At 44.3% G+C, this 144,179-nt stretch overlaps 8 protein-coding genes, 1 long non-coding RNA gene and 3 pseudogenes across 9 annotated transcripts; 8 read left to right on the plus strand and 4 right to left on the minus strand.

The window, feature by feature from the left end:
* The first annotated feature begins 22,732 nt into the window (after positions 1-22,732).
* Positions 22,733-39,453, plus strand: LOC136477837 (replication protein A 32 kDa subunit B-like). The gene is made up of 11 exons (XM_066476098.1): positions 22,733-23,025; positions 23,129-23,239; positions 23,640-23,737; positions 23,815-23,856; positions 23,946-24,023; positions 24,521-24,599; positions 24,712-24,777; positions 24,851-24,936; positions 38,612-38,680; positions 39,034-39,153; positions 39,285-39,453. Exons 1-10 carry the CDS (start codon positions 22,918-22,920, stop codon positions 39,116-39,118), a joined length of 822 nt encoding a protein of 273 aa, XP_066332195.1. The 5' UTR covers positions 22,733-22,917; the 3' UTR covers positions 39,119-39,153; positions 39,285-39,453.
* A 175-nt stretch (positions 39,454-39,628) lies between these two features.
* Positions 39,629-44,424, minus strand: LOC136477836 (probable metal-nicotianamine transporter YSL14; annotated as a pseudogene).
* Positions 44,425-46,452: 2,028 nt separating this feature from the next.
* On the plus strand, positions 46,453-50,100 carry LOC136474449 (uncharacterized). The gene is made up of 5 exons (XM_066472022.1): positions 46,453-46,792; positions 48,654-48,766; positions 48,855-48,935; positions 49,230-49,289; positions 49,463-50,100. Exons 1-5 carry the CDS (start codon positions 46,783-46,785, stop codon positions 50,048-50,050), a joined length of 852 nt encoding a protein of 283 aa, XP_066328119.1. The 5' UTR covers positions 46,453-46,782; the 3' UTR covers positions 50,051-50,100.
* Positions 50,101-51,382: 1,282 nt separating this feature from the next.
* Positions 51,383-52,700, plus strand: LOC136470450 (uncharacterized). Its single transcript, XM_066468295.1, has 4 exons — positions 51,383-51,968; positions 52,053-52,189; positions 52,268-52,384; positions 52,569-52,700. Exons 1-4 carry the CDS (start codon positions 51,383-51,385, stop codon positions 52,698-52,700), a joined length of 972 nt encoding a protein of 323 aa, XP_066324392.1.
* LOC136470451 (uncharacterized) lies at positions 52,693-53,872 on the plus strand. The gene is made up of 5 exons (XM_066468296.1): positions 52,693-52,908; positions 53,063-53,244; positions 53,336-53,404; positions 53,492-53,650; positions 53,741-53,872. The coding sequence occupies exons 1-5, from the start codon at positions 52,746-52,748 to the stop codon at positions 53,870-53,872; spliced, it is 705 nt and encodes a 234-aa protein (XP_066324393.1). The 5' UTR covers positions 52,693-52,745.
* A 1,376-nt stretch (positions 53,873-55,248) lies between these two features.
* On the plus strand, positions 55,249-56,080 carry LOC136474450 (uncharacterized). Its single transcript, XR_010762928.1, has 2 exons — positions 55,249-55,791; positions 55,877-56,080. It is a non-coding gene; the product is annotated as an uncharacterized lncRNA (long non-coding RNA).
* A 2,465-nt stretch (positions 56,081-58,545) lies between these two features.
* Positions 58,546-59,631, minus strand: LOC136470453 (protein FAR1-RELATED SEQUENCE 5-like). The gene has a single exon (XM_066468297.1). It carries the CDS (start codon positions 59,629-59,631, stop codon positions 58,546-58,548), a length of 1,086 nt encoding a protein of 361 aa, XP_066324394.1.
* Positions 59,632-69,687: 10,056 nt separating this feature from the next.
* On the plus strand, positions 69,688-71,141 carry LOC136477839 (ribosomal RNA-processing protein 14-C-like). Its single transcript, XM_066476100.1, has one exon. The coding sequence runs from the start codon at positions 69,827-69,829 to the stop codon at positions 70,970-70,972; it is 1,146 nt and encodes a 381-aa protein (XP_066332197.1). The 5' UTR covers positions 69,688-69,826; the 3' UTR covers positions 70,973-71,141.
* Positions 71,142-72,755: 1,614 nt separating this feature from the next.
* LOC136477838 (pentatricopeptide repeat-containing protein At2g18520, mitochondrial-like) lies at positions 72,756-75,818 on the minus strand. Its single transcript, XM_066476099.1, has 2 exons — positions 74,195-75,818; positions 72,756-73,237 (listed from the first exon to the last, which is right to left on the minus strand). The coding sequence occupies exon 1, from the start codon at positions 75,778-75,780 to the stop codon at positions 74,362-74,364; it is 1,419 nt and encodes a 472-aa protein (XP_066332196.1). The 5' UTR covers positions 75,781-75,818; the 3' UTR covers positions 72,756-73,237; positions 74,195-74,361.
* A 3,143-nt stretch (positions 75,819-78,961) lies between these two features.
* Positions 78,962-80,654, minus strand: LOC136474451 (pentatricopeptide repeat-containing protein At2g18520, mitochondrial-like; annotated as a pseudogene).
* A 341-nt stretch (positions 80,655-80,995) lies between these two features.
* Positions 80,996-98,440, plus strand: LOC136477840 (uncharacterized; annotated as a pseudogene).
* A 24,790-nt stretch (positions 98,441-123,230) lies between these two features.
* On the plus strand, positions 123,231-126,768 carry LOC136474452 (wall-associated receptor kinase-like 6). The gene is made up of 4 exons (XM_066472024.1): positions 123,231-124,193; positions 124,282-124,797; positions 125,029-125,130; positions 125,214-126,768. The coding sequence occupies exons 1-4, from the start codon at positions 123,275-123,277 to the stop codon at positions 126,449-126,451; spliced, it is 2,775 nt and encodes a 924-aa protein (XP_066328121.1). The 5' UTR covers positions 123,231-123,274; the 3' UTR covers positions 126,452-126,768.
* Positions 126,769-144,179: the final 17,411 nt, after the last annotated feature.

The raw sequence follows: 144,179 nt of genomic DNA on the forward strand, positions 1-144,179 counted from the left end.
AAGCGCTCCGCTCTAGCTCAAGGGCCGCCAAGGCCTCCTGAAGCGCCGCCTTGGTGTTCGCCAGGGATGCCCGCAATCCTGCCTCAGTCTCCATCTGGCAGGCCTTCGCCTCCTCGAGCCCTTGCTCGGCGGCAGTCGCCCCCTCCGCTGCATGCTGCCCCTCTGCCCGTGCCATGGCCGCCTCGACCGCCCGGTCCTAGGACTCACGATAGGTGGACTCTACCTGACGCTCGAGCTCGACCATCCAGGAGTGTTCCATCCAGAGGAAGCGAGACTTGTGAGACGACATCTCCTTTAGACTCTACAAAAAATAGGCGCGCTAAGGCAACCAACAAAAGGTTCAAAGGTTAAGGACAAAGTACGAAAAACTCACCATCGCGGCAAGCTGCAGGTCGACCACCACCAACTGCTGAGCAAACCTAACCAGCCTCTAGGCATTTCCAAGCTTCTTGGACAGATTGGTGAGCTCGAACACTGCGGCATGCCCATGCTCCCCAAGGATCTCCTAGAGCTAGCGCTCCTGGGAATCCCAAAGGACAAACCGCACCTCTGTTTGGTCCTCAGGGCAGGCCCACTCTAGGTCACCCTCCGGTAGCCCGCTGGAGGGCCCAGCCTCTGATTGGACCACCGCCAGCTCCCACGGCGACATCGGTGGCCCTGCTACGATATCATCCTCATCATCAAATAGAATGGCCACCACTTCATTCGTGTAGACCGCCACCAGGCGTCCCGACTCCGTCCCGACCGCACTTTCCTCCGACGCCTTTGGCCCCGGCGGCAAGGATGAGCTGGGTAGAGGCCGGGAGCTCGGTCTCCCTCTCCTCTTCCACCGCGACTAGTCGAGGAGGGGCCACGAGGGTTACTTCCGACACAGCCCCTGCTGTCGGCACTAGAATCGCCGCCAAAGTCGACGTCGTCGCCGTCACTATGGCAACAACTGCCCTCAAAAGGGAAGGGCTCACCACCAACATCCTGCTCCCCTCATCGCTCACCACAGCACGCTGCAGGGGGGCCTCCAGGTCTCCTACATGGGAGTCGAGGCAATGCTCAGCCCCGTCATCCCTCGGCCGCTGACAGAAGTTGCAGGTAAGTCACACTCCAAAAAGACACAACCAGCAAAAGATCGAAGAGCAACAAAGGGAAACACACTGAGAGGCGAGTGGCATGACTCTAAAGGCAGGCCCTAATGATGACGGACCTACAAGATGAGGACCACTCCTAGGCTACGACCCATGCCCCCTCGCTTTTGACAAGGGCGGAGTCATCCCAACCGGCTCCTACCCGGCCTCTGGGTCACTGTGACCTCCGGCTCGGGACTCCCCGACCAGAGCAATGGGCGGAGCGTCCGCCGGCTACAAGTCACGCGACGTATGGGCACTAGTCTGCTCCTCAGACCGCCTGGCTTCCTCAACCATGTCTGCCACATGCGATGATGGGACCGGTGCCGTCACCAACGGGCGCGGTGACCGTGTCTGTTTCGCCGCCCATCCGCCAACGGTGTCCGCGCTCGCCGCATGATTCCTCGATGAGGGAACCACCGCACGTCGCGTGGCCTCATGCTCCTCACCAGCAGACGTCGCCGCAGGGTTGCGATGCTCTGCCGAGGTCACAACGACCTCCTAACTCTCCTCCTCATCAAAGAAAACCATGTTGTCCACATCCGTAGGATCATCTGACGCAAGTTCTGACTCGACGTCGCTCCTAGGTTCCCCAGCCTTCACGCGTCGGGTGACCTCCCGCTCCTTCTCCTACTTCTGCCAAACCTCCTTGGTTCTCTTCTTCTTCCTAGCATCTGTCGCCTCCTTCTAGGCGGCCCACCAGACCACGCCCTCTGGTCCCATAGGAAGGTGTGGCCGGGACTTGTACTTTTCAAGCCCCTATGAAACGGATGACCCGAAATCAGGAAATAGGAAAAGCAGAGGAAGAGACACGAATGAAAAACAAGGGATCGTACCAGTCTGGATATGACCGAGGCATTGAACGGTATGGGTTTCCCCACGACCGTCTCCTTCGGCCTTAGCTGCAGCACCCAGCCTAGGCGACTCCAGACCTTGTCTACTGGTAGGTCCTCCAGCGACGCATGATTCGGGTCTGACTGACCACTATACCTCCACATCGGCCGTGTCCTCTCCACCAACAGCGCAACCCGACGGCGGTAGAGGGTGTGGAACACCCACACCCCATCAAGGCCCCGCTTTACGAGCCCTCAAAGCTCCTCCTTGATGACTCCCACCTTGTGCTTCTCCGTGTGGGTGCAACCCCATGACCAGCTATCCCGCTTCTCCAGCCTCCCACCGGTGAATGCTGGGAATGGCGCTGCCGCCTGATTCCTGATGTAAAACCACTCCCCGTGCCACCCCTAGTTGGAGTCATAGGAGGTGTATGTGGGGTATGAACCTCCCACGCTCGGCTTCCTCTACAAGGCGAAACCTCCCACCGGTGTGGTTTTGGCCAAATTCCCCAGTGTCAGGGTCCTCCCGGAGAACAACCACCGAAAGAAATCCGCGTGTGGCTCCATCCCGAGGAAAGCCTCGTAGACAGTGATGAAGTCGATGATATGTAGCACCCCCATCGAATTAAGGTGCTACAGTTCTAGACCCCACTCATTAAGGAGTCTGTGCAAAAACCAGTGCGTGGGGTATCCCAACCCGTGCTCATGGAAGGTGAGGAAGGACACCTCCTTGTTGGGCCGAGGCTGTAGAAACTCCTCCCCCCAGGAACCCTCCAGTGCGCCACCTCCTACGGCGGTAGAAACCCCTTCTTGACGATGGCCTCCAGCACCGACTTCCTCATGGTGGACGACCTCTAGTCCGACATTTCGCTCCGGGGTCGCAAGAGGATTGGTGAGTTCTTCTCTTCCCCCTCACTCTCTCCCCTCTCTTTCCTAGAAACCTCCATGACTCTCAGGAATGCTCACGGCAACAAGAAAGAGGGAAGGCAGCGGTAGACGAGGAATAGGCAAAAGAACAGGGCAAAAAACCCTCTCCCTTCTCCTACTTAAGGAAAAGGAAACAACAGTCAGGGAAGGGCACGCTGATCGGGGAAGATGGAACAGCGGAGCGAGGAATTCTCTCTCTTTGCCATTTAATGCAGATAAGACATGCCCTAACCGATGAGACGTGCCCTGCACGACGGAACAGCTCCTGATCAGAAGGGATGTGGCCTGGCCATGGCCCACCACTACCGCACGACCAACCTCTACCGCATGATGGGCACAGGAACCAAAGCGCCACCACACGTGGGCGGCTCCCCGCTTCCCCAGGCCAGGCCTCGAGAAACCCAAACTAGATCTCCGCCTGGGGAGATCATCGAGCCCCATGAGTCGATCGAATCACTTAGGATAAACACCAAGAGACAGGTAAGAAAGCGAAGGGGCGCCCCATGTAGGCCATGCCGACTCCATCACGAACGATGAGCACGGGTCCCGGTCGGACATTTCTGACTGAAGCTCTCCAAACCCCATCACTCAGGTCATCAAGGTGAGCACATGTTCATTAATACAAAAACTGTTCACACAAGGACTCACCCACAATTGACGAGCCCAGGTCCCAATCAGACATTTCCGACTGAAGCTCTCTGAACCCTGTCACTCAAGCCATCAAGGTGAGCACTACCAACCCCCTCTATTTCCTTACAATCATTTCATACATCCATACGAGCATTCATTCCATACACCCGAACCTCTCGGATGATTCAAGCCCTAAACCGCCCGGGGGCTCGGGAACTAAGCATCGCACGTGCAATGAAATACATCACAACGTTCCGTGTTGCGTCACAAAGCGGCGGTTGCCTCATTCGACATGAGCAACCAACAGAGCCAGGGGAGAAAAAATTAGATGAGCCCTGTGCGGCCCTCGTCCGGTCAGGCAGACTAGGTCATCTCAACCTTCTCGTTCGATCCTAAACCTCTCGCTAAGCCCGCTGAATCTCCATCGAGAGGAGGCCATTAGGCCACCCGGGTCGGTCTCCGGAACAACCCAGGCATCTGCCGGGTTGTAGGTAAAGGAGTAGTGGAATGTCACAAGAGGGCTATCTCGACCCTGTCATGAATGATGGACTTGGATTCCACTTGATCATACCCATTAGCAAACTCATCGAGCGGCGTCGTTCAAGCCTGAGTGATCGGGACAGGCGATAAGACTTAGCCCATCCGGTTGTGAGGAACCGAGGATGGGGTAACACACACAACTCACATCGACCCCCTATGAAGGCCCAGCAGGGCTCGAGGGCTCAAGACAAATGCCAGGGACTGTGACCCCAAACTTGCCAGGATCCACGAGCACCGCCTCATCCGATCCGTAAACTAACCAACTAACTACGCTTCCGACTGCGCTCCAAAAAACAAGGGACTGCAACTCCGAACTCACATCGACTCTGAACTCACGTCATCTAGCTATGCTTCTGACTACGCTCCAAACATCCGGGTCTGCGACCCCGATGTCGCCCCATGACTCCAACTCACTCGATCCCACGGCGCGCATCGATGCCAGGATCAGTGAGCTCTGTCTCGTCCAAAACATGACTCCGACTCACTCGATCCCATGGTGCGCATCGACGCCAGCATCAGTGAGCTCTGACTCATCCAAGACTGACTCCCTCACTCGATCCCACGGTGTGCATCGATGCTAGGATCAGTGAGCTCAGTCTTGTCCAAAACATGACTCTGACTCACTCGATCCCACGGCGCACATCGACGCCAGCATTAGTGAGCTTTGTCTCGTCCAAAACATGACTTTGACTCGCACGATCCCACGGCGCGCATCGACGCCAGCATCAGTGAGCTCTGTCTCGTGTCAAAGACTGACTCCCTCGCTCGATCCCACAGCGCGCATCGACACCAGGATTAGTGAGCTCTATCTCATCCAAAACACGACTCCGACTCGCTCGATCCCATGGCATGCATCGATGCCAGCATCAGTGAGCTCTGTCTCGTCCAAGACTGACTCCCTCGCTCGATCCCATAGAGCGCATCGATGCCAGGACTAGTGAGCTCTATCTCATCTAAAACATGACTCCGACTCGCTCGATCCCACAGCGCATCAACGCCAGCATCAATGAGCTCTGTCTTGTCCAAGACTGACTCCCTCGCTTGATCCCACGGAGCACATCAATGCCAGGATCAGTGAGCTCTGTCTCATCTAAAACACGACTCCGACTCGCTCGATCCCACAGCGCGCATTGACACCAGCATCAGTGAGCTCTGTCTCGTCCAAGACTGACTCCCTCGCTCGATCCCATGGCACGCATCGACGCCAGGATCAGTGAGCTCTATCTCATCCAAAACATGACTCTAACTCGTTCGATCCCACGGCGTGCATCTACGCCAGCATCAGTGAGCTTTGTCTCATCCAAGACTACTCCCTCACTCAATCCCATGGCATACATCGACACCAGGATCAGTGAGCTCTATCTCGTCCAAAACTAACTACCTCACCTGATCCCACGGCACGCATCGACACTAGGATCAGTGAAGCTCTGTCTCATCCAAAACTAACTGCCTCACCCGATCCCATGGCACGCATCAATGCCAGGATCAGTGAGCCATGTCTCGTCCAAAAAACCCTTGACTGACTCCCTCGCTCGATCCCACGGTGTGCACCGACGCCAGGATCCACAAGCTCCCTCTCACCCAATCTCTCAAAACAAACTAAAAAACCGCCTCGGCTGTACAACGACGCCTTGGGCAACAAAACTCCGTCTCAAAATAAACCCCCCACTGATAACACAGGAAACCCCCTAGACAGATGTGCCCGAACCGCTCGGGGGCTCAAAGGCTACACCCATGGGTGCACTCGCGTGCACCCATCAGCAAGACAAAAATCCCGTAGACGATTCTACCCAAATCACTTAAGGGCTTGGGGGCCCCTGTCAGGTTCATAAACCTAGGGTCCCTCGGGGACCGGCTTCTATGCCAAGGCTCGGCCCAAGCCGACAGCACATAACTCATGGGCCGGCCCAAGAGTCTAAAACAATAGGCCTAAAGGGCGGCCATATCACTGACCAGAAGATCTGGCTGAAGAGGAACATCACCCGCCCATTGGCTGCTTTGGTCTACCTCTCAGACCAGAGCGTTCGCTTCGACTCCAGTCGCCACCGGATGGCCTCGCCAATCGGAAGGCCTGGCCTAAAACACTACTTCTGACTCTGACCCTACGTCTCCGACCGGGGATCGCAGGAACCCTGCTCACCGCTCTTCTCCGACCGGCGCACTCAGAGCCGACTGGAGCCATCTGACCGGGGATGCCCGCTCGGTAGGAAACAAAAGACGTGCAGAGAAAGGTAAGGCAAGGCTCACAAGTCAAAACCACTATACTAGGGACCATACCCTGCGTGGAACAGTACTCTACAGCCACCCTGACACAAATAGTATTGTAGGCGCTGACATCTCCCTCTATAGTATTGTAGGGGCCGCTAAAACTCCCACATGGTAAGGCCCCCCACATGCCTCTAGGTATCGATAGCGATATGGGCGCCAGGATTTACCGTACTAGGTGAACATAGCGAGACTCCTCACATGCCTCTAGGCATCAAACAGTATTTGTAGGTACCGATGTCCATCATCCCTAAAAAGGCAGCATGACCACCGACGTCCACCATCCCTAAAAAGGTAGCACGACCTCTCTGACATTCTATAGTGACATCAATAGTGTTGTAGCCGCCTACCATTATCTTGTACCCGCCGGTGTGGGCAACAAGGCTCGGTAGGCATGGGCAACAAGGCTCCGTAGCATACGTACCCTCACCCTCTCACTTGTAAAGCCATCCCCTTTATCTATAAAAGGGGACGCGCCCCCTCCAACAAGGGGAGAGCCCTTCTTGAAGATAAAACGCACCGAGCAAGTTCACTAGCTCACAACCACAGAACCACCAGGTTCATACCCCAAGCACACGCTTGAACACTTAGCTCATAGCGTAGCTCATGTCGCTCTTGGCCCTTCCGACCGAAGCCGATCAGACCTCTTGTACACCCCTTCTTCTTCCTTCCCGTTTGTAACCCCACTACAAACTTCGAGCACCTAGGCTCAGGAATAAAGTCACTGACCGACCCAAACTGGATGTAGGGCATGTTGCCTGAACTAGTATAAATCCTGTGTCATTGAGTACTAGGCCACCTTCGATCACAACATATGGCAAAACTACAAATATTCACTAGTTGGTCACTTTCTACACCGATAAAAGCATTTGGCGAGAGTTATAAATAACAACTACGATCACAGCGTAAAGGAATCCTCGCTAAGCCCACCAGGAGGGATCCACACACAAGAGTCAGCTTTAGCATCCACCTGTCACCTACAATAGGAGGAATAAAACCCTGAGTACTCAATTGTACTATGCAAGACTTATCCGATAGGAGGAAAGAAAAGACTCCAAGGATATGCAAGGCTATCTGGCTTTTGGGTTCATTGCATTTGTAGGAAGCATTACTAAACGTGCGCCCTTATATTTGATTTTTACTAATATCCACATTGGTTCATTAACTACCCATTCTATGTAAGCACATGTGCTACTTTCAAGCAGGTGGTAAGCAATCGGAGTTCCTTTTTCCATTCCATCTTTCATCTTTTAGTTCTTACTATGATGCTAGGCCACAGACAAGCTGTATGGATCTCCCGGCGATTCATGAATCAATGCCCCTAGCTGGGTACCCCAAAAACACATGCCCCGCTTGTACCCCAGGCACAAGTAGGACCAACCCATCACTCTCCTGTCCTGGGTGTCTGGGTCCCCATCCAAACTAGGACTCTAAGCCCCCGCCTCTGAGTCTCAGACTCAGTGCGGTGTAAGGACCTCCTCCACCAAAATAAAACTATGACAGTCGGTCCGGAAAGAGCCAGATTCGCGACAAGAGAGCAACAAGTCTTCCAAGCGCCCATACCCAAGTATGTGCTCAGAATAATAAGTCTGTGACTTGCCTAGAGCCTCATGCAACGACCGGTCCTTAACCGACACAGGCAGGGAAAAAGTGTAACCAAGTCATGCCCTGTTGGCCGCAGGACACAACCCCTTACACCCACTAGTACCCAAACCATACCCCTGCCCAGTCACCATTTTCCTTTCCATCATTTTTATATTTTTCCAAGTGACGATAATCCAATAATATATCTCCTATATCTCGCGAGTGACAGACAATCACTCGACTTCTTCTGGAGTCATGTAGCATAGCATTCTACATGATCCTGTCATACTAGTAAGACTCATAGGATAGAGATATATATGCAAGTGGGTTTCATTCAACTCCTTAAAACTTAATGCACAAATATAATTTAAACTGCAGAAAAGTAGGGATTATGCACCAGGGCTTGCCTAGGTAAGATATATATTAAAAAGTTAGTATCTGCATCTTCAGATCATCCACATCATCTGAATAGAAAGCCCATTGCATCATTTCCTGGAGAGAATACCATTACACCATCTTTGGATTCCCAATCATCCTCTGATCGATCCGTTGATCCATCATCGTGCCTATATGATATGCATTGATGCAAATGCAAAGACATAATTAATCGACTGCAATCGTGACTCGTAAAGTATCATTTATGCCTCTCAAGTCAACGGCTAGTTCTAACGATGACCGTACTAGGCTACATATACACGTTGTCAGATAAGACGTTATTTCCCAACAATTATTTTAGTTATATAAACCAAGGTTGTTTCTTTCTTTCATTCTATCGATTTAATCATTATTTGAAATAGAGCATCATTATCTATCTAGCAAACTAATTATCCTAGAGCTACAATAATTACAATGAGTACCTAATATTGCTAGGAGCCTACTGTACAAATTTTTGATTCAACAATATTACCAATTTATCATGAAAATTCCTATAAGTTTATATTTTTCAATATTAAGTATATTAAATTAATTATATATCTCCTAAGAATATTATACAACCATGTGAATAAAATATACTAACAGGTAGATCATGATTTTAGGAGACTAATAAAACTGGTTTCACAATTTTTGGACAGCTACATAAATTTATATTGATTTTACAGATTTATTCCCGAACTAATTTAGCTAATGGTTTGAGAAATTAAAGGCCAGTGGCCAACAAACCGGCCCAGTGGCCAGCTCAGCCAGGTCCAGCACAAAGGCGACCTAGGTGGGCATGCTAGTGGCCCACTGAAAGCTCTAGTTTGGTTTTGGTGAATTGATGAAACCCTAAGTGCTAACCTAGTTTATCAAGTGATCATGAGATAGGTAGCACACACCAAGTTGCGAAGCAAACAAAGATCATAGCATGATGAAGATGATGTCATGGTGATAATCAAGTGCTTGAATTTGGAAAGAAGAAAGAGAAAAACAAAAAGCTTAAGGCAAAGGTATAAACCATAGGAGCTATTTTGTTTTGGTGATCAAGACACTTAGAGAGTGTGATCATATTTAGGTTTGATAGCCGTACTATTAAGAGGGGTGAAACTCGTATCAGAATACGGTTATCAAAGTGCCACTAGATGCTCTAACTCATTGCATATGCATTTAGGATCTAGTGGAATGCTAACACCCTTGAAAATGTTTGTGAAAATATGCTAACACATGTGCACAAGGTGATACACTTGGTGGTTGGCACATTTAAGCAAGGGTGAAGAAGTTAGAGGTGAAATGAAGTTGGTCGCAAAGATGCTGGCGTCGATCAACTGACCGGACACTGGGTCGCTCAGCGACCGGACACTGAAGGGTTGCGTCTGGTCGTGTTGTCGGTCAGCATAGTAAGAAGTCACAGTGTGACCGGACGCTTGTAGGGTCCGGTCGAGCATGACCGGACACGTCCGGTCAGCAAAAATTGGTTTTGGAACCTTACCGTAAACGACCGGACGCTGGGTGTTCAGCGTCTGGTCAACTTAGGCGCAGTGTTTGGTCAAGACTGATGACCATTGAAGTTAGGACACGTGGCTGGCTACGAGTGACCAGATGCTAGGGGCTCAGCGTTCGGTCAACTGACTGGAGCATCCGGTCAGCCTGCGTTATGCCCAGTGAAGGGGTATAATGGCTCTATTTCGTGGGGGCTTCTATTTAAGCCCCATGGCCGGCTGTAGCTCACAACTTTGGCCATTTTCATTAACATAGCAACCTTGTGAGCTTAGCCAAAGCCCTCCCACTCATCTCTATCATAGATTCATCATCTTTGTGAGATTGGAAGTGAATCCAAGTGCATTGCTTGAGTGATTGCATCTAGAGGCACTTGGTGTTCGTGTTTCACTGCGGATTTTGCCTGTTACTCTTGGTGATTGCCGCCACCTAGACGGCTTGGAGCAGCAAGGATCGTCGAGCGGAGAGTGGTGATTATCTCTAGCTCTGATCGTGGTGATTGTGAGGGGTTCTTGATCTTTCCCCGATGGAGAGCCAAAAGGTACTCTAGTGGATTGCTCGTGGCTTGTGTGATCCTTATCTTGTGTTGATTGTGCGGCACCCTATTGAGGGCTTGGCGTGTGAAGACAATTAGCGCGTGAATCTCCAAGTGAGTGAATCTCCACAACGAGGACTAGCTTACCGACAAGCAAGTGAACCTCGGTAAAAATCATTGTGTTCATCATTGATTCTGAGGTGATTTATCTTTATTGTTACTCATCCTTGTGATTGATTGGTTCTTTCATCTATGCAGCGGTATAACCTTCTTGATCACTCTATTTACTTTACCGCAAACTAGTTGACAAGCTCTTTAGTGTAGCTAGTCTTGAAAGCTTGCTTGCTTGGTTGGTGTGGCTCTTTAGTTAGCCTTTGAGAGCACACTAACATAGGGTAGTGTCATAGCTCTTGTGTGAACCGACACTATCCAAACTAGAATTGTGGTAGGTCGCTTGCATTTTAAGTAGGCTAGCGCAACACTTGCTTCGCCTCATAATTGTCTAACTATTTTGTTAAGTGTTGTTGTAGAAATTTTATTAGGCTATTCACCCCCCTCTAGCCATTAGGACCTTTCAAGTGGTATCAGAGCCGAGGTCACCGTGATTTGAGGCTTAACAACCTTCGGTGTAAAAATGACTCAAATCAACAACACCAAGAAGCCACCCTAATTTGATGGCATAAATTATCCTTATTGGAAGTCAAAAATGACCACACACATCAAGTCAATCAATAGAAAGGTGTGGAAGGTGGTAGAAACCAAAATTGAGATTGAAGATCCGGAGAATCTCACCGTGGCCGAAGAAGTGCTTCTCCAAAACAATGATATTGCTCTAAGTGCCATTCATGATGCAATTGATGAAAAAAACATTTGAGCAAATCAAGAATATTGAGATAGCACATGAAGCTTGGAAGAAGTTGAAAGAATCATTTGAAAGCACTCAAGCCGTAAAGGGTGCTAAGGCATACATCCTCAAAGAGAAGTTTGCAAGCTTCAAAATGAAGGAGGATAAGAGTGTGCCAGAGATGTTCCATAGGCTTCAAGTGCTTGTCAATGATCTCAAAGCACTTGGAGAAGAAGTGAAGGACAAGGACTTCTCCCATAAGTTCTTGAGGTGCTTACCTTCAAGATTTGGCATATTGATTACCATTCTAGTAAGAAGCGGGTTGGACACCATGACAGCAAATCAAGTATTAGGAGATATAATGACCGATGATACTTATAGAGATGATGATGAGAAGGAAGAAAAGAAGGAGAAGAAAGATGACAAGAAGGATGACAAGAAGAAGAGCATGGCATTCAAAGCCATATCATCAAAGGGCAAAGCTAAGCAAGAGACATCAAGTGAAGAAGATGAATCTTGGGATGATGATGATGATGAGAAGATGGCTCTCTTTGTTAAGAGATTTGGTAAGTTCATGGTGAAGAAGGGCTACCGTGCTAGAAGAAAGAAGTCTTCATCTAAGAACAAAGAAGAGTCAAGAAGGTGCTTCAAGTGTGGAAGCAAAGATCATCTTGTTGCTCAGTGTCCATACAATAGCGACAATGATGATGACAACAAGAAGAACAAGAAGAAGGACAAGAAGGAAAAGAAAGAGAAGAAGGACAAGATGACATTCAAGAAGAAGAAGGGTGGTTCATATGTAGTCACTTGGGATAGTGATGCTTCCTCAAGTGATGATGATGATGATGATAGTGATGATAACAAGACCACCAAGAAGAAGGTTCTTATAAGCATTGCTATCAATGAGAAGCTTTCTCTCTTCGAATCTTCATCATGCTTTATGGCTAAGGCCACTAAGGTACAATCTTGTGATGATGAAAGTGATGAAGAACATGTTGATGATAATGAACATGAAAATGAAAAATGATAGTGATAGTGATGATGATGAACCTACTAAGGATGAATTAATTGACATGCTAGAAGATGCTACAGAACACTTTGACATCAAGAGAAGGGAACGCAAAAGCTTGTGTAAGGAACTAATAGCCCTTAAGCAATCCTTTAATGAGCTCAATGCATCTCATGAGAGGCTAGAGGAAGCCAATGAGAATCTTGGAAAAGCTCACAAAAAGCTTGAAAAGGCTCATTCATCTTTGCTTGATGAGCAAAATAAAAAGAAGCATGTTGAAACTTGCAATATAGGTTTAACTTATGATATAATTGATGAATCACTATCTATGCCTATCATTGTTGCTCCTACTAACCCTTCTTGTAGTACTTTCACTTCCTGCTCATCTAGTAGTGATAGTCTCACTTGTGACACCTTACTAGTGGTTGAGAATGAGAACCTCAAGAAGAAGGTCAATAAGCTCCCTCACACCTTAGCTAAAGCTTATGGTGGTGAGGACCGCTTGCTTATGTGCTTGGGTAGCCAAAGAGCTTTTCTCTACAAAGAGGAATTGGGCTATACCTCCAAGAAAGACAAGGCGGCCTTTGCTCCTCACAAGACTAGTTTTGTGAAGAACAATGGTCGGTTTTGCACTAGTTGCAAGCAAATTGGTCATAAAGAGCATGAATGCAAAAACAAGAGCAAAAATGCTAATGTATCCTCCATTAAGCTTGATTCATGCTATATGCTTACTAAGGGCACAAATGGTGTGGAGGCTAAGTTCATTGGTAAACCATGGATGGGCTCAAAGAAGAAAGCCATTTGGGTACCAAAGAGCTTAGTGACTAACCTTTAAGGACCCAAGCAAGTTTGGGTACCTAAGAAAAATTAATCTTCTTTTATAGGTTAATTACAAAGCCGGAGAAAGGCATTGGGTTCTTGATAGTGGGTGCACTCAACACAAGACCGGTGATGCAAGAATGTTCAATTCAATCAACACCAATGGCAATGATGGTTATGATAGTATCACATTTGGTGATAATGGTAAAGGCAAGGTCAAAGGGCTTGGTAAGATTGCAATATTCAATAACATGAGCATATCCAATGTGTTGCTAGTAGAGAGTTTGAACTTCAATTTACTATCCGTGGCTCAATTATGTGATCTTGGATTCAAATGCATATTTGGGGTAGATGATGTAGAGATCATAAGTGTAGATGGCTCTAACTTGATCTTCAAAGGCTTTAGATATGAGAATCTATACTTGGTTGATTTCAATGCTAGTGAAACTAAATTATCTACATGCTTGTTCACTAAGTCTAGCATGGGTTGGTTATGGCATAGAAGGCTTGGTCATGTTGGAATAAAACAATTGAATAGATTGTTTAAGCATGACTTAGAGGCTTGAAAGATGTTGTGTTTGAAAAGGATAAGCTTTGTAGCTCTTATTAAGCCGGCAAATAAGTTAGAAACACCCATCCTAAGAAAAGCATGATGAGCACTAGCAAAGCATTTGAGTTATTGCACATGGATTTATTTAGGCCAACATAATACACTAGTATCAGTGGAAACAAATATGGCTTTGTAGTAGTGGATGACTACACAAGATACACATGGGTATTCTTTCTAGTGGACAAAAGTGATGTATTTGTAACATTCAAATCATTTGTCAAAGGCATTCACAATGAGTTTGAAACAACCATCAAGAGAGTTAGAAGTGACAATGGTAGTTAGTTTAAGAACACTAGAATTGATGAGTTGTGTGATGAATTTGGAATTAGACATCAATTCTCGGCCAAGTACACACCTCAATCAAATGGCCTTATTGAGAGAAAGAATAGAACACTCATGATATGATAAGGTCTATGCTTAGTGAGTACAATGTGAGTCAATCTTTTTGGGCCGAAGCTATCAACACGACTTGCTATTGTAGCAACCGCCTCTATTGTCACCCATTGAAAGAGAAGACACCATATGAGCTCTTGAATGGTAGAAAGCCAAACATTGGATATTTTTGGGTCTTTGGTTGCAAATGCTATATCTTGAAGAAAGGCACTAGATTGGGCAAGTTTAACAAGAAATGTGATGAATGATTCCTACTTGGTTATTCCACTACAAGCAAAGCTTATAGAGTTTGGAATTTGGATAGTGGTACTCTTGAGGAAGTTCATGATATTGAATTTGATGAAACCAAGGGTTCACAAGTAGAGAATGAGAACTTGGAAGATGTTAGAGGCATTCAACTTTCAAATGCCATGAAGAACATGGATATTGGTAAATTAAGGCCTTGGCAAATGAATGATGATGAAGATGATCAAGTGCAAGTGCTCTCTAACTCAAATGTGCAAGATGATATAAATCAAGTTAGTGCAAGTGGCTCTCATGACAATGAACAAGATCAAGTGGCTAGTACATCATCTCAACCCAATAATCAAGCAAGTGCAAGCAATCACATTCCAATACTTCAACCTACCAATGTCGCAAGGGATCATCCTTTGGACACTATCATTGGTGATATTTCTAGAGGTGTACAAACAAGATCAAGATTGGCATCATTTTGTGAACACTTCTCATTTGTGTCATCGATTGAACCAAAGAAGATAGATGAAGCATTGAAGGATATTGATTGGGTCAATGCTATGCATGAAGAGTTGAATAATTTCACAAGAAATCAAGTATGGGAATTGGTAGAAAGACCAAAGGGACACAATGTGATTAGAACCAAATGGGTTTTTAGAAACAAGCAAGATCAAGATGGGATAGTAGTAAGGAACAAAGCAAGATTGGTAGCACAAGGCTATACACAAGTTGAAGGTCTTGACTTTGGAGAAACATATGCCCCGGTTGCTAGATTAGAAGCAATTAGAATCTTGCTAGCCTATGCTTGTGCCCATGACATAAAGCTCTATCAAATGGATATTAAGAGTGCATTCCTCAATGGCTACATTAATGAAGAAGTATATGTTGAGCAACCTCCCAGTTTTGAAGATGATAAGAAGCCCAACCATGTGTACAAGTTGAAGAAGGCATTATATGGCTTGAAGCAAGCACCTAGAGCATGGTATGAGAGATTGAGGGACTTTCTACTCTCTAAAGGGTTCACAATGGGCAAGGTTGACACCACTCTTTTCATCAAGAAGATTGGAAAAGATCTATTTATTTTGCAAATCTATGTTGATGATATCATATTTGGATCAACCAATCAAGACTTTTGTGATGAGTTTGGAAAGATGATGGCTAAAGAGTTTGAGATGTCCATGAATGGAGAGTTGAGTTTCTTCCTTGACCTTCAAATCAAGCAATTGAAAAATGGTACATTTGTAAGTCAAGGCAAGTACATCAAGGATATGATCAAGAAGTTTGGCATAATTGATAGCTAAGTTATTAGCACACCAATGGGAACCAATGACAACTTGGATAGTGATGCAAGTGGAAACATGGTGGATCAAAAGTTGTATCGGTCTATGATTGGAAGCCTACTCTATGTGACCGCATCAAGGCCGGATGTCATGTTTAGTGTATGCATGTGTGCAAGATTTCAAGCCTCACCAAGAGAAAGTTATTTGAAGGCTACAAAAAGAATTTTGAGGTACTTGAAGCATACACCAAATGTTGGTTTGTGTTATCCCAAAGGAGCAAAGTTTGAGCTACTTGGCTACTCCGACTCGGATTATGTGGGATGCAAGGTTGAAAGGAAGAGCACCTCGGGCACATGTCAATTATTAGGAAGATCACTTGTTTCATGGTCATCAAAGAAGAAAAATAGTATTGCATTATCAACCGCCGAAGCCGAATACATATCTGCCGGTAGTTGTTGTGCACAAGTACTTTGGATGAAGGCCACTTTGAGTGACTTTGGAATCAAGTTCAAGAAAGTGCCATTGCTATGTGACAATGAGAGTGCAATCAAGTTGACCAACAATCCGGTTTAACATGCAAGAACAAAGTACATTGATGTCCGCCACCATTTCATAAGAGATCACCAACAAAAAGGGGACATTTGCATTGAGAGTGTAGGCACCGAAGATCAACTTGCCGATATATTCACTAAGCTATTGGATGAAAAAAGGTTTTGCAAGCTAAGGAATGAGTTGAACATATTGGATTTCTCAAATATGTGTTGATGCACCCCCCCCCACTTATATGACAGGCCTCTCCTTCGAGCAATTCAAGGTAAAAGTTGATTGGCATGACATACATCCTTGCTAAGGACATGTTTAGTGCATCTAGTCACATTTTCAATTTTATTAGAACCTTTCAAGTGGTTCAATTTTATTAGGCTCATTCATGAAAATCAAATGAATTTGATGTTCATATGGTATCACTATTGCTTCTATGCTTGACTTGATTTAGTGATGGCATATGACATGTTTATGGGCTTGTGAACCTAGTGTTTAATCTAGAAAATGAGCTCTAAGTGTTTAACTCAATATGGTACAAGATAACCCTTATCTAGAGGTGTGAAGAAGCTTGTCCTTGGATCAAACCGAGTTAAATATCTTTGGCATATATTCTAGTTTGAACCAAATTTGGAACTTTGATCCTCATCCCATTGATTGACATTGATAATCTCGACCCTACAAGTAATACTATCTATCTTTTGAACCTTTGTGGTCATTGATGACAAAGGGGGAGAGAAACAAAGATATAGTGAAAAAGGAGGAGAAATATCATAAAGGGAGAGAAACATAAAGATATACTTGATATATGACATAGGGGGAGAGAAGTGAAAAAGGAAAGGGATCAATTACAAATTTTGAACACACAAGTAGGGGGAGCAAGCTCATGAACTTGGATGATGCATTTGGATGTGCATTTCATATGTTTGCTTGCATAGCACAAGTATTAAATTTAAACATCCTTGCTTGTGTGATGTATGCTAGTTGTAAGTTTGAATGATAATATGAAAAACTAGCATGAATAGATTATCTAGTGATTTCATTCTCTAGTATTATCAAGTGGTATATTTTCAAAATGATATCAAGCAAATAATGGTGCTAAGGAGGGTATAATGGTGCACTCCGATTGATATCACTCTTCAAAGGTCCATCTTTTATACCTTAGCATCATTCGGTAGACATTGACTCCTATATTTCCTATCTAATCATATGTGCAAGCTATAATCCAAACTCTTAGCACATATGTAGGGAGAGCAATTGCTACCATATGGAGTTCATGAAACTTGTCCATATCCTTTTACACATGGTAAATATGCTTGGACAAGCAACATAGATTCAATTAAATTTTAATTCATATCTTTGTATAAGGGTTGTCATCAATTACCAAAAAGGGGGAGATTGAAAGCTCTAGTTTGGTTTTGGTGAATTGATGAAACCCTAAGTGCTAACCTAGTTTATCAAGTGATCATGAGATAGGTAGCACACTCCAAGTTGCGAAGCAAACAAAGATCATAGCATGATGAAGATGATGTTATGGTGATAATCAAGTGCTTGAACTTGGAAAGAAGAAAGAGAAAAACAAAAAGCTCAAGACAAAGGTATAAACCATAGGAACTATTTTGTTTTGGTGATCAAGACACTTAGAGAGTGTGATCACATTTAGGTTTGATAGCCGTACTATTAAGAGGGGTGAAACTCGTATCGGAATACGGTTATCAAAGTGCCACTAGATGCTCTAACTCATTGCATATGTATTTAGGATCTAGTGGAATGCTAACACCCTTGAAAATGTCTGTGAAAATATGATTACACATGTGCACAAGGTGATACACTTGGTGGTTGGCACATTTAAGCAAGGGTGAAAAAGTTAGAGGTGAAATGGAGTTGGTCGCAAAGATGCTGGCGTCGGTCAACTGACCGGACGCTGGGTCGCTCAGCGACCGGACGCTGAAGGGCTGTGTTCGGTCGTGTTGTCGGTCAACATAGTAAGAAGTCACAGTGTGATCGGACGCTTGCAGGGTCCGGGCGAGCATGACCGGACGCGTCCGGTCGGCAAAAATTGGTTTTGGAACCTTACCGTAAACAACCGGACGCTGGATGTTCAGCGTCCGGTCAACTCAGGCGCAGTGTCCGGTCAAGACTGATGACCGTTGAAGTCAGGACACGTGGCTGACTGCGAGCGACCGGACGCTAGGGGCTCAGTGTCCGGTCAACTGACCGGAGTGTCCGGTCAGCCCGCGTTATGCCTAGTGAAGGGGTATAACGGCTCTATTTCGTGGGGGCTTCTATTTAAGCCCCATGGCCGGCTGTAGCTCACAACTTTGGCCATTTTCATTAACATAGCAACCTTATGAGCTTAGCCAAAGCCCTCCTACTTATCTCCATCATAGATTCATCATCTTTGTGAGATTGGGAGTGAATCCAAATGTATTGCTTGAGTGATTGCATCTAGAGGCACTTGGTGTTCGTGTTTCGCTGCTGATTTTGCTTGTTACTCTTGGTGGTTGCCGCCACCTAGACGGCTTGTAACAGCAAGGATCGTCGAGCGGAGAGTGGTGATTGTCTCCAGCTCCGATCATGGTGATTGTGAGGGGTTCTTAATCTTTTCCCAGCGGAGAGCCAAAAGGTACTCTAGTGGATTGCTCGTGGCTTGTGTGATCCTCATCTTGTGTTGGTTGTGCGGCACCCTATTGAGGGTTTGGCGTGTGAAGCCAATTAGCGCATGAACCTCAAAGTGAGTGAATCCCCACAATGAGGACTAGCTTGCCGGCAAGCAAGTGAACCTTGGTAAAAATTATTGTGTTCATCATTGATTCCGAGGTGATTTGTCTTCATTGTTACTCATCCTTGTGATTGATTAGTTGTTTCATCTATGCAGCGGTATAACCTTCTTGATCACTCTCTTTACTTTACCGCAAACTAGTTGACAAGCTCTTTAGTGTAGCTAGTTATGAGAGCTTGCTTGCTTGGTTGGTGTGGCTCTTTAGTTAGCCATTGAGAGCACACTAACATAGGGTAGTGTCATAGCTCTTGTGTGAACCGACACTATCTAAACTAGAATTGTGGTAGGTGGTTTGCATTTTGAGTAGGCTAGCGCAACACTTGCTTCGCCTCATAATTGTCTAATTATTTTGTTAAGTGTTGTTGTAGAAATTTTATTAGGCTATTCACCCCCTCTAGCCATTAGGACCATTCACCCACCAGCCGGCCCACACGACCAAGGCAGCCCAGGCGGGCGACCGCAGGCCGGCCCAGCGCTGGCAGGTGCACAGCCATTTGTGAAATAGCCCTCGTACTTTCTCGAACTAAAGTGCAGTCCAGCAGGTACTATTCATTCGAGTCACGTATTCGCAGTAAGAACCCTGTATAAATTTTCGGCTTGGATTCATACCCTCCTTCGTCCTCCAAAGCAGAGCATCGGCGTGGAGGAACCGAGCGGTGGCGCTGCTGCAGTTGAGAGGCACGGAGGAGCAGCAAGAGCGTCGGCACGCGGGCACGGGAGGGCACATGGACACGACCGTGCACGGCCTGACCACAGTGCGAACCATGGCGAAACACGACATGGTGGCCTGGCAGGCAGAGCTACGCCAGGCAAGCAAAGGATGGTGGCGCCATGGGCTTCAGCGGGCGGGCCTGACGCGCTCGGTAGTGGCGGAGTCATGCGGTTGCGACTGGCGAGGTGGCTCGGGCGTGCGGGCATGGAGGAGCCACGGGGAACCGCCACCGGCAGTGGAGGTGGAGCGGAGCTGCACGCGGACAATCAGTGAGATGGCCCGGCGCGGATGGACCGACAAGGCGCTAGCGTGCGGAACTGGGACGGCGGGCACAGCCATGGCACTGCAGCGCGGGAGCGAAAGCGGCAGGGACGCCGGCGCGCGGGCACGAAAGGAGCCACGACGGAGAAATAGCCGGTTCGGCGCGACCGTGGGGACACAGCGTGGGACAGCGCGAGAGGGGTAGCGGTCTAGAGCTGGACCGAGGACACGCGAGCGCGGTGGTCGAGCGATGAGAGTGAGGCCACGGAGACTCGGCGAGGAGGAAAAGCGGTGCTGCGGCACGGCACGGCACGACGGCGCCGGTGAGAAGCAAGCAAAGGAAATGGGGCACGCGAGGGGCACAACGACGGCGGCCAAGGCCACTGCGTGGAGCGTGCGCGGACGCCGAGGGACAGAGCATAGTCAAGCCGACTGGTGAGGCGTGGCTCCTCGACGATGCGAACTTGGCCGACGGTGGCACGAAGGCGAGGCGTGCAGAGCTCGGCGCGAGGCGAGCGCAAGCCTGGGGCGCACGATGTAGCCGGGGCGCGACGTGCGCCCACGAGGAAGGCAGGGCGACGATGGCAGAGCATCAGCACAAAAAGAAAGCAGAGAGAGGAAGACGAGCGAGATGGCAAGCTGGGCTGCGGTCCAGCACGGCCATGACCGGGCACAAGCGTGCGACGCAGAGAGGAAAAAGGAGAGGCGTGGGAAGTAGACCAAGGCGACATGGTGCTGTCACGATGGTACATGGTTTGGCAGAGGTAGGCAAGGAAAAGACCATGGCGGCAGAGACAAACACGGCAGGCAAGGCAAGCAAAGGCGAACAAAGGACTTGATGGTGCCGCAGAGTGAAGCGATGGAACCGGCAGTCGAACGGTGACGTTTAGCGGGGCGTGGACATGACAGGGCCAGGCAAACGGACACTCCGTGGTGCAGGGACGTGACGGTAATAAATGTCAAACAACGAGTACGCTGTACTGTCAGAAAAAAATAAACGAAGCTGCTGCACTCTCTCTTATCCGTCCATGCTTATCAAAATAAACCCGTGAGTAAATATACATATCATTCTATTCATTAATGGATTTTATTTTTATTTGTAAAAAGTTGATTTGCATGTTTAATCAATTAACAAGCCGTTCGCTATTTATTTGCTAGAATCGTTATCGGACACTCTAAATATTTCTACGCACTACGTAATTTAACTTGAGCGTTGATTTGAGTCCACGAAACTAAGTCGCACATAATTCGTTTATCGCCTCAAGTACGTTTTAAATAAAAAATCCGAGAACTCGCTTTGGAAATTTTACTTAGGCCTAAATCGTGTTGCTAAACGAGCTCGTAACACCAGGGGTGTTACAACTATCTAAATATGCAACTATGATTTTACTAATGTGTTGCTATCTCTACCGCAAAAGAAGTAATACAATCAATGTAAATGCGAAAGCTAAAGAGCAAGGTAGAAATATACAAACTCCCATCGACGACTCTGATATTTTTACTGAGGTATCGAGAAGCACGCAAGCTTTTCCCTAGTCCTCGTTGAAGTCCATCGCAAGAAATCCCTCGCAAGAGCCAAGCTCCCGATCGGGTAACTACATGGATAGTCTCGGACCTTCCCCACGCGCAAGTGGGTCTCCAACATGCCTTCCGGCAAGCATCTCCCGGATGCTCCCCACCGTCTTCACTATTAAGCTTCCGGCCGAAACGCCGCGGGCCTTGTTTCCTCCGGTACACGGTGGCGGCCACACCACAACCACGGTTGGTGTGATCTCGCAAGACTACAAAGCCCCTCCGATGTACAACAATGGTGCGCGTAAGCACCGAGTGGTAAGAGGTATGCAAACCTCACTAAACACTAGGACTAAACCTAGAGCAAGCGCATAAGCGGTGGTCTAATCAACCTAAGCACCTCGCAAAGCACCTACGCTAATCACCTAATAAAACACTAAGCACTATGCAAGTGGAGATCACTAAAATGGTGCATCAACATCCTTGATATGTTTTCTTAGCTCCACCATCATCAAATGGCCGGTTGGGGGTGTATTTATAAGCCCCACTGAGAAAGTAGCCGTTGGGGACGAAATCCCGATTTTCTACTTCTGATCGGCCGCTGATCACGTCCTGACCGAACGTGTCCGGTCGTCCCGACCGTTAGAGCCGCGATCAACTGATCGGACGCTGCCAGCGCCCGTTCACATGCCACCGGACGCGTCCGGTCGCAATTTCGCCGCTCTGGAACCTTTTTGTACTTGATCGGACGATGTAGTTCTGCGTCCGGTCGATTTGCCGCCAGCGTCCGGTCGTTGCTGCTGACGCCTGTTTGCCGAGCCTCTTTATCGGGGCGTCCGGTCGTTTTCTGCCAGCGTCTGGTCCGGCGTCCGGTCACCTCTGTGAGCTTGCTTCTTCGCGATCTTTAGTTCGGCTTGGTTCCTATCTTCGTGCTTGGAATTTGCTTGACATCTTGTGTCTTCTCTTGTGTTTTTGGGGTCTTGCTTATAGTGTTGATCATCGGATCATCACGTCGCCTTCGTCCAAGTCACGTCTTGCATTCTATTAAACTACAAAACAATCACTTGCAAATTCATTAGTTCAATTTAGTTATGTTGATTATCAAATACCAAAATTCAAAGTAAATAAACCAATGATCCATTTTCCTTATAAGGGCTTTGGCTCTTACCTCACTTGGCGCGCATTGCCCTCTCCTCTCCTCTTCCTTCCATTTCCTCCGTCTCGCCTTGGCGTTGGCGTTAGAGTAGGAGTCGTCGAGGGTGTTACGTTCGGACATAGACGCTAGTGTGGGATGAGATATGGAGCGCAGAAAGTGTGGGATGTGATATGGGCGTAGGTGTAGGAGCAGCGTCCAGTCGAGTCGTGCGGCAGGACGTCTGAGCGCTGGCCTGGAAAAAAAAGTGAAAAGGCCAAAGTAAATGGGCGCGGTGGAACGGACGCCTGGCCGCCTCCCAGCATTTCCGCTCAAAATAGGACGAGGAGGCAAAAGGCTCCCCCAACCCAACCGAGCCTTCGTTCCTTTGCTCCTCCCTCCCTCCCTCTGGAAGCCTAGGGTTTAGGGCTTTAACCGCCGCGATGTACGGTGGCGGCGGTGGCGCCGGGAACGCCAGCTCGCTCTTCGGCGGCGGGGGCTTCATGCCCTCACAGTCCACGGTGGTCCCGGAGAGCAGCGGCTTCTCCAAGGTCCTTCTTAATCCCCCCTTTGTTTTGTTCCCTTTCGTCCATTTGTTCTCCATCCCCTGCTGACCCGTCATGGGCGCTCCCGATCGACCGGTGTGGTGGGCAGGGTCGGAGCGCGCAGACGCTGCTCCCGCTCACCGTGAAACAGATCATGGACGCGGCGCAAGCCAGCGATGACAAGTCTAATTTCGCCATCGACGGCGTTGAGGTGTCCACGGTACGGATTTTGCCTTTTTTCCCGGCGGTGCTTAGGCTTGTAAGATTCGTTCATCGACCAGATATTGGAGTATAAATCAGCATTTTTTGCGGTTGGGTTTGGATGGTCACAGTGCTTCGATGGAAGATTTGTTCATTAGTAGATCCATTATCCATTAAGAAACAAAAATGACCTCTTTTGTCTGATGTTGTTCTATTGAAAATTAGCCTCTGGGACATAGGTATGGTGGGTTTCAATGAAATGCTTCCCTTTTATGCGATTTTTCCAATACTTGCTATAGTGTCTATTATTTGTTTTTTCTTTGTGAAATCTAGTTTATCTGGTTTCAGACGGTTTTGCATTGAGCATTTAGTTGGCATATCGAAGTCATTTAAAATGTTGTATTTACTCTGGATTGCAGGTTAGGCTTGTTGGACGCATGTTGAATAAGGTTGAGCGCGTCACAGATGTTCAATTCACTCTTGATGATGGTACTGGCAAGATAGATGTGAATCGATGGTAGGATGCTTCAGATTGTATTTGATGTTGAGCACTTTTGGATTGTTCCATTAATTTAATGCCATTCTTTTTTCAAGGGAAAATGAGTCTTCCGACGCCAAGGAAATGGCTGATGTCAAGTAAGAATTACAGATTAACTGTCGCATGTCAATGATTCAGTTTGTATTGCGTCAAAATTGATAGTGTTGCTTTGTCTTGGTTTTACAAGTAACGGGAACTATGTCATAGTCAATGGCGGTTTGAAAGGTTTTCAAGGAAAGCGCAATGTAGTTGCCTACTCTGTGCGGTGAGCTCTATATACTAGTCTTTCTACTCTTGCATGGTGATTTGTGATGCTTACTTCCAATGTCCGCTTCCTGTGGATTACTGGTGTGTTGTTTGATCTCTTCCATGGAATTGCACCACCGTACTAACATTTCATTTTTCCTGTGCTAAAGTAGAAGACTAAATAAAAGGCTTATGCTGTCTCAAATTCAAATAATAACTTAGTGGTTGCTAGGTTTGCGTCCACCTGTCTAGGTTATTTATACTCCAGTATGTCGATGTTAATGAAATATGCAATGTTTCATTGTTGCTTATCCAACATTATATCATATTGAAAGCTGTTTGTCATCTGATGCCTCAAATTGGTAGCACGATCTTCTTGGGATGATTCAATGCCACTTATGAACTAGTATTGAGGAGAAAGTCTCACCTTGCTTGGACAAATATATTGTGAATTTGATACAGCTATTTCAGACATACATTTTTCTTGAAATCTTACTGTTTATGATTTCTTGTCAGGTGTGTGACAAACTTCAATGAAATACCCCATCACTTTCTGCACTGTATTCAGGTGCATCTGGATCACACCAGGCCAAAGGTACTAAGATCCCACATATTTAATTCCGGGAGTTGAGTGACTTACTAAATTTTTTGCGGGTGATTTTATGTTTTCCGGTGATCAATTTTTTTTATGGTGACATTGGTTGTAGGCCCAAATAAATGCTAGTATGGCAACCCCTGGTCATACTAACCAAGTTTGGCTCTCTAATAATCAGGTAGTTTCTCTAACTGTATAATATTACAAATATCTACCAGTCTCTTTCTAATGTTTCATATTTATTTCCTCAGGCTGCAATGTTTTCTGCATCAGGAAATGCTGCTGGAAACGATGTATCCAAATTGGTCATGAGTGTTTTTCATGACCCAGCAGCCATGTAAGTTAATTATAGCTGATTCTACTATCAAATGTTATTGCTGTGTTTTTCATGACCCAGTAAAAGAAAACTAATCTTACACGCATGATTCATGTTCATGAATAGCATAGTCCAAAGAACCCAAGCCCCATAGTGTTTTAAAGCTAGTACAGATACCAAACTGTCGGGGACCAATACTAGGGTACCCGAAGAGGAGCTAATGACCATCAACATTGATTCATCCGAGCAGTCAAGAGCGCGACTACAGCTCCAACCGACCCCCAGGCGCGCAAGCTCCGCCTCGACTGACCTCTGGGGGCGGGCTCCGCCTCGCCGACCCCGAGGCTGTGGGCTTTGCCTCGCCCGACCCTTGGGCCCGTGCTCCGCCTCGCCCGACCCCGAGGCCGCGGGTTCCGCCTCGCCCGACCCTTGGGTTTGTGCTCCGCCTCGCTCGACCCCGAGGTTGCGGGCTCTATCTCGACCGACGAAGACCCATACCGCCGCCAACCACTCCAGGTCTAGGCGTATGGGCCTGGGTCAAAACTCTGACACCAAGAGGCCGTCACACCCCGATGTAACCCGTGGCCGTGATGGGCCATACCTGAGTGTTCACATCAAGAACAGCGTCGGGCGTGCCGGTTCTCTTCTGTCTAACCATTGTACGAACACTGACAGGCGCGTCAGTTCGTCACGACGTCCACCGGAACGGAATGGAACGCCATGATCGGTAGACGACGCCTGCGCGTGGCGCCAGTGACGGACAGGGCCACGACGTGGAGCTGCCCCTCTTGACATCTACAGGGTTGGCGGGACCCGCATGAAGGAGAAGGACCCGACGATCCTGAAGGACTTCTTATCCCTCATTCTTCTCTTTTCCTCCGCTGTAACCCGTGCTTTCTCTTAGCCTATAAAAGGGAAAGCAGGGCCTCCCATGGAGGGGATCGACCCATCGAGGACCGATCGAATCATCCTGAACCAATCAGAACATAATAACACGACACGAACACACGGCTGAGCAGCGATCGAGCTCTCAGCACCTGTTCACTCTTTCCACCAGAGACTTGGGATCCTTCCGCTCAAAAACGCGCGTATGTGCCCTGGACATCCTTAAAGAGATCTTCGTGGGAAACTTCCAGGGCACATACGCGCGTTCTGGGAGCCTATGGGATCTCAAAAACTGTCGACAGAAGGCCGGGGAAACCCTTCGTGGGTACATCCGGCGCTTTTCCCGACAGTGCAACGAGCTGCCCAACGTCGTCGACTCCGATGTCATAGGAGCCTTCCTGTCTGGGACCACCTGCGAGTCCCTGATCCACAAGCTGGGACGTAATGGTCCGCGAACCACCAAGGAGCTCCTCGACATTGTCACCAGCCACGACTCGGGCGAGGAGGCGGTCGGGGCAATTTTTGACCGTCTCAAGGGCAAGACGAAGCGGGACGAGGACACCGGCGAAGGCGCCTCCAACCGTCCCAGCAAGAAGAAGAACAAGCAGCGGCGTGAGGGCTTGCTCGTGGCCGTCGCATACCGCAAGGGGGGTCGGAAGCCTGCCGAGGGTACCCCGAACCACTTTGAGAAGCTGCTCGAAGGGCTATGCCCGAACTATGCCTTCACCTTCAAGCATCTATACAAGGACCGCGGCCTCATGAAGCGGTTCTTGTCCGAAGGCTCCAACAAGGGGGAGCATGGGGGGACCCTAAGCCGGCTGCAGACGACGCCAAGGGGAAGGACAGCGGCTTTTCGACACTGGATGGCTGCATTATGATCTTTGGAGGGTCGGGGGCCTACGACTCCAAGCGCCGCTAGAAGCTTGCGCGCCGCGAGGTCTATACGATCGAGCTAGCCGCGCTTTCCTTCCTCCGATGGTCGGAGTCCGCCATAACCTTTGATCGGACCGACCACCCGGAAAGCGTTCCGCATCCGGGACGATATCCGCTCGTGATCGACCTGATCATCGGCACGAAGCGGCTCACCAATGTACTGATGGATGGAGGCAGCAGCCTCAACATTATGTACGCTGAAACGCTCGACTCCATGGGCATCGACCGAGCGCGCGTCCGGCCGACCGGGGCGCCTTTCTACGGCATCGTGCCTGGAACGCAGGCCGTGCCACTCGGGCAGATCGATCTGCCCGTCATCTTCGGGGGTCCGTCCAATTATAGGACGGAGACCCTCACCTTCGAGGTGGTCGGGTTCCATGGAACCTACCACGTCATCCTGGGACGTCCATGCTACGCGAAGTTCATGGCCGATGCCGGGTCCACGTGGGGTCATCACCATTGGCACCTCCTTCCAGCGCGCCTACGAGTGCGAGGTCGAGTGCTGCGAGCACGCCACGGCAATTGTCGCCTTCAAAGAGCTCGCGGTCATTAGGAAGGAGGTCGCCGAAGAAGCACCCGACCCAAGCGGTCGACCGGGTCTTTTGAACCTGTAGAGGGCGCCAAGGAGGTCCTCGTAGACCCCAGTGGCTCCAAGGGCAAAGTGGTGCGCATTGGCATCACGCTTTCCTCCGAATAGAAAAACACGCTTGTCTTCCTCTGCGCCCCCAGAGACATCTTTGTGTGGAAACCCTCGGACATGCTAGGCATTCCGAGAGAAGTCGCCGAGCACGCCTTGAAGATCAGTCCAGGCTCCAAAGCTGGTGAAGCAGCGCCTGCATCGTTTCGATGAGGAGAAACGCAGGGCAATCCGCGAGGAGATTGCGAAGCTTTTGGTGGTCGGGTTCAAGGAAGTATACCACCCCGAGTGGTTAGCCAATCCTGTTATTGTACGAAAAAAGAGTGGAAAATGGAGAATGTGTGTTGAGTACACGGGTCTCAACAAAGCGTGTCCAAAGGATCTGTTTCCTTTGCCACGCATAGACCAAGTAGTCGACTCAACCTTAGGGTGCGAAACCCTTTGCTTCCTTGATGCGTACTCTGGGTACCATCAAATCGCGATGAAAGAGTCCGACTAGCTCGCGACATCTTTCATCACCCCATTTGGATAGTTCTGCTACGTCACAATGTCGTTCGGGCTATGTTCCAGCGTTGCATGCTCAAGTGTTTCAGGGACCTCATCGGGCGAACCGTTGAGGCCTACGTGGATAACATTGTGGTCAAACCCAAACGGGCTGACCAGGTCATAGCCGACCTAGAATAGACCTTCGCGAAACTCCGAGCAAACGGCATTAAGCTCAACCCCGAGAAGTGCGTTTTTGGGGTCCCAAGAGGTATACTGCTGGGTTTTATCGTCTCCAAGCGTGGCATCGAAGCCAACCCGAAGATCTCGGCCATCACGAGGATGGGCCTGATTTAGAACATAAAGGGAGTACAACGAGTTGCAGGGTGCCTCGCCGCGCTCAGCCGCTTTATCTCGCGCCTTGGTGAACGAGGTCTCCCCCTCTATCGGCTCCTGAAGAAGGTTGACTGTTTCGAATGGACGCCCGAGGCCCAGGAGGCACTTGACACGGTCAAGCAACATTTGACGAAGGCCCCGATCCTAGTCCCCCTGATCAATGGGGAATCGCTTCTGTGCTACATCGCGGCCACCACGCAAGTGGTCAGCGCCGCCCTGGTGGTAGAACGAGAAGAGGGACACGTCCTCAAAGTGCAGCGTCCCGTATACTACATTAGCGAGGTCTTGTCCGATTCCAAGACCCGCTACCCCCAAATCCAAAAGCTCCTGTACACCGTCCTTATCGCCAAAAGACAGTTGCGTCACTACTTCAAGTCGCATCCAGTGACGGTCGTGACATCCTTCCCTCTCGGCGAGGTCGTCCAAAACAGGGATGCCACGGGAAGAATCGCCAAGTGGGTACTCGAGCTGATGGGTCAAGGCATTTCATATGCCCCCTGGACGTTGCCCTCCTCCGCTTGGCCAGATACCAGCAAGCGTTACGCCGATACCATAGCCGTCGAGTGCGGGGTCGGGCCTTCAACGTCGGGAACCTGGTGCTCCGCCTCGTCTAGAGCAACAAGAACAGCCACAAGCTCTCTCCACCGTGGGAGGGACCATACGTCATCGCGGAGGTGCTCTGACCAGGCACCTACAAGCTCAAGACCATCGACGACGAAGTCTTCGTCAATGCCTGAAACATCGAGCAACTACGTCGCTTTTACCCTTAATATATGCACACTTTCTCTTATCAGTTTTGCTATCGACTCCCTAATCTTTAGTGACACCCGACCCCAGCAACGACAAGGGGTCGGGCCTCACCCGGGGGCTAATAAGAGCATATCTATCCGGTAGACATTCTCTATGTCCGACCATTTCTCACATTGAGACCTGGAAACAAGGGTTACGGAAACGAACGTTGAGTAAAGCCGGTCGGACTGTAAGAAACCTACGCCGCAGCGGCTACGACATTTTTGCTCACCAGCGTGATCAGAGTTTTTTCCGCACCCCCAAACTTTTTAGCCTTAACTATGGAAAGAGTCGGTACGCGTCTAAGAGTACATTCACCTAGCAAACATTCTCTGTGCCCGACCATCTCTCACGTTGAGACCTAGAAGCTAGGGTTGCGAAAACGAACGCTGAGTAAAACTGGTCGGACTGCAAGAAACCTACAACCCAGCGGCTACTGCGTTTTTGCTCACCAGCGTGATCAGTTTGTTCACCCACACCCTAGGCTTTACGGCCTCAACGACGGAAAGGGTCGGAACGAACCAACCTTTTTATACAAAAAAAGGGAGAAGGGCTAAAAAGTTGTTTGGCCATAACAAAATTTAAGAGCTTGTCCATTTATTACAAGTTCGCCGCCTGGTTTATCTGTCTAACTAATTTTTTGGGCGGGATGATCTCATCCTCTATCTCCGCAGGTAAGTCCTGTGCCAGCGGGTCACACAAGTCGATCGGATGGCTTGGCCGCTGCCGAAAGATATGTAAGGAGTAGTAGGATGCGCCATGTGGGTTATGTCGACTCCGTCACGAACGAAGGACCCGGATTTCACTCGAACATGTCCGGTAAGAGCTCTCCGAACCCGTCACTCGAGTCATCAAGGTAAGTCTTGTGCCAGCAGGTCACCAAAGTCGATCGGACGGCTCGGGCCGCTACCGAGAGATGGGTCATCTCTAAGTGACACCCGACTCTAGCAACGGCAATGGGTCGGGCCTCACTCGGGGGCTGGCAAGAGTGTCTATTCGGTAAACATTCTCTATGCCGGACCTCTTTCTCACGTTAAAACCTAAAGGCAAAGTGTGCGGAAACAAACACTGAGTAAAACTGGTCGGACCGCAAGAAACCTATGCTCCAGCGTCTACGACGTTTTTGCTCACCAGCGTGAACAGAGTTTTTGTTCTTGCACTCCGAGCTTTTGCCTCCGCCTTCCCAGGAAGGGTTTGGAGGGGCCCACCGGTGGAATCTCCATCGAGGAGAGCCCAACACATCGCCTAAGTCGATCGGACGGCTCGAGCCGCTACCGAGAGACGGGTCATCTCCAAGTGACACTTGACCCTAGCAATGGCAAGGGGTCGGGCCTCACTCGGGAGCTGGCAAGAGTGTCTATTCGGTAGACATTCTCTATGTCCGACCCCTTTTCTAATGCTAAAACCTAAAGGCAAGATGTGCCGAAACAAATACTGAGTAAAACTGGTCGGACCACAAGAAACCTACGCCCCAGCGGCTACGACGTTTTTGCTCACCAGCGTGATTAGAGTTTTTGTCCCCGTACCCCGAGCTTTAGCCTCTGCCTTCCCAGGAAGGGTTTGGAGGGGCCCACCGACGGAATCTCCATCGAAGAGAGACCAGCAGGTCGCCTAAATCGATCGGACGGCTCGGGCCGCTACCGAGAGACGGGTCATCTCTAAGTGACACCTGACCCTAGCAACGACAAGAAGTCGGGCCTCACTCGGGGGCTGGCAAGAGTGTCTATTCGGTAGACATTCTGTATGCCCGATCCCATTCTCACGCGAAAACCTAAAGGCAAGGTGTGCGGAAACAAACACTGAGTAAAACTGGTCGGACTGCAAGAAACCTACGCCCCAGCGGCTACGGCGTTTTTGCTCACCAGTTTAATCAGAGTTTTTGTCCCCGCAACCCCGGCTTTAGCCTCCGCCATCCCAGGAAAGGTTTGTAGAGGCCCACCTGCGGAATCTCCATCGAGAAGGGGTCAGTGGGTCGCCCAAGTCGATCGGACGGCTCAGGTCGCTGCCGAGAGACGGGTAGGGAGCAGCAGGATGCCCCATGCGGGTTATGTCGACTCCGTCACGAACGATGGAGACCCGGATTTTACACGAACATATCCGGTAAGAGCTTCCTGAACCCGTCACTCGAGCCATCGAGGTAACTTACCAACCCCCACTTTACTTCTCCAGTGCATGAGCATTCATTCATCCATTCTCATGCATGCATTCATATATTCATCTCATACATCCAAGCATCGTATATGCAATTATTGTGTCAACGCTTCGCGTCGCGTCACGAAGCGGTAGTCGTCTCATTCGATATGAGCGGCGACCGACCGAGGTTCGAAGGCCGGCCCGCGAACGGCTCGAGGCCGCCTCGCGTCAAACAGAGCCAGGGGAGAAAACGCAGATGAGCCCCAACGGCCTTTGCCCGACCCGCTCAGAGGCGGACAGGGTCATCTCGACCTTCTCGTTCAATCGTAACCTCGAGCCATGCCCACAGAATCTCAATCGAGGGGAGGCCAACGAGCCACCTGAGTCTGTCTCCGGAACGACTCAGGTATCTGCCGGGAGACGGGTTAAGGAGCAGTGGAATGCCACATGAGGGCTATGCCGACCCTGTCACGAACGACGGACCTGGATTCCACTCGGACATACCCGTTAGCGAGCTCGCCGAGCGTGACAATCGAGCCATCGAGGCAAGTGTCGTTAGCTCAGCCCCTCCGGTTGCGGAAACCGTTGACGAGGTGACGCATAAAACTCGGCCGACCCCTACCGAGCCCATCGGGGCTCGGGGGCTCGAGCCGCCCGACCCCAACTCGGGAATCCAACCGACCGAGGTTCGAAGGCCGGCCCGTGAAGGGCTCGAGGCCGCCTCGCGTCAGAGCCAGGGAAGAAAACGCAGATGAGCCCTAGCGGCCTTTGCTCGACCCGCTCAGAAGCGGACAGGGTCATCTCGACCTTCTCGTTCGATCCTAACCTCGAGCCATGCCCACAGAATCTCCATCAAGGGGAGGCTAACGGGCCACCTGAGTCGGTCTCCGGAACGACTCGGACATCTGCCGGGAGGTGGGTTAAGGAGCAGTGGAACGCCACATGAGGGCTATGCCTACCCCGTCACGAACGCTCACCGAGCGCGTTACTCGAGCCATCGAGGCAAGTGACGTTAGCTCAACCCCTTAGGTTACGAAAATCGCGGACGGGGTGACGATCACAAAGATGAGCCGACCCTCGACCGGACCCTCGCTACGTGCGGGGACTCGAGGAAAATTAGACTCGCAAGGAGACCGAATGCGCGGTCGCAGAACGATGGCTCAGATCCTAGGGAGGGGGTACGTGCGAAAACTAAGAATAACGTTTCTAAAACAAGAGATGCTCTCTCCTACTATTTTCGCTATCCTCTTCTCGATCTTTAGTGACACCCGACCCCAGCAACGGCAAGGGGTCGGGCCTCACTCGGGGGCTGATAAGGGTATATATACCCTTTCTAAAACAATCGTCGTGCCCGACCCTGTCCTCACATTAAAAAACCTAGGGGCAAGGTTTGCGAAAACTAACGACTGAGTAAGGCTGGTCGGACTGCAAGAAACCCACGCCCTAGCGGCTACGACACTCTTGTTTACCAGCGTGATCACAATTTCCCGTCTGCACTTAACAAACGGAAAGGTCGTAACGCATTAACCCCTTTTCACACATAAAAAGAGAGAACAAACTTGTTCAACCGAAATAAAAGAACAGACTTGTTCGAACAAAACACAAAGGTCGGAACTTGTCCGATTATTACAAAAATGATCGTCCAACCTATTTAACTGACTAGACCATCCGGGGGAGAACCATGCCTTCTATCCTGTTCGCCACGTCCTGCGAAAGGGGAGCCACCGCCGTTTCTATCTCCTCCAGCTCGTGGACTTCATAACCGGGCGCGTAGCCGTGGCTCATCGCCTCCAGATCGATGTTGTCCCCATAATGAGAACGAGCAATCGCGAAAGACTGGTTGACCCCGGCGCGGAGGGCATTCCTCTCGAGCTGGCGCACCCGAGCCGTGATCTTGACGGCACGAGCCGCGAGCGAGCTGGTCCCCTCCGACCGCACCACCTCAAGGTCGTCGCAGACCACTCTGAGGGCGGCGCTCAGGATACCGAGCTCGTCACTCTCCGTCTGAACACCTCGGTGAAATCCATGGCCATACCGGCAGAAACGCTCTCGGCCTCCAGCTTCTGGGTCGTCGCGCTTTCCGCGCTCCTCGCGAGCCGCGCCACGTTCTGAGCGGAGCCTCTCCGCGGTTTGGATCAATTCATCCCGCTCCTTGCGTAGCCGAGCGACCGCCGCGGCATCCAGGCTCGCCCTCTTCTCCAGGGCCGCGAGCTTCTCATGGCCCCCAGCTTCAGATCCCTTTCCTTCTCAACTTTGCCCAGAAGGTCAAAGGATCCGCTCGCGGGTCTCGGCGTCCTTCTGGAGCAACTCATCCCGCTCCTTCCTAACCCTGGCGGCTTCTTCGTCATCCTTCCGTGACCTCGCCGACATGGCCTCGAACGCCTTCTCGGCCTCGTCAGCATCCCGACGGGCCTCGGCAACCCGTGACTGAAGATTGGCCGCCTCCTTGGCGAGCGGAGTCAGCTCGGCCACCCTCTGCTGGGCGGCAACATGCTGAGCTATCACCTCCCCGCGTAGCCGCGCCTCCTCGACGAGGCGGTCCTAGGTTTCCTTCTGTTGACGAAGGAATCGAGATTTCCCCCAGCTACGAGCTATAAGGGACTGCAGAAAGATGATGGTCAGGATACAAAAAGTATATAAAGAAAGATAAGCGCAAGAAGCAGGACCAAACAATACACGGCCGGAAGGAACAACAACGTCGCGCAATACGCCCGTAGCATGGTTTAGGGCTTCGAGCACGGACGCGATCTTTACGTCGAGGCTCTCCGGCTCCATGCTCTCTACGTCGGCGTCGAGGGTGAAAAGCGTCGATGCCGGATCCTGCGGATCCGCCCACTGGAGCAGGGGTCGCCCCACGCGGGCGAGCCGCTGCCCACCGACGTCAGGGCTAGGGACGACTTCCCGCCGACTCCAAGCGTTGCCGACCCCTCTCGCCGTGAGGTCCCCGTCGGGATGCCCCCTCCGGCGACGGAAGGGGTTAGCGGCGCGGACGCCAACCTCTTTCCCACCACCACGACTCCTGGGGACCCCTCGGTCGTGTCCCCCTCCGTCCGACCGGCGCCAGACGCCTTCGCTTGGGCCGCCGATGGCACGGGTCGGCGCCACGAGCGCGGTCGGCAGCTCCGTCCGCCCCACCGTCAGTAGCGGTATCGTAGCCATCACCAGCTGCTCCGCAACCTCTAAGGGCGCCCCCTGAGTGCCTGCGTCCGCCCATCTCGCTGAGGGCACGGGCGCCACCGTGGGCGGCGTCCGACTGGCCGACGATGCAGTCACACTGGCGCAACTCCCACCCGAAACGTGCGTGACACCAGCCGACGGCTGCCGCCTCGATTGGAGGGCAATGCTCTTCTTTGGTGCCAGCGCCAAAGGATTTTGCTGGCTGCCGACGCTGCAAGGGACGAAAAACATAAGTCACGATGAAATTCGACTAAAATAGAAAAAAACAGAGGAACTGATAACTCACTTCAGCGCCGTCGGGCGGCAGATGCGTTTGGGGGCGAACCCTCGACCCTCGCTCTGCCTCGTCGAGACGAGGTCGTTTCGAGCCCGCCCCGTGCTCCTGGGCAGAGGGGCTCGCTCCCCTTGGCTCTTGAAGCGCGATGGCGGAGCCGCCCACCTCTATTGGCTCCTGGGGCAGGCCGACGGTACGCCCCACCTTCGCCGGTTCCTGGGGGCGCCGACGGTACGACCCGTCTCTGTCGGCTCCCCAGACGTTCCCTCCCCTCCATGGAACGAAAAGGGTCTCGAATTCCTGCAAGGACGAACCGACGCCTGTCAGCGTATTCTCGTTCTCGAAGTTGTCCCACTCGATATCGTCAGCTACCGTCTCTTCCCCCTCCATGCAAGGACGAATCCCTTGGTAGCGGTGCCGGGTGGTCCGTGAGGACGAGATCCCTCGGCTGGTCCCGCCCCTCTCAAAGTTAGTATCACGGGGTCGGGAAATCAATTGAAGAGAAGTCAAGAGAAAGAGAAACTTATAAAGACGATGTAGCCTGGCTCCGACCGCATCGGAGGATGCCCCGTTACCGAGTAGACGAAGTCAAGGGCGGCACCCGCGTCGTCCCGCATTGGCTCCATCGCCTCCTTGATGCGTTGCGCGATCTCGGAGTTGGGGAGCGTTCCCTCGGGCGCCATCGCGTATAGCGGGAGTGCGCGCGTCATCAACGACGTCACCATTCTTGCGTGGTAAGCCCCGATGACGCCCAACCCTTTCAGGCCGTTCTCCTTCAGGATGTGGATGGCGGCGATGTGGTCTCGGATCTTCTTCTTGTCCTTCTCCGGGACGCCCCACTTCCTCCACTGCTACGGGGCCTCTTCGATCAGGCGCCCGGTGAACTCCGGCAGAAGGGCGGCGGCGTCATTCTTGAGGTAGAACCACTGCGAGTGCCACCCCTTGTTGGACGTCGAGAACCGCATGGACGTGTACTCGTTGACCCGATTGTTCCGAAGTTGGATGCCGGCGCACCCCATCGGCATGTGCAGCTCCTGCCTGCCGCTTTTCTCCCTCTTCTTCTGGAGATTGACGGCGAAGAAATGCCTCCACAAGTCGAAGTGGGGGCTGATCCCCAGGAATCCCTCGCAAAGCGCGACGAATGCCGCCATGTGCTGGATCCCGTTGGGATTGTGATGCAGCTCAATCTTGTAGTAGTGCAGCAGCCCCCGAAGGAATTTGTGGGCGGGGGTCGCAAGCCCACGCTCGTGGAAGTGGGCGAACGACACCACGTAGCCGTCGGGCGGTGACGGCAAATCCCCGTCGCCGGGCAGCAACCACCCTCGGCCGAGGTGCGTGCGCGGAGAAGACCGCGATGGACGAGGCCCTCCATGCGCTGGAAGGTGATGTCGGAACGACACCACGGATCCATTGGAGGTGGGGGCGGATGGATGCGGGCTCAACGGCGGCGGAGATGCAGAGGCAGGAAACCTAAACGATGGTGGCGGCGGCGTGGCTGCGGAGGCAAGGATGCAACGTATGGAACCCGGAGGGCTAACCCTTTGGTTTTATAGGGGCGACGGGTGCAAGGAAACCAACCGCCCGCCTAGATCTCCGCGCCTACCATGACCTGTCACCACATCTCGTCGCGGGACATGCGCACGCAACCTATGGTCGTCCCCTCGAAAAACTCGCCGGACGTTTCGCCTCCCCGAACGGGCCATGACCCGTCACAGGTAAGAGGGATACGGAGCTAAAAACACTCCTACGGTTCGTCTAGGCCCAGGAGTTCGAAGGTTGGCCCACCGATGGGTTCGACAACCGATCCGGGCGCCTTTAGAGTGAGGGGTGGAAAGGGATAGGCCCGCTAGCCGCCAGCATCCTGGCCCACGTTCGAGTCTTGGCTGGATACGATTCATGGTTTTTCCTCGAAGAAAGGCAGAGAGCCCTCGGGACCGGTCCAACGGACCCGAGAACTATATGGATTGACCGCTGAGAATCTGGAATCGGTCACCAGCTGATCCAAGCCGGATCCCCGCGAGCGGGATGTCGGGGCCCTAGTCGGACCAGCCTGTTAACAGCTCACCGAGCACCATGGTTCGTCCATAGAGGAAAATCATGGCACGGCTCAGTCCCTCTGTTTTTATCAGAAAAAACGCTTGAGGGAAGACGATCATAAAGACGAGTCAACCCTCTACCGGACCCCTGCTACGGGCGAGGGTTCGAGGAAAGTTGGACTCGCACGGAGACCGAACACACGGTCGCAGAACGACAGACCCCCGAAGGGGTCGAAATCAGGAAAAGACATTTTCCGACCCACCAAATCTCGCGGCTATACCCCCGAGGAGTCCGATCACGACGAAAGGGAATCACCGTCCCTAGGTCATGTCGTGGGCGACAAAAGAAGGCCAAGGCCCTCAGAGTCCTTTCGTTCGGAAAAGCCTCCGAAGGAGTATTTTACCCCTCCGCAGGCTCGGCGGCTACTGTCGGGGACCAATACTAGAGTACCCGAAGAGGAGCTAATGACCATCAACATTGATTCATTCGAACAGTCAAGAGCGCGAGTACAGCTTGAACCGACCCCTAGGCACGCAAGCTCCGCCTCGCCCGACGTTTGGGTTCGTGCTCCGCCTCGCCCGACCTCTGGGGGCAGGCTCCGCCTCGCCCGATCCTGAGGTCACAGGCTCTGTCTCACCCGACGGAGACCCATACCGTCGCCAACCACTCCAGGTCCAGGCGTGTGAGCCTGGGTCAAAACTCTGACGCCAAGGAAGAGACCGACACGCCCCGATGTAACCCGTGGCTGTGACGGGCCATACCTGAGGGTTTATATCAAGAACAGCGTCGGGCGTGCCGGTGCTGTTCTACCTAACCATCGGACGAACGCTGACAGGCGCGTCAGTTTATGATAACGTCTGCCGGGACGGAATGGAACGCCATGACCGGCAGACGACGCATGCACGTAGCGCCAGTGACGGACAGGGCCACGACGCGGAGATACCCCTGTTGACATCTACAGGGTTGGTGGGACCCGCATGAAGGAGGACCCGGTGATCCCGAAGTACTTCTCCCTCTCATTCTTTTCTTTTTCTCCGCTGTAACCCGTGCTTTCCCTTGGCTTATGAAAGGGAAAGCAGGGCGTCCCATGGAGGGGATCGACCCATCGAGGATCGATCGAATCACCCGAACCAATCACAACACAAGAACACGACACGAACACACAGTTGAGCAGCGATCGAGCTCTCAGCACCTGTTCACTCTTTCCACCAGAGACTTAGGATCCTTTTCCTCTCTCGCCCGTTTGTACTCTCTACTACAAACTTGCAGTGCTAGTAACACGAGCAGCAGCAACAAACTGGACGTAGGGACTTTGTGTCCAAATCAGTATAAACCTCGTGTCCTCTGAACACACCATCCGAGCCAAACGCGCAATATTAGAAATATACTCGTCGGTGGTAACTCGAAACACCGACACAAACCTACGGAGCTTTAAAAGCTCCATGGTAAAGAATGGCCATACTTAGTAATGGTTTGACCTAGAAACACTAGGGCACTAGGCTAGCTCAGGGTTATGAACCTAGAAATAATGGAAGAACTGTAAAAAAGGGCAGACCCAGTGCCAGAGGCTCCCACATGAGTGGGGTCTGGGGAAGGGAAAAACCGAGGCAAACCTTTCCCCCGTAAAATCTACGGAGAGGCTGCTTTGAACCCGCGATCTGGTGACTCAGTGAGACAGCTCTCACCACCGCAAATAATGGAAGAACTGTAAGGAGAACAAATTTAGTAAAGTTTATTCTCCTTTTGGTGAACGCTGAATTGGATGAACACCATCTTAGGCTAATTTTGTATTCCATAGATTCAAGGGTCTTGTATAAACCTCATTTTGTAGTAGGTTTGTTTCTTCTACCTTGTTAGTATTCTAGTGCCAATTTTAAAAGCAAATTTATTACTGTATTACAAATGTGAGGAGCATATCTTGTTGAGAAATAGACTGATGACTGCAACTGCAGAGACCGGGAGCATGGACTGCACATCAAAGATGTCGCAGCTTGTGTTAAACTACCAGAAGATGCAGTCAGGTATTTTCTGCCTTCTCCCTCCCTCTAAAATACACAGTATTCAACTTGCTATCTTCTTTCTTAAATGAACAAAACCAGACTGGCAGCTTGCTTTCCTGCATATTGTTTCTTCAAGTTCTTAGTTATTAGTACTCTGCTCAGTAGCTTTTCTTTTCCTGATTACAGCCTCCCAATCCCAGGGACTTATCTTTTTTCTTGGTATATAAACAGAAACTGATATGATACAGACAAATATTTCCATTAAATTGTTTGACCCCTTTTATCGAAATGAGTCTTATTCTTTATCATGAACTACAATTCTGAATCTTGTCTTTATTCTTTATCACAAACTACGCCACTTGTTACTTTCACAGGGCGGTCATCCAAGAGCATATTGACCAGGGCAACATTTACAACACGATTGATGACAACCATTTCAAGTCTGCCCTGAATGGATGATCATGTCGCAAGTCCAGCCTTCAGGCTCTGTGTAGGTATGGAGCCGTTTCAAGCAAGAAATGTAAACCCTCTGCAGGATCGTCTCTATCTTGCATATAGTCATCAGGGTGTCAACAGCTTAACTTCTAGGTTTAGGTGTGTATCTAAGTACTGCTCTCTTATGCAGTTATATGCAACGGACATATGATGTGAGTGGACTAGGTCTACCTGCAGGACATCAGTTGTGTTTGCTACTCAAGTAACGTATAAGTAACACCGTGTGTAGGATGGATCTAGCAAAATAAGTTAGGAATGGATTCTTCCATTATATTCCATCTCTAGTATCCTTCCAAACTTCCCTGGTGCTAGTATATTCCATCTCTAGTATCCTTCCAAACTTCCCTGGTGCTAGATCTGCCTTGTATCATTTTTCCAGCCCATGGAGTATCAAAGTTTCACCTATCCATTCGTACAAATTCGAACGTTTCACATTCCAAAAGGCCTATAACCGTGAAATACGCTAGTCATGAATTGAACCAAACAAGGCAGAGGGATATTGAGTAAAGGTTTTCCTCTTGACACAGACTACACGGACAAAGCTTTGATCACTCCACAGCAAAACCTCTTCTCTTCTACAAATCAGTAGCCTGGGGATTATATTTTACACCAATAATTACAGGATGACGGCGTGCCTACTTATCATTCTATGTAAAATCATGACAACCCGAGGAAGCTGTCGACCTTGGCATTGGTCGATCTGGACAAAAACTTCATGCAAATGGGAGGCTGCACCTTGGCGAGGGCCAGAATGGACTGCGGCAGGGTCCAGATGCCATCTCCACAGATCAGCCCTGACGCGACGGCAGGTCCGAATGCGTCCGCTTTCGCCCTGTTCAGCTGCTCCCACACGAAGAGGATCACGCAGCCCAGAAACATGTCGATGGCGAAGTAGGATCCGATGTAGAACGGGATCGCCATCGCCATTGGCAGCGGGATGAACCTCGACACCCTGTGCGGGGTCAGGTCCCTCACAAGGTTGATGATGATCGCTGCCGCAAAGAAAATGTAGCAGAGGGTGAGGCAGTTTTTCGGGAGCGAGTGGAAGCCATCCACGCCGAGGATGGCCATGTTGCGGTACACGATGGCATAGGGCGCCGGGTACTCTGCCACTCTCGCCAATGTCATCGAACGCCTTGTAGAAGAGCCAGAAGACGCAAGGCCCGATGACACACCCCATACCGGTGCCGATCACCTGGCTGATGAACATAGACCTCGGTGACGCCAGCGTCAGGTACCCAGTCTTGAAGTCTTGCATCAGGTCTGAGGCTGTCGACACTATGCTCATCATGACACCACACGCAGCGAGCCCAACGAGCACGCCACCTTGTGAGAGCCCGGCCCATGCACCGAACACGAAGATGGCGAGCTTGCCGTAGGTGGAGGCGAGAGACCAATCAGTGAGGCCACTTCCATAAGCGTTGCAGAAGGCCAGGACAGGTGCCATGACATAGGCAACCAAAATGTAGTACCACTTGAGCTGCGGGAAGATCTGAGGAAGGGTGCCGATAGATATTGCGGCAACTGCAACATAGCCCCCGTATGCAACTGACTTGGGAATTTGATCTTTCAGAAAAATCTCAGTGCGACGTTCATCATCAAAGGATAGAGCTTCAGTACTGGACATGGAACTGCCATTGTTCGAAACAGGAAGCATGCTTTTTGAATTTTGCTGCATCATTGCTATGAAGCCCGCAATTGTGCGGATCAGCACCTTAATGAAGTTGTATAAACCATCCCCAAGGATCAAAGCGATGGAAATGAAAACCTGCAATTGCAAGGAACTAGCAGTTGAATTCTTCGTCACAAAACTAATGTTCTCATGCGATGAAGCTGAATGGTATAGCTTTGGGAAAAGAGAACAGAACAGCCATAAGTAGGATCGATGTTTACCCTGTAAGCCTGCAGCCCATGTAGACTTGAGTCTTCGAGGTCAGCCGGGTACCAACTCCCCTTCTTCTTGGCAATGAGAGGCCACATTACACCCCATGAGAGGATACCTCCCAGCAGAACAGACACATTAACGATGTATGGGCAGATCATGCCAACTCCAACGTATGTAGGAGAGAAGTCAAAGAAGAATCTGAAAGACGATAAGCCAAGTTTAGCATCAGAGACCAATACCTCTGAATTAGCGCCTAGCCAATTGGAAATACTAAGCAAAACTTCAGATGCTTGGCATAAATAACTGCTGTTTTACTTGTGCAGCATAACAAGAGATGGCACAGATGAATTTGCAAGCTCTCATTGTTTTACCAGATGGAAGACGTATAAACTATTCCAGATATTGGACATTATACTCAGCAGGTGTCATATCTAGGATAGTGTCACAGTTCTGACCTATTGTTATAAGCTTCAAGGCCCAACGTTGGGAAATTTTTGAATCCACACTCATCCCCTGCAGTGTAGAACCACTGAAAAAAGCCCCAGAAAAAGCTAAACACGAAGTACTTGCCCAACGTCTTTACTTGCTTCCTGAAATATATCATTATCATTGTAAGCGGAGTTGCACAACATGGACCAGGTGGTGAAAATAATGGATATAGTTTTCACAAGGTCAAAGTAGCCAAAAGCAGAACTGTATGGACATACTTTGCAAGCTTGGCTCCCTCAGGTGTGTGAAACCCGTTGATGAGATATGCAGTGGCTGTGCCACTTGGATAGGTCAGCTTGTAGTCAACAATCATAATCTGAAACAAAATTAAGCTGATAAGAACAAGTTTGCTTCCATACAGTAAATCAGTAAGAACATAATGGAGAAAAGAATTGGAGACATACCTTTCTTAGGGGCACAAGCGCAAAGAGACCAATAAAACTGACAAGGAATAGGAACCCTATCATCCATCCAAGGTGAGGATCCTTTATGTTATTAGCATCATTAGCCTCTGTTGCTTGTTTAGCTATTTTGTCACTCATTCCAAATAGATAACTGCCGAAGCCACCTGATTAATTTGAATAAAAGAGTATAAGCCACTTTGCATATTTTTTGTTGGCTTTAACGCAACATTCTTATCTGATGCAGTGACGTGAGTCACACTCTCGAACAGGAAAAACAATGATTTGATTACTTATTTGATTTGGACAGATAAGGCACCAAAACATGCTACTTGTCTCATGCCTTAAATGATCTGATCACACTATGACCACTTCAAAACACAGATAATCATTCATTTCCTGAAAGCGTTATTGCAGATTTGCAGTTCTGCAATGGAGGACATGCAAATTTAAACTTGCTGATAAGAGTAGCTTCTTAATTCCAGCTGACCAACCTATGCGTATGGGCCATTTTGTTATGCAATTTCAAATATTTCAGCCTGCAAGTCCAACACCGGTTGAGATGGTTTGGACATGTCCAACGAAGACCTTCAGAGGCACCGGTGCGTAGTGGAATCCTAAGCCATGATAGTAACGTGAAGAGAGACAGAGGAAGACCGAAGTTGACTTGGGTAGAGGTAATAAAAGGAGACTTGAAAGGATGGAATATACCCAAAGACTTAGCCTTAGATAGGAGTGCTTGGAAAACAGCTATTCACGTGCCTGAACCTTGATTGCTTCTGCTAGGTTTCAACTCTAGTCTATCCCAACTTGTTTGGGACTTAAAGACTTTGTTGTAGTTGTTGCTGCTGCAAGTCCAGTGGTTGCGCATGATAGATTGGGCATCAACGCACTAAATAACATGGTTCACAAATGAGCTTGCAGATCATAAATAGTTTATTTATGTTCGACCAATGCTTCAGATGCATGTGCCATACTGCCATGTCTGCCAAAGGAAAAAAAAAGCAACGCATGTACTATGCATCTATTTTAAGGGGAGGAGTCAACCCAAGTAGGCTCATCCCGTTTCAACCTGTCCTGAGTACAAATGGCATTTCTTGCCCAAAGTTGATCACCTAATTATGAGCGCCAAATATTTGAAAAATATTTTTGTTGATTTTTTACACGTTTATTCAGCAAAGGAAGCAACCAGAAACTTTCCCCAATTTCATCCCTAGCCTTCTAGGCCTTTCATTGAAAAATAGGTGACTATCCTATGGCTATCAATCATGCACTCCCTGAGACCACATAATCACCGTTGAGTCCACACCTAACAGTGACACACTGGACAACAAGTCCGAAACGACCAAGAAGATTTCGAGTTTTATGGTCCTTCACCAATCGTTTATTGTGCCGAGAACGCTATTTTTGAGTCGCTACTGAAAGCGATCGGTTGGTGTTTTCCTTTGGGGCAAAAGAACAATCGATTACCTGACGTTTCAGGCTTACCAACTACAGCGAACGCTATGTGCCCCCCTGTGACTCTCTGTATCTGCGTCATACACTCAGACTACTCCCACACCCAAAAGCCACTATAGACAAACCAAACAAAGAGATTGATCCACTGTTCGTTCTACCAATTCGAACGGCACATCGGCGATTCATACGAAGGCGAGCAGGAAATCGACGCAACAACCGCTCCCAAAAGCACGATCGCCACAAGTTCCTCTCAACTCAAGCAGACAACGGCGGTGATAGGAAATCACGAATTAGTACACTAGTAGTGCTAGCGAAGCATACATAGTTCGGGGGGGGGGGGGGGGGGGGGGGGGGGGGGGGGGGGGGGGGGTCTGGTGGTTGGTTACCGACCGCTGAAGGCGATGCCGTAGGCGGAGACGACGCAGGTCTGGATGACGGTGTTCTCCTGCCTGGTGAAGGGCTGGCGGAGGAAGCCCATCCTCTCGACGGCGGCGGTCCACATGCGGACGAAGAAGAAGCCGAGCAGCCCCGCGGAGACGTTGAGGGAAGGGATGATCCCCGTGGTGAGGTTGAGCTTCATGACGATGACGCTGAACATGACGGCGAGCAGCGCGCTGACGACGAACGCCCGCAGCGTGAGCTGCTCCCGCCACGACGGCACCGCCTTGTCCGCGAACACCGGCTCCACGGACGCCGCCTGGCCGCCGTCGGCCCCAGCGCCGCCGCCATTGCCGCCCAGCCCCTCGCCCTCGCCCTCGCCCTCGCCCTCGCCCTCGCCCTTGCCCGCGGCGTGGCGGTGCCGCAGCGCGGGGGATGCGGCCGCCGCCTCCGACACCTCGTCCTCGCCCCCGCCGCCGCCTCCCGCTGCGGTGGTGTGCGGCGCCATTTGATTGGGCGCTCGTGCTCCGTGCTCCGTGCTCGGGTTGGTGCTTTGGTGCCCGCCTTTTGGAGTGGTGGTGGTGGGAGGGGACTGCCGGGAGAAAAAGACGAGGAAAAAAGGGTCAGGGTGATGATGCGCTGTGGCACTGGCTGCAGGAGCACTCGTGTTTGAAATTTATTGGAGCAGAGCCGCCGGCGGTGCGAGTCTGGGGTTCCTCTGCCGAGGTTAGATGGTGACCGTCCGATCCCATCGGACGGCGGCCGAACAGTCCTGTGCGGGGGCTGTGGGGAAGTATGGACGTGGTTTGACTCTGACCGTTACTTGATCAACGGATTTTCTCCCCGAGTTCTCGACCGGCTCGAATAATAAAATAGTACTAGTAGTAGTGAAGGGAACTGGGAAATGCTTAGGGTTCTCGAAGCGGACAAGCACTTCAGGCCATGGCAGCGTGTTAGCACTGGCGTTATCCCATATCAGTTTATCTCGTTTGCATTATCAGTCTACGAAATGCAAACTTTTTTTTTAACAGAAATACTATACAACACACGTGTGTTTTAACGTAAAAAAATATATGAATTTTTTCTCTCCTTTTCCGTCCGTTCTGCTAGCGCAGACACGGGCGTTGTTCGCGCAGGCCACAAGCGCGGGTCACGCCGCCCAGGATCCGCTCTGCTCGAGGCCGGACATGGTGTCAGGATTTGCCTCTCTGCTCGAGGCTGGCTGCTGCTCTGCTGCAGCTTGCTCCTGGGTAGCAGTGGAGTCTGGCCGCACGCGTCCTCCAGTAGCCTGTCCTCTTCCTCCTCTGCTGTGATTTGTCCTTCCATAGGAAAAAAAATTATTTCTCGTGATCTGTGAATCTGTGATTTTGTGATTTGTGATTGTCTGGAGATAGAAAGAGGATAGAGACTGCTGGATCTTAATTCTATGGTGAAAAAAATTTATGTGTTAAAACTACATAAAACATATAGTTGTTGGATAGACAGCCTCTTTTTTTTTAAGGAACGCCAAAGCACTTGTATGTAGTGGGAGTACTGGCCAATACAGTAATCTCTTTTCTTTTTTCTTTTTTTTGAAAAGTAAACTCTTTCCTTTTGTCCTATTTTCCTGCTGGCAATCATTGTGAGCTTGTCACTGTCGCGTCCCGTCGATACAGAAACGCACTGGTGATGGCGAAGGCATGGCACGGCAATTTCTTTTTTTTCTCCTCTCCTGACGATGATGAGATGCCGAAGCCGAACGAAACCTATCGTCTCGGAGCAATATCTTCGCATCTTTCGACGTGGATCAGCCGGGCAGCCTGTCAGGGGCATGGGGGCCCACGGGAACCTATACTACTATGGACAACACCACCGTTTTTTGGAGGCCGCACCTTGCGCAACGCATGATCGTGACCACGTTCCACCTGCGCAGTTCGGTTTTCCGTTCCTTGGCTTCTCTGCCTGGCTGCTTCTGGGAGTGGTAGGCGCAGCTTCCTGCACTTGCGAATCTCCGATACCGCGGTGTTTTCTCTCCTGCGCCTTTTTCCCAGCCGTATCTGCGTTGCCGGAATGTCTACACTCCGTGTGTACGTACAACGTGCAGGTGCGCCCCCACCCTCACCATTGGCGTGCTTTCGCCGGTGTACGTACACCGTCGGGGCCCTGGAGTGGAGCGTCCGGAACGCAGATGAGCTCTGCCGGGACGGACAGCCGTCCTATTTGGCCGGCTGAAAAAACAGGTGATGCTGATGCTAATGCTATTCATCTACTAGCATCAGTCGTTCTCCGAGGATCCTGTGTGGATTTCGCAGCAGCAGTGCGCGGTAGCTTCCAGGAGAAGAGAGAGCACATCAGGGGGATGTCCGGATCTGCTGACACGGCACGCCACGCCACGCGGGCAATCGTTCTAGCAGGAGCGGGACCCCGGTTCGTGTTGCTTTCACGCATCACGCAGTCGCACGCACGCACGCGAGCACCCGAAGGCGATCGCGCGATTACACGAGGTTTATCTCTCTCTTTCTTTTTTTAATAACCTGCTCTGGAGCGCACGGTCGGTCAGATTCAGATCGCCTGTATCAAGACGCGTTTGGAATTGCTGGGTTCAGAGCGACACACAAGTTTTTTTTTCTGAATTTTTAATATAGTACGTCACATTTCCTATTGTACAGTCGCCTGAAATCTGTCTCTGTTTCAGGCGATGCCTCCTCCGTTGGATGGAGTTTGCGATCTGTGCGCTTTGGGTACGATCTTTCTTATCGGGTCCGTGCACCGGAGGCCGCATCCGCTACTACCCAACGGACCGAGAACCCAATTCGGAGACTGTTCGTATTCCTCGATCCCCGCGCATAAAAAGGTATTGTGCTTTCTGGAGCTCGTCGCGGTGGCGATTGTTCTGCCCCTCTCCGTGGTTCTCCCCGTCGAGGCTCGTCGGCGTCCCCTCCTCGACGATTCGGAGGCTCGCTGCTCCGCCATAGCGTCGAGGCTCGTCGGCGTCTCCTCCTCGGCGATTCGGAGGCTCGCTGCTCCGCCATAGCTTGATGTCAGCAGGTACCTTCTTACGCTGCGCTCTCTTTCCCTGATTCGAGCTCTGTTTTTTTGGGTCATCTGTGTTTATGGTTCAGTAGATCTACGATTTGATTGCATCTTTGATGTATTTGTGGTTCGATTTCATGGAGGATGAGTCTGGTTGCTTTCGCCTCACCTGGACGGGCGTTGTCTCGCCGAGGATGAGTCTGCTTGTGTCGTCGCTTCAGCGGCAGCCGACGAGCGACCGGGCGGAAGCAAGGTGGGGTGGGGATGATGTCAGGCGAGGTGGATGAGGGGTGATTTGCGCTTATTTAGCCCCTTGATTTTGCGCTTGTTTGATTTTGTTGTGGGTTTTTAGAAGTCCCCCTGCTCGAGGGGTAGTAGGATAGGCGCCAGGGCAGCTGCAGCTTGCCTCCATGCTGGGTCTGGTTCGATTTGCGGCTGGGATCGAGGGGGAGCTAGGATTTGTTTGATTTTTAATTTTTTTTAGTCGCCCTGAAGGAGCCTGACAATTGTGAAGAGGCTTGCATTGCTGGTAGAAGATTGGATCCAGGTGAAGTATAGGGGATCCAGCAGATCCGGAGGAGCATTGCAATATGGTGTCGATTTGCATATGCTGGTACATGATGTGGTGTCGATTTGCTTGATTGGTAAAATCTTCTAGCGTCAGGAGGTCATAGGGTTAGAGATTGGTGGTGTTTATGTTTGTTGTGTTGGGTTGAGCGAGCTAGCTACGGCCCGTGCTGTGCGCCATGGTGTAGCAGCCTGAGTATTAGGGCGATTTGTTATTGTTCTTTGTGTGCAATGGTTTTTATGGTCAGCAATGGTGCTTGCTTTTTTTTTCTTGATATGGTTGTTCAATGGTTTATTTGATCTATAGTTGAAGAGAGGACTATACCACAACATATTGAAAAATCGAAAAGGGCTATTCTCTACCTGAATGTGCTGCTTACTGATCTATTATTGGTTTTATCCTTAACAAAATGCTCTGCAATATAGATTATCATCATATAAGTAGTAAATTGCACACTTAAATTACTGCAATTATGGTGTTTAACATGTGTAATATCCAGTCTTTTAACTGTGTGTTCCATTCTTTTTTGTTCATTTCAGATTCAGATACTAGTTCTGATTTACAGTGAGTTGTTTGATAACTTGATTAGTTTTAATTTTTTTTGTATGGTACTGAGCTTCCATCAGAGTACGGTTCTCTGTTGAATATATGCTATTGCTATTGATAATGCTATGATATGATTTCAGATTCAGATACAATGTATGCTATATATGCTATTGCTAATGCTATGATATGATTTCGATCCTCCATACATGTGCAGATGTGCTCGCTGATTCACATGATTAAATAGGACTGCCATTTAGTAGTTTTTGTTTATTTGGTTCTATCAGATACGTTAAATAGGACTGAATTGATTTGTGTTTGTGTCTGCATGAGCTCACATGCATGGTTTATTTTAGAAATTTGTTTAAGCTCCCACAACTTACTGCATGTAATTTTGATAACTGAATTATGTGTTGTACTATACTATTGTACTATCTGCATATTAATAACAAACCATGAGAGTGCTATGCATTCCGCATTTCAGGACTGAATTTCCTTTGCACAATATATGAAAATTGTATAGGGTGAGCAATACTGTCCACAAGCAGCATGTCAAGCATCTAGGTGTTCTGGTCAAAATCATGCTCCTGTTCTAGTAATTTCCTTCTTTATATAGAAATCCTTGTACTAGTAATTTTAGCTTCTTATGCACTTGACATGCTAGGCCCTGACCCCTCATCTGTAGAGAGCTTTGCTAAATTTCAATTCGATTGGTTTTTTACTGCAGCTAGCAATGAGATCATTAACCATTTTTTTGTTATGTAGCCATGGATGATGATGAGTTTCTTGCTGATGGTGAGTCTACAAATGGTGAGAGTGAGGATGATCTTCCTAACAACTCAGAAGAGGAAACCTCTGATCCTTTCAATGATGGCGAGGTACTAAGTTCATTTTGAATTTGTTTTTGTGTGTGCACTTGTGTATTATAATAATTTGATATATGATATATCTTGTTGCCTTTTTTAGGATCCAAATCCTGAAGATGATAATATTGATACTAGTGAAATGCTGAAAACTTTGAAGCATGTTCAAAAAGCCGTTTGTGGAGTATGTTGTGAAACCTTTGTCTGTTAATATCTGATATATTGTGTTGTGGTTGTTTTAGTTTTGTATTACTCCTGTAGTAGTAGTAGTTTAGGATCCATGCTAGTTTTATTGTTCCTGTATATACTGCATGATTATTATACTGTAGATGATTGAGTGATACCGGTGGCATTGGTCCTTGCCTATTTTTCTTTTCTGTTCTTGAATGCTTGATGTCATCATGCACTTTTGTTCTTGTATAGTGCTATTTGCATTTGAACTGTACCTGATATTTTTGTTTCTATTATGTATTCTCAGTTTGCTAAGTTTGTTGAGAAGAAAGGGAAAGCAAGGGGTTCAGGTGTCCAGACTAGAAAGGTAAATTCAGTAGCATTACGATTGAGTGGATGCATGATGAGCATGATATTTCAGGGAATAGGTTTTGTTCAAAAAACATAGCCAACTAATGAAGTTTTTTGCTAAATTTGTCACCATGTTTAGTGATTCTAGTATCCTAACCAGATTTTCTTTTTTGTTGCATTGTTTTACAGAGTATCAGAACAGTTAGAGGTAGAGGTAAAGGGAAATTGAGTGGCGCTGCAGGTACATCAGAGAGACCAGGAAGTAGGTTTAATAGCAAGTACTTTGGAGAAAAGATAATAGCAAAGTTGGATGAGCGCAAAAAGAAAATTATCAGGCATCATGGCTTTGGAATTTTACTGGAGTACGATGGTTGCTCAGCACCCAGAGGATTTGTGCAATGGATAGCAGATCAAGTAGATGTGAGTTGTAGTGACATAGTAGTTGGAGGGAAAGTGATTTCATTGGATCCATTGTCAGTCCATCTCTTTTTAGGGCTTCCAAATGATGGTGAAGATATTAAGGAGAATTATACTGAGTCTACGAAGAGCAATTTCCTTTCAGCAATCAAAGAGCCCTCTTTGCCCACGATCAAGACATTTGGGGACAAGTTGGTAGGAGGCACGTTATCTGATGATGACGTGCTTCGATACTTCATGGTTGTAGCCTTGTCTACATTTCTTTGTGCTAATTCTAGTACTTATCCAAGCCCGCGGTATCTAGGTTCATTGATTGATGTATCTAAGGTGAAAATGGAATTGGTCAAAGTTCATCTATGATTGGATGTTTTCTTCCATTACAAACTATAGAAAGAAGCATCGGAGTACAATTGGTGGTTGCAGATACTTTCTAGCTGTAAGTGTGCCTATATTTGTATTTTTTTTCCTTTATTCAGTTGTCCGTTTTTTGGTTATGTAGCATGTTTTAGTGATGCCTTTGAAATCATATGTAGGGTTATTATCTTGATTATATCAACTTTGGAGTACGCAATCAGCTGCCCCTAGATCTGCCAAGAATCCATTGTTGGAAGGGCTCGATGATCAAGACCTTTGCTTCATATGATCGTGTGTCTGGTGAGATTTATGGAAAGCGACCGGTGAGTAGTGAACCTAAAAATTCATATTTGTAGTTGTGATGTTGTGTATCCATGAGCTTTATTGATGTATCATGTATCCTTGCTGCATGAGTTTAGATCTTTCTGGAGTTGTATAAATATTTCTTAGTCTTAGTGCCCTAAGGCTCTTCTGATTCTTACTGTCAGCAAAATGTTGACCTTGTGCTTTCTTAGAAAAAATTCTCTTCTGATTCTGCTAACATAACTTTTCATCTATTTATTGTGGTTTTGCTTGCCCAATATACATTGGTGTTGTATTGTCTAGTATGAAAAAAATCTACCAAAAATCTTGAGTGTTGATCTTAGGTTGCTTACTTGATCAAAGGCATTTATTGCAATCACCAATAATATAAATTACAAGTTACGACCATTGCAATTTTAGTTATAAGCATGTGCAATATGCATGTTAAATCTGTGCAAGTGCCATTCTTGTATTAAGTTCATAGCTCAAGATTGTGATTTCTGTAGCGATGTTGTTGTTCTGACTGTGATTAATTTCAGAGGCTGCCTGTTTAGTTTTTAGAACCAGTGGCTATCTATTTAGTTGCAGGCAGTGTTTCATTTTGTCCTGTGCAGTATTTATTAAGTTTTAGAAGTGATTTATCTGCTGTGTGATATCTCAAAACTTTCTACATCTAATAGCCCCTAGTTCTCTATGAAGTTTGTGTGGCTGCCCATGCCTTGTTAACATTCTGTTATTGGGTTTTTGTTGACTTCTAATGCACATCTAGAGTTGTATTAGCTGTATGGGTTTTTTTGAGATCACTGGTTGAGTTGATTTTATGTAGGTGAAATCCATCGATGACACATGCTATGCTGAAGAGTATCTACCGGAAGAGGCTTGTGTTCTTTTTAGAAGAACTTTGGATAGACGTTGTGATTTCATCAGGACAAATGTATGTGTCTTTGTGCAATCCTTTGATTTGATCATTTCATTACTCTTGTATAATGAAATTTACATGATTCATATGTTACTATTAACTTGGCATTACAGGACATGGATAACATGTGCAATATTTTTGAAAACCACCATACAAGACTAGGCTTTAGGAGCCCGGGCACACTTGTTGCTAAGATGTTTATGTATATGCATAGGACTCATGTAATTAATCGTGGTGGTGATGCTTCTGATGAGGCTGAGGTTTCTGCTGCTAGAGTGCCCCCTCCAAGACATGATGATGGTGATGATGGAGTTGTTGATGGTATCCGTGCTGAATATGAAGCTCCTCTTCCTTCTCCAGCACATCATAATGGTGATGATGATGCTGTCCGTGCTAAATATGAAGCCCCACTGCCTTCTCCAAGACATTTTGTTGTGCAAGATGATGTCTTTGATGCGGGAATGGCTGGTGATACAAGTAAAACAGCTGTGAAAGAAGTGGATGGTGCTGCTACTGCTGCAAATAATACCATTATTGAAGATGTGCATCCTACAGTTGCTGCTCCTACTAAAACAAATGAAGAAGAATGCTCTGTAACTGATAAAATTGAATCTGATGGATTATACGATGGATCTGGTGGTGAGAATTGTCGTGCTTCTCAGTCAACTGAAATTATTCCTTCCAAAGACTCATCAGCTGAAGGTACATGGAATGTTGTGTAACATTTATTTCTGCATTTAGTTGATTTGTTTGTATGTGTGTTCATAATCTTATGATTATTTTCAGGTTCAGCTATAAGTAAAAGGAAGAGGAAAAGATGCGCATCACAATATTCGAGCGCCAATAGTGTAGCGTCTAGGACTCGACTCTCTCAACGTCTTGGCAAGTCCCCTCTGAGTCACATAAAAGATCATAATGCTGAGGTGAATGTTCATATTTCTCATTTTATTTGTCTTTAGTTGTTTATTTTCTAAATTATTGGGTCACTTTTGTCTTTTTAGGCAACTGTGCCGGATCAAACTGGAAATGGATGTAACAAGGATAATACTGTAGTTATTGAGGAAGACCAAGTGTTAACTACTAATGTTGCAACTAAACGTCAAAAGCTCCATCTAAAAGTGAGTTTTGCATTATTTGGTTCTTGTTTTTATATGCTTTTGTAGCTGTTCTGCTATTCCATGATCAGATAGGCATAGGTTCCAGCATATTTTTGCTGTTAGTAATATACACTACTAGGTATTAATGTAGTAAATGAAATACCCTACTGAATAGACTTGTTTCATTCTGTTCTCTATTGTTTAGAAAGGCAAAGCAACTAGTGCATATACTGCTTCCCCCTTGGTTCCTACTGTTCATGAAGGAGAGACAACTAATGCGGCCGCTGCTATGCCCTTGGTTGGTACAGTTGAGAGGGCCCCAGGTTTGTCCCACTGATGAAAAAAAATGCTTTACGAAATCTAAGATATATGAATTGGGTTCATGTTTGAGCATGGTCTCTATGTAGGACAAACAGGAGAAGCACCGAGTCTAAGGAATGCTATTGGTTCTCTGAGTGGTCTTGGTCCTTTTGGAGTGGAGAATGCTCAAGCTGGTTCTAGAGCTAACTTGGATGAAAATGCAGTTTCTGCTCAAGATCTTAATGGTTAGTCCCTATTTTTTATGTTGCATTCTCTTTATCAGTAAATTGCACCTTTGTAATTCTGCAATTGTAGTATTTGAATTGTGCAATATGACTTTTTTTATTTCATTTAAGTTTCAGCCTTCTTTATTGTCTTATATTTTTTTTGCTGGAAAAGCACCTATCAAGGAACCTTGTCTGAAGACGAAGATTCCATTCTTTCGTAGCCCTAGTGTACCTTCGTTCAGAATGTTTGAAGAACTAGATGACTTAGGAAATTATGTTGCAGATCCTAACTTGAGGCGCCCTGTTGGTACTACTTGTGATACATCTTGTCCTCTTGATAGAGCATTGTCTATGGTACATGTCCTCTTCCATCTTGTTTATTCTTCCCATGCTAAGTCATTATATATTCTGTATATGAAATTTTATTTATTCTTTGTTGCTGCAGTTGAGTAGAGTTTCTACTTCAGGTCAGAATGTTGGTGCTAATATGTCCCATGGAGGTGTCCCTGGAAATGTATGTTGTTTTGTTTCTATAGATGCCAAGTAGTTTTTGATGTACAAGGAATGTTTTCCCACCTGATTTAGTTTCATTTTTTCATAGGTTGAAACCAAAAGCAACTTGAACTTGAAATCTAGGTCTGCATCTAAAGAATGGGTTTTTGTTGATAAGCCGACGTCTCCTAGAGGTGGTAATGTGAGCAATGAGGAGACCATTGGCACTGGAAATGCTGGGACTAAGATAAATGGGAATGTTGAAAATGTAATCCTCCCTATTGCATTATATCGATTTTGTATTGTGATGTAACTTTTGATCTCTCTGGTCTTATTTCTGTATTTATTGTTGTTTTAGGACGTTATCCGTATGGAGTCTTTACCTTTAACTGAATATTCTGAGATTGAAGAAGATCCAAGTCAACCTGTTCCTCTTGCTGCAGTCAGTCCTTATGGAGATCCTATAAAAATTGTAATTAGGCGTACCTAATCTTATTATTCTAGAAAGTTTGTGGTGGGAGATAATGTGATGGTGCCTGCTTCCTTCTGCTTTATCTTTTTTGGAGACATTGTAGTAGAAGGGGAAGTAGTTAGTACAATGCTACATGGTAGCAGTTGGGGCTGCTTTCGGATCATGTAATAGCTTATATATATTTGGAGTAAATGCCCCCTTCTTTTTTCTTTGATAGTGTATCGTATTGTGTTTGTTTGATTTTTTGTGATGCATTTTTAGGATATATTGAAATTATCAGATCCTTGCTCTAACACTATCAGTTTTTCCATTTTTTCGAACAATTTTATGTGTTCGTTGTTGTATGTTTTGTAGACACCTATTCAATCATGTCTTCCATCCCATCGTGAAAAGTCTGTGGTTGGTGTGCCTTGCTTGTCTGCAAAGTCTATTGGCAGCTATGGATTTGTATTGAACTCTGAGTCGTCCAGTGAAGTTGTTTGGCAGTCTTCGAGTTCAAAGGTTGCTATTCATCGTCCTAGACGGCTTGCGAAGCCCAGCATGTACAAGATCAGCCCTTTTATCATCCCTCAATCCAAGATTAGTGTGTCCAAACTTGAATCTGATGTGTATGAAGCTGTTTTGAAGATGGGAGAAAGCAGCGAACACTTGAAGTAAGTTTGAAATTTACACAATTTTCCCATTCTTAGCCTTCTGCAGCACCGTGTGTTAATACTTGTACCAATTCACTGTGAATTGTTTTGTTTTTGTGTTTGCAGTCTAAAAGTGGTGGATTATGGGTTTGTTGTTGTCTTGTTGAGTGCACTTTCATCTTCTCTTCGGCCTGGCAGAAAGGTCAACCATTTTGTAGTGAACGCATTTTGCAAGCTGCTGTTCCTTAGAAAACACCCCAGGGATTCTAGAAAGCATTACTTCTTCTCTAAAGTTGGGGTTAGTAGTCGTTGATGTATTCTTTGTGAACTATATGTTTGCACTATATGGAAATAATATCGGTCAATTTGTTATTGTAGGATTATCTTATTGGAAATCATGGTCGTGATGATGAGAAGGAGAAGGAGCTATTTGAGACTACTGTGAGATGCTTTAAGGGTGCTCATCGTGCCAGGCCTTTAACATCCAGCGACTATGTGCGTAACATATCTTCTCTATTGTTTGAAAAAGAGTACTAGCATAAATGTTGTGTTCTAGTCCTACTATGTGATGTTACTAATAATCACAATGTTTGTTATTTTGTCAGCTCTATTTTCCAATACTCTTCCATGATCGGTGGTATGTTGTTGTACTGTATTTTAGCCTGAGATGGTGTATAATCTTGGATTCATGCACAGTGTGCTTTGGAGTAGACTCAGCTTTCCACAAAGCTGTGAAAGATGAATTTGTAAGTACCAGTTTGTATTTGTATATGCACCATTTGTCTATTTTCAGTATTGCAGTGGCAGTTTTTTCCCATTATTTTCAGTTCTACAGTAGTTTACTATATCCTTCATCGAAACAAATATTATTTTGCATGGTGTAGTCATTTTCTTTTTGCCTGATTTGTAGCTAGAAAACTTGGCCACCGTCTGGAAACAAGTTGTTAATATCGACTATGGCTTACATGCATTCCATGTCTTCTTTGGAACTGTACCCCAGCAATCTGATAAGTATGTGATTGAAATGTAGTCCTTTGATTTATATAGATCATGTGGATTTTGTTTGTGCTTATAGTCCCATTGTTTCCTATTTTTCCCTTTTTCCCTTTTTCTTTTTCTTTTTTCAGCATAATCAATGATAGTGGTGTGTATGCTATAAAGAATCTAGAGCATTTTGAAGTCCATCTGAATATGTTGGAGAAGTACACCGAAGATGATATTAGTCAACTTCGCATCAAACTTGTTAATGACATGGTTTTCAATGAATACAATAGTGCATATGATGGTACATGCAAAGTGAAGGAGGTAATATTAGTTCCAACGTCACTTTGTTTATTATAACTTCACGTTTTTTAATCTAATTGTTTGTTTCTATTTTTTTCTTTCTTAGGTCTCTGGCAATTTGAATCAGGGAGCATTATTTGAGGCTTGTCTCTAGATCTTGCGTTTAGGTCAATATAGGGTGTAGGTTCTTGCTATGAGTGCATGCCACTTTGTAAAGAAGTAGCTAGTTTGGTGAGAGCATTTGATGCTAAAATGGTTGTAAATTTTAATATACATTGAAGAGGCTAAAGTAAACAAGATGATAATATTCTGTTGGATTGCTGATGTTAACTCTTTTGTACCCATTATTCTAGTTTTATGGTTTTGTCTATAAGTGTTTTTTGTTGTGTACTACTAACCTTTTATAGGGAAGACAAGGAGAAGTTTGAGGGTTGTGCATGTTCCTCTTGTCTTCTTGTTTATACATAGTTCAATTGGGTCTTGTGTTATATTATTATGAATTTGATTTTGTTCTTACAGACCAAGATGTTGAAGTATGACTTTTGTGCATGGATACTAGAAGCACCATGAGGGTACGCGGTCAGTTAAAGTCCAACCAGCATCTTATTGAGATCCTTTGTCCTCAGTACCATGGCAACATGTGAGTTTTGCATTTTTTAAATTTAGTCTGTGTAGCACTTGCTTTTTAACTCATTGATAGTTGTTGAATTGATCATATGATGACAATATGAGTCGCCTTGTTATATGTTTCTTGTGATTTCTTTGTTATTTGTGATTGTGCTTACCCTCACCTAGTTTGTATCCTTGTCCTTCCATAGAAAGAAATTGTCCTTTGTGATTTGTGCTAACACACCTTGTCTTATGTTTGTTGTGTTTTGTGTCAGTCCACACCAAGTTTTTATCCTTGTCCTTCCATAGAAAGAAATTGTCCTTTGTGCTCTGTCCTATGTGATCTGTGTTTGTGTTAGATGAAGGTTTGTGGAGGTAGACCAAGATGTGGTGGCTGTTCCATCTTTGTTTTTGTTGAATGATTTCACAGGAGGTTCGATGGCCTCATCAACAATTGTTTTGTGTTTTTCTTGATCTAGAATGAATTCATCATTTAGTTGTCTGTCGTGTTCTGTATATTCTGTGCAACCATTTCTTGCATATTGATTATGTATTGTGATTTGACTACATTGTCTTATTTGTTGGGTTTGTCTGTACAGGAAGATGGGAAGGCCACCTAGCTCCAATTCTGCCGATATCAGGAGTGGGAGGCCACCTAAGCAAGTTAGATCAGAACATGCCATTGCTCAAGCAGAGGGTCGCCTTTCTTGATATTGCTAGGATTTGTGAACTCTTTGTGTGAGTGATTGAAATATTTATGTGTTGATAATTTTAGTTGTGAAGCGTGATGGTAATTTTCATAACAAGGATGACTCAAAAGTTGTTATTTTTTTGCAGCTTGCAACAAAAAAGAAAAATGACAATCCAATTGAAACCATGGATGAAGCATATGGCAGGTATGTATGTCTGCACCAAGTTCTCTTAGCAGTAGCAGTAGCTATAGGACACTGCATATGTAAACCAAACAACTTAAATATTCAGTTATGTAATTGCAGTTTGATGTAATATAAATTGCCAGTGTAGGGCACTGCAATTTTAGTTATGAGCACGTGCTATCCATGTTTTATCAAGTTGCTGCCCAGTAGTCTCTTCCAGTAGCCTCAGATAGATACATTTCATTGTAGGTCTAAAGATATAATAGTACTGAATTTACAATTGCTCTATTACTAATAAATTACATAAATTATTTGGCCACTGTAGTTGCAGCTATTAGCATTCCATCTCTTGTTTTTGGTTTTCTCAATTCTTGACTTTCCCCTTCTTTGCTTTGCTTGCTGCACTTGCACTGCTACTATTTATTGGTGTTGTCAACATCTCCTGCATGATAATATCAACAACATTAGATGAATATACATATGAAGAAGTGACATCTGTTGTTGTAGTGCTAACATTTACTTTTTGCCTATGTTTCTCTGTGTTACCTGATTTCCTTTTCTTTGTTTTTTTAGGCACAGGAGGAAGATGCTTTTTTTGGCATGTCTTGATGTTATGCCCTCCTTCACGACAGTGTGTACAGGTAAAGTTGCTTTTTGCTTTGCTTCTGATGTCCTCAACTATTCCTATTTGCCTGGTCACTTTCTTGGGCCTTCCTCTTTTCTGAGCATTATTAGGGTCTTGCAAAAGCATTGTATCACTTTCTTGAGCTGATTCTGTTTGAGGTAGTCTGACTGCATCATTAGCATCTTGCAAAACATTAGTACCACTTTGTTGAACAGATTGTGATTGTTGCAGTCTGACTTCATCTGCTGGTTCATTGAGTTTTCTTTGCATTCGCTCGGCTTCTTCTAGAACATAGTTGAATGTTTCCATTGTTCTTGATCCATCTGAAGCAATATTGCTCAACTTGTTTGACAATATGTTGTGCCTCAATGGCCTGCTCTTCTCAATCTCTATTTCTGGTACAGTATTCTGCCTTGTCAACTGTTTCCTCTCTTTAGCCCTCCATCTTTCAATGAAATAACTGTCATCTAGCTGAGATATATTTAGGTTTGTGAGCACCTTGATGATATGGCAGCATATTATACCATCTTTTTCAAATTTACAACACAGACATCTGTAGTTTTTCTGTGTCAAGTCTACTGTCACAATGTATCTCCTTGTTCTGAACTCAAACTGCCTATGGTACTCTGATTTTAACACTGCATAAACTTGATCTTTCTGGAGTTCTTAAGCCTCATATTTTGTTGCCAATATGAGCTCCTTTTGAAACTTGAAGAATATCTTTCTGTTGTACAGCCTTGCAGCCTGCCTTTCGAACTCATATGCCGTACTCAACCAAAGCATTGATCTGGTTTCAAAGTCCTGTTCTGCTTGATTCTTTTCTGTTGTATCTGAAATTCTTTGGAACTCATTCATAAATCTCATAATACTATACCTTGGTGTGACATCCAGTTTGAATAATGCATTTGTGCCTTCACTTCTCGCTGTAGAGTTGATGAAAGGGAAGAAATGCTTCTTGAAGTAACATGGAACAAAATTTTCCCTATTAAACCACATGTCATCAAGGTATCTGAAGCCACCGACATCATATGTTTGTGGTAACTTCTTGTACAAGTACTCAAACTCTGTTTCGGTCAATGAGTTCCTAAGAATGTCAAAGAGATCGTCATGCAGGTTCTTGTTCCTTTCCAATGAAAATATCCTGCCACCTTTCTCCTGAGCTTTCTTCACAATGTGGAAGAAGCAGTTCCGATGAATAGTGTCCGGTAGAGCGTTTCTGATAGCAGCCTTCATTGCTAGGTCCTGGTCAGTGATTATAGTTTTAGGGTGCTTTCCTCCCATACAAGTCAGCATTGTCTGAAACAACCACTCAAAAGTTTCTGTAGTTTCATCCATTATGAAAGCGCAGCCAAACAGGCAATTGTCCCCATGACCTGTAATACCAACAATTGGTGCAAACTTGAGGGAGTACTTGTTCGTGTTGTAGGTTGTATCAAAACTGATGCAATCTCCAAATTCCTCATAGTACCTTCTGCTTGTACCATTGGACCAGAAAATGTTTTTCACTTTGTTGTTTTCATCTATGGAAAACTTGTAGAAGAACATTGGGTCCTCAGCCTGTTTCTTAGAGAACCAGTCATACACTTGCTGCATGTCATTATCCGATGTTGCCTTATTTATCTTTGTCTTCTCGTTGCTGATATGTTTCTTGTTGTATGGAGTGACATCGCCTCTTATATAAGATAGGACTGCCATAATCTTCCTATCTGGTAGGTTCACTTTGTTGAATGTTGCAATAAGTTCCTTCTCCATTTCAGTCATCCTAATCTGTGAAAATAGTTTATTTTTCTGATCCTTGCTTGCAAACGCATGATTATGCTCAAGATTCAACCTGGTTATTGTCCATTCTCCATTCTATAGTGTGACAACAAGTTCAGCGGGGCACTCGGTTGGTACAAGCGTACTTGTTTTCCTTTTGTTTGGCATAGGATTAGGTGTTGGCGGTGTAGCAGAAATCTTCTTTTTATTATTTCTTGCGCTTTGGACTCCAGAAACAGAAATCTTCCTTTTGTTGTTTCTTGTGCTTCGTACTCCTGAAACATCAGTGCTATCATCCTCCTTTCTCTTACCAGACAAGTTACACTTGTATGTGACCCTTGTTACCTAGCCATAGTTGTGATCTTTCTTGTCTTGGCACTTGTATGTGTGCCATTTGACCAATGAAAACCCGACTATAAATGCGTAGTCATTGTAGAAACTGTATGCATCTTCTGTTGTTTTGAATTTCATGCCTAGCTGTGGAACATGCCTGCTAGCATGTTCGTGAGACAAACACTCAGCTGCCATAATACTTTGGCTTTCAATCTGAATTGCCCTGAGCTCTTCTTCATCTTGTTCTTCACTTGCTACTAGATGTTGTTTTGTCATGTTCCCCTCTGTATCTTGCTCCCCTTCACTGCCTTGTCCATCTTGTCTTTCCTCATGTACCATGTTTTCTTCATTTGCAAACTCTGGTACTGCTTCTGATTCTTCATTTCGCAGGCTGTCTCCATCATCTTGTGGTAGCTCATAGATTCTGTTGGTAGTGATGAACATCCGGTTCTGTTTTCATCGGTAAGGAAAAAGGTGTACTGTTAGATATTTCATCTTGTATTGTAGCAAACAAAGTAATTTAGCTATATATGTAGAGAACAAGTAAATACCTCTAGTGGAAATGGCTCATTGAGTATGTCCATGAAACTTCCTGTCATTTCAGATGACAAAAATTCTTCATAATTCTAATTTGAAGATTTAGCCTGAGCTATGACTTGGTTCATAAGGCTTGTATAGCTTGATCCGCCCTGTGATAGTACATAACTTGTTCCTCCTGGTGACATGATCTCCTGCAAATTTGGGGTTCACCATTACAATAAAATCTTAGTTCTTTTGTTAGTACCCATTTTTTTCAAAAAAATTGTGAAATGCGAGTTTTAGGAATCTCACTTCTTGTCTCTGCATTTCTTGTTCTTGTCCATAGCTGCTGTAGTTCACTGGTGGTATTGAGCTCTGCTGTTACAGCATGAGTTCAGTCAAATGCCAAGGAGATAGAGAGGAAGATAAAGTAGTGGAATAACACATTGAAGCAAGACAAAGTAAGTCAAACTTGTAGTGCCTGCTGCATTATTATTATTATATTTTTTGCACAGGGTTTGATGAACTTATATATGTCACACTGACAATATGTGTTATAAGTTGAATTCCTTTTTATCTCATTAGTATTGTTGGCATTTTCAATGTTTGTATGAAACATGTAGCTCTCAGGATTGAATTCCACTTCTCTTTCGGACACACCCCGCATATGAAGAAGACTATCCTGTCCATAACTGTTGTATTCCAGTAGTACTGATGAACTATCATGTTCATTACAAACAAACAAAAAGAAACTCAAATATCAGTAGTTGCAATTAGGAATAGTCTAAATTACAAGTTTGTAGCATTGAAAATGTAGCTTAATATGTAATAACTGCAATTTTTATTTACCTGATTAGTATAATTGGGGTTTACAATGTTTGAATCAAAATTGTAGTAACTTTGAATATTGGCTTCTAAATCTCTTGCTAAAGCACTCTGCATATATTAAGATAAACCGATTAGTGAAAGCAACACTGCCAAAGCACTCTGCATATAATAAGATAAATAAAATTTTCAAACCTGTTCACAATGTATGTTAGCTGTTATCTCTGATAATTGTGTAAGTTCCAGTCCAGTGTCATCACATCCAATACCCATTTCCCTTAGGAAGTCTTCATCTCCTATTTGATGCAGTCGTTCGTTGTGAACCTGCATAAACATGCAACAAACTGTTATTTTTAGGTGTAAGAAGATCTTTTGCAACAATTTGTGATCAAGTTGCCTCTGAGTTCTTTACAAGTTTCCCCAAAATCCCATACAAGTTACCTGTAAATCCTATACTAGTTGTCTCTGAATTCCAGTGTTTGCCTAAACGGATTAAACGGTCGTTTAAACGGTCAGTAAACGGTAAACGGTGGTAAACTGTTTTGTTTAGGGGGTAAACAGAAATTAAACGGTTGACCGTTTAAACGGTCAAAAAACGGGAAAAAACGGCCTAAATGGCTTAAACGAAACGGAGATAAACGGCATTAAACGGGCTAAACAGCTGTTTAAACGGCCGTTTAGGCGAACACGAGGTAAATCTAGTTCAGTTTTATATGGATAAATTTGTATACTTAAGTTTATTATATTTATAAATGTGTACACTTGATATGTTACATGCATAAATATCTATATTTGGTTCTTTTCACATGCATAAATATATATACATACCAAAATAATTGATTTTTACTCGGATAAATATGTATAAATGCTAGAATACTTGATTTTTTACATGCACATATATAATTATATGTATTTTTTTTAATAAAAAGTACAAAACCGTTTAGACCGTTTAACTCCGTTTAAACACCGTGTAAACAGCCTAAACGCTAAACGAAGGGCGACCGTGTAAAGATCGTTTACCGTTTAGGAAAACATTGCTGAATTCTATACAAGTTGCCCCTAAATTCTATACAAGTTGCCTAGGTTCATAACACATTGTTCTTTTAGTCATCAACCACCATGTAGGCATGGATCCCACTAGATTTGTAAAATCTAAATCGGGTTGACAAGTGTACTTTACTTTGGATAACTATAGACCTACAGCAACAGCAACAAAGAAGACAGAAGCAAGATGGTTACGGTTCAGGTGTTTCAGTGAACTGATGCAATGAGAAAAAGGAGATGAAGGCAAGAAATAGAATAATCTTGCTGGTTAGTACCTTTTTCCTAGGCAGATCATATCCTTTGCCCTTGTTCATCTTCTTGTGTTTTACCTGTGCATTTATTCTCTAATTTTCACTCCTCTCCACTGTAATTCCTCTTCTAGATCCAGATTGATCGGGGTTTTTCTTTCTTGCTGGAGGGTGTAGTGGCAGAGCTGTAATTTGTGAACTGTTCAATTGGACCGAATAGCTGTTTTGTGGGCTGAATGAGTAGTTATTTGATATAGCGGGTATCGGATCTTGCACCCGTTAAGGTTTGGCGGGCCCGGTAGCTGCTTTGGTGGTTCATTTGCGGACCCGTTTTGTTGCCTGCTACAGAGAAACAACAGAGAACAGATCTGACCCTTGGATGAAGATCCAAGGGCACTGGACGTCGCCTGAGATGGGTGATATATTTCAGGCGACTGAAATATAGCAACTCCCATAATACGTCGTACCCCTACGACTACGAACGAAGAAAGAATATCGAGGGAGAATCGCAAGTTGCTTCATAATGCCTTTCTGTTTCAACTGCACGGGAATGTGATGAGACCTTCCATGCGTCGCCTTCGCCTCGAAAGGGATCGAGGCCTTGCGGCTTGCGGTCATAGCCCACCACCGCTAGCTTCTTGTTTCGCGCAAGCGGCTAGAACGGGCTACCCGGCTAGTCGCGTCTGGGGGAGGACGACGCCCGCGCGCCGAGGGTATGGGCCTGATTGGTTGAGAGAAGTCGGCAGCCAGGTCTGCATCCGGGAGCCAGGCGCCCACGAGCCAGGTTCCTTGCATGCAGGTTCAGTTGTTCGGCTGGCGTTTTTGTTCCTCCTGGACCAGCGACAGAACTTTGATTGGTTGGCCTGCTTGCTCCTTTTCTCCTGCATGCGGCTAGAGACCGAGCCCGCGCCCGCGCCAGCCAGGCTCGGCGGAAACGGATTTTGATTTCGTTTCCGCGCAGCCAGGCCCGGCGGCGAGCGCTGCATCCGCACAGCCAGGTCCAAACGCGAATCCAGGCATCCAAACATGCAAATCCTGCATCCGGTTGGCCAGGCTGGGTTGCATCGGGGCAACCGATCACGCCCTATATGAATTCAGGTAGTGTTTAGTTTCTAAAATTTTGCAAAATTTTTTAAGATTCTTCGTCACATCGAATCTTTGGACGCATGCATGAAGCATTAAATATAAATAAAAAATAAAACTAATTACATAGTTTAGACGAATTCCACGAGACGAATCTTTTAAGCCTAATTAGACTATGATTGGACACTAATTATCAAATAACGACGAAAATGCTACAGTACTATTTCGCCAACTAAACAAGCCCTCAGTTGCGAGATTGCGCGAACAGTTCAAAAAGTTACTACTAGTATACGAAGATCATTATTCTTTTTCAGTCTGTTTTCTAGTGCGTTTAATTTTCATTTCAGGCTTTGTTTAGATACGCATGTATTTATCTTAATTCATATGTGTTATAGTAGATCGGAGTAGAATTAAATTACATTCAATTTCAATACATGTGAACTGAAGTGGATACACATGTATCTAAACAAGGCATCAATCTATTTAAGGATCCGTTTAGAGGGGTTCCGCTGTGCTCCGGCTCCGCCTGGAAATAATTTGGAAACAAAAATATCGCCGGAGCTACATCCAAGAGGCTCCTTCTGGTTTTCGCCGTATTACTGCTATAGTGACGAAGCCTGAGCCGAAAAAAGCTCCTTCACACGGGCCCTAAATTTACTTCTGCATCGGACCGTTTCTCGTAGCAGACAACAAAGTTATAAGTGATGGCAGCACTCAAAGATAGTGAAAGTGGGAGGTGAGAAGTTATGATCGTAGATCTAGTTTGATGAAAACTCCGTAACAGAAGTTCATATAGTGTAGGATTCAGATAACAACGGATAGTTGCTCTAACATGCGAGGTTATAAGTTCATAACACATCAACTTAGCAGTATTTATGGAAGTTTAAGTTCGCTACTTAGCTCTTATTATGACTCAAATATACTGTTTAATGAACAAATACCCTACCTCTGTCCTCCAGAGATGTTATTCTGGGTTTGAATTAAGTCCAACTTTCTATAAAATATTTATAGAAAATATTATTAATATTCTTAAATTCAAATAGGTATGCTAAGAAAATATATTCTATGATTAATCCAACTATACTTATCTGATTAGTAATTTTTTTATAGTTTGACGAAACTTAAAAACGTCTGGTTTCTCAAAAAGCAGAGTTAAGATTGTTTGGTATCAAAAAGACCGAATAAAACACAGATAAGTATATAGAGTAAAAACAAAACCTCAGGTAGCTTTTGGATGCGACGTGATTTAGAAAATGAAAACCAAATCAGAACCGAGGTGGACATCCCATTCCCTTTGTTTGGTATGCGGAAATAGAGAGTCCATCAACGTTCAACGGTAACATAACCACGTGCAATATGGTAATTTTGCACGTTACTTATACTATTTTACCCCTCATCCTCGGTTTAAAATTGTGAGAAAGAAGCTTTCATATCCCAAACAGTCCTCTTATGTCTTATCCCAAAGCCTAGCTACAACTACAAGAGGGAATTGTGGTCATAATAAAACTATAAACCCCCCACCCAAATCCATTCCATGTCAACGAAGGAGAGGGAAATAATAATGTTTTAACCACAGCCACAACAACCTACTTCATTCCCTATCCCATTCCCTTCTGCTATGCAAACTGGACTTATAAAACCAAATAAGAGATGGTTTTAACTCACACCTCATTTTCATACTTTCGTATCCTCCATTTCTTACAATCGAATGCTGCCTTTTAGGGGTTGTTTGGTTCGAGCTACTAAACTTTAAACTTTAGTAGCTATTAAACGGTTTAGTCACTTTTAGTAACTTCAGAGTTACTAGAGAGGACTAAAGCCTTTTTAGTCGCTTTTAGTCATAGCTTTTGGTTAAAAAGTTACTAAAATAACTAAAAGCTACTAAATGTAGTAGCTACTAGACGGACAAACATGCCCTTAGTGTCTGCTGCTCAAAAGCGTCACTAGGATCCGTCTACCACTCCCCGTGGTGAAGCCCTCGCCGGTTTTTCTGGGCACGCTCACGTCGGTCATCTCCGCCCAGTCATTTCTAACTGTGCTATGACTTATCGTTGTTACGGCTGATTTGTAGAATTAATTTATTGTGAAAGAAAAATACTGTTCTCGCCACTAAAAAGTAGCATGACTGATTTGCCTGAGAAACTCAAGCGAACACTGCCTGCATCACGATTCACGAGGCCGCCCCGCTCCCTTGTGTCCGCAGAGATTCTGCTTAGCAAACGCATCCTCAGGGTCCCTCTCTAGCTGCGTATCCCGTCTTCGCGCCGTGCCGCTCTCCCCGCCCAATCCTCGACCTCCCCATCATCGATCCGGTGGTGCTTGCCCTCCCCAATCAGGAGCTTTCCTGTCTCCCCAATGTGGAGCAGCTCCTGTTCTCATCCGCTCTACTCCGCTCCCCGCTTTACCACCCACGCAGCACGTCCTCCTTCCCTCCCAGCACACCACCAGCCCGCATCACCGATTCACCGCCGTTGTCCGAGCTGCAGGCCGACCTCGCAGTCGCAGGTAGCAGCCTCCCCGCCGACCACTCCACCAAGCACCAGCGGCGGCAACGGTGAAAGACGGGCGGCGGCGCGGGGCCCCGCGAAGCGCATCGCGCTCCACAGTCCACAGCAACCACGCCGCTTGCTACCTCAAACTCCACGACTTACACTACACAAGGTCTCGCTCCCTCTGCCCTGTGTTTGGGTTGCTTTCCTTGGCGGATTGCGTTGTTGCTTTTGATTTGACTCCGCCTCGGTGGTGGCTGTGGGGAAAAAATCCTTTTGCTTGGTGTGCCTGGCATTACGGGAGGACAGATCTTCCCTTGGCTATCAGCTTCTCTATTATAGGAGCTTGGTACAATAACTCTTAGGTAAACGAGCATTCTCCTCAGAGTAGACCAGTGCTTGATGATGCAGTCTTGATTATCTGAAAGAGGGCTGCACGAGGAACAGAGTGAACATGTGACTTCTCTGAAAGTCATCATATTAGAGTGAACATGTGTGTCAGTTTTGGTACAACGGGTCGATTTTTTTCAGCCATATACAGGTGTCCTGTTTGGTTCCGGGTTCAGGGCTCCTGCGATTTAGGGCTCGTAGATTGTGATTTCTGGTGGTCATACAACATTATGAACGGTCAATTTGGGGTGTGGATGGGTTCCATTCTTTAAGGCCAACTTACGGCATTAGGCATTTGTGTGCAGGTAGTGATACTGTTAATCTGTTATGATTCCCTTGATTTGGGCATCTGAAATTTGAAATTTAAGGGACGGCCAAATGGTGTAATTGATGATTGACTATTTGCCGCCTGTAGGCTATAGCTCAGATGTTCAGAGATTTTCTATTATTCCAATCATTTGTGTGCTGTAGCCCATCAGGAAGTGACAAACCATCATTGTTGCATGCATTTACAAATTTCAGATGGATAGATAGGTGTTAGTGTTCCTCGATGAATTGCTCTGTACCTGATAGAGCAAAGAAATTCTGTACGTGATACTAACTTTTGTGAGCCAGTGGCTCAATCAAACTATACTTTATTTTTCCTTTGACGACTTGAGTACATTTTATTACTGCTATAATTGGCATGGTGAATTTCCCTACAAACAGTTCTGATGATCTCTTCACATATGTATTTTAGAATTATGCCGTCAATCCCCAATTTCTCTGCATCCTATATGCTACTGTTGTACTGATCAATATTACTGATTTGAAGTAGCATAGTCCTTTAGTAGACTGTTGAATATACAGGCAACGTTTTCATGGCACTAAAAGAATACTACAATTCCCATTGGCATTGAAGAAATTCTCCACAAAGTTCTGATCAGAAATATATCCCATTGTCCAACTGATTCTCCACAAAGTATCTGTTCAAAAATATATCATTGTTCAATTGATGACCAAAGCATAACACTCTTCTAATAAGGTCGCAGATTGCAGGATTTTTTTTTGTTTCCTTATAATCTATCAGTCGTGTGACTTCTAATATAATATGGTCGCAGATTGCAGGCTCTGTGATTCTGGTGGATCGAAGGACTACCGCGACACTGTCACATCACCGTCAATGCCAACCTCGCCATCTATCAGTTCGTGAATTTATCCTCGCACCGTGGCCAGCCCGCCCCCCATCTATTCAACCCGTTCGCTTCAGTTTCGTGCAGACATTTGCCCGTTTCCTTGTGATCGTGTGTGATTTCTGCGTGTTGCTGTTGTGGGTAGCACAGTCAGTTTAATTTGGAGATTGATTCCTGTGTCGGTTCATAGGGGTCCAAAAAAGTTTAAGCCAACTGCAATGTTCTGCTGTATTACGTACATGCATGTGATGCATAGAAACATGGTGTTCTTTTTTTTCAGTTTCAGAGATCAATGTTGTTGGCTGAATTTTAATTTGCAAAACTGCACGGTTTTGTTCTCTCAAAGTCTAATGCTATTACAGGTGTTTGTATATATGTATTTAACTATTTATTGGGTCAAGGACATCAACCATCGGGGCAATAGGATGGATATTCCAGTTCTTTGATTATTTTAGCTTTTCAGCCAACAGCCAATTAACATGCTAAACTATGACTCTTGCTCATATTTTACCTACCAGATATACACCATACCTCAATGCAAGGTTATCCAGCTCAACTTAATAACGTTGGAATATTTTCTGGCGCTTTTTGCATGATCTTTACCCTACGGTTGATTTTTTCAATTTCGAGGTTTAACTCTTTCAGTTCATTTTGCAGCTTAGTTAGCAAGCCACCACCATTCACCTACAACGGGTGAAGATCAGCCATGCGAATATGTTAGCAACAGCAGTTGGCAAGTCATCTGTTGAGTATCTCTAGCTTTCTCTTATCGGTGTTTCTCTTTCTGGACTACTGTCGACAAATATAGACCGAGCAAATGCTGAAGATGCAATCCTTTCTCTTCCAAAGCTCCATACACATGAAAAGAAAAAAAGAAACACGGTGTAACAAAATCCAGTGGTGATGTTGAGTCTGAGGTTCATAGTGATCTCACCGCTACAAGATCTATTTATAAAAGAGGTAAAAACATATATTGGTAGCTATTTATTCTTTTTTCTGTTCAGCATAGTAAAGAAAACACAGTAGCCTGGGGGTATGTTGAACTTACATTTGCAGTTCTTTTCACATTCACAGCAGTTATTATAAATTGTTATCCAGTAGCATTTTACTTTTGATATCAGTGAATTTTACATGTATGGGTTGATTAATTTATTTTCTCAATGGTGTTGTTGTCCATGAAACAGTCAAATAACTAATTTACTCATTTGTTCCTATGCAAAAAAAATTCAAAGATGACAGCACATGCATCGAGGATATGATGAGTGAGTGTGGTGTCCATGACACTAGAGTAGATGAGAGCATGAAGCTATCCTGGCATTCTCTCCAATATTTTGTCTGATCTGTTTGGTAATGGCAGCATAAAAGTGAATCCAATTTACCCAGCAAGGTTTGTGGAATTGAATTTCATTTCCATATTCATTCATATAACCGATTTGCATGTCTGTTGTGCACTATTTTCATGATGCTCTGTTCTTTAAATAGATCCGAGAACATCTAAGATTGTTGAAACATGGAGATGCTTGCAAACTTCTTGACAATTTATTATCTGCATGGAAAAAAAGGTGTCAAGGCTCCATGTAGATGTTTGTTCTCCAGTGCTTTCTCATGGAGCATGTAATTATGTAATTTTCCCTGTTTGTTGATGTCCCCGCAGGGTTCATGTAGACTTATATAATACTGATGATTGGCCATAAAACGGATTGTTGCCAACGTCACACACAAAATATTATTTTTTAGTAATATTACAATAAAGGCTCAAATTTAAATTATCATGATATTATGTTGTTCTCGGACACGATCCTAGTAGGACCGTTGAATTCAGGTTGCAATTTTTTTTAAAAAAATAAAAGAACGCAGGTTGCAGGGATGGACTTGGGCCTTATACGGCTACGGCCTAGCCCAGGCTGAAATCACGTAGCCACAAACCAGATACTAAAGCGGCCCACAGGAGCAAGAGCATCGCGCACTCACATATTCACCGGGCCTGCAAGGCCACTTAGCCCAAGAAAACCCAAGACCTAACTACCTAAGAACACGCGCACGTCAATTCCTCCCTCTCTCGCCGAAACCCCCAACACTCGCTGCGATGGGCAGGAAACCCTCCGCCGCCGCCGCGGCGATAGACCACGAAACCCTCGCGGCCACCATGCCCGCCGACCTCCTGGCCGCCGCCGACTGCGGTGGCATCCACGGGCATGCCCTCTTCTTCGACGCCCTCGTGCAGCTCATCCCGCCGCGCTTTTATCTCCCGTCCGGCGACGAGGACCGCCCGTGGTACCAGGGCCTGTCCAAGGCCGCCAAGGCGGCCATGAAGGCCAAGTCCCGCGCCAACGTCAAGGCCGCCCGCCGCGCACGCCTCGACCCCTCCGCGCCGCCTGCCTCCACCCTCGACCTCCTCAAGAAGTCCGTCGCCGGCCAGGCAGCGGAGGAAGAGGAGGATGATCAGGAGAAGTCAGAAGAAGAGGGCGAGGAATCTGGGGACGAGGCAAGCTCCGAGGAAGACGGCGATGAAGAGGATGAGATGCCAATTGAGCCGGCAGCAGTGGTGTCTGAGGACCGTTCGGTGACCTATGAGGAGCTGCGAGAACGCCTTCAACGCCGCATTGCTGAGCTTCGAGGCAGCCGGTGCACCAGGCCTGAGTTCTTGAATAAGCCCAAGAAGGAGAAGGGGAAGAAGTCAAAGGCGAAGAATGAAAAGAAGGGGAAAGGTGAGGGCAAGAAGCGTAAGCGTGACGATGACACCGAAGATGGGGATGGCAAGGATGGGAAGAAGGTCAAGAAGGGGGCTGAGGAGAAGCCAGATATCATGTATGCGAATGTGTTTGTTGACCCAAAGGAAGCAAGGCGCAGGAAGAAGAGGAGGGTTAAGAACAAGAAGAAGGCGCTGGAGCAGGCTAAACAGTTGCAGGAGGCAAAGAAGGATCCTGAGAAGGCAAGCAAGATTGCTTGGGATACGGCCAGAAGACGTGCTGCTGGGGAGAAGGTGCATGATGACCCCAAGCTGATTAAGGAGAGCTTGAAGAAGGAGGAAAAGCGGCAGCAGAAGCATGCTGCACAGTGGAAGGAGAGGCAGAAGACTGTGGACAAGCAGAGGAAGGAGAAGCAGAAGAAAAGGACAGAGAACATCCGGGATCGGGCACACCAGAAGAAGATGCGCAAGATTGAGAAGCGCGAGAAAAAACTTATGCGCCCTGGGTTTGAGGGGCGGAAGGATGGTTATGTCAATGAGTAACATCTGTGTCCAAGATTGTCTGGGTGATGAGTTACTATATCCTCTTTCAGAGTTCCATTTGCTGATATGGTTAGTTGGTACTTGTAATAGGCTACCAGTTCATGGCTTCTAAAGTGCCTTAATTATTGAATATTTGAATGAACCAAACTTTCAATATTTAGCATTTCTACAGATGATAATTGTGTTCTGTTTTACCAACACATGCCTTGCTAGTTCTTTTTTTACATAAGATTCATGAACTGTCAATGCTGATTTGTGTTTAGGTGGATGCCTGTTTTTTTCTATTATTCTTTGTAGCATTGACATGATGGATAATAGCGTTTCTGAGATAGTGTTTGGGTATAGAGGTGTATGGTGTCTTTCATGAGTTGTCATCTTTCGGGGACCAGAGTGAATCAGAACTTCAATTGTGCATTTTGTCATCTTAATAATATGCACATACTGGAATCTGGATAGCAATGGCCCCTCTGATCTTGTAAACTTTTGTTGGATGCCTTGTGTGTCAACTAGTATGACTCAGTATATACTGATTCACTGCAGGGTGTGAACAACACTAGTGTACCTTTGTCAATTGTGTAATTTATTTGCCTGAAAATTCTATATGGTCTGTTGTGATACTCAGCTGATCTTGCAAGCTTCTGGTGCAATGAAATGTGTCCTGAAATTTTCTTTCATCTGCTTATGATCCATTGCTACTATGATGCAAACATAATGACGGTTTTACATTATACTAATGAGTTATTTGGAAGATCTGGAAGAGGATTTCACCACAACCTTATTTTTCTTTCTTTCTTTTTTTGCTGGGTAGCTGACTTTAGAATTGGTGAAATTACAATGAGATACCAGAACGAACTCAATTATGTTCTTTGTCCAACTTCTCTCAATTTTGACTATTAAATATTATGCATTGGTCAAAAAAAAAAAAAAATCATCTGAGACTCGATCTAGCTCTAGCTGGTTTTTGGATCGTCGTAATTAACAGAGTCAGGCAGTCAGCTTTTTCCTGGTAGCCCAAGGTATTACTGGTATTAGCTCATAAAGCACATGGTATTACCATATTAACATTCTAAAATATATGTTTACTTTCTGGACTCAAATCACAATAAAGGTTCACCTCTCATCATCCTAGTTTTGTTTGGTAAATCAAATGTTTTCTTCTACGATCAAGATTAACCTAATAGCTGGTCATTATGTATCGAAAAAAAACTTATGAGTTAAACAAATCAGAAAATAACTTATGCCTTAACCTTCGCGTGTGCAGGGGGTGGGTGAGTAGGCACATATTGATGCCTCATCAGATAGTGAAAATTTTGTTTTATTAATGTAATTACAGTTTCTCTGTCATCTAATTTAGTATTATGCTACTGAATCTTTTTACATTGTTCATAGAACAAGGACTGCATTTTACCATATTTTACTTTTGTGTATTATCCCGATGAGGTCATTTCGCCTTGTAGTCAATTGCTTCCACACACACACAAAAAGAAAAAAAGTTGGAAGACAAAGTACTTGGTCCTTAGTCTTTGATTGTCTTGCGTTTGGAATTGGCGGTTACATTCCTCTTGTGCATTATGACATAACTTCCAAATTGTTCTTTCAAAACAAATATTAGTCACAAGAACACGGTTGTCATTAACCACCGAACTTACTGCTTGCCTTGTCTAGGTGCTTATATGTGTCCGTGAGCCGCCACAAGCAATGGACGACGGTGCATGATATATTGATATAGCACGATGTGGATGTGCACACTATACGAGCTCAGACTAGTGGTAGAAGAACCAACACCCATGACCACGCCAAACCGGCGAGCAAAGTCAATAGCAATTAGCAAGTCAAGGAAAAGTACAGAACCACATCAATAGCCAACACGACCATAAGAAATGAGGAGCACAAGCAACATATGGGACGCCAACTGCCATGAGGACCCTAGACCACCTATCGGAACTAATGTTTTGCTCCCTTCTCACAAAGATGAAGGCCATGGGGAAATACATATACTCCTTGTTTAGCCTCCTCTAGGGCTTGGGAGCTTCGCACGATGACTGCGGCTTCAGATTCTTCCCGATCTCCCGATCTATGCTGGCATTAGCATGAGCATTTTTGTCGAGATCTGAATGCTGAAGCAGAGGTCCTCGTTCGGTCATTCAAAGTCTATACATAGTGTACAATGTTTGTTCACATTTCTTTTACCGTGCTTGAACCTAGTACATTGTTTGTGTAGATGGGCAACCGAGCAAGCGATACCTCCATGTCATTGTCGCTATCCTGTTGAAGGAAGACCAGAGTAAAGAGCAAGAGGAGGTCTCGGTCCATCAAGATGAGGTGCCGCCCAAAAGAACTATCAAGACCAACTCATGGTATGTGGCAAAATATGTAGTGACTAGTGAACCTATATGTAGGTGCAAACATACAAACTTATTAAAAAAAAATCATACTTTCGTAACTTGAAAATTTTGAAGCGATACACACTCATAGTGCATCCATATAGAAAAGTTGAGATTCTAACTCAGTCAAGAAAAAATCATGCAAAAATAACAAAATTAGAGTGCATATGCACTAACTCTTATAAATTAGTCAAAATTAAGATGGTTCGACTTAAGACAAGATCAAAATGACTTCTCTATTAGAGTGGGTGAAGTAATGTTTGCCTCAAAGGGAAACCTGACCTGTCCCTGTGGTAATGTTTGCCGATGTTATATCATGCAATCTAAGTTAAACCATGTCATACACAGAAGAAGACTATATCAGAAGTAAAATCCCGCAGAAGATGCATGCCCAAATTTCTTGGATATAACTTGAATATGAGAAAATTTTAACCACATGAGTTTGGATCTGGGGCTATGGCAGACCTAACGCAACCTACAAATCCACCCAGCAATGCAGTTTCGATATATACCAAGTGTTAAAGCAGTTTTATTTCTCACCATGAGAGCACTCAAACTGACAAATGAACTACTTTTTCTTTCTTTTGCTGCTTGATAGGAAAGCTCTGGTGCCAAATCTTATGCAATGATGCAGGTATGTCAAATCTTGTGGTCAAATGATTCAGTCATTCATAAAATCAAACTGATATTTGACTATGTCTTTAGCAGTGCAAATCAAACAGTAATACAAACAAGAGTGGTAAGAGGACTGCAAAACATAATGCATTTATCATATAAAATGATGACAAGATAAGCATCACCAAAACAATAGCCTCTTAGCATCGTACAGCAGGCATACCAGGTATGCTTTCATCCCAAGAGTTGGCCATGTTAGCAGCTCAGGAGCCTGTATTCAGAATCTAATGTTTACCACTACAGGGCAGCATTAACAATTCTTCAATGTAGAGAATGTGATCAATGCAAACATCCTAGACACATGACACTTGAAGAACATGGTAATACCGCTTAGGCACGACCTTGTGGCACTTCCTCACTAGATGATGCTTCAGGCACAGAAGCTTCATCATCACTGGATTCTTCTGATACAGCAGTTTCCTCAGCGGCAGATTCTTCCAGCTCAAGTGCCTCTACCTCTGCAGCATCAGGCCTAACCTCAGCAACAGTTTCTCCAGATGTAACTTTCGACTGAGGAGTTTCTCCACTATCCGAGTCCAATCCAAGCTCCTTCTCAACCTTCTTCCAACCAGACAGCAAATTCTCTGGGAACAACTTCTTTACCTCTGCAATAACCTCTTTGGCATCAGCCACCCTGCCTCCCTTTGCCAATCCCTCCACCAACCCTTTCATTGTCCTAAAATCTGGCACTTTGCGCCTCTTTAAGCTATCCTTGAAGATGCCCAACCCAGCATCAAAGTCTCCATGGGCACAGAGGTCTGCTAACATGTGCTTGTACGTGTAAAGATCTGCCGAGCACCCCTTCTCAGCTAGGGAGTGGTAAAGGACCTTAGCATCCTCCAATTTGCCACTCTTGCAATTGCTAGCCATGAGGTAATTGTAGGTGATGGTGTTCGGCTTCACTCCAGCCGCTTCCATCTCTGTCATCACCTCAATAACCTCTTCTGGCTTCCCATGTCCCATGTAATACAGGGCCTTCACATTATAAGTTACCACATCGGGCTCACATCCACTCTCTACCATCTCCTTCCACAAGGACTCAGCCTCATTGGTCATCTTCCTTTTATACATGGAATCGATCAACGAAGTGTAGATACTGGCGGTCGGCGAGATACCTTGCTCACGCATTAGATCCAAGACTTGCTTCGCCTTAGCATCATCCCGGGTCATGCAATAGGCCTTGACAAGGATGACATAGGATGTGGCGTCGGGGGTGATGGAGAACTCCTTGGAGAGCTCAGCGAAGAGGACAGGGACGCGGCGGTAGCGGCGGCAACGTATGAAGGTGGAGAGGAGGGCGTTGAAGGGGAGCGGGGAGATGGGTGCCGGGATGGACGGCGCAGCGGAGCGAAAGGCGTCGATGGCCTTCTCGGGGAGGTTGGCGGAGGCGTAGCAGCACAGGACGGCGGCGAGGTGGGTCTCGGTGTTGGACGCGGTGAGATGGGAGGAGAGGAGGGCCTCCGCGTCAGCGAAGCGGCGGGAGAGAGAAAGGCGGCGCGCGGCCAGGGAGAGCGCGTGCCGGGTGGAGGCAGCGGAGATGGACGCCGTGTCGATGGCGTCGAAGATGGAGACCAGGCGGTCCGGATCGCGCTCGCGGCGGAGTTGCCGCTTGGCGTCCGAGAACGGCATGGCGCCGGGATCGGTGCCGCCGGTGGTGGTCGGGGTGGTGGTGGAGAGCGCACGGGAGAGGGGGAGGACGTGGGCGTGGGTGCGTCGGCCGTGGCGGAGGAGTGCCGCGAGCGCAGCCATTTTCGTGGGCGGCGTCGAGACGAGGGGAACTCGAAGGGGGAGGGCTTTGTCAGGGTTTTCTTCGCTAGGTTTTGTGACTTGTGAGTAGCGCACTAGCGCGTGCGGAAGGGCCAGTGTTGGGCCCAATCGTATCGCGGAATGTCTAGTGTTGGGCCAAATCACACAGAAGCAAGCATCCATCTGAATGAACCAAACTTTCAATCTTTAGCAGTTCTACAGATGATTTGGAGTAGTTATGTAATTGTGTTCTGTTTTACAAACTCATGCCTTGCTAGTTCTTTTTTTTACATAAGATTCATGAATTATCAATGCTGATTTGTGCTTAGGTGGATGCCTTGTTTTTACTTTATAATTCTTTGTAGCATTGACATGATGGGTAATAGTGTTTCTGAGATAGTGTTCGGGTATAGAGGTGTATGGTGTCTTTCGGGGACCAGAGTGAATCAGAACTTCAATTGGGCATTTGTCATCTTAGTAATATGCACATGCTGGAATCTGGATAGCAATGGCCCCTCTGATCTTGTAAACTTTGTTGGATGCCTTGTTTGTCAACTAGTATGACTCAGTATACTGATTCACTGCAGTGTGAACAACACAAGTGTACCTTTGTCAATTGTGTAATTATTTGCCTGAAATTCTATATGGTCTGTTGTAATACTCAGCTGATCTTGCAAGCTTCTGGTGCAATGAAATGTGTCCTGAAATTTTCTTTCATCTGCTTATGATCCATTGCTACTATGATGCAAACATAATGACGGTTTTACATTATACTAATGAGTTATTTGGAAGATCTGGAAGAGGATTTCACCACAACCTTATTTTTCTTTCTTTCTTTTTTTGCTGGGTAGCTGACTTTAGAATTGGTGAAATTACAATGAGATACCAGAACGAACTCAATTATGTTCGTTGTCCAACTTCTCTCAATTTTGACTATTAAATATTATGCATTGGTCAAAAAAAAAAAAAAAATCATCTGAGACTTCGATCTAGCTCTAGCTGGTTTTTGGATCGTCGTAATTAACAGAGTCAGGCAGTCAGCTTTTCCTGGTAGCCCAAGGTATTACTGGTATTAGCTCATAAAGCACATGGTATTACCATATTAACATTCTAAAATATATGTTTACTTTCTGGACTCAAATCACAATAAAGGTTCACCTCTCATCATCCTAGTTTTGTTTGGTAAATCAAATGTTTTCTTCTACGATCAAGATTACCTAATAGCTGGTCATTATGTATCGAAAAAAAAACTTATGAGTTAAACAAATCAGAAAAGAACTTATGCCTTAACCTTCGCGTGTGCAGGGGGTGGGTGAGTAGGCACATATTGATGCCTCATCAGATAGTGAAAATTTTGTTTTATTAATGTAATTACAGTTTCTCTGTCATCTAATTTAGTATTATGCTACTGAATCTTTTACATTGTTCATAGAACAATGACTGCATTTTACCATATTTTACTTTTGTGTATTATCCCGATGAGGTCATTTCGCCTTGTAGTCAATTGCTTCCACACACACACAAAAAGAAAAAAAGTTGGAAGACAAAGTACTTGGTCCTTAGTCTTTGATTGTCTTGCGTTTGGAATTGGCGGTTACATTCCTCTTGTGCATTATGACATAACTTCCAAATTGTTCTTTCAAAACAAATATTAGTCACAAGAACACGGTTGTCATTAACCACCGAACTTACTGCTTCGCTTGGGGTCCTAGATGCTTATATATGTTTGTGGCCGCCACAAGCAATGGACGACGGTGCATGATATAGCACGATGAGCCCACTATCCGAGCTCTAGAGACTAGAGCGTGGATCCACAGCGGAAAGCATCCCAGACTAGTGGTAGAAGAACCAACACCCATGACCACACCACTCGGGCGAGCAAAGTCAATAGCAAGTCATTAAAGGAAAAGTACAAAAACCACAACAATAGCCAACATGACCAGAAGAGATGAAAGAGCACAGCAACATATGAGACGCCAACAGTGATGAGGACCCTAGACCACCTATCGAAACGAATGCTTTTTTTCTTCCTTCTCACAAAGATGAAGGCCACGGGGAAATACAGATACTCCCTGTCTAGCCTCCTCTAGGGTTTGGGGGCTCCGCAGGATGATTGCGGCTTCAGATTCTCCCCAATCTATGTTGGCGTTAACACGATCATTCTTAATTTCTTATCGAGATCTATGAATGCTGAAGCAGAGGTCCTCGTTCGGTCATTCAAAGTCTATACATAGTGTACAATGTTTGTTCACATTTCTTTTACCGTGCTTGAACCTAGTACATTGTTTGTGTAGATGGGCAACCGAGCAAGCGATACCTCCATGTCATTGTCGCTATCCTGTTGAAGGAAGACCAGAGTAAAGAGCAAGAGGAGGTCTCGGTCCATCAAGATGAGGTGCCGCCCAAAAGAACTATCAAGACCAACTCATGGTATGTGGCAAAATATGTAGTGACTAGTGAACCTATATGTAGGTGCAAACATACAAACTTATTAAAAAAAAATCATACTTTCGTAACTTGAAAATTTTGAAGCGATACACACTCATAGTGCATCCATATAGAAAAGTTGAGATTCTAAACTCAGTCAAGAAAAAATCATGCAAAAATAACAAAATTAGAGTGCATATGCACTAACTCTTATAAATTAGTCAAAATTAAGATGGTTCGACTTAAGACATGATCAAAATGACTTCTCTATTAGAGTGGGTGAAGTAATGTTTGCCTCATAGGGAAACCTGACCTGTCCCTGTGGTAATGTTTGCCGATGTTATATCGTGCAATCTAAGTTAAACCATGTCATACACAGAAGAAGGCTATCAGAAGTAAAATCCCACAGAAGATGCATGCCTAAATTTCTTGGATATAACTTGAATATGAGAAAATTTTAGCCGCATGAGTTTCGATCTGGGGGGCAGACCTCATGCAACCTTCATCCACCCAGCAATCCAGTTTCGATATATACCAAGTGTTAAAGCAGTTTTATTTCTCACCATGAGAGCAGACAAATGAGATTTTTTTTTTGTTTTTTAATAGGAAAGCTCTGGTGCCAAATCTTACGCAATAATGCAGGTTTGTCAAATCTTGTGGTCAAATGATTCAGCCATTCATAACATCAAACTGCTATTTGACTATGTCTTTAGCAATGCTAATCAAACAGTAATACAAACCAGAGTGGTAAGAGGACTGCAAAACACACTGCGTTTATCATATAAAATGACAAGATAAGCATCACCAAAACAATAGCCTCTTAGCATCGTACAGCAGGCATACCAGGTATGCTTTCATCCCAAGAGTTCGCTATGTTAGCAGCTCAGGAGCCTGTAATTAAAATCTAATGTTTACCACTACAGGGCAGCATTAACAGTTCTTCAATGTAGAGAATGCGATCAATGCAAACATCCTAGACACATGAAACTTGAAGAGCATGGTAATACCGCTTAGGCACGACCTTGTGGCACTTCTTCACTAGATGATGCTTCAGGCACAGAAGCTTCATCATCACTGGATTCTTCTGATACAGCACTTTCCTCAGCGGCAGATCCTTCCAGCTCAAGTGCCTCTACCTCTGCAGCACCGGGCCTAACCTCAGCAACAGTTTCTCCAGATGTAACTTTCGACTGAGGAGTTTCTCCACTATCTGAGTCCAATCCAAGCTCCTTCTCAACCTTCTTCCAACCAGACAGCAAATTCTCTGGGAAAATCTTTTTTACCTCTGCAATAACCTCTTTGGCATCAACCACCCTGCCTCCCTTTGCCAATCCCTCAACCAACCCTTTCATTGTCCTAAAATCTGGCACTTTGCGCCTCTTTAAGCTATCCTTGAAGATGCCCAATCCAGCATCAAAGTCTCCATGGGCACAGACATCTGCTAACATGTGCTTGTATGTGGAAGCATCTGCCGAGCACCCCTTCTCAGCTAGGGAGTGGTAAAGGACCTTGGCATCCTCCAATTTGCCACTCTTGAAATAGCTACACATGAGGAAGTTGTAGGTGATGGTGTTCGGCTTCACTCCAGCCGCTTCCATCTCTGTCATCACCTCCATAACCTCTTCTGGCTTCCCATGGAGGGCGTAATGAAGGCCTTCACATTATAAGTTACCACATCGGGTTCACATCCACTCTCTACCATCTCCTTCCACAAGCACTCAGCCTCATTGGTCATCTTATTCTTATACATGTTATCAATCAACGTGGTGTAGATACTGGTGGTCGGCGAGATACCTTGCTCGCGCATTAGATCCAAGGCTTGCTTCGCCTTAGCATCATCGCGGGTCATGCAGTAGGCCTTGACAAGGATGCCATATGATGTGGCATCGGGGGTGATGGAGAACTCCTTGGAGAGCTCAGCGAAGAGGACAGGGACGCGGCTGTAGCGGCGGCATCGTATGAAGGTGGAGAGGAGGGCGTTGAAGGGGAGCGGGGAGATGGGGGCCGGGAGGGACGGCGCAGCGGAGCGGAAGGCGTCGATGGCCTTCTCGGGGAGGTTGGCGGAGGCGTAGCAGCACAGGACGGCGGCGAGGTGGGCCTCGGTGTTGGAAGCGGTGAGATGGGAGGAGAGGAGGGCCTCCGCGTCGGCGAAGCGGCGGGAGCGGGAAAGGCGGCGCGCGGCGAGCGAGAGCGCGTGGCGGGTGGAGGCAGCGGAGATGGACGCCGTGTCGATGGCCTCGAGGATGGAGACCACGCGGTCCGGATCGCGCTCGCGGCGGAGTTGTCGCTTGGCGTCCGACAACGTGATAGCGCCGCCGGTGGTGGTCGGGGTGGTGGTGGAGAGCGCACGGGAGAGGCGGAGGCCGTGGGCGTGGGTGCGGCGGCCGTGACTGAGGAGTGTCGCGAGCGCAGCCATTTTCGTGGGCGGCGACGAGACGAGGGGAACTGGGGGAGGGCTTTGTCAGGGTTTTCTTCGCTAGGTTTTGTGACTAACTTGTGATAGCGCGTGCGGAATGGCCAGTGTTGAGTGTTGGGCCCAATTGAGTCAGCCGAGCCGTGTATCGCGGAATGACTGGTGTTGGGCCTTTTTTTTTTTTTTGAAAAGGGTCATTTGGCCCGGGCTTCTTTGGAGGCTATTGTACTAGCCAGCTCCCACCCTTGGGGCTTAACCGCCTTGCTCTATGAGCAGTTCCTCTGTGTTGGGCCAAATTACACAGAAGCAAGCATCCATCACTCACTCTCGACCCTCCCCTCAAAAAAAAAAAAAAAAAAAACTCACTCTCGACCCTAGCTTCGTCGTAAAAAAAAACCAACGCATCCGCCGCGGCCACCGGTGACATCGCCGGTCGCCGCGTCGCTTCCCTCCACTGGGCCACCACGCAGTACCGCGCACGCTTCGCCTCCTCGAACTCATGCTCCCCGTGGGGCTCCGTGCCTGATGCCGCCATAGCCGAAACCCTGAAGCCCTAAACCTCCCGAAACAGTCATGGATGAGCTCGTGTCGGCGGCGCTGGAGGAGGTGTGCGCGCGCCTCGCGCCGGGGATCCCCGTCGTGGACCTATGGCCGGCGCTCCGCGGCGCGCTCGATGCCACGGGCCTCCCGCTAGGTCCATCAGTCAAGCGCGCCCTGTGGGCTCGCATCCTTGCGCTCCGCGTCGTCAGCCTCGTGGAGGGGGGCGGGGACGGGGTGCCCGTCTCTGCCGGCGACCCCGCGGAGAAGGACTTCGAGGAGGCCGAGCGGCGGGGCATGCGGCTCGTGGCGAGCGCGGGGATCAGGGACAACTTCCTGGGGTTATACGAGCGCAGATTCGCGAAATCAGAGTTCAGTGCCGTCCAGAAGGCGACATTGGAATGTGTTGCGGCAAGCAGGTGCATATCGCAATGGGTTTTGAGCAAATATATGATTGCTTACGCCTTCCATTTCAAGTTCATTAATCAGTCTGGGCGTTGGGTATTTGTGACTTGCTAGGAATTGGAAGACTTTCAATATGTAAATCACTTAATTTATATATGATGTTACCTTGCAAGAGAGAATTTATGTTATGTGTACGGATTTTAAAGCCATAGAGCTGCAATTTTAAAGCCACAAGTTAGTAGTAATTATTGACATTGTCCAACAGAATGGTTATTAGCCTTTCTTGCACTTTTGTATCGTTTCCAATTTATAACCTGTTCACATAATGCGGTATGTTCATATTCAAATTCTTTATCTTGCTTTTAACTATGTTTGTGGTTTCTTACATCATCTTTTCGTTTATAGGACTTCTGGGGTAGCGCAGAGTGAACTTTGCAAAAAATTTAAAATGAAAGGAAATAATTTCTATTTTATTGCAAAGAGTCTTGAATCACAGCGGCTAATAGTTAGACAATCAACTATAATAAAGGTGAAAGACCACGGAGCTGAGAGGGAAGATGCCTCACAGAATAAACATGTTATCAATACCAATTCACTATATCTCTCCCGATATGCCAAGGACCTGAACATGACTTCACAGCAAAGAATTGAGATTACAAAGCCTGAACTACTTGGGAGCAATGAAGAGACCAATGTAGATGCTTTCCAAGAAGATGGAACTTTTGATGTTAACTCCAAGAATGATATATCTATTCATGATTATCTTCCAGCAATGAAAGCCATATGTGATAAACTTGAAGAAGCAAGCGGAAAGGTCAATTTCTCCCACATTTTTCCCCATTGAAGCTATGCTAATCTGCTTTAGATTTTTCCAGTTTGCTAATTTGCTTGATTATTTCCCCTAGGCTCTTGTTGTGTCAGATATAAAAGTCGATCTCGACTACAGGATGGCATATGGGCACAGAGCATGGAGAAACGTAAGCCTCCTTGAAATAAGCTATGGTGTGTTTGGTTTGAGGAACCAACTTTTCCTACCATTCCTCATACTGAGCAAGTAGATTAGGTTTGGATAGTTCATTCAACATTCTGCTCCTCAAACCAAACACCCCAAGTTTACACTATCTCTGTTGGTCCTTATTTTCATGGGTTGTTACTTAGATGACCTATTCCTCAGGTATTGCATAGGCTAAGAGATGCACAACTTGTTGAGACATTTGATGCCGAAGTTGATGATAAGGTGATGCTAATCTCTTGCTATTTCATATTTTCACTTGCTATTTAATGCCACTTTCTAATACTTTTTTGGGGTTCATTCTCTCAGTTCCTGACGCTTCCTGTCGGGATTAAAATGTTAGTTTAAATCTGTAATTCAAAAACTGTTAGGCTTTTAGAAGTGTAGTTTGTCATAGGATTTACAGTAATTTGAGTTACTGTTTATTAGCATGATTCCATAACCCAGTTTACATGCTACTTCAAACATGCATATGTTTTTGGACTGAAGAGGCAATGGTTTGCAATTCCATTTTTGATTAAATATGACTGAGAGTAAACATGGTGCTGGAGCTGAGACTTTGTACATTTCAACCCAAAGACATGGAATGCTTGACTATAAACCTAAATGAGAAAAAGCATCATCTCACTCATCTTGTCCACCCTTTGAGCTCCCTTCTTTGGCAACAGCAACTTTCGGAGCTGCAACAAATCAGACGCAATATAATGTACATAATCTGGCTAGGCTTACAACCACATAGATGATTCACTCTGCACTGCACCATGCCTGCTTTAATACTTTTCTGTTTCATATACATTCTTAAGCAACAAGCTATAATGTTATTCCATGTTTCAGGTTGTCCGCTGTTTGCGTCTACTGAAAAAATTTGATCCAAATGAGTTTCAGCCAAAAAGTATAGCCTCAAATTTTAAATTTGTCAAAAAAGGTCAGGCAACTGATAAAATTTTGGAACTTCCATTTGAGAACTGTATATATGATATGATCAGTGCCCAAGGGACAAAAGGTATTACACTTGTTGAGGTACTTCTCTGAACCTTAAATTCGTGCAACTTTGTGGTATTATGTGTTTTCGATGATATGCTAGACTGGTGCTTACATTATCCTATTATTGCACTGCTGTTGTGCTTCCTTTCTAGTTATGCATGTTATCGTTACCTAATTTCTTCTTCAATACTTGATTATGGTTGCCTAAAACCAGTTCGAAGATATTTGTTTGTTTGGTTGTGGACTAGTTTCAGCAATAGGTTATTTTATTTAGGGACCTGGAAACATGAATAATTTCTCATGCAAAGATACAGCAACTTCCTGGGACAGTAATAACATTGTTACTTGACTCAATAAGACAATATGCTTCCTAGTGGAAAAAAATAGATCCATGAGCAAAAGCTCCTGTCGTGAACCCCACAGTGCATTGATGATCAGTATATGGAGAAGCTTGAATACACATCATTATGTGATAGAGATTTTGTTTGCTTATGTCATCTGATGTGGGATGATAGTTTGTTTTTGTTTATCTTAAAATTAGTAACTAATGTCTAATGCAACTTCTGATTAGATTGGCAAACGTCTTGGACTCAACAATTCGAAAAAACTTCATAAACGAGTATCATCCATGCTAAAAAAATTCGACCTAACATGGGAAGCAGAAGTTCCAGACAAGACATCACAGTACCGAATTTGGACTTCAAAAAACTTCTCACTCTACAAAGCTGGTACTGCTCTGCAAACTTTTGAGGCACTATCAGAAGACTCTGATGATTGTTCGGATTTGTGGTCCCTAGTTCCATCTAAGGTTTGGATACTTTGGAATCACCTAGTTCACATGGAAAACTACTCTTGCTTGAAGAAGGGAACCATGACGAACCAGTTGGACATCATATCCAGAACAACCTTGATGCTTCTGCTGTAGTTTCTCAGTTAGTTGAAGAAGGTACAATGACCTATATTTGCATAATTTATCTCTTCATTTTGTTAAGGTTCTGTGATTAATATCTCTGGGGATTGCCATGCTGCAGTAAGAGCTCGCAGTTTCTGTACTGTCTATAAACTGTGCCATGCTTTGACTTTAAGATCACTAGTAGATCCATAGAGCTTTATGCTTTTTCGAAGCATATATCTGAATTAATACATCTATAGCTGGGCAATATAATCTGTTTCAAATCCTGCATATGCTTTTCCTCAAAGAGTCCTATTTAAATCACGAAGGGCACTCTTTGGTTGGTTTCTAGATTCACAAGTTTAGAAGTTTTTCAGCTAAGGGTGGTTATTAGTTCTAATTTTTTTCAAGTAATACCGTGCCTTGATTTTGCGGGCTACTACTTCTCTAGTTCTTGTGTATCGTTAAGTTTCTTCATATGGGATTAGTTAATCTTTTCCTTGGCAAACTAGCAAGCTATATGTTTAGGTTTCAAGCAAATTGCTACTCAACTCAGTGTAAATGATCACAGTGCTTTTCTTTAGATAAAGTTGCTTTGGGTCAGAGGAGGAGGCTGTCGGTGCCGTCCATTAACTTCTGATGATCAACGCCATAGAAGGATTCTACACATGTTAAAGGTTGCTTCCCAAGTATTTGTCAATTGAGATTCTTTGCATAGATCTATCAAATGCAGATGTGTATGTAATTTAATATTTGTGACAGTTCAATACTGGATGTCATGGCATGGAATTTACTCTATATTTGATGCAGTACCTGTTCCATATTTCATTTGCATTGTGTATGCAACCTGTCATGTGCTGGTCTTATTATCTTATTATTATCTATTGTTTTTGCTGTTACTTGTTTACTTCCAGTGTTCGTAATTTGGAATTGCAGAAACGGGTCAGTTTTTTAACCGGGTGTGTTGGCTTTAGGCCAGTATGCTTTTTAATGGGGGTGGGGGTGACCCTCTATGATTCAAGATAAGCATCCCTGGTTTTTGCATATGGCATGGTGATATGGTACCGATAGTTACTCTAGCATTTCATATTTTTCTTCCAGATAAAACTCTTTTGAATGTAGTCTACTATTTTGTATTTTTTTCCATATTAAACTATTTTGATTGTTTATATTTCTTCAAAGGGTTAGGCAGTGTATATTTGTAGTCACCATGACCTGTGAGACAAGCCTATTTATTGTGGGCTTTGATAAAATTTCACATGCATTCTTGTCCTTGTCACCCTAGGTAATAGTATCCCTGTTTTCAAATATATGTTATTCAAAATCTGTGCAGTCAAAGCCTCTGATTGTAACAAAACTAACTAAATAAACTGTATGAGTTGGTAGTTTGGAAAACTACCAGTGTATTCATTAAGTATTTTTTAGCAATATAACAGTTTTTACAATTCTACTTTCATTTTCATATATAATAATTTTCAAAGTGGCATATTGTAGACCACCTGATATATTTTTGAATGGAGCGAGTGATAGTTACTACTTAGATAATTCTTTTTTAATCCTAGTCAGAGTTAGTAACAGCAACTTTCAGCTTCCAACATTTTCCTTTTTGTGTGTGTTCATGTTCATGCTAGTCCTTTGGGTGCCTTTAGCATGTCTAGTTGTATTTGATCATTCTGTTTGCCTTTTCTCTTTTGGGCCCTTGCAGAAGAAGAAATTTGTACTGAAGGTGGAGTTACATAAATGGTTAGAACGTCTTGAAAAGAAGGACGGAAAAATAATGGATAGGAAGACATTGACTCGCACGTTGAATAAGCTTCAGCAAGAGGGAAGCTGTAAATGTATCAAAGTCAGTGTTCCCTTGGTCACAAACTATACTCGCAGTCGTCTCATTGATGTAATACTGCATTCTTCTGTTGGAGACTTGTCACCAGAACTTGTGGATCAATTTAGGATCAGACAAAGGAACTTTGACACTCAATCTCGCGCAGGTGCAGCAGCTAAAGTGAAGCAAAATCAACATATGACTGCCATACCTGGTCTGAGGATTTCACGCAGAGTTAAAGTTTACAAACCATTACTATTAGAAGCTATGTATGCAAATGGATTCATAGGTGCAAAGATGATTCGAGCAAAGTTATTGCATAAATTTCTGTGGGCTTATGTCAATTCTTTGCCAAATTGGTGCAATGCGTTTGGTTGCGCCAAAGAAGGGCATTATGATAAGAGCCTTAATCAATCATGCCTGTTATTTTCTATGGAAGAAGCTATGAAAGAAATGCCCCTTGAACTCTTTCTACAAGTTGTTGGGTCAGCAAAGAAGATTGATAACATGATAACTTGTTGTAGGCTTGGAAAAACACTTTCAGAAATACCTACCAAGGAATACAATCAGCTCATGGATACTCATGCCTATGGTCGACTCTCACGTTTAGTAAATATTTTGGACAAGCTCAAGGTAATGTACTTGATATTCTTTTCTAATATTTGTAGTTAACCTTGTGAGAACCTACAACTTGGATTCTTCCTACCCAAGTACCTTTGGCCATTGAAGAATGAGTCGAGCAGTCGTCCGCATAGCCTACCCTGGGATTGAGCTTATGAGTAAGGAAGAGACGGTGTGCTCCTAAAAACTATTACTGAACACTAATCTTAAAGGCTATTTAGTAATTGCTAATTTGCTACACTTGGTACATATGTTCGATACTTGCTACATTGTTCAATAATCAATACTTAATCGCATAGGTGACTATTGTTGCAACAAACTGATCACTTTAGCTATGTTTCACAGCTGGTTCAGTTTGCAAAAGAATTCTTAGAAGATGCTGGTGTACCGTCAAATGCCATGTCTACACATTCGATGGAGCTCAGGCCTTACATCGAAGAACCTATACCTAAAATTCTTCCATCTTCCCAACTGAACAATCATCGGAAAATTCGGCATGATTTTGTACTTTCAAAGCACGAGTTTGTTGATTCATATTGGGAAACACTAGAGTGCTGTTATTTAACAGCTGGCTTGGCTGACCCGTTGAGTGCCTTCCCTGGCAGCTCTGTCCCTGAGGTTTGTCACATCTGCTGTACATCATTGACGCATAGGACTATCACCTACCACCCTCCCTCCATGTTGAATAAATGTACTTAGCGCCTTTTTGTTTTCCCCCCAACTTACATAAGCTAGCTTCTGGGTCATTGGCAGTACGGTAAGAAACACCACCCTAGATGCCGAAATAAGTTTCCCACGTTTGTGTTTACCATGCTGCCCTTGGGCCATAAGCTATCTTATATAAGTCCGGATGGAAACAAACTAGACTCTTAGAATTTGAATTGTCAAATTCCTCAACTTTGAATGCTAATATAGCCGTGATAACTATTTATATTGACAACTATGAAAAATAGTGACTTGGATTTGACATGAGAATGTTTCATAATATACATATTTTATTCGTTTAACTTGCATATCATTATAAACCACTTGATGGAAAAAATACTTATTGGAGATTCTTATCCAAAACATTATATTCGCGAACCTGGAAGTAACCTTTGTACTTGTCATTTTTATTTAATCCCTTTATGTACTAAAGAAAAAATATATTTATATATTTCTATGGTGTTATCAAAATTTGACTCCCTATTGTTGTCTGGACAAATTGCATAGTGTTGTTTGTTTCCACTTAAAATATGCTTCACTAATCATTATCTTCATATTTCTGCACTTGATATTAATTCTTCTTTTCCTCCTATTGTTTTAACTGAGCTGTGCATGTTTGTTGTGGGGTTGGATAGGTGTGTTTTATGGGATAACATAGCCTCATTTCCCTGGAGATGTGATGGAGAACTAAGTAAAAATGGCACCAAGAAGGATGCATAGAGAAGTGATATCAAATTAATTTCTTAATTGTTTTATATGTGGGCCCCTATCGCTCCTTATATATAGAGATGGATGGCTGCAACGAATAAATCTTAAGTTCTTAACCATTAAAGCAACTCTTATCTCAAGAAATCAATCCTATGTTACTGAACTTGACTTAGGCGAATAACAAGCATCCTAATCTGACCTAGCTTACTCAGCTCGGGCCACGCTGCCCCGCCTGTGGAGCCCAGCATAAGTGTGGTCTTACATAATGTTGCGTTTAAATGGGTGACTCTGGCCTGTATCTTTGGTAGTTCACAGCCTCCCGCTTCTGCCAGCTGGGTTTGATTTCAGTACCACATGCCTGCTTCTGCAGTTGCTTTAATTGATAGTTATTTTTGATGAGCAACTGCTGCAGTGCTGTTTTTTTTCTTGAAAACGCAGGAGAGCTGTGTATCATTATATTAAGAAAGGAAAAAAAAAGGATAAGAACCCTTAGGAAAGTCACATACCCACACCACTCAGATTACAAAGAAAAATGCGCACGCGCCCTTTTACAAAAGAAAAAAAATCAACCACGACCTAAACTTAACTCTCTCTTGGGACAAGGGCAAGGATGTAATTTGTGCCTTGCGCCCCAGCCAACCCCCAATAGTGCAGCTCCTCGCTAGCTGCTGCAGTGCTGTTGCCAGAAGTCTCACTACTGTTAGAGCTATTTGAGTCACTAATGGTGTGTTTGGTTTGAGGAATGGAGTGATCCATCATCTTCTCACTCACTTTGCTGTTTGGTTTGTGGGATGGATGGGTTGATCCATCACCAGCTCATCCCCCAGAAGCCAATAATTAGTATAAGCATGAGGAATGGAGCCATCCAAGTCTGATTCCACCAAAATCATCGGATGAACTCATAATGCACTACCTCATCTAGAATAGGGTGGTTCCTCAAACCAAGGTTCCAAAAGACGCTAGGCGCTAGGCAGACGCTAGGCTACTTCCTAGCGCCTGGATGGATTAAACGTAGATTAAACGTGATTAAGCGTTTGTGCTTTTTTTATTTGTTTTATTTTGTTTTGGCAACACATATGACTCAGATTAGATTCCCAACTTCGATCTCAAAAGACATTGTAACACATTCAGGCAATTCTGATTCCAATTCTTGCAAAATTTTAAAGAAGTGTGAAGGGACTTGTAACTTTGATCCCCACACGTCATGTTTCCCTTTTCCCTGGCTCTTCCACATGCTTTTTTGCTGCCCGCCAGCCCGTGCGGTCACAGATAGCCCACCAAGCCAGCCATGCCATCCCTTTTTTCGCGTTTCTGCACTACTTAAGCACTGCCTCATGCCTACATGCACCACCTAGACATGTCCAGAGTTTTATTGGACGCCCAGGCACTAAACAAGACGCTAGGGGTCTGTTTCAGGTTTGATCGAGAGTAAACGTAAGTTTAATTATGTTTTTTAGAAACATGCCTCAAACCAAACAACCCGTAATTTCCTGAATCTTAATAATTGTATCTTCTCTATTTCTTGTTTGTACCTTTTGACTTATATTGGCAGATCTGCAGCTGCAAGCACTTTATTGTTTGTTACTTGTCAGAATCATTACACTATCTATTACTGAAGCCTTAAAACTCTTGCAGAGACCAGAATAAACTTCCTTTTTCTAAAAAAATTACTGAAGCCTTGTTACTTGTCAGAGTTTTTGCACTATTACTTAAGCCCATTATACCCACTGGAAACTGTATTAGCTGGAAGTGGCTATCTGTCTAGCTCTCTTAGATCAGAGCTTTTATTTACATTGTTTTGGATACTATATGACATTCTGTCCCATATAGGTTTCGCATCCGCGTTCATGGAGTACACTTAGAGTCATGACTACTGAGCAACGACTGGAATTGCAACAGCGTATTATGAGTGTCAGTGAGAAGGGGAAAATTCCTTTTAAAGACTGTGTTAGAATAGCAAGAGAATTGAATCTCTCTGTAGAGCAGGTATGTGTTTAGATTTTCCTCTGTTATCATTTATTGATCTGAAGTACTATATTTATTTGATCTCATTTTGCATTTCTGTATTTCTTTAGCTTGTATTTTTAACTCTATGCTACCACAGGTTCAGGGTTTGAACATAAGTAGCATGCAGTGCATTGTTTTAACATGCAAAATGGTTCATTTGTCACCATCTTGGAGTGCTTGTGTTTAAGCATGTGAGGCATAATGTGCTACTTTGCATTATTGGCTTGATTGTGTCATTATCCTGTGATCCCCCCTTCTAGATGCTTCCCTACTCTCTGTCATGGGGTTGTGATGGATAAGGGATCACCTTATCTGACATATTTACACAACACATGCTGCAAAAGTATGGTATATTTAGCGAAACAGTTCTTGCTACACCCTACAGCGTAGGGGTAGATGGGGCAAATAAGGAATATAAGGGCAAGGGGATACATGGTGAATCCTCTGGTTTAGCCTGATTGAGTGAACAATATGCAACATGAATGATATGTGCTTGGTTTAGTTAGTGGATAAAAACTCTGTGCTACAGATAATAGAAATGTAGAATAGATACCTGGGAAGAACAAATAAATAAAGGTAATTGCAATATCGATTTGAATATAACATCACTGGCACAATTGGGACACAAGTACAAAAATATCCCGTAACAATGTGCTAGCTGCTTCAAACTTGTTACCCTGCTGGCAAAGCTACCTTGCATAGCACTCACTCTGTCTCAGGCACCAGAGTTAGGTCCAGTGGCGCACATTGCGAGACAGGATATTTTTCACTATGTTTTTTGTTTCATTTATTTATCTTTTCCTACTGATTGGCATTTTTAATTGTCTATTCTGTATACAGTTCTTCCTTAGTGTACTGATCAGCAGGATTGGTTTCTTATATAGGTACTTCGCCTTTCATATGAAAGGCAATCTCGGCTCCGTGAACAGCCCAGCGTTACTGCTAAACAAAAGCAGCAAAGGGTTAGTTCTGGATTGACTCCTGAGAGAAGAAAGAGACGTGCCGATGGGACCAGCCTGAAGCTTCTTAAACGTAAAGTACAAGCAAGTGGATCTGCTGAACAAATATTGGGGCAACCTACTCTTGATGAAGAAGTACCAGAGACAATGTCTTCATCATCCATTGACCATGCAAACAAAAGTGATCAGCCCGTGTCAAGAACTGACAGCACTTCCACATATCAGGCAGATGAAGATAAAGAAACCAGTCCAATGATCAGTCGGTATGCTATCTTAAGAAAGAGCTGCATGAGAAGTAAAAGATTCTTTTGGACATATGAATCTGATAGGTATTATTATTTTTGTCTGTCCATGCTTGGTCTGAAAATTGATTTCTAAACCTCAATACTTTAGTTGAAGGTTATACATGATGGTCCTGACCATTTTATTATTATTTACAGAAAACTGCTCATGATATACATTAGAGTGCGTGTAATACTTGGGGCAAGATGTTATCGTGTAGCTTGGAGCTCTCTCTCTGATCTTCCAGCTCCACCAGATACATGTCGCAGAAGGATGGCAGTACTATTGAAAACAAACGAAAAGATAAGAGGAGCTGTCATGTGTATATGTAACCTTCTTAGGGAAACGGTATGCTAGATATCTTGAAAAGGAAAGGAGATTGAAAAGGAGAAGATTGCTTCCCCAGATTTCAGAAAGTAGTCATGAAAACAGTTTGGATTCAGATTGTGAGCAATTCAATTGGGATGACTTTGAAGTTCCGGAGATAAAGAGTGTACTTAATGAAGTCCTTGAATTAATTCAAACAGAAAAAGTAGATCAGACCAAGAGAATTGGGCCTGTGAATCAAAAGAATATTAATAATGATAATGATGTCACAAAGGACACAATATATTCACAGGAACTGCCGGTAAGTAATTTCTACATTTAACATAAATTATACACTCTAAATTTGGAGATATACACATGGGAGTAACTACACCCTAGCAGTAGGAAATATTTTCCATATATGTATATATTTGTAAATAATTTTTTTTCCATTTTAGAATAATCAGGCTATACGAGGTGAAACCAAAATGAGTTCAGTTTCAGAAAGCGGATTCTGCGATCCTGAAAAATCATGCAGGACATTCAAATGCAGAAAGTGAAAACATGGATGTCTGCTGCAAACCTCAAGAAAAGATCATTAAGGATCACAGAAATAGGATTATTGAAAGAGGTATATGGAAATCATTGGCTGTTGCAAATGCAGTGGAGCTTCTGAAGTTGATTTTCCTCAGCAAATCATTAGGATCAAATGTACAAGCTTCACTTGCGGCAACACTGCAGCTTTATTCAGAGAGCGAGATTTTTACTGCTGTTTCCTTTCTTAAAGAAAGAAGATTCTTGGTTAGTATTTCTGAACTTATGTGCCCAACTTAGGTATTTTTATTAGCATTGGGGGCATGTTTGGTGTATGACCCGGGTGAGCCTTACCAAATTTTGGCTCTTCCAAACCCCGTGTGATGCCAAGATGTTGGCAAATTCTAGATTTTGGTTTGTAGCCATACCAACTTGTTGGCAATCACAAACTGGTAGAGAGAGCCATGTCGAAGTTTGTCAAAAACTGTGAATATAACATGGATCCACAAGCTTATCTATTTTTTCCCTGGCAAAATATAGCAAAATGGGGTCTTGTCATCTAAATAATTGTTACAATATGATGCAAACACATTGCAAGTCCTTTACGCCCTTCATAAATTAGCTTCAAGTGTAGTTAGTGTTATCCTAAACGCTAAACAGGTAAAGAGTCGGTCACCCTTTGTTGGATTGGTGCTGCCAAATTTTGAGTATTGGATTGCTGCTGCCAAATTTTCCTTGGTGACGCCTAGACTTTGGTGCCAATCCAAAGTTCCAAACAGCAGGCAATATTTGTTGCTAATACCAAACTGTAGTAGTTTTTTTTTGTTGGCTGTGAACCAGACATCCAATAGTTTATGCAGCACAACAAATAGATGGATATGTGCTATACTATGATTTTTGTTAGTCAAAGTTAAGCTCAATAGGCATTCTTCGTTTCTTATCTTGCAGTGAGCTGTGGTTTAAATTATATTTTCTTAGTGCTCACAACAATTATATTATGTTGTGACTAGAGTTCGAACAAGTGATGGAGACACGGATGACTTCCCGATTAGGATAGGACTACATCAAGGGTCAGCTTTGAGCCCTTATTTGTTTGCCTTAGTAATGGATGAGGTCACAAGGGACATACAAGGGGACATCCCTTGGTGTATGCTTTTCGCGGACGATGTAGTGCTAGTTGATGAAAGCCGAACATGAGTGAATCAGAAACTGGAGTTATGGCGGGAGACTTTGGAGTTCCAAATGTTTTAGACTCAGTAGAACTAAAACTGAGTATATGAGATGTGACTTCGGCACTACTATTCGGGAGGAGGAAGATATTAGTTTGGAAGGTCAAGTAGTGCCTAGGAAGGATACCTTTCGATATTTAGGATCAATGCTACAGAGAGACGGGGATATTGATGAAGATGTTAGCCATAGAATCAAAGCAGGGTGGATGAAGTGGCGGCAAGCATCTGGTGTCCTATGTGACAAAAGGGTACCACATAAGCTAAAAGGCAAGTTTTATAGGACGGACGATTAGACCTGCTATGTTGTATGGTGCAGAATGTTGGCCTACGAAAAGACGACATGTTTAACAGATAAGTGTCGCGGAAATGCGTATGTTGCGTTGGATTTGCGGTCATACAAGAAGGGATCGAGTTCGGAACGATGATATACGTGATAGATTAGGGGTAGCACCAATTGAAGAGAAGCTTGTCCAACACCGGTTGAGATGGTTTGGACATGTCCAACGGAGACCTCCAGAGGCACCGGTGCGTAGTGGAATCCTAGGTCAGGATAGTAACGTGAAGAGAGGCAGAGGAAGACCGAAGTTGACTTGGGTAGAGGCAATAAAAGAAGACTTGAAAGGATGGAATATACCCAAAGACTTAGCCTTAGATAGGAGTGCTTGGAAGACAGCTATTCACGTGCCTGAACCTTGATTGCTTCTGCTGGGTTTCAACTCTAGCCTACCCCAACTTGTTTGGGACTTAAAGGCTTTGTTGTTGTTGTTGTTGTTGTTGTTCTTAGTGCTCACACTTGCATACCAACATGCACTTATGCTCTTGTTGTAGTTTCATATGACTTCCCTTCTGGTATAAGCAAGCAGTTGATATGCTTTGAAATAATGTTGTAAGAATTTCTTAGTTTGTTCTCAAAGGATCATTTTTTTCTTTCCAATTTACTTTCGATCACAAGTATAAGTCCATGTTGGTTTGCCCTAATTCAAACTTTTCTAACTTAGACCATTGGTATCCAGAACTTTATATAAATTGATAGCACTGTTACGAATAAGCGAGACTGAATTGGATAATTGTATTGCGGCCAATGGCGACTATATGTCGAGTACATGAGAGGCACAAGAGGGAAACCTAGACTAGGAGATTAAACTAATACCTTTGACTATAATACCTTAACAAGCATAACATTGGCATTACTAAATTCATAATGAAAACTACTTATATGACGTGTAACTCTTTTCATATGAGATAATATTGTTTTATAGATATTGCTGGTCAGTCAGAAAGTTTGACTTAGGCCAAACCTAGTTGTATATATTTGTGATCTGAGGAAGCAGCACCCATGATATTTGAAATAATGTTATGAAGGATAGTGGAACAATTAACTCTGTAACTAGTCAAACAATTGATTTTTTTTTACTTATGTGTGACTTGCGACTTAAAAGGCCCTGTTATTCATCATCCGTCATTCATGTTTCTTCCCCATTTTGTAGGTTACTGGGAGTGGTGGGAAGCCGTACACCCTTTCTTCACAATTCTTAACCAATGCTTGTTGTTCACCTTTTCCATTTGGTTCAGGAAAAAAGGCTTCTGCATTTTCTAATTGGCTTATAGCTCAGCAAAAGAATACTACAGACAGTGGAGTTTATTTGTATCCAGACATACAATGTGGAGAACTTGTTCATCTATTCTCTCTGGTTTTGTCAGGAAACCTTCTCATTTCACCTTTCTTGCCTAGTGAAGGAGTTGGTGAGGCTGATGAGCCTAACAGCTCTGGTCCTTTGGTCGTAGATACTAGTGGTTTAGGTAACAACAGTCAGAAGCGCAAGGCTGATACGGTGAAACTGAAAAGTGGCAAGGCTAAGAAACAGAAGCCTTTGCCAAAGATAGAAAGTGACTTTTGCTACCGCCGGGAGAAAGGATTCCCTGCTATCCAAATAGGTCTAAATCTTCATAGAATTCAAACAAGCAATTTCTCGCAGGAGTTACATGGTAAAGAATCCTCTATTTTTACTTCAAGCTGGGCAATGAGCAGAAAGAATGTTGATTTGCATGCAGAAAGACATATCATGCCATCGTTTTCAAATTGCTTAAGTTCATATAGGCATTTGTTGTCTGAATCTCAGTTGGAGAACTCTTATAGTGGATGGCCTTGGGATGCTATGAAAAATTTTGCAGAAGAGTTACATTCAGTATTTGAGCACCAAAGTGAATTGTTCACATTGTCTCCTGAACTGTTCAGGAATGCATTTTGTATTATTCATCAAGCTGGTGGGCAAGGAGTTACTTTGAGAGAACTGTCGCAGGCACTGCATCCATTAGGTACTTAATATGCTAATGGCCAATGTTTTCCATAGTTTTTTTTACTTAATAACAGCCATTGTTACAGTTTTTTGTTCTTAAAAAACTGTGCAGCCATGCAGTTGGTCTTAATAATTGTTGACACTCTCAAGAGATTTCAGCTGGCTGTTAAGGTAATTCTGTAACATGCAGAGTATACAAGTACTGTAGGTGTGGGTTAAATGCTACTGTTGTTTCTTTCTTGTCGAATTTTTCTTAGGTTTGCTTGCCCTTCTCCATTAGCTAATGGGTGGGATTCATTCAATTGCTTCATAGGTCAATGCATATGATGGTGTTGAGATTGTGGACTCGTTACATTCGGCAAAGTATCATATAACTACACTAGCAGAATGTGATAATTGCTGCTGTACAGATCCTCCAACTTCTCAAGTTGTTGATAATGAAAACACAAGAAATCTACTGAAAGAGAAGCATACCAGGCCTATTAATTTTGCTGGTCCTATAAAAATGCTTGGTGATGGGCACACAGTGACAGTAATTAATGTTCAAAGCAAGTTGAGCTCACCTCATATTTACAGCAAAGATCCTGGGGATGAGGAAAGGTTATCTACTCCAGGAGAGAACAATAAGGAGAGTAGTTGCTATCATAATTGTGAAAGGCATTGTTATCAGCCTATATTACCATGGATAAATGGCGATGGTAGCACTAATAGCACTCTCTATGAAGGTTTAAGTCGCCGAGTTATTGGTTATGTCATGCACTATCCTGGACTAATGGAGGTGTGTTTGCTTTATTTGTGCCTGCTCTTTCTAAATAGGAAACTAATATTTTGCTTGTTCGTTGAATGCAATACCACAATAACTTCTCTATTTCATTTTACGGCATCACCGCACTATCCTTTACTTAGGAAAAATAAATTCATTTTTGAGAAAGAATTCAGGTATGTAGGGTCTAGCAAAGACAGCAGGAAAGTTTCATACAATTCTATGAGTATATATGAATTGTTCACATCTGATTGCATTCCTCAAATTCAGTTGTTAGAAATTTAGGATCTCAAAATCAAGTTTCTGACATGTTACTACCTCATTTTGGATTATTCAAAATTTACTTTTGTGATGTTAGAATGTCCGGAATACTGAAAAATCACTTTAGTTATGACAATCTGATTGGAGTACATTACTCATATATAGTCATATTTCAGAAACCAGTTAAAAAAGAACTAATATACTAGGCCAGAGATGGGGTACCCATGCATAGTTAGTCGGAGCCCTACCTTTTTCTAGTATAGTACTTGTTATTTGGTACTTGTTGGTTTGCAAATGCTACTAATCTTTTACCACTATTTGTTCAGAATACTTGGCACTTGGCAGCACACATGCCTCCACCCTTTTACTTTGCCCATGGCTAGTTATTTAGTTCAGTTTGCTTATCTACAAACACAAATATCCCCTTACTTAGAGAAAAGGTGATGTTTTGGACATGGACATGGTTTAAAAACATCACAACTTTGACGATTGATTTCTGTTGAAAACTTAATGTATACATACGACCAACTAAAATTATGATAATAATAGTGTATTTTCAGTTTGAATATACATGCTGTCTTCATATGACATCTTAATACATATGAAGATGTCACAAGTTAAACTTGAATCACTTTTGCGATGGGAGTGTTAAATAGAAGACAAGAATTAGTTGTGAAGAGCATTTTTGGCTGCACTGGATAAAAATAATGGTTGCCTAGGTAACGTATTTCTCAAAGTTGACAAATATCTGTGAATGGAGATTGTAGACATATTAGCTATACATGCTCATACATGTATGCTTCATATTTTAGTTTTTTTTATATGTTGACTCGAGTATACAAACATATTTGCTGTTCGATGTTTTTGAGATTATTTAGCTCGTCCTGGAAATGTTGTCTCCAATGCTATTAAAAATTCTAGTGATACATGTAAATGTGTACTATGGCTCATTTACCTTGATCAGGCTATCCTTTCTGTGTTGCGACTAGAAAATGGCTCATTCTCAGATATTAAGTTACTGTTCCATTAGTTAACTTTTATTCTAAACAAAAAGAAACCATTGTTCTAATCGCATGCTATACTCTTATTGTGTTGTAGGAAGATGTTATCCGTCGGATGGATGTATTGAATCCTCAGGTATCTGGCCCATTTTCTGTTTCGATCCTCAGGTTACTGTTCAATTAGTGACGCATTATCTTTTGACAGACTTGCAGGACCCTGCTAGAAAAGCTAACGCTCGATGGGAACCTTCATGTTCGGGTGTTTGAAGAACCTGTGCCAATGGCTCCGACCATACTGCAGGGTCTGTTCAAGCAACACTCTAGTAAAGAACCATCAAAATGTGTAAAGCGCTACTTCGCAAACCCAATGAGCACATTACAACTGTAACTGTAAGAATATTTTAACTTTGTTCTAGATCCAGAGTCGTGAGTGCATCATGATTTGGAATGTTTAAATGTTACCCTCCCCGGAAGTGCTAAGGGCCTTGCAGAACTGAACCATCATGGCTTGTCCGTTTTCCAGCCGTGCTTGGTCTAAGACACTCAGTCCCAGGCGCCGTTGTTCTGGGTTCTGCCGCGTTGGTTCATGCATGAAAGTTATAGCTTTACCAGAGGTAGCATCCGCAGGCGTTTACCCAAAAGAGAGGATGGTGAAAGCATCTAGTCTAGACCCCTAATTCTGTTTTAATGATTAATGATGACACAATTATTATGATTAATGTGTGTGTTGTAGGGGCATTACTTAGTGAGGTCATAGCGATGATTGATTGATAGACAACTATGATTTTCATGCCCCTATTGATGGATTTTATGTCGGTTACAAAGGACGGAGTGACAAGGCGAAAGACAGGACTGTTAGTTCTAAGTATCGATTGACACTTGAGTCTAATGGGTGGATGTGGTGCATACTTGTCTAAGTCTAGCGCTAAGTAGCTCAGATGGTGCCCTAAGATCAATTGGAACTTAATCCATTTTTTAAAGGTGTTTGAATAGATGAAACTGAAGGTATTTTAGGGTCATTGGATTTCTCCAGTGCTAACCCGTGAGGAGCTTAGGCCATGTGTTGGAACTGTAGCCATTTTTAAAGGTGTTTGAATAGATGAAAATGGAGGTATACGGTCATTGGATTTCTCCAGTGCTAACCCATGAGGAACTTAGGCCATGTGTTAATGGCTTGGCTAGTTACTGTGCTCTGAACCATATACTCCCGTGGTCATTGGCGAAGTGCCACTGTAGCTTAGGCCCCATGTACACAGGCTAGGTACACAGTGGGCTCCTAGACCAACTGTGGTGCCACGGAGAAGCACCGGAGAATATACACTGGAACAATAACTAGCCGTTGCAGTATCATCAAGAAACATGCTACAACAAGGGACGCCATAACTTGAACCAAGATTGTGTTTGGTTGAGCATATAAAAAGTGCTTCTGCTCTGAAAAAGCAGAAAGCCAACCAAATGGGTAAAATCTAAAGCTGTTTTTTTTTCATAAGCTACTTTTATGTAGTATAATTTTCAAAGCACCTTGGACCCTACTTTTGACTTCCTACTTTTTAAAATCGGTAATGCTGTGGGTAATACGTCCGGATGCCCACATTGGTTGGCCTCGCTCGCTCGAATGGCCCAACACTATCAATCGTATGGTCGCTCGCATTGCCAAAAAAAAAAAAAAATATTCGCTCACTTTCCTCTCGAATTGTCGCCGTGACCGCACTCATTCTCGACTCGCCGCCGCGCCTGCACTCTGTCTTGCTGCTGCCGCCTTTCCCCGCCGCTCGCTCCCTCCCACGACGCGCGTGCCCACCCGCAGCGCTTGGCTCCCTATTCCCGGGTCGTGCTCCATCCTGCGCTGCGCCACGCCACGCGCCTCATCTTCTCCCCCACCCACCCACCCACCCACACTACCACGTCCGTCCCTCCACCCCGTCGTAGCTCGGCTGGCTGGCTCCGATGGGGTACGTGATGTCGGCAGTGGAGAGGGTGCTAGAGCAGCCCACGACGTCAACCATCGAGGGTGGCCTGGGAGACGGCGCTCCTCGCAAGCCCCTTTGGGTGGCGGCTCTCCTCGGCCCCCTGCTCGGTTAGGCCTCGCTATTGCCACTCCAGCGCCTCCGCCAGGGTGGCCCCCATCCACTCCCTGTCCTCCTCGCCGATCTATCGCAGTTCACCACCAGGTAGTAGGTCGTGGCCACGCGACGAACGCTGTGTTTCAAGTGTTTCAGACGTTTCAGACCTTTTTTGTTTCAAGTGTTTTATCTGGATGTTTCAAAAAGTAGATCTCAAATGTTGCATATGTTGCAATGACAAAATACGCATGTTGCAAGGCTATGTTTCAAGTGTTCCAGGTGTTTTCAGACGTATGTTGCAAATGTTTTATTTGGATGGTTTAAAGGTAAATCTTGATGTTGCACATGTTGCAATGGCTATACACGCATGTGTTCAAGCACATGTTTTAAGTGTTTCATTGTTTCAGACATATGTTACAAATGTTTCATCTGGATGTTGCAAAAGTAGATCTAGTGTTGCACATGTTGCTATGGCTATATATGCATGTTTCAAGTGTTTTATATGTTTTAGCGTATGTTGCAAGTGTTTCATTTGGATGCTTCAAAAGTAGATCTTGGGAGATCACGTGTTGCAATGGCGGCGGTGGCTGACGGACAGCGGCTAGCCGTAGCTGCCTACTGCTGCTAGTGCGCCGCCGTGGGTCACCGCGTCGCCTGCTTGTGCTGTTGCGTGCATGTGGGCATGGGAAACGAAGCGGGTTCGGAGTGGTCCCGCGTGCGTGGGCAGGGGCGAGCGAGTTGCGTGCGTTGGGCCTAGGCGCGGGAGTTCCATATGGATAGACGTGGCCTCTGGAGCGGGATTGGTGTGGGGCGAGGGATCTACGTGTGTGCGCGGAAGCACCGTCCGGCGCTCGTACCCCGGATCGGATGTCCGGACGCTAGCAAGTCCCTTTTAAAATAGATGAAAATAGAGAGTTGCTTCCCAACTGTTTCAAGGGAGATAGAGAGGAGGACATGTTTTATACTTATTTCAACCAAACATACAACTTTTCCACAACAAGTAGCTCACAATAACTTTTATAAGCTCATAACAGTTTTTCCACAGCTCACAGCTAAAGTTAAGACCCTAAGCCTTCAACTATATGCATTGAACCGTCGATCGGGATGACAATTAAACTTGAACTTCTAATAATTATGTTTCGTAATATTCAAGCCTGTGTATATGAGTAATGGACGATGGATTAGAAACAATTATAGCTTGATGAACCAAACTTTTTGGTTTCAATCCGATGGTTAATAAACATGTGACCTATTTAATTTATGGGTGAACATTTATCAACAGTTAAATAGATGGCCCCAATTATTCCCTTCAGTCAAGCATGCGTGACGACTTTTGCATCCGTGAATACATGGTGATAAAGTCGTGAGAAGTCTCCATGGATTACGCCGTGGTGAAATTTCTTTTTCTAGTTCTCGGCGTGAAAGCACCCTTATAAACATCTTTTGGCGTATGCAATTACTAGAGTGTGGAAGTTTTGCACCAGTTAAAAATGCTGACGGCTTAGCATATAGTAGATTCATAACCAAGGAACTGATGTGTCCCCAGATTTTCAAGTTGGCCGCTGTCATTCATTGATCAACGCCTAGCAACTAGAAGCATCTATTGTGCAGTGGACAGTGGTAGAGTGTGTGAGAACACAACTGTCTATCAAGACTAAAGTTTACTTAGAGGCAATTGTTTTCAACAGATAGAATCTGTAGGCGTGTGATCAACGGCTCAAAGTGTTACCGTGGAAATCAACCTCCGGCGACTCGCGAGTCATTTTGGGCCCCAACGATGATGGGACGAGTGCCCCAGGAATTCCTAACTCCACACAATGCTGATGTACTCCCTTTTGACATGCTGGCCAGACCACCGAGAAGCAATTGTTGCTAGAGGCTAGCTAAGGGATAGCTTTTCTATGAAGTGTGTCCACAATGCGTTGAAGCCGCGCTGCCTCTCTTAGTTTCCACCGTCCCAAAACACTGGATCCAGACACCATCCACATAAACACAAGATCCGGAGCTGGAAGAGATCACGCCAACACAACAAAGATGTCCTCCCCTGGGATGCTAGTAGTTACCACTTGTGTTGCGCTCATGCTCTTGGCTGCTGTGCCGGGAGTGCAGACCGTAAGCCATGGTGTTTCCGGGGGGATCACCACTGTCCCTACTTCTGCCTCCCTGGCTTACTGTCCCTCCCACTGCGGGGATGTCAAAATCTCTTACCCCTTTGGGATAGGGCCAGGCTGCTTCCGGCAAGGCTTCGAGCTCCCCTGCGACCAGACCACCACTCCTCATTCTCCCACACTCTTCATGGGAAACAGAAGGATTCAAGTCACTTACATAGATGTTCTTCACAACAGAGCTTCTGCATCGGCTATCGGCTTCAATGTCACCATGAGCACAGGTATGGGCATGGACGGCAGCATGTCCTGGGAAGTGGGAAGCCCCTATTAAGGTGTAACTATCGATGGTGCCGATGGCAACGGCCTGTACGTTGTTGGCTGCGGTGTTGAGCTCTACTTGTTCGATCCTAATATGGTTGACGTCATCGGTTCTTGCATGAGTATTTGTGTAGATGACACTAAGACCATGGAGAAGGCAACTTTGGACGGCTACTGTGATGATGGGATTGGCTGCTGCTACATCGGATTGGAATCGGACCTGCCAGCCTTTGGGTTCAGAGTTGGCCGACATGATGGCAAGATAGCACTGTCAGGTAAATGTCAAGGTATTCGTATCAAGTGCTTATCATTTTAACACGAGCGATCTTTACTCGGGTTGGGTTGGGTCGGTGCAAGCAATCTCTACCATCACGGACCAGCCAACCTGTGAAAGTGCGCTGATGCACACTGAGAGTTATGCTTGCAATCCTGAAAGCAACTGCACAAATCTACCATCTGGAAATGGATACTCCTGCTCGTGTCCCTTGTACGGGCGAGAAGCCACCAGTCCCTACATTCTGGATGGATGTACCACTCAAGGTCTGTATTCACTAATTTCAGATTTTCAGATAATTTTTTATTTTCTAAAATAACGATATTTTGTTCCATGGTTACATTAGCAAAACTGCAGTAAGCAGCCACAATTCTATTTATGTCCTTAAATAAGGAAATGTTATCCATGGTACACTAAGGGCCGATTTGGCAGGATTACGATTTCTCCCAAAATTGCTTCTGCTATGGCTCCTTGAGAGAAGTAGCTTCTCTAGTGGAGCTAAAGTTCTTTTAGAAAACATTTGGCCAAACACCTTCTTCTTTATTCTCCGGAATAATGAATGGAAAGTGTATATGTCCATAGTGTCTTGCTATCTTGAACCATGTGCATGTGGAAGTGTTAGCACAAAATGTGTTATGAGAATAACGACGAATGTTTTAACAAAAAAAAAAAAAATTACGGCTTACTCCATATCCGGCTTGTTCGGCTTCTTTTTTTAGCCGGAACAGTGTTTTTCTCTCGCAACATTTCAGCCAGAACAGTTTTTTTCAACCAATTTCAGCCAAGATTCAGCAAGCCGAATGGGGCCATGTTGATCTTGTTTTATTGCATTTATTGCAAATACATCATGATCAAAACGGGAACACATTGTAGAAGGAAATTCTTTCAAAATTTCAAAACCTTTGGTATTCACTCACGATCAGACTCCTCCAACCAACCATGGCTTTCCACGTGCCCAGGAAAAGGAACGGATCTGCAGAAGCCACAGTTCCAATTTCCATCTCTCTCAGCCTAGTTCATTTTCTGGACCGGCTCCAGCCTGGTTCCTTTCTCTGGGTGTTTGGTATGGCTCTAGCAGGGAGCCGAAGGAGAAGCTTTATCTCGAGCCATACCAAACAAGCACTAAAATTCTATCATTAAATTTTTGCATCATTTCTCCTATCGCCTTACAAACCAGAGGCACAAATGGTGTAAGCATCTAGAGGATGGTGCAAACATTTGGGGACCGTCATAGATGCTAAATGTTAAACTGGTCGGTCACCCTCTGTTTAGCATTTTGATATTTGGCACTATCCGCATAAAAAATTACAGATATGATAGTTTCATACTAACCTTTTTTTTCAAGTGCAATTTGAGTCATACACAAAGTTGCACAAGACATAGACAACAAAAAATAGTCATACACATACACAGTCACATATGTTAGAAGTGAATGTAAATGAAACAAGATTTGCAAGAACTGTTACTTTCATTGATCTCTGAAATATATTTATACAAGTGAATGGGTGTCACGAAGGGTTTCGTAACATGACTGTTCCCAAAAGACATGCCATTTGGGACTAAAACTAACTATCTAATCCTATCCACTAATCCTGTGCTTGATGGATGAGATCACTCGTGAAGAGACGCCTGTTCGTTTGTAGACGCCTGTTTGCGTATAGGTGTCGTTTCACAATACTCCCCCTTGATCGAATCTTCCTTGAGATCAATGCAGTTGTAAGCTGAAATTCCTCGAAAAACCTTATGGGAAAATCTGAGGAATATATGGATATGCCATAAAACTCCTTTAAACCTTATTGGAAAATAAGGAGAAAATAGCATATTTATTTGTGCGGTTTAAATAAACCACTATGTCATTGGTATCCCATTAAAAACCCTAGTGGGAAAAAATATTGGAGATACAACATAAAGATAACTCCTCCAAAAACCTTTCAGGAAAATATGAGGAGCAATATAAAGTGATATGCCGCTAAAACTTCTGTAAAAACCCAGTGGGAAAATTAGGAGAAAAAGTGACGACATATTATTGGTATTGCATCTTGGATAACTCACATGAAAAATCTTTTCATGGAAAAATCATGGATGAGTTGTGAGGGCAATATGTGTCTTTGATATTTCCCACAAAAACCCCGATGGGGAAAATAGAAAATATGACACATGCTTATGTTAATATTATCTCATTAAAAACTTTAACAGGAAACCTTGTGAGTAAAACTTGTGAAAGAAAATAGTATAATATGATACTGGTACAGGTTAGCATCTAGGAGATGTCTCTCCCTGATTCTTGTAAATTTTGAAGTCATTGCATACCAATCTCATGTACAAATTTTTGAAACATAGAAATTGATAAGGACTTAGTATATAGGTCAGCGAGATTATCACATGACTTAGATTTGCAAGATGTTTATTTCTCTGTTTTCTTGTAATTCATGGGGATAAAATACCTTAGGGGTAATGTGCTTAGTGACATTACTCCTTATGTAACCTGTTTGTATCTATGTAACGTAAGCGGAAATGATCTTCATAGATAATTGTAGGTGATTCAAACAAACCAATACCACATGACTCTTGTATGTGGTTAATCATTCTGCGAAGTCATACACATTCATGTGATGCCTCATATAAAGCAATAATTTTAGAATAATTAATAGAGGTCGCCATCAAAATCTGTTTAGAAGACTTCATGAAATAGCTATAACTCCATGTAAGAATACAAATCATGTTTGAGATTCGTAATTATGGGGACTAGATAAGTAACCAGCATCCGTGTATCCAATTATATTGGGATCATGATTTCTCTTAAAGAATAAACCAAGATCCTTTATGCCACTAAGATATATGAGGATATGCTTCGCTCCCGTCTAATGACGGTGAGTTGGTTTGCACTATGTCTAACTAGTATGTTCACTGCAAATGCGATATCAGGCCTGGTGCAATTTGTAAGATACATAAGTGCTCCAAATGACACTAAGATATGGAACCTCGGTCCCAATATCTTTTCTTCAATATCCCGTGGTCTAAATGGAGCTTTCTCTATTTCTAAAAAACGAACAACCATCGGGGTTTGTTATGATATGATTTGTCCATATTGAATTTCTCCAATATTTTCTGGACATAGGCTGATTGATGCACTAAAATTCCTGAAGGACGGTGCTCAAGCTGTAAGCCTAGGCAATATTGGTCTTACCCAAATCCCCCATCTCGAATCCACATTATAGAAATTGTATCTCAAATGATTGCATAATTATTTCTGTATCATGATGATATCAAAATAATCAATATACGCAATCATGCTTAATTATACACAATGTATGTTGTGATTTGTATTTGGATTCAGAATGTGAAGTCCATTGGGACTTATATGTCCAAATCTATCAAATTCATTTGATCTGCCAATTATTGAATTTGAAAAACTTCATTTTCACACATACCATGGGGTATGCTATGCTAGGTCTCTGCGTAAAACCATATGCTATAAGCTCTCATTGTTCACCACCTTGCTTCTGAAAAGAGACCGTGGGAGAAGACATTATTGTGGTAATACTTCTCATCATTGAACAAGAGCACTTCTCCTTAATTGCCACCTTTATTTTGACCAAATTTGAGTATGAAGACGCTCTGCGTAGGACTTTTGGTCTGGATCAGTAAGGTGAAAAAGCAATCTTTGAGGAGTATATATCACGACAATTTGTATTCCTTAAATGATTGATTCATTGCTTGGAATCAATATAGCATGTGAAAATGTTAACCCTTTTGGACTTTGTCATTTCCCATATGGAGTCAGGGTGTTCCGATGTCCTAGGATCAGAATTTGGGTGCACCGTTGATCCGATTGGATTTTGATCTAGGTTTTGGATGCTCATCCATTTGGGTGTCTACCAACTTGAGGTTGGCTTGGATCTACTGATTTGGAGGATCATGTCCTTGGTATCCTCGGACGCTTACTTGGAGCATTATCCTTAGGAGCGGCCATACTTCTTCTCCTCTTCTTTGAAAGTGGGAGTTGAATGGTTTTAATTGGTACCTCTATTCTTTCGGGCGCATTATAAGTAGGATAAGAGGATTTTGTGACACCCTTATTATCAATAAATATTTCTAGCAGATTCTTTGCAATATGATGCAAATATAAGATATTCTAAATAATTAGGTTTAGAATCTTTGGTACGTGGATGTGAGGATTGCTCTTTTAATTCCTAGCATTCTTAATGTGGTATAAATCTCCCCCTAATGCCTTGAATTATCCTCAAATGTGATCAACATACAGGCAATTTATAAATCCCATGCAGAGTTACCTCTTGGGATCCCTAATGCCCATTGGTATGTTGGGGTGGTGATATGGGTATGTGAAAACATACTCGATGCGCAGATGGAAAATGTATGGGTGCGGCCAAAGTTTCACGTACATACTGCAACGGAGGGAGTTGTATAAGTTCAGCTTGATGAATTTGAATTAATGCTGCGGTGTGTAAGGCCGTATGAAAATAACTTAGTGCTGGTAAATTACAATTCCATTTTAATATGTCATGCAATTTGATTATCAATAAGAGACTCAATCAAACTATTATTGGTATGGTCATAAGGTACTTGATATATAGTACCCAAAAACCAAACAGTTCCATATAAAATGGATTTGATTCCGTGTCCAGAATAATTTGCTCTAAATTGAAGATTTCGAGCAATGAGTTTGGTATAATGATGGTTCTCATGACTAAGAGACACACCTGGGACTATATTATGGATGCATAAATGTGCATTACATAGTATCTTTATGGTCCATAAAATGATAAATAGAGTCACATGTATGTTCTTGAATTTCTTCAAGAAATTTAGTGGCTCATATTGATGCTATGACCAATAGATTTGACAATAATTCTCACGTTATCTCTATAGTTAACCAAGGCAAATGTGCCAAGTCTTGTTGACATCAAGAGAGAGAATTATTTTATACGCAACATTGGATACATATTATGTATGTGTAGTCAAATCCAATTGAGGAAGTTTTATTTAAGTATTGCCATATCAGCTGTTAAGAGAAAATACTTCTCTTAGTTGTCATCTTGGGGTTTCCATATGAAAACCACATTGACGAATATCTCTATAATTTTAATTGGGTACATTATGAAATCAGAATACAAGAATGGATTCATGATTATTATTTGAGTACCAATAGGAAGTATGATAGTAGGACAACCAAAGCCCACTATCATGACATCGCATCAAGCGATTAACAAAATATTTTCTTGTCTCTATGTAAGAGATTAGGAATATTTTACTTCCCTATGTATAGAGTTTGTGGTGCAACTATCCACTAGAAAAAATTCCTCTATGCATTTGGATTGACTCCCGTATAAGTCTATATATAGCATGAAGAATATAATGACATTCTTTGCAGATATATAGATTACATACAAGTTAATTAATGGAATATCAAATGTGATGGCATATTATTGTGATATTCAATTGAAACCGATGACAACATTTTATATTACAACACTAAAATGGGACGCAGATACTTGGTGTCTTTGTAAATGGGAGACAAATTTTGGTCTCCAAAATGGATCACGCGAAGTAAATCCGATGATCATGTTCTTCACGCTCATAAGACCCACTTATTAATTAAGTGTTTGGTTGCTACTTAGTTTCTTCATGAAACTTGTTGTGAACAACCGGTGGTGTTAGGTTGAAGATTGAAGCGTGCTTCATATCTTGTTGGTGAGCCGGATATTTATGTCTAATGGATTTCTAATACCGATAAACTAAATATCTCGAGGCATGCCATTTTCAAGTTGTGTGGTTGTAACATCCATAATTAGAACAAAATATTGTTGTCATATTTGGGAAACACCTTGACCCAAAGAAATGCACAGGGCTGCTTGTTGTTGCGTTAATTCTTACCTTACAAAGGTCGTGTTAATAATACTAGTGCAGGGCACGCGCCATCGCGCGCATATGTAGTTATATAGTGAAATTTTGAAACATGGAGAAGACGGGTGACTAATAAGGTACATAGACATATATGTAGGATATATATATATATATATATATAGCATATATATATATATATATATATATATATATATATATATATATATATATATATATATATATATATATATATATATATATATATAGCGATGATGCATGGAGATATATTACATGTTTTGCGATGTATGGAGATCTACTACATATGCTAATAGTCTTTACAAAGATCAGGTTTCTTGTTTGGTGGTAGTTTGAAACCCTCTGGAGGTCTATAGGACCGGCTTAGTAAGGAAACGATGAGGATCTTCGAGCTGGGAAACTGGTTCCTCCGCACATCGCAAAATGTTGAGCCACACCTGCCATCGATCGGCGTCGTCTTCTGTAACAAGCAACATATTGAATTAGCCGGTGATAGAAGCCAAACAATGAGACTGGATGTGTTCTTGTAATAACATAAAGGAAGATAGCATCGTAAACATTATGAACAGAGATGGTTGGACCACATGGCAAGGAGGTGGGAGCATAAGGGATATGTGTATTTGTTGGACATAAAAATCAGCTCAGATACGATTAGGCCGTGGAATCATAACAATGAAGAACATTCAGGTGTCGACATAAGTAAAATTGGCAAAACACTTATTGAATTGGGAGATGGGAGTATGAATATAGTAGTCCTCTGGAAGCTACAACATAGTTCATTTTCATCAGGGGTGATATGGAGATACAAAAATAGAACAACTTTTACAGAAGTCTGTAAATAATCACATCCAAATTTTATGGAAGCACCAAAATAGAACACATTGACACTGGTAACTACAAACAAATTGCCCCATTATTAGTTGAGACAAACATGCTGAGGAGGGCAAGTAAATATGACACAACGTTTATGCTGAACAATCCAAGGCACCTATATAAAATCCTGTCATTGCTGTATATTTTTATCCAAGGAGCAAACTGAATATACACACGATAAATAAAAAGGTCTGTCAACTAAAAGTAGTCCTGCAATAAGTTAGGACCAATCTGCCTGCTACATTCAGCAATAACAGGGAAACATCTTCTGGTGGCTAGGAACAAGGCATACATGAAAGTGATGATTGTGAGCCACTAAATGATAACCCATTAGAGTGAGCAGTCACTTCCATGTTACATATATTCAACAAATCTGTAAGTTAACAGAGTGTGGTTCAAAGGAATTGTACTTTTATACTTTCCTACATTCCTGGTTATTTACAACAGATAGTGTATATTTATTTTCAACAAAAGACACATTAAAGTAAAGTTAGCTCAAACTTCGGAATACAACAACCATTAAAATTTGAGTACAAGCCAATGGAAACGAACCATGTCATGATATTACAGGACCAACCTTGATCATTTGTCAGAATCCTCCTGACACAAGGAATACATCACTATTATTAGCTGTTAGCCTATTAACCAACTCAGCGGTTCCCAACAAAATTCTGCAAAGAAAGAAACAAGTGCTTTTGATAATCCTGTAAATGGACCAAGCAAAATGGACAATGGTTGTTCATAAGTACAAACAAAGGAGCTAATTCTGTTTTAGCGTAGAAAAAACAATGTTGAGTGAATTATATCTTTGTTTTATACTGTATTTAAACAAGGGCACTTAAAAGGAATCTTATAACACCACTGCAGCACATAAGGTAAACTGGCCAAAATAATAAGGTTGGGGTTGTCTATACATATTTCAAATATAACTACACTTTGATTGTCTTGCTGTGAAAAGAGTAACTCGGGCGATCAATTATGGTTACTAAGTACTTGCTGTTTTATAGAGAGAGTTCTGTATAAGGGGAATACAGACAGGGGATAGGACCCATACCCATTATGTCCAAAAGATAAATAGCAGTGTTGCTGAATCCAAATAGTTTTAAAAAAGATGTGAACCAAGGACACCAAAATATACCAGCTACCATATAGACTAACATTAAGTTTAGAATAAAGCATGGTTACCTTGCTGGTCTCTTGTTCAGGCACTCATCCACCTAGGAGAGAGATGGCTTCATTAAGCCAGGCTTACAAGCATTCTAGAATGGAACAGTCCCATTAATGGATCTAAGAATATTAAGACATGTAGTCATTCCCGCAAAATCCACAACCCAGATTAATCAATTTACACAACGGATCATTTACTTCGCTGTCCATCCAACGATAGGTTTCCCTGTAAATCACAAACTTAACCAAGATGAGGGTACCTAATAAAAGGAGGGAACAACCAGGCTGTATATCATATGAACTTAAAGCAAGTAACACCTATTATATCCGATATGTGAAGAATCTGTAAAAAACTATAGTCAGAATGTAAAGGGTATCAGTTTCAGTTTCTGTTAAAACACATAAAGATGCTATTTGAACCACCAAGTCACCAACTGGGTATCCAAGAAAGATTCAGTTTATGGGTATAACCAGAAAACAGTAAACCATCTATGCATGCCAAAACTTTTTGGCTGTAGTAAATATAACTGGATTCAAGTATATGTGATTTTGCACCTATGCAAAACCTCACAAAGAAGTTTGTATGGGATGAAACACAGATATTGCCATGCATCTCATCCGACTTGCAGATAAAATTACGCAGTCGCCATGTATCCAAGGTCCAATCTAATGGAAACATAAACTGAAATGACCTCATGTTCTGTTGTCTATCTAAGATGAATGGTACTGCAGATACACAACAATATTCAGAAGAATCATACACAGTAGCCATGAACAACCAGTCATCTTATTATGGCATATTATTATGTTATCCTAAAAACCTAACATGTTGTAAGGTTCGCAAATGTATTTACTTCCTCCCAGTGAACATAATTTGTACATACCTCGAGTAGAACAAAAACATGGTTGAGAACACAAATAGGCTCTATGTCATTTAGGACTGAAACACAAACTTGTCAGTCTTTGCATAGCAGCTTCCAGCCTGTTTTTTGAGGCATAAATAATTATACTAAAGTCAATAGAACCATGGCAATATTTAAACAACGGTGTAGTAACAAATTGACTGACATCTTAATTGATGAACTATTATTAGGATAGCTATCATGTCCTGGAGTTAATAAGCTTGAAACACCTTTTGCTCAGATAGTGACTAAATCTAAGTATCACATAAGACTGAATTATCTGGACCTAGCAATTTGCACAGTATGTAAATGCATTGAAAAAATTCGTTACCACAAATGAGGCACGAAGCAAGTTATGAACTTGTAAATCAAGGACCTTGTGATTCTTACTCGTCACTCTGTTTTCTCCACGCCATAAAATGGATTGTGTAGCACATATAGGGACGTAGGAGAAAATATCACGAGCCCACTACACATAGCAACAGTTCTTAAATCTATTTCCAAAATAGCTGGGAATGAAAAGAACAAATGAACCTCCCCATAAGGTATTAACTAACTGGATGATGCAAGAGAGACATGGAAAGACAACGCTGATCGAAGCAGGGAATTAGGAAAGCGAAAAGCAAACTGTTTGAAGCAAAATAGTAGATCATTTTATACCAAGAAGGAAAAGGCTGACTGAGATGAAGAAGTAGCACAATGTAAAAAGCAAGAATGAGAAAACAGGCAAGTGTGATGCTAAATCAATCACAATAGAGGTAGAAGTGTGTGCTGGCAGATGAAGCCATAAGTTAAACAAAGAACCATGGATGTTGGAAGATTGAAAAGGAATTACAATGAAGGAAAACAGGAGAAGAGCTAAAAATAAGTGGAAATGAAAAGGAAGGGGGTGGATTAGCCTGTCTGACTTTTTTGGCAAGTCAATAACTGTAATAAGTAGATAGGTAATCGCACACTGTTATCATGTACTCTGGACCAACCATAGTAACCATACTCATTCATTTGATCTAATCCTTTAGTATAGTATAAGGCATGGAGCACAATACATCAACATGTAACCATATATGATGATGTAACCTTAAGATTTATCAAAATAGTAGCTCATTGTAGTCCACACGACGTATCAATATTTAGAAACAAACCAACTAAAAATACATATAGAGGTAAAAGGTTACCAATCTGACAGGAGACGACACCGTTTTCTTGATAGCGCATGTGGATCGGATAGGACTTCACATCATCATCATATCAACCTGCCAGGAATAATAATAAACCAAAGGAGGTCATGGCCTAATCATTAATTAATAACTATTGAGAAATAACCATTAATAAATATACTTTGAGTAATTCGTATTGAGAAATAACTCTTAATATACTTCATCCAGCCTTTTGCTCTGTTGACTGCTGGAGTATCAAAGCAGGGAAAATATGGGTGTTGCATTCCTGAAAATAGTGAACATGTAGTTAATAGGCGGTCCACATGTAAGCTATTAACAGAAGGGTATGAATGTAGGGACCGACACATGAATGTCACCATGATGAGTACAGTAATGTAAGATGAAAGACCATGATCCGAGGTTCAGACTACATGTATACTGCTAGAACTAAAAAAATACATGAATCTGTTAACCACACAGGAGCCAATAAAGAGAGAGGAAAGGAACATCGAAGAAGCCTATAAAAGCAAGGCAGGCTCAATTGAAAATTCTGCTCTTAACAGTGAGGCCACAAAGAAGGGCAACATGCATTTAACTGTATTGAGCAGCCATTGCTTTAGTTGCTAACTTCGTACCGTAACTCTTTTTAGCAGGTAATTAGGATTTAGGAGGCTTGTGTAAAGGACAACCATGCTGCCTAGAAACATGCATTGTAATTTATCTGGCTAATACTTTGTTACACTACAAAAGTTATGTTCATATGCATATTGGGGAGCATTGAACTGTAATAAAAGATTAAGGACTAACTACGTTGCCTCGCTCAACCAGAATACGCTGCTCTGAAAAAATGCAATTACTGCAATTAGGATATGCTCCTGCTAAAAGGTTGCAAATAAAAAAGACATGGATAAACAGATTGCCTAAAATTCAGAATAGAGTTTAGAAAAGCAACACACAATCTATATTTGAGACCCCGGCACTAGCAATAGCAGCAAAGGGTGGTTCCACAAAAGTACAACTTAAAAGCCAAAAAAATAGGCGAAGACATTTGAACAACAATGGCCCATGTTCGGCTTATCCCATATTCGGCTTGTTCAGCTTCTTTTTTCAGCCGGAACAGTGTTTTTCTCTCACAACAATTCAGCCGGAACAGTGTTTTTAGCTAGTTTCAGCCAAGTTTCAGATCAGCGAACGGGGCCAATGTTGTAAACTGGTTATTCTCTGAGCACATGGAAAGGTATCGCACGTACCAATACAAAGCAATCAGTGCACCCATAGTGTAAAGGAATCATTTGTACGGTCCACCAAGTAACTGCTCACCTCTGGCATAGGTTCATGTAATTCATCTAGTCCCATACCTATTGTGAAGACAATGACAGAGAATGAATGTGGTATGATCGCAAACTTGCAACATAGAACCAAGAAAGCCATAAACGAAGCAGATTGATCGCAAATTCAAACAGAGAACATAGTTACCCCCTAGTTCGTTTGGGCTGGTTTGACTTATAAACCATAGTTGAAAGTACTGTTGGCTGATTTGGTATGAGAGGAAAAATACTGTTCATTGGCTGATAAGCCATGGCTTATAAGCCAGATACGAGCAAGCGAACAGGCTGTGCATGAAGTCCATGCCTGGTCACTGCACGTGTGGTCTACTCTGCTATGTCTCTTGACCATGTGGCACATCTCCCATCCCATGGTTCATCTACCTATGTCTGTGGGGAACCAGAAAGGAGACACAGAACATCGTACCAAAATAGAAAAGGGAGGCTGAAGCAGAGTAACACACCTTATGGAATCGGCGCTAGGTCATACCGTTGTCAAGCTCATCCCTGTCATGGAGCAGAGGGACGACATGGGGGTGGTGCCTTCAAGATTGCCGGAGCTGCTGTACGCGCAACCTTCATTGTTAGGAACCATGACGAAGAGATGAAGAAAGATAGCTAGGGTTTCGTCGGGCACAGAAGGAGGAGACACGAATCAGGCATGAGCAAGCCGCGTAGGAGGCACCCGCGCCGGCGGCCACCGGTGAGGCCCGCTTGGGCTGTTTTGGGAGTGGATCGAGTTGTTGTGAAAAATCAGAAGAACGAAGGCGATGAATTTGGTGGTTTCAGTCGATGAACAGTGCTCACCACGGCAAGCAGTCAGCTAGAATGCTTACCGCCGACGCCGCCGCCTCTGTTTGCCGCCTACGCGCACGTGGACACGCACCTGTTTCCATGGCGTGGCTCAAACAGCTGCTGGCAACGCCTAGATGCATCGCTCGCATCTCGCCTCGCCGCCTTAAGCCTGAGCAGCCGTCGTCCTTCTCTTTTCCTCTCTTCAGCTCCACCGCTGGCTCAACTCTAATCACCAGCACAATTCGTCGTGCTCGCCCACCCTCCGCCCAATTGCTCCTGCACATAGCTCCACCCTATCCTTACGCATCGCTTAAGCTCGGTCAGCATCACCTCTACCGGTCGGAGCCACCGGCACGGCCATTTCCTATCGCCGGAGTTCTTTCACGGCCGCCGTGCGTACCCCCCCCGTGGCCAGACCACTCCGGAGCATTTCTTGCCGTCTTGTCTTTTGTTTTAGCTTCGCCTTGGCCCCGTAAAGTTCATCAGCGCGCTGTTTTTGTGAATCATGCCTAGGTCACACTGGAACGCCAGCTCGCCGCCGGTGCATGCCGCCGAACCCGCCATCAACGTCGGCAGCCTGCATCCACTGCCATCTCTGCTTCAACCGATCGCGTATACGTGATCTTGGTGAGCTCTTGGTCATGCTCATGCTCTTCGTTTAATCGCTGCCGCGCCGTAGCGGCCGGAATGCCATCACGCCGCCGCGCTTTGCCTCGCCCTATCGCCATGGTTGCAGCCATGTACGAACCAAGCCCTAGCTCGGTCAACCAGTAGCGTAGAAGTGTTAGCGGGGTCACGCCGTGTCTGTAGGTGGCCTTCCTGTCGTCGGTGACCGCGCCGCCGGCCATTGCCGCCGCGCCGGAGCGCCGCCGTGTCACTGGAGTCGCCGTCGTGCTCGCTGCCGTGCGTTAGAGGTTCAACCAGTACCACCATCGTGTGCGCGAGCGAGAGAGGAGTCCACCGGGCCAAACCTCGTTGCCGGCGAAGTCGCCGACGGCAAGTACTCACCGGTCAAAAGCCGGCGAGCTCGCGGTCAACGTAGGCAGGGTCGGTTTGACCCTGGCCCCCGCATGTCAGTGAGAGGAGGGTGAGAAAAGTCTTGGCGCAGGAAAATGATTTTATCTTTTTTCAGAAATGATTAAAAGTGCAGTTTCTTTCTAAATTCATAAATAATTATTCGTGCATGGTAAATTCATGAAATTTATTCTGTATGCTTTTTATGAGATGCTCTACCATAGAAAAATATGAATTGGTCATTTTCAGTAGTTTTGTTATGCTTAAAAATTACCTCTTTTAATTAATAAATGTACTTTCCATGATTTTTATAGGTTAAAATAATTATGCTTTAATCATGGAACTTTGTGTGTATGCTTTACATGCTAATACCTGCCTTTAAAAAAAGTTTGGTACTGTTTTGATAATTGTGACTTGGGTAATTAATTTAAGTATGTTTAAATACCTTTTATGGATTAATAAAAATAACAAAATGATTTCTATAAATCCCTAAATGACTTTGATGTGATTTCCCTAAATGACTTTGATGTGATTTTGATACTTACTATGGACCTTGGAACACCAAACCTCTGCTGTTTCTTGGCAACTTAGTTATTTCTTGATGTGCTCATAATAAACTTGGTTATATAAATATTAAAATGGCTTAATTAATTATTTGGTTGTTTTTATGAGTTCTTTGTAATAGTCATGAGTTAAGATGAATGTTAATCACTTCTTGTTGGACCATGTTAGTGTAACCTCTTTCATGGTAGATAACTGATTAACTTGTTAGTTAATAAATAAAATAGTTTACTCAAATGGACTAATTAAGTAATGCATGTGATTAGGGAATGTAATGATCCTTGTTTACTCTCATGGTTGAACCTTTTGTAATGTTCAGTTAAATACCATGTCTTGCTTGACTAGTATAATGTGATAGGTGTTGCTTAATTGTTGGCTACATAAATGACTTAACAACCAAATAACTGAAATGCTTTTATAATCATAACCCTAGTTCTTTGGTGAAGGAAAGTTGTACACAACTTTCTTAAGTTCTATTATGCACTTATGCATCTCTCATCATGCATCATGGCATGTAGTCCATTATGTTAAGCAAAGCATCATTTACTACGTGTAGATCATACGAGAGTGAGAAGACTCGTGTTGATCAAGTTCCAGGAGAAGGTGTATCCATCACTGGTGTTGGTGCCTAGTCTAACTTCTGGATCCTCTATGGAATCAAACCTTCTCTGCAACGTAGGCAAGCCCCGGATGCACACCACCCTTCTATAGTATTTACAAATCTTTATTACACTCTAGGTCTTGTGAGATGCGCATTAAGTAATTAGGAGTTGATCGAATACCAGTTGCTGCATGATTATCTTGATATATAGGTATTCTTAGTTATACCCTGCTAGTATAAATAGGTCGATATACCTAATGCTTAGTAACGCATAGATTTCGATAGAAGTCAAGCGATGGTTTCATCCGTTCGCAGGAAATAGGTTTTACCTTGTTCTTCTCGGCTCTTTTTCTAGGTCGTGAGAATACCATGATGATGATAATGGTTAATCTAAGATCGGGCGGACTCTTTGCTTGCATCAAGTTTGAGTCTTGACATAGTGTCTCACCTGTGTTGGTTAAGGACCGTACCGTTGTTGGCCCTTGGATCAAGATTTTTGCAAGTACTGGCCACATACGTCGGTAAGCCTAATACCTTGGCTATTCCATTATGTGAAAGGCCAACCGCTCACTAGGAGTGGAGAGATGGTGAGAGTAGCGTGTACCCATCCTGTGAATCCACCAGGAGTGGCGTAGGGAGGTGGAGTACCATGCTCTCAGGTAGCGCAGGACCCGTTCATGTTTTGGAGGATCCGAGTAAGGGTTGATATATGTAGGTTCAGGCCCGGGCTTAGACCTGCATATGTCATGTGGTAAGGAAACCTCAAGCTTGCCCTAATCGATTCGAATCGTTGTTTGCTCTACGATAACAGGAGACTTGATCCTCGCACCTGCATTGTAGTTAATTAATGGAAACATGGTTACTTTTGGATAAGAGATGAACTTGAGATGAGATGATTAATGAAGTGATTGAGCTAGATTAGGTGCAAACTGGATACTATGGATACACTTAATACAAAGCTAAAATATTGAAAGTAAGGATCCACTAGTAGTAAGCTTTTCTGCAAAAGTTACTTCTTGCTTCTATCTTTCCTTTAAGCCAGCATGCCCTTTGAGTCTTTTCTTTTAGTCGGGTAAGACTTGTTGAGTATTCTCATTTACTCAGGGTTTGTTAACCCCTGTTATAGGATCTGACTTGAGCTGCTAATTGAGGTCATGTCGGTGGGCTTGACATGATCTGATCGCCTCTTCTACTTTAGATGCTTCACCTAAGTTGTTTATGAAGTTCTACTCATCTTTTGGAACTTAAGTTAAGCTTGACTTGAACATGTTTTGTAAATTAATGTTATAATTCTTTCACACTCTGATGTAAGCTATTTTTGTACCAAATGTTGTAATGTTGTGGCAACTCCATGTTGATTCTATATGAGTTGTAAAATATGGATGATTCGGGGTTCCCTGAGGACACCCGACAAACTACCGAAGTTATATGGCTCTCGTGTACAACTGTCAGAGGTCTTTAGGACAATGACTTGTGCATGTGGGCCATATAATTTGGGTGGTTCTGCCACACCAATGCTGTTCATTCAATAGTGGATAGCCACAGTAAGTATTAATGAACACAGAAAACACAGATCTATATGGCATAAGATGCTTTAGCATAAGATAGGTTGAGTTCCATCTAACATCCATATCCAAAGCAAATTTATGAGGACGCATACCCTTAGCATTGCATTAGTTTTTGAATTGTGCAATGCGTTGGTTAGATGAATTTAGAAAGTTAATTGCAGTTCTAAAGACCTATGTATAAGGTTGAAGCCTTTTCAAACCAGATTTGACAATCAAATTAATTATATGGCAAGCACAACGCTGATGCACAACATGATATATCTTTTTAGTAGCATCTAATGGATCAACATCAAAACCCAAGTAACCATCAAGCATAGGCGTCAAAGTAAGCATATCTGTTGTATTAGCAGATGCATTGTCAAGGCTAACAGAGAAAACTTTGTTAAGCAGATCAAAATCTCTAAGCACACCAACAATACATTTAGCAATGTTAATACCATTATGAGACACTTCGATCAGTTTAAAACCTATCATTGATTTCTTAAGTTCCCATTCAGCAGTAATATAGTGAGCAACAACAGTTATGTAATCTTCCTTAGCATTACCAGACCAGATATCAGAAGTCAAACAAACAGAAGACACACTAGACATAACAACATTTTAATGTGATGCAATTTTTCATTGTAAAGCTTAGACAGGTCTCTAGCTGTGGTAAATCTAGATACTCTTTTATATCTAGGGTTGTGAGCACGCTAAATATAATCATCCTAGGCATCAGTGTCAGTGACTGACAAAGGAAGATCTAATCTAGCAATCAAACGACATAACTCAGCCCTAGCAACATTAGGTCTATATTCCCAGGTTCTATATGATCCATCATGGTTTAAAGCAAGTCTACTTTGAACCATATTAGCATGATCAGCCTTCTTCTTGCATGATTTCTGATGCCTAAGAAAATGTCCAGTGCCATGATTAGAATTAGCAGACAACCCAGCCTTACAGAACTTGCAAACCCCAATAACACGCTTAATACCATCAACTGTCTCAATGACTTCATCGAAGTCGGCCTAGATAGGAGATCGACTCTTACCAATGCTGGACGATGCCAGAGATGCTGCGTTGCTAGGGCTAGGGCCGCAGCACCAGTACCTGCCGTTGCCCCGTCCAGGTCGATCGGAGCAGCATCACTCCTACCGAACAAGGCATCATCATCTCCCATGTCGTCGATGTCGTCGGGGAGCTGCCCTAACTCGATGAGCTCTTCGTTGATGGTACTAGGGTAGCGGGTCCCATCGTCACCATCACCGTCGCCCATGGCTAGGGTTCGACGGGGATGGGGGGCGCTGCGGCGGCCACTTATATAGCCCCCCTGGCTACCGGCCCTAGGCCGTGGCTACCGTTGTGGACCGGGTCGTGCTGTGCCGCCTGTCGGGCCAAGGTGGCGGCCCAAGCATGGCCTATGGACCGTGCCGTGCCTGGCACGGGCCTGTGGAGGCTGGGCCGGGCCAAAAACTAGGCTCCATGCCGTGCCTTTGGGTCTCGGGCTGCATGCTCAACTTTAGACGGCACTAGTTTTTTTTTCTTTTTTAAAGAAACACCTTTTTTTTAGAAATTTTAAAGAAACACCTAGGCGGTACTAGCTGCCCAGCTGTTTACTTGCTACTAACCCAGTCCGGCCCAGTCACGCGCGCATGGGGCTTCCCGTTCCTTGCTTACTCTGGTGCGAGCCGGTGTCGCCTGATCCAGCCTGAAGTTTGATCGAGGTGACAGGTGAGATCGTCATCAAAATGGCAGTTAGATAGCTTACTATGGCCTATGGCCTATGGCAGGAGCGCTCTCTAGTCTCTAGTTTTGATTTTTTTTTGAAAGGTCAGCAAAAGCTTTGCCAAAAAATATTAGAAGGATAAAAGAAAAAAAGTCATTTAGAAAGTCTCTAGTTTTGAAATGAATGACAACAAAACTTTAACTTGCACTGAGGGCGTCCGTTCCGTCCGGACGTGTGCCTTACTAGGCATGCGCAGCGGATAGGCCCAATAACACCTCTACGTCTTTTCCATCTCTGAAAATTTCCACACTCGCACTCACATTGGTGTCGCGGTGTCACCACACATATGCCCACCGCACTTCGCCCCGCCACGCCCCATCCCCCGTGAGCGGACATCGCTGGACAACTACTGGCCGAGCAACAACGACGCTGGAGAAGCAGCAGCAGGACCGCGCCGACGGGCATGAGCCTCGGCCGTGAGTAGGCGCGAGAGAATCTACAGGAGGAGCGACGGGCCGATGTCCTGCAGCGAAGGTGTACACTAGGCCGACGTCCCCCCAGCAGGTAGGCCGTGGCAGCGCGGCGACGTCGTGTTTCAAGTGTTTTAGGCGTTCCAGACTTATGTTTCAAGTGTTTGATCTGGATGTTGTAAAAGTATATCTGAGATGCTGCATATGTTGCAATGATAACATACACATGTTAAGAGTATATTTTCAAATATTTCAGGTGTTTTAGACATATGTTTCAAGTGTTTGATCTGGATGTTGCAAAGTAGATATGGGTGTTGCATATACATGCATGTTGCAAGAGTATGTTTCAGGTGTTTTATATGTATAGTTGTAAGTGTTTCATCTGGATGTTGCATATGTTTTGCGATGGCTACACACGTGTTTTTAAGTGTTTTGCAAGTGTTTCAGACGTATGTTGCATGTGTTTCAGTTGTTTTGGACGTATGTTGCAAGTGTTTCATCTAGATGTTGCAGAAGTGATCTTATGTTGCACATGTTGCAACGGGACCCGCCCGCTGTAGCTGGTGGGTGCCGTGCATGCGCGTGGGAAGCGGAGGGGGATGGAGGTAGGGGCGCAGGGTCACGGACGTGTGAAGCGAAGGGGGGATGGAGGCAGGGGCGCACGGCCCCGCGTGCATGCGGGCGTAGGAACCAGAAGGGGCGCGGGCGTCCGGACGGGGAGGCACGGAGGTTCCCGCATGCGCGCGGACGCGCGTGAAATGTAGCAAGAGGCGTTGGCGTCCGGACACAGGCCTCTCTCGGGACATCCGGACGCTAGCCACGCTGAACTTTAAAATTGACTCGGGAATTGGGATAGAATAAGAGTGAATTCGACAGTCGGAGTCGGACCAGATATACAATTGCAAAGACACAAAGAAACGAACTTTGAAGTTGCACTGCAATGACATTTTGACATGCCTGCCATTGCATGCTCGGACGAGTGTCCTCGCGTGCTGGCCAGCTTGAACTCAAACCTGCATATATTCAGACAAAGTAACACTTCATATTAACCTGTAGTTGTTCTAGTACAAACTAGAGATCTTGGCACGTGGAATAGAACAGAGCAACGAAGTGAAAGGCTAGATAGGTTATATGTTGTTAATGTAAAGGCATTAGTGTCTTCAGGTGTAGAAATCGAATTCGTTCTAGAAGAAGCAAAACTAGATGGCCCAACCTATCAAGTACGAACAACTGCTTGTTACGGAGCCACTCGATCAGCCACCTGCACAAACATGTTGGTTCGCGTTGTCAAAGGCTATAGCTGTCTTGCTGGTCTCGGCGTTGCGCCAGCGGCCAGCGTATGTACGCCGGTTGAGTGTAACACAAAGCTTCCCTGAATTTCTCACTGAATTTTAAAAAACACTCTAAAACTCGAATACCGGCTAACATAATAACCTTTTAACTTTCAAAACCCGACAGATTCGGAGGTATGTAGCCCCAACCCTGTCCTTGCGCCTCCGACGCGCGGTGGGAGCGTGGCGTGCATTCTTTTCTTCTCCCTCCTCCGCGTGCCTCTCGTGGTGAAAGCGCGCGGGCTGCTAGCCGCGGTGGTAGGACAGAGCACTCGGCCTAACCCTGTCCTTGCGCCTCCGACGCGCGGTGGGCGCGTGGCGTGCATTCTTTTCTTCTCCCTCCTCCTTTTTCCGCACGCCTCAAGTGAGATGTCGGGGAGCCCGGCACGCGCCGGGACACTTGTGAACGATCGTCGCTGTCCTCGCGGGCTGCCTGACGAGGTGGCGGAGGGACCAGGACGCCTGCCCCCACTCCGTCCTGCCGTCGATCGAGCGGCTGACCAGCTGGAGCTGTGCGGGACTGCGGGTTGCCGACTGCCGGGAGCAGCAACAGCGCGGCATGGCGCCCGGTGCCCGCGATCGCGTACGAGACCTCGCGCGCGCCCCGGCCGGCCGTACGAAACGGGACAGGACATGGCGCTGCAGCGTTCCAACTCCTTGCCTTTCGATTTGGGAAGGGATGGAATGCTCTAGGAAGTTTCTTAATAGGAAGATCACAACTCGGAGTCACGAACTCACGTGTGGACCTGTGAAGTCCTTGGAACAGGGGCCAGAAGTGTCCAGTAGGTCTGGACCGCAGAGAGAGTCCCAAACCAACTCTCAAGCGCCTAATGTGCTCGCTGTTCGGGAGCAGTGAAGCGTACTAGACTCTGCTGACCATACTGTGCCAGTTCAAAGTCTACCCGAGTAAACTCTCAATCACGCAGTGATGTCATATGCCCCACAACTACCAGACCAGACAGTCATACGTAGTCCAGACGCTAGCGACCGCGCGTGACGTGCCCGGCGGGCGACGACCATGGCATCTGATGGGGCAGAGTGCCGCAGTAGTATTATGGCGTGTTAGAATCTTTGATTGATCAGGACAGGAGTATCTACGCGTCCATGTATCGGTGTGGCCTTTAAATATGCGTGCGTAGTCCCGTAACCTAGAACCCCGACACTTCACACCACGCACAGACAAGTTGATTGGCTTAATCATGAGCTCGAGTAGAGTAATGGTTTGTGCCATGGCGTTCGCTCTGGCGTGCTTGGCGGCCATGCCACCGGCTGCATCCGCAGCGCCGGGTGGCGACGGTGGGATACTGTATATCCCGTCCGCTGCCTCCATAGCTAGTCACTGCCCCTCCAGCTGCGGGGGCGTCAACATCTCCTACCCCTTCGGCATAGGGGCCGGCTGCTTCCGACAAGGCTTCGAGCTTACCTGCAACCACACCACTCAACCTCCAAAGTTATTTCTGGGTAACAGCACAACTCAAGTTAATGACATTTATGGTACCAGAATTTTCGTTCCTGGTATGTTCTTCAACAGTAGCTCAGAAGAATCTGGTACGAACACCTACAATATATCTTGGGATGCCCCCGCTAAGGGCATTACTATCTACAGTTATAACAGTTTCTTCTTCCTTGGCTGCGATTTCGATGTTGACTTGTTTGACGCTGTGAGAAACCCCATCGGCACATGCATGAGTAGGTGCCACGGCGAGGTATTGCCGAATCAAGGGCCTTGCAATGGTTTCGGTTGTTGTTCCATCAGTCTACGAAGCGACATCTCAGGCTTTCAGGGAGCAATTGTTCGGGCTGGTAATATGGTAGCACAGTCAGATCCTCTGCACACCGACATCATGGCTTTCATGTCCTACGTTGGACATTATTATTACACGGATAATGCGACTGATCTTTTCTCAAGTTGGACAAATGCAAGCAAGATTTATGACGCTGCACTTGAGGTTACCATCATGGACCAACCAAGCTGCAAAAGCGCACAAATGAACAGTGCAAGTTATGCCTGTGCCACGGACAGCTATTGTAAAAATGAGTCATATGGAGGTTACAGATGCCACTGCTACAATGGTTATGACACCGACAATGCTTACCTTTCCGAAGGATGCATGCAAGGTGCTCCCTACTTGCTTTTATGAAAAAAAAAATGAAAATATTAATATTTCTTCTGTCCTAACTCTATCAATCTACTATTATGAAGCAGATTACAACCCCAAGCCTAAAGAACACTGCCAGAGGTCATGTGGCAACATGCCCATTCCCTTCCCTTTCGGGCTCGAAGAAGATTGTTTCGGAAACGAAAGGTTCCGACTTAATTGTACAGCCACAAATGAGACGATTTTTAGAATAGGAGTTACACAGTATCACGTGACTGGTCTGTCATTAGAAGACGGGACTCTAGCGGTTAGCAGCATGCTAAACAATGCAAGCTCAGGGAAAGAAGTAATAATATCTAAGACCACCAAAAGTGGGGAATATGACTTCGTCGGCCAGGTGGAAGACAAATTTGTTTTTTCTATGGAATTTGACATTGTTATACAATGGGCAGTTACAAATTCATCATGTGAACAAGCTAAGCATAGGAATAGAAGTAAATATGCATGCCGCAGTGTAAACAGTGATTGCCAAAATGTGATCCACAGGAAAATATTTATGGGATATCGTTGCAAGTGTTCTTCTGGCTACACGGGAAATCCGTACATACAGGATGGCTGCACAGGTACATACCTTACCTCCTTCGGTATGTGTTACAACAGTACCATGGTTCACACCCGAAAAATGGAAAGAAAATTAACAAATTCACATACTCCAACAAAATTAATTGGTAGCTAAATTAGACTAGGCAGATTTAGACAGGAGATTCCTTTTCATCAGCTTGTTATGCAAGCATGCAACCACATATTATGATGATCATCATATATAATGAATAACGAGAATTGATTGTCTACAGATATTGATGAATGCTCACTGCCAAACTACTGCAAAGGTACATGTCAAAACATTCCTGGAAGCTATAGGTGCACATCAGCTAAACAACGGAATCTTCTTTTGGGTAAGCCATAGCAAACAAAACTCCCTTGAAATTATAATTTGTAAACGTTAACATGATTTCATAACAACAACAAATGCATGTAGGTATTTCCATTGGAACTTGTTGTGGCATTGGATCGATATTTATTGCATTGGGTATAATGGTAGTTGCCAATAAGTGGAAAAAAGGCATCCAAAGTAGACTCCGACGTGCATACTTCAAAAAAAATCAAGGTCTGTTATTGGAGCAATTGATCTCAGATGAAAGTGCTACAAGCAAAACAAAGATATTCTCATTGGAGGAACTAGAGGAGGCGACCAACAACTTTGATGCTACTCGTATTCTTGGTTGTGGAGGACATGGAATAGTTTATAAAGGTATTTTGTCCGACCAACGTGTGGTGGCCATAAAAAAGTCCAAAATAGTGGAGCAAACAGAGATAGACCAATTTATCAATGAAGTTGTCATTTTGTCCCAAATCATCCATCGTAATGTGGTGAAACTGTTTGGTTGCTGCCTAGAAGATGAAGTTCCCTTGCTTGTCTATGAGTTCATTTCAAATGGCACTCTGCATGAACTTCTTCACACGGATACTACCGTAAAATGCTTGCTTTCATGGGATGATCGCATAAGGATTGCAGTGGAAGCAGCAGGGGCTCTGGCTTATCTACACTCAGCAGCTACAATACCAATTTTTCATGGAGATGTAAAGTCTTCAAATATACTATTGGATGACAACTTCACCACAAAGGTTTCAGATTTTGGTGCTTCAAGATCTCTTTCACTTGATGAGACCCATGTGGTGACAATTGTTCAAGGAACATTCGGTTACTTGGATCCAGAGTATTATCATACCAGTCAATTAACGGAGAAGAGTGATGTATACAGTTTTGGAGTAATACTTGTGGAACTTCTGACAAGAAAGAAGCCAATTTTTATTAATAATTTAGGTGCAAAGCAAAGCTTGTCCCACTACTTCATTGAAGGACTTCACCTTGGGTCTCTTATGGAAATAATGGACCCACAAGTTGTGGAAGAGGCAGACCAGAGAGAAATTAGTGAAATTGCCTCACTTACACAGGCATGCTTAAGGGTCAAAGGAGGAGAGCGGCCAACTATGAAAGAAGTAGACATGAGGTTACAATTCTTAAGAACAAAGAGGCTGAGAAAAATACATCATTTACCCAAAAAAGATGGAGATATTGAGCCTTTGCTATGTGGAAAATCTAACAACTCACTTGAGCATATCGATCTTATTAATGCTGCACATATACCACCTCAAGAGACCTCGAGATGCTACAGTTTGGAGCAAGAATTTGTATCTTCATTTAAGCGACGCTAACTACATTAGGGTAAGATTATAGAGGGCTTGCTTATATACTTCTACATCTGAGATATCATATATTTAGAAGTTACATTCAGTTTCGTATCTTTGGATGAGATTGTATCACAGAGGTTCATTTTATGTGTAATATGCACAATGTATTGTTGACCAGATAGCTTGTATCCTTCTATATAATAGCTTGTATTCCTTCTATATATTTCTGTAGATGCATATAGGGTATAACATCAAGCCCCTGTATTAAACATAAGGTTCTATAAGAACATAGTTGTGGTTGGCGACAAGTCTATTGATAATTTGATATCAATTGCCAATGGCTCAATCAGTAGCTCCGGTAGGCATCAGACTAATACATGATTTAAACTGCAACATGTTGCTGCACTTTTTGTCATGACCAAGCTAGCACATGATTCCAGTAGGCATCAGACTAATGTGAATTGACACTCATGAGAACAGAAAGATATGGCAAACTCACTCTTCCCTTCAATGTCCTTTCATGACAGTATCATGACATTATCAATAGCATGGCCATCATATGTATTCAACAAAGAACTTCAAAGTTGCATTTGCAGATACCAAACTGTTCTGCATATGGAAAATCTGAATTAGCTTCTCGCATTCTAGACTTCTAAAACGTCCATAACAGTGTGAGCGCGTGTGGATCATCAGTACCTATCTTTTGAATGTTTGTACCAACTATCGAATGCATACATGAAGCAATACATTCCATTGAAAATGACCATGCGCAAGGGAGCCTACCAATTCAAGCAGACAACGGTAGCCAAGGCCACAGGGGAAAACACCTCAACCGTCTGCTCGTGCTGTTAGCCATGGAGGAGAGAGAGGAGGAGATCCTGAGCCCGAGGGGAGCAGTGGAGCAGGCCCCGCTCAGCTTGTTCCGCTTGCTCTACTGACTTGGCGACTACCGAACCTGCGGTGACCTATCAACAGCAAAGTGCGGCGCTCGCCGCTCGGCGGTGTCGGCGGCGAGGAGTCGAGGACGAGTAGCATTGGCGACTTGGCGTAGGAATTGTTGGGCCTAAGGATTTTCTTCAGTGGGCCAGGGCGGTGCTTCCATAAATGTGGCCCAAGAACTGCCGTCAACAGCAGCATGGGTCAAGGACGATTTTTAACACGGCAAGCATCTAGCTGGCCAGCATGCTCACCACGCTTGGGCCTCATGTCACCACAGTCCTACTGTTGCTAAAAAAACAGACAATCCTACCTCCAATTCAGTGTTGGTGGTTCTTTGCCTTGATTTGCCAGCAGGTTTGTCCTTAAGAAAGTCACATGATCACCTAACATGATCCAAATTATGGCTCTGACCATACTGCGGTGCCTGCAAGCGTGACCCAGTAGTGATTGGCCATGGTCTAGTGTAAAGACCATCCATGCCCTGTTCGCTTGGCGGATAAGTCATGGCTGAAAGTTTTGTTGGCTAATTTATTGTAAGAGAAAAATACTATTTGTTGGCTGAAAAAGTACGGCTTATAAGCCAAACGAACAGGGTACAAATGTTTAAAGCGCTACTTTGCAAATCCAAGGCTAAGCACAAGCACATTCCAGTTGTAAGAGGATATGAACTTTGTTCTAGATTCAGATTTCGGAGTCGTGAGTCATCATGGTAGGTGCCTGTAGAGAGATAAATGTAGAGAGATAGGGAAACACCTCACACCCTCTTAGGTGGTGACCTTTCATATATACTCGCTCCGTCCTCAAATATTGTGCATTCTGGCTATTTTCAGACAAAATAAGGGAGACTACAATAGACGCATGTACCCCTCACTTACCTTCCTAATAAATTAGAATCTAATTCTTTTTGACATGATTAAAGGGTGAACTCTTAGTCTCCTTATATGTCTATGGCAAGTATATGAATTACTTTCCTTATATAAAATAATCATGTATTTTATTTAAGTAAATACTATCTTCTTGTTCTCCGAATGCACTATATTTGAGGACAAATTTCAAATTCTACAATACACTATATTTTAGGATGTAGGGAGTATAGCCCAATGGGCTGGGGGTACAACATGTCCAAATATAATGTATACAGGACTAGACTATACATGTCTAATACCCATCCACAATTGCAGCGGGAGGATCTCGGATGCAAAGACTGTACCTAAAGTCAGTGAACAACTGTATAGGTAAGCCCTTGGTCATGATGTCCATGAACTAATGAGTCGATGGGACATGGAGCACCCGAACCTACCCCAAGGCAACCTGATCACGGACGAAGTGAATGTTGATCCTGATGTGCTTTGTGCGACGATGGTAGATAGGATTAGCGGTCATATAGACGGCGTTAACATTGTCACAGTATATGACGGTCGTAGAGGCAATGGGCGTGTGGAGCTCCTAGAGAAGCTGATGAAGCCAACAACACTCGGCAACAGCATGGGCAACCACGCGGTACTCAGCCTCAGCACTAGAGTGGGACACCATCGTCTGGCACTTGGAGAACCAAGAGACCAGGTTGTCGCCGAGGAAGACGCAGGTAGCCAGACATGGAGCACCTAGAGTCTAGATAGCCTACCCAATCCATATCAGAGTGTGTGGTGAGGGAGTCAATGAAACTGGCCCAAAGCTGAGATGGAGACCGGTGGACAGTGTACCCTTCACGTAGTGCATGATGCGCTTGATTAATGCGAGATGGGGCTCATGGGGATCGTGCATGAAGAGACACACCTGCTAGACCGCGTAGGCAAGCTCTGGACGAGTGAGTGTCAGGTACTATAGGGTGCTGGCGAGACTCCGGTACTGAGACGAAATCAGCAACCGGAGCTCCGTCGGTGGCGGAGAGCTTGGCACGAGTGTCAACTGGTGTGGAGGTAGAGTAACACTCGGGCATGCCCGCCCGCTGTAGAAGATCCACAACATACTGGTGCTGGGAGAGGAAGAGATCCTCTGGCGAGCGCATGACTGCGATGCTGGGAAAGTGGTGCAGGTCACCCAGGTCTGTCATGGTGAACTCAGAATGCAGACACGCCATGATGCACTGTAAGAGGTTAGGCGAGGATGCTGTAAGGATGATGTCATCGACGTACAGGAGCAGGTAGGCTGTAGCGGCCCCCTCTTTGAGCACAAAGAGAGACATGTCGGAGACAGAGGCGATGAAGCCGAAGAGCCTAAGGTAGGCGGTGAACCGCTGGTACCCGGCTCGAGGAGCCTATTTCAGGCCATATAGAGAGCGTTGCAGAAGGACAAACATCATTAGGATGAGATGGGTCGACTGAAGCCAGGAGGCTGCTGGCAATACACGGTCTCCGCCAGATGACCATAGAGGAAAGCATTCTTCACGTCAAGCTGGTGGATCGGCCAGGATCGTGAAGCAGCAAGGCTATGGATGACGTAGATCATGGCTAGCTTGATGACGGGGCTGAACATCTGTAGGGTCGAGATGGCGGACTAGAGGGGGTGAATAGTCCTTTCTAAAATTAATCGCGCCGACTAATTGAAACAAATGAGGAATTAAACTATCGGTCTAGCCAAGACTACACCCCTCTATCTAAGTTCTCAAGCACCTTATAAAGATCCTAATTAGGCAACAAAGGTGCCAGGCTAGCTAGAGCTCACCTAATCAGTTCTAGAGCAAGGTCACACAAACCTATGCTGTAGTACTTTGGCAACTGGGAAAGCTCCTACACAACCTAGTAAGCAAAAGCACAAAGCCACCAAGCCCACTAGCAATGCTCAATAATAAGGCTACACAAGCCAAATTATAGAGCGCAAAATACTTAGCTACACAAACTAAGTAATGTGACTAACATAGTTACTCAAACCAAATTAGTCATGCAAGGGAGTTACTTCTATGCTACACAAGCAAGAAGATAACTAGCAAGCTACACAAGCTAACTAATTACAAGAGCAACTACACAACCACAATGTATATGAAAGTAAATACAAGCTTGTGTAAAGGGGATGCAAACCAACGGGAGGACAAGGATGACATGATGATTTTTCTCTTGAGGTTCACGTGCTTGCCAACATGCTAGTCCCTGTTGTGTCGACCGCTCACTTGGTGGTTCAGCGGCTAATTGGCATCACCCGCCAAGCCCACATGTTGGGCACCACAAGAACCTATCCACAAGTGAGGGTAGGTTAATGATACGCTCTACTAGTGTTGCTCTTTGCAGCTCCCATGGGATGAGCATGGTACCCCTCACAATCTCTTCTCCAGAGCATAGCACAAGCTTCTTGCATGCTTCGACGAAGACCACCACCAAGCCATCTAGGAGGTGGCAACTTCCAAGAGTAACAAGCACCACCGGCTTGCAACTCAATCACCTAGTGCCACTCAAAGCAACCTCACGATACAATCGCACTAGAATCGCACTCACACTCAATCAGATGATCACTATCAAGCATATGTGAGTTAGAGGGCTCCCAAGCACACCTACACAAGCCACCAAGGCTTAAGGGTGCTTAGCAACCAGTCCAAGGCCGAGATCCACATCTATTTATATCTCCCAAGCCAAATAGAGCCATCAAAGCAAAGCTATTGGTTTCTGCGAGGGCACCGGACACGGTGGTGGCCCTCCCAATGGTTAAATTCCAACTGGCTAGAGAAACTAGCCATTGGTCACCGGACAGGGTGGCGGTGGCACCGCTATAGGGGTGGTGGTGACCACCTAGGCTAGACCCGTGAAACCCTTGCCCTCAAGAAAAATAGGCGGTGCCCAGGCGGTGACCAGCCCCGAATCCCCCACTCTCTGCAGAAAAATGGTGGTGGCACCAGATAGGGTGGCGGTGCCCCAGGTGGTGCACCATCGCGCCTTAGGCGGTGCACACCACCACTGATGGTGCTAGCCCTAGCTTCAGCTCCTCTCAGCAAAGTCTAGGTGGGCACCGCCCTAGGGGTGGCAGGGGCACCAGACAACCAGTAGCGGTGCCCATAGGGCACCACCCAAACTTCTCCCTCTTGGCCTCGACCAGCTGGTCACCGCCACTAGGGTGGTGGTGCACCGTACAGGGGTGGTGGTGCCCCTAGGGTAGCACCCTAAGCCTAGTTTTGCCTCCTTTTCTTCACCTTTGCCAACACCTTTGTAAATATGCTAACACCACCAAGTGATCACCACCTTATGCACATGTGTTGGCTTTTCACAAACATTTTTCCAAAGGATTAGCACTCTTTTCACCACGCCACTCGATCCTAACACGTATGCAAAGTTAGATCACTCAAGTGGCACTAGATGACCGCTATGCAAACAAGTTTGCTCCTCTTGATAGTATGGCCATCTATCCTAAATCCATTCATAAACTTGTGTTGACACCAAAATTTGGTTCAAGAGGAAAGGACCCCGAGGTCTAAATTTGTTAAGGGAAAGCCAAAATATTCGGCAAGGATTGGCTAACCAAGTTGCCATCAAACGAGTAAGATGATGTCATCACTCCAAGGGAATAAGCCCCATTGGCAAGGATGGCAAGGCATAAAGCAAGAAGACACGTCAGACTTCATAAAAGGGAAAGATTGAGGTCCAAGTTATCATAATTTTGGAAGATTTCATTTTCTTTTCCAAGATTGTAATTGGTCTTGTTCGACCAGAACTTGTAGTCTAGCCTCGAGTATAAATATTGAACCCCGGCTATTGTAATTGACATCTCTCATCGATCAACCAAACAAGTACCTTTACTTTTTGGCTTACTGCCACCCCTTAGGAGTAGGAGTAGAGTATATTTCGACTAGTTCTTTGGGCAAGCAGGGCTGCATCGGACGACCTGACCTCTGGCTTGTTTGTGAGTATCTGTCATGACTTATATTATTACTTGTGAGGCTGCAATAGACGACTGATCTCTTGCAAGTCACGGTATAAGTTAGTTATTGATCTATATTGTTGTTTGTAAGGCTGCAACAGACAAATGATCTCTTACAAATCATGGTATAGATTAGTTATCGATTCGTATCAACCTTTACAAGGCTGCAACAGACAAGTGATCTCTTGTAAACGTTGGTATTAATCAAAGTTATCGATATTGTGTTAAATAGTTTACTGTTTAATATAATATCACCAGTTGCCCGATCTAGATTAAGATTTATTAGTCTTATTATTCTAATCTATCGCCTGCTGGTTATTTTTATGGTTGAATTTGATCCTTGACGTTAGATCTTGTTTGATGACTAATCTATCTCAATCCTGATCATAGATGGCGGGTGTTTGAAGTATGTATAGGCTATTTACATGCTTTTATTTGTTTTCATTAAAAGCTAGTATGTTTCTCGCATGAATGCTTACACGTCTATCCTTACATCTTTTGCATGTTTTCATGATCATCAGCTAACTTAGATCCATGCATCTAAGTAAATGATAATTGCCGATATGCTCATTTTTACTTATCATGTATTGTGAACATGTTAGATATCGACTCTCCAATCAATAGCCTTATTTCATCAGCTACTTAGCTGCATATTTGGAACTATCTGGACAAACACCGGCATGTTCCACCTTAAATTACTGATCAATTTTCTCTCCTTGTCAATTGCAGGGTCAAATTGACTAGCACGCCCATGGTCACGTCCATCCAGTCCAGTGTTCCCCTTAAGCCCAGAGAGAGCTCAGGATCTGCTCCATGCGATTTCTCTTGGCTTGCTGTGTGTCTGGACGACCCGTCACTTTTTGCTGTCGACACACAACTTGGCATGCCTGGTGGGACCACATTGTCAACATGGATAATTAGACAATCCTCAAGGTCAATCTTGAAGACCTACTCAATGACTAGAAGGCACTCATTGAGCTAGACAGGGGAGGAGTTCCATGAGAAGTGTTTGCTATCTTATAGCAGGACGTGTGATTCAGTCAGTCTAGAAGACTCCCCTACCAAGCATCCTCCTGCATGGGCAAAGTGAAGATGTTGAAGCAAGAACTACTGCTCATTTGGTCCACAAGACTATCCACGAAGCCTTTACAAACCACAATAAGGTGTTGGCCGACACAATTGGCAATGTTTTGTAAGAAGTTTTCTTTGGGGTGCCAGTCGATCAAGTGGGACCAGCATACTCCAATGGCTTTAATCCTTCGGTTGTGGGAAACAACGTACCTGGTTCTAGTCAGCAACCGAACGGTGGGTAGTTCCAATAGCCACCAATACAGTAGCTTCTAGGAGGACAGGCTCAAGATCAGACCCTATAAACATTAGGGGGGAAGGTCAAGCCCTGCCAACCATAGGGGGGCAAGATCAAGCCCTACCAATGGCAGGGGGCAATGTCAGATGACATGAGGGCAACCACTAGCACAACAATCACCAAGTGCCCCCGTCACTCAGACAGTCCAGTAGCCAACCTCTCTAGTTACTCAGTGGGTTGTGCAATGGCCGGCTCAGGGAAGATTCAGTACTTCCTATCAAATGCCTCTATCAGCCCATAAAATTGCTCCATCAGTGCAGAGGATCATCAAGAATGTTGACCCTAACTACTTCAATAGTCGATTGCAAGGATATACAAGTCATAATGCTCAGATAGACTATCCTAGAGGGATATCACCTAGTTTCTAATGCCAGCACGTATGAGCTCATGCCACACTCCGTGTATCAGAATCCTTATAGTTATAATGCACAACAACTCCAACAGCCTCTAGCTCAAGGTCAACAAGCTCAAGTACAAGGTTCTTAGGCTCAGGCTCAAGGGCAGCCGAGATAGGAAGTTACTGGCATGGATGCTGATGAGTTTGTCAACTGGATAACTGCTATGATGTAGAGCTAGTTTGGTCTAAAGCCTAAAAGACAGGTTGGCTCTTACTAGCGCCCATACCCATCCTGGTATGACATTGTGCAACTCCCACCATGCTACAGAGTCCTAGATTTCTCCAAATTCACCGAGATAGATGAGATGACAACCATGGAACATATCAGCCGCTATCTCGTTTAGCTCAGAGAAGCATCTATTGAGGAGGCATATAAAGTTAGATTCTTCCCCTTGTCCCTGTCTAGACCGACCTTCAGTTGGTTTTCATCACTAGAACCAAACTCAATCACTGAATGGGCCGATCTAGAGAACAAGGTCCACTGCATACTTTTATAGTGGGATAGGACAGAAGAAAATCATGGACTTGGCAATCATGAGGCAGAGGAACAATGAGTTAGGATCTTGAGTTCATTAAAAGATTCAGAGAAGTAAGGAGCCAGTTGCTAATCATTGAATCTATCTGATGGCCAATTGGCTGAATTGGCCCTTAAGGGATGTCTTCGTTAATCAGAGAGAAATTTGATGGCTAGGAGTTTGAAAGCTTGGCCCATTTGATTCAAAGGGTGTCTACTTTTGAGAGTCAGCATCGGTCCCTACTGCAAAGATAAATATTTGAAGGGTACTATTGCTATGACTGATCTGTATGATGCAGTATTTGATGGGGACAATCCAGAAGTTGTGATCACTAAATGGACATGCTGGCAAGGCTCCTGTATCTTGTCCATGGGTGAATGAATCAAAAAATACCTATGACTCCGATGTCAAGAAGGCCTATAAGATCTTTGACTTGCTGCTAGAAAAGAAGCAGTTGAGATTACCTACAAATCATGCGATCCCTTTAGCTGAAGAACTTAAAGGGAAGAAGTACTGCAAGTTCCACAATGCTACTAACCATAATATCAATGAGTGCAAAATCTTCTACTTTCACATTCAGAAGGCCATCGAGCAAGGGAAGATCAAGTTTGAGCCAGTCAAGAAACCAACATTGGACATAGATAAGCATCCTTTCCTAGGGGTGCATATGGTAGAGTTTTAGTTGGCTAAAGGAAAGACTAAGGTCTTAACGTTGGTTAAAGCCAAAGAAAATGGGTTAGTCGACCCTGAGGTCCAGATATCGATTAATGAGTACAAGAAAGCTAAACAGCAACTGTGATCAGCAAAAGAGCTGAGATGAGCAAGGTGAGACATCTAGAGCTGGTGCTATGCGTTCTCGTGTAACTTCTAGAATTTTATTGAACAAGTGGCAATGCAAGAAGGAGAAGGACTATCAGTGTCAGCTTGAAGAAGAAGAATATGAACGTCAGGTGTGAGGAAGAAAGGTATGAAAGAAAGCAAGCAGAGTTACATTAGAATTGTCCTTTCTTTCGACACTATTGGAACGAAGGTTTGAAATTGCCCACAAGACTGTAACTGCCAAGAGTGCAGTAATCAGTATTCAGAATTTAGGCAATCTCAAGCCAACCGCCGATCTATCCATGAACATTTAAGTTATCAATCTAATAACATGGATTGGCGTGTAAAAAATGAAGGAGTTCATAATTAGCTTGGTAAGCGTGCACATGATCAGAGTTGGGCCAGGTCTTTTGGCAAGAAGGCCAATGGTGTCCCAGAGGTATAAAAAGGAGCCAAAAAAGAAGAGTTCAATGCTTGAGGAATAGAGAATTAGAAGCTCAGAAGTATAATAGACCTTGGACATGACACGTCAAACAAACAGTCGATAAGGGTAAGCGATTCGACTAATATTGATATGGTCTTCATCCTACCTACAGAGTTTAGAGCTCCCTCCAAGTATGAGCAAGAAGAATCTAATGAGGAAGGGTGTGATGAAGAAGAGCTAGGAGAAGCAGTGGCTCAACTAACCCTCCATTCCCAACAAGCTATATTTGATAAACCATCTCAGTATCGGCACTTAAAGGCTTTATACATGAAGGGATTTACCGATGGAAAGCCGATCACTAAGATGTTCATCGATGAATGTGCTGCTATCAATCTGATGCCTTATACCATGTTCTGCAAACTTGAAAAAGGTCCTGAGATTTGCTTGAGATTAGCTTGATGTTGAAGGACTTCGCTAGGTAATGCATCTAAGACACGAGGGCAGTTAACGTCGAATTGACGATTGGGAGTAAGACTCTGCTCACCACCTTCTTCGTCATCGATGTTAAAGGAACATATAGTTTGCTCTTTGGTCATGACTAGATCCACGCTAATTGTTGCATCCCTTCCATAATGCACCAATGCCTTATTCAGTGGCAGGGGGATAATGTTGAAGTTGTTCAAGCCGACACCTCTGTAAGTGTGGCAACTGCTGATCTAGCCTACTGGGAGTTCGAAGATTGTGAGTGCTTCTCTAGTAGAATCTGAGAAGGAGGTTGTTGGCATTTCTAAAGGTTACTACTAATATGAAGTTTAGATCCTAATCCTTAGTAACCCCAGAAATACTAATTGTAGTTATTAACATGTCACTTGGTTGAAGTTCTTAGCCACCTATTATAAACCTATATCTCCTAGCTTAACTAGGTTGTCATCCTTCATGATGATGCAAGAGATTATGTTTGGATACTACCTAGCACTACTACTAAAATAATACTAAGCAGTTATTATTAATGCAAGCGACTAGAGAGAGAATATATATATAAATCTATGAAAGTATCCGTAAGCGCACAGATAATTATACCATTGTAGCATTTTACCCGAGAGTATTCCAGGTATCGTTATTTATATTTTTACCACTAGGAAGGTCTAGCATGGATATGTATTGTTAACTTATACTAGTGAAGGAGAAAATAACCATAGCCAATCCTCTACTCATAATAGGAACAAGTCATAAATAAGATAAATATAAATAATAAGTATTGACATGGATAAATCACTCAGAGCACTCCTTCCTATAGCATTAGCATGGTTAGGTAGAATATTAGAGGAATAATTCCTAAGTCATTCTTAATTACAAGTCAAAGCATACATTTGATTGGTGCAATTACACCTAGTAATCATTGCTAAGATCATTATCATATCTACATAGAAGGAGTATTACGGAGATAGATTGAGGGCAGAGCTTGTTCTATCTTCGTAATCGAACCCTACATGCACCTATATTCGGGGAGTGGACTACAAAGGACTCAATGAGAGTGTCACATCTGCGATCTACCACATGACCCAGAATATAGGATGTATTCGTAGGTAAACAACGTATAAGCACCACGCTTACACAATGTCGACCACCCACCCATAGATCTTTAGAGTGAGCGCTATATGAACTTAAGCATAAACATGATAATAAACTAACTATACTAGATATATAATCAAAGTAGACAATGAACATCATAATGAAGAACATGAACAAGATGAATATTGATATTGTCATAGCAATTGTATCTAACATATAAAAACAATGGAGAAAACAATAGAGAGAGGGGTACAAGAGTTTATACCGAACCACGCTCTAGAGAAGATCGGGAATCCAAGTGAAGTCCTGCTTGCCTCCCTCTAGATCTAACCTAACTAGCTATGCTATGGAGATGGAGGAGCTCTGAGGAAATTAGGGTTTCTATCTACAGATGACTTGATGACTTATGATCTGCATTATCTAGGGGGGGCTAGGGTCTGGTTATATAGCCCTAGGGAAGCAACGTGAACCCTTAGATCAAACCAACTTAAGCAACGGCCTAGATGCATCCTCAAAGGCGGTGGGAGGCTGACATAGGAAGATGGCTGACAGGTGGGCCCAAGAGAGGTCGGCCGACCTACAGGTGGGGCCGGTCGGCCCCACCTGGTGGCGTCTCACCCCCCGCTTTGGTGACGTGGCTTATGGATCCTTCTAAAGTCTTCCCACATAGGTGCCACAGTGGAATTCCATATTTTCCTTTGATATTTAGGTCCTCCTTGGCGGGTTTCAGATTAAACCCTATTGTAAACATAGATTCAGCAAAACTCATGGAATTTGTTAGTTTAGACCCCTAGACCTTTATTGGTGATTATATTTATGCCCTTATACATGTTTATATGATGGTTTAAATTGGTTGTTAACTACCATCAACAACTCCCCCAAGCTTACCTTTTGCTAGTCCCTTAGCAAAAACTAAACTTAACTAAGAACATAGATTTTCAAAACATTGTAGCAACTCCTCAAAAGTACTTATGTGTTCAAACAAGAATTCTCCTCCTGAGTAGAATAAACTGATCTGACTAAAACTTACTTGTATTACCTGCAACCATGGGGCGTATAGCTTTTACTTGGGTCTCGAGCAATTGAAAGACAGAACAATCAAGTCAAGCACTATGTCTCAAGTTCTTTGTTCAACCATTATTTTGGAGTTTTTATAGGTTTTCAAAATAAAACTCAGAGCTCTTCCTTGTATGACACTCTTAAGTCTCTTAATATATGTGGTATTTGTAGGATCCTTACCAAGGCAATAGTTGTGTTATGCCTTTCCTTCCCTACATCTAAAGCTTATGTGGAGTTCATAGGTAGGGAGAAGACATAAAAGAGCATACTTGCAATACATATATTGTAAAGTCGAACAATGGATCCAAAGAGAGTTGAGTCATATAATCAAATAAAGATGTGCATGTGTATGGAATATATGGTGGATATATATGGCTGTCTAATCCTAATTCTACTATGCTCCTTGAAAACATATCTTTCTTTTGAAACTTGGAAATATTTACTAGAGAACTAGGGGCTATCTTATTCATCTTTCTCTTTCTCTTTTTTTCTTCTCTTTTTAGGCGGTGTTTACACCAAAATTTGGAGAGAAAAGCGAGGGAACTCGAAGCTTCCAAAATTGTGTCGATTAAGGACTCGGTTGCATGAAGATTGATATCAGGCTGATTCAGAGGAAACACTAGAATCGACTGTCTTTGAATGATGTCAGCTAGTAACGATAATGGGCTATGGTCGGCGCCGGGAGATGTAGATCAGACTCTATAAAAAGGGAAAGATTAGGGTCCAAGTTATCTTAAGACTAGGAATGTTCTCTTCTATACCAAAGATTGTAATGAGTCATACTCGAATATGATTCATGTTTAGGCTCCGGGTATAAATATTGGACCCCAGCTATTGTAAAGGACACACAATCAATCAAATGCAAGTTACTTACTTTTTTCGGCTCTGGCCACCCCTTAGGAGTAGGAGTAGAGTAGATCTCGACGAGTTCTTTAGCAAGTAGGGCTGCATCGGTCTAGCCAACCTTCGGCTTGTCTGTAAGTACCGTCATGGCTTATACTTCTGTTCATACAGCTGCATCAATCCAGTCGACCTCCACTGCGACTCTAGTATAAGCTAGTTATCGACTCTTGTTTAGTTCAAGTAAGGCTGCATTGATCCTGGTCGACCTCCACTGCTCGAACTAGATTAAGGTCAAGTTATCGGCTCTATCTAAGGGTGGCATCCTTCAGATAGATTCATTAAGTTATCGATATTGCTTATTGCTTTCATTATTTATTCAATTACAGTAATATCACTTCGCCCGATTAGGATTGATCTAGATCGGCCTTATATCCTGTTTAACCCATCGTTTATTAATCTAAACTGACCTAATCTGCACCTTAAACGATGAGTTATGTTTTATTAGCTGTTTTATGTCAATCTTGATCGTGCATAGTGTGCGGTTAAGGCATGTATGGTCCTGAAATAGATCTATTGGCTAACGAAAACCATTCCATGGCTCGTTATCATGGCCTGTGTGATTCTACCTTACACCCCACTATTGGCACCATAGAGTGGGGATCGTTATTTGGTAGATCTATTCCTGATAGGGCATGACCTTAATTGTGCGCTATGCATGTTTTAGCTGATATTGAGTGTTTTCACATATGCAGTTCATGTCATGAGACCATTGAAGTAAATATAGATTGAAAGATATGTTAGCCCCATGATCTTATTATTGTATTATGGCCTGTATGATTCTGCCTCGTGCTCCACTGATATTAGTAATAAGTTAGGGTCGTTGAATTTATTGTTGTTTCTACTGGCCTGCATGATTCTGCCTCATGCCCCACTGGTCATAGTGATAGATGAGATCTAATATGTTCATAGATTTATCTCTATTAAATGGTTAAATGATGATGGGCTAGATTTTTCATGTAAAAAAGGGATTCAGTTACTTGCAAGTCATTGGCCTAGCATAAACTGATTAGTGTTGACATCCTGTTGCCATTGACTAATATTTGTCTAAATAACGATATTCATCCTAAATGATAACTGATTTTTTCTTCCATAACTCCATGAGCTTTAACTGATTTATTCTTATGAGTATGCTGGAATTGGCTATTTAGTTGATCTTCTTCCACATCGGCTCTCAGAGCTGCACATTCGGGACTGTCTAGCAATACCGGCATGTTCTGCCTTAAATTACTAATTAGCTTTCTCTCCTTATCAATTGTAGGGTCAAATTGACTAGCACGTCTCGGGAGGAGTGCGTATAATCGATAATCCCTGCATTGAAGCTTGGCGGATCTCCAGCTCCATCGAGCAGACCCTTCCGGCTTGCTCGTGTGGCCTGGCACGGGACAAAAATTTTGTGCTGACATATAGCACCCGATTTTAAGAACAAAACCAGATACATACCATATGTGAGCCCAGGAAGTCAAATCTCACATATAGCTATAAATAAGGGTAATATCAATAAACAATGCTTAAATACATAACATATTAGTATAAAGAATATAACCTCAGAGTATAGACAGCGAAAAGACAACTCCGATCTTCAGACGAAGACTCCAAATCCACAGGGACAACTAACTTGTTGATCACAAGCCTAATTCCTCCAAACTCTAGCAATCTGGTACCCATCCAGGATTTTTATCTAAATAATTGAAAATAAAGCAAGCGTAAGTACATGTCGTACATAACAAATATAATATAGGTTTCATGAGGCTCAAAAGGCTGACACTAGTTTAACTGCGATTAGCTTTTAATGAGTCATCTTTTAGCAATTGAGTAGCAACAAGTTTATCACAAGCCTATAAACACATGATCAGGTAATCATGAATAATGAATAGCATAAACAGTAATCATTAGTGAATATTTTCATCATTAGTATCATCTATGTTCATCATCTATTCCATAAGGGTTCCAAGGCCACTTGTGACCATGAGCACGGCTGATATACCAGTTTTACACTCTGCAGAGGTTGTACACTTTCACTATGAGTCATGATTTACCCTTTTGCCCGAGGTAGCTAATCTCTTGACCCACTTCCAAGGAAGGTCGGTAGGGTTAACTATGAAGCCTTTTAAAGGCTTCGTCTAACAAGTTAGGGCCATTAGATTCACTCAGCATACAGATGTAGGAACCCCCCTTCCCGATGGCATAATGACACGCAACCTATACACAAGGGGGCAGAGGCTATCCTATACCTGATTCGGCAAACCATTCTTACGCCAATAAAGGTAACCACTAACAAGCTAGAAAAGGTCCTCATACTGAAGCTAAAGCTAGAGCCATGTAGCCCTCACAGCTATACTGTAAGTCTCGAATGATCACTTACAGATAAATCCTTAGGGAGAGGAATCTAGAGCACCATAAAAACAACCCAATGCTCTAGCCCCCTGATTCCATGTTGCTAAAAAGCATCTTTTAATATTTATTGCATATACTATTAGTCAAGTTACAAGATCAAGGTCTTTAATTGAGCACTAGCATCATACTACCCAATGCAATACCTCAAAGGTATCAAGGAATCCATGATATCAAATAGCTAGGAAAATTACTACGATTGCCAAGGTAGACACATGCAGTATGATTTAAATGATTAAAGGTATATAGGACAACAAGGAAGATCCCATGCTATACTTGCCTTAAAATACCGATCCTTCGGTAAGCTTAAATCTTCAACGTTCTTCTTCTTCTTCTTCTTCTTCTTGAGCACCACGTATATCTCACCGACTAGACGTAATCATAAAGCACCACATAAGTATCCATACAATCATACATGAAGCAAACAATAGATCTAAATTAGAACAGTACACCAAACATAAAATCAAAATAAAAAGTTTGTAAAACGAATCTACGTCCTGCTATGAGCACACAGACGTGAAAAGCACACTAATTGGAGCTACGGTTGAAAAGATACAACTACCGAGAGATTAGCTCATAGGAGAAAATATAAAACTGTTAGCCTCATGTGTTTTAATTATATAAAAACATATATAATATATTGTATAGATAATATAATTTAAACCATATTTTATTTATAAAATCTAGTTGCATAGTTATTATTCAAATTAGAGTTTAAACCATGAAATTCTAGAAATAGTGACATGATAAACACTGTTACTAACGCATAGATCTCATTACAATGAATCTAACACAACTTGAACGGGTCAAAACAGAGCTAAAACGCAGAAGATATGAATTAAACAAGATTTCCTTTAATAAAATAATAGATTAAATCTAACATTGAATTTTAAAAGTTGAAAACTTACTTAACAGTAGTATGAACATGTAGATTATGAAATTACGAACCTAACGCAAGTTGAACGGGTCAAATCGGAGTTAAAATGGAGAAGTTATGGCTAAAACAGAATCAATGGCAAATCTATAAATAAGTAAAAACGTATTTTTGAAGTCAACCGAATAAAATACACTTTTAAAAGAAGAAAACGTACTCTTGAAAAAGTGTTATGGACTGCAGGTTCTATAATTGAAAAAGGCAGGGACTCTTACGCATTTAAGCCACATGAAGGGGTATGGATGAATTTCGGCCGTCAGATCTAAATCGGATGGCCGGAATTAGATCAGAGGGGAAGGAGTGAAGAGAGCCGCCAGAACAGTAGTTGGGCACGACGGACTCCATTGCTGACGGCGAGAGACCTCACCGGCGCACCTAAATCCGAACCTAGAGGCCACAGTAGAGAAAACCGAGGGCACAGGGGGCAAGATTGGGAGGCGCCAAACTCAATTCGGCCATCTACAGCAGCTATGGGTGAGCAGAGTAAGTTGGTGACGATCTATGGTGATGGCAGAGCAACTGCTATGCGGGAAGAACCATAACAGAGGAAGAAAGAGAGGAATACGGGCTAAACTAGGTTCAAGAACTTCACGCGAGGCTCTGAGTTGTGCTTACCGTAACCTGAGGACCAACAAAACGGCACTGGTGACTCCGGCTTCTTCATGGCGGAGCTTGGACGGTGGAGCTAGAGCACAGGAAGGCGTGGCGGCTATGCTATGGCTAGGGATGAAAACGGATCGGATACCGGATGGATATCACCGATATTACATTTGTTTTCATATTTCTATCTGGATTTGGATTCGAATACGGATAGTGTCAACTATGTCGGATAGGATACGATTGGATATCGACATCATAAATATGTGATTTGAGTATTCAGGATATGAATACGGTATCGGATGTTGGATATTCGGACTCGGATACTGGACAGATCTCAACCCCTCTAAATGGATTTGGTTTCGAATACGGTCAGAAAATATCCGTACCATTTTCATCCCTAGCTGTGGCTCGGTGGGGGGCGAAAAGGGCGCAGAGGACCGCTATTTATGGGACGGCCTTCGTAGAGCGCAAGGCAACAGGCGTGGGCACGGATTTCTCTAGCAGGCGGGACTCACTGCAGCAGCGATGGAGAATCCGGCATCGTAACGAGGTAGGAGACCGACCTGACGAGTGGGGTCGGCCTGTCAGTGAACCAAGGGAGAGAGAGACGGCGCTCGCGTGGCTTCGGCCAGGGCCAGCCTGCGTGCTGGGCCTGCCACAAAGGAGCGGGCGCAGGGGATGGGCTAGCTCAGCAGCTAGGGTCAACGCGGTGAAGAAAGCAGGCCTACTGCGCAGCTAGGTCAAAGTGAAAAGAAGAAGGGAACTAGGCCCCGGAAGAATGAGAAAGGAGTGGGAAGAAGAGAGGATGGGCCACGGGAAAAAAAACAGGCCGGCTGGGCCAAGAGAGAAAGGGAGTATGGAGTTTTCTTTTTCCAAATGTCTTTCTATTTTGCTTTCTTAATTCAAATCAGATTTTAAAACATGATCCAAATCGAATTCTGATGTAGTTTCAAGTATACTTTTCAACTTAAATAAAAGTGAGAAATTTTGA

This window comes from Miscanthus floridulus, chromosome 8, assembly GCF_019320115.1.
Source record: "Miscanthus floridulus cultivar M001 chromosome 8, ASM1932011v1, whole genome shotgun sequence".
In the NCBI taxonomy this organism is placed as follows: Eukaryota; Viridiplantae; Streptophyta; class Magnoliopsida; order Poales; family Poaceae; genus Miscanthus; species Miscanthus floridulus.

Bases quoted from the DNA above. Each gene is read 5' to 3' on its own strand.
- LOC136477837 (XM_066476098.1), top strand. From the start codon at position 22,918: ATGTACGGTGGCGGCGGTGGCGCCGGGAACGCCAGCTCGCTCTTCGGC. The intron at 23,857-23,945 runs GTAAGAATTACA...TGGTTTTACAAG, and splicing joins AAGGAAATGGCTGATGTCAA to TAACGGGAACTATGTCATAG. The intron at 24,600-24,711 runs GTACTAAGATCC...CATTGGTTGTAG, and splicing joins TGGATCACACCAGGCCAAAG to GCCCAAATAAATGCTAGTAT.
- LOC136474449 (XM_066472022.1), top strand. The intron at 48,767-48,854 runs GTACTAAGTTCA...TGCCTTTTTTAG, and splicing joins ATCCTTTCAATGATGGCGAG to GATCCAAATCCTGAAGATGA. The intron at 49,290-49,462 runs GTAAATTCAGTA...ATTGTTTTACAG, and splicing joins CAGGTGTCCAGACTAGAAAG to AGTATCAGAACAGTTAGAGG.
- LOC136470450 (XM_066468295.1), top strand. From the start codon at position 51,383: ATGGATAACATGTGCAATATTTTTGAAAACCACCATACAAGACTAGGC. The intron at 51,969-52,052 runs GTACATGGAATG...GATTATTTTCAG, and splicing joins CAAAGACTCATCAGCTGAAG to GTTCAGCTATAAGTAAAAGG. The intron at 52,190-52,267 runs GTGAATGTTCAT...TTGTCTTTTTAG, and splicing joins TAAAAGATCATAATGCTGAG to GCAACTGTGCCGGATCAAAC.
- LOC136470451 (XM_066468296.1), top strand. From the start codon at position 52,746: ATGTTTGAGCATGGTCTCTATGTAGGACAAACAGGAGAAGCACCGAGT. The intron at 53,245-53,335 runs GTACATGTCCTC...TTGTTGCTGCAG, and splicing joins TTGATAGAGCATTGTCTATG to TTGAGTAGAGTTTCTACTTC. The intron at 53,405-53,491 runs GTATGTTGTTTT...ATTTTTTCATAG, and splicing joins ATGGAGGTGTCCCTGGAAAT to GTTGAAACCAAAAGCAACTT.
- LOC136470453 (XM_066468297.1), bottom strand. From the start codon at position 59,631: ATGGAGAAGGAACTTATTGCAACATTCAACAAAGTGAACCTACCAGAT.
- LOC136477839 (XM_066476100.1), top strand. From the start codon at position 69,827: ATGGGCAGGAAACCCTCCGCCGCCGCCGCGGCGATAGACCACGAAACC.
- LOC136477838 (XM_066476099.1), bottom strand. From the start codon at position 75,780: ATGGCTGCGCTCGCGGCACTCCTCCGCCACGGCCGACGCACCCACGCC.
- LOC136474452 (XM_066472024.1), top strand. From the start codon at position 123,275: ATGAGCTCGAGTAGAGTAATGGTTTGTGCCATGGCGTTCGCTCTGGCG. The intron at 124,798-125,028 runs GTACATACCTTA...GATTGTCTACAG, and splicing joins CATACAGGATGGCTGCACAG to ATATTGATGAATGCTCACTG. The intron at 125,131-125,213 runs GTAAGCCATAGC...AAATGCATGTAG, and splicing joins ACAACGGAATCTTCTTTTGG to GTATTTCCATTGGAACTTGT.